Below are 130,223 nucleotides of genomic sequence, written 5' to 3' on the forward strand. Positions count from 1 at the left end.
CCTCAGACTTTAATTCATTACACAGAGAGATGATATTCAATGTTTTATCAGAATATACTGAAGCGGTTACATCAATAAACACTGAATACATGATGCAACACCTGATGGTTATCATAGGGCTTAGTTATTAGCAGTTGCTTCAATCCGTGCAGTCAAACACAATGTTTCTGCAACATGTTAATTAATTAAAAAATCACTTTATGTCAAACAGGCAGCTTTTGGGAAATGAATCAATTGTCTTTCTGAATTATGTTTTTGATCTCAGATCTATGTTTTAAACGGAGACGACCTGATTCACTAAAACAAAATGAGATGACATAATGACGACACAGATGTAATAATGATGTTAGAATAACACATCTCTTATTGCATCATCTATTGAAAGAAAATAAGTCCAAAACAATGTTGCAGCAACACATGATGCCAAATTTGTAGAGCGCAAGGCAACTTATTTAAACTGCATTCACCCCCCAAAAAACCAGAGTACTCTGGAAATATATGATAAACATAACATATTTTTTTAGATTTATTTGCACCACGATAAAATTGTCAATATGTATAGGCTCAATGATCTTTAACACTTGTCATCAGTTAATTATACAGAATAATGTGAGAAGTTTTAAAAGATAAACCAAGTCAGACAAAGAATATAGACCATTGCAGCATTATCAGTCTCTCCGGTTCTACTATATATAGGTATGTCTTTGAGTTACATGATAAAAAAAAAAATTTATACATAATTTGTATTGTATTCTATAAACTCCTGACAAGTTTTCTCTGTGTTGGAATTCAACAGACACTGGAATGGCTGCCATACATATAGAGATAAAGATTTAAGAAAAATGTGGAGGGTTTTTTTCCGGGGCTGTATATATATATTTTCATTGTTCAGAGAGCATTACATGTTCCTACGTGCATAATGTATCCATATTCTATTCTATTCCTGCTTTAGGGACATCAGGGGCTTTATAGATGTGACATTTTAACCATGTTTTTTTAAGGCTTTGCTCTAACGTGTTGATATAATACTAATCATATTGGTGTAGCCTAAACTGTATCTTGCACCGTCACCATTCAAAATAAAATAAAAAGAGGAAACAGCAGCACATCATTTAAATGTTGAATTAATTTCAAATGTCAACATCACAAATAAAGCATTCGAGTCTACCGCCAGCCCAACTGCTGATTATTTCTGAGACTCCCTCAAAGTGATATTACTTTTGAACAAAACTATTTGAAGAGTGTTAAATGCAGACATGTCCGTCATTAATTTTTCAATTTCCAAACACCTCGTGTGGCTGACATGTCATCCCGTCATCTCCGCTGCTGGTAATCTCCTGACATTTCAGGGCTGGGGGTCAGAGGTGTGGCAGGAAGAGGAGGTAAACCTTGTTAGCCTCCTCTGGCATTACCACCCGGGTCCCCCAACCTGCTTTCATAATGAGGCTGCTCTTCTCTGAAGCCTCTCGCTGTGATTTAAGTCACACATACAGCCAGTGCTCGAGTACTCATTCAATTATTCACAGCTAGAAAATGTGTGTGTGAGTTTCTGAATGCCAATATCTTAAGATTTCCACCGGCGTAAACTCCCTCTGAAAGAGCAACTAAGAACAATTCGATATGAGGATACAAAAAAAAGGGATGCAGGGGGCAGGTGACGTTGCTAGGGGTGACAGGTTGTCATGGATGTGCCCTTTCTATTGGTCCCCTCCCCTGTCTAGACCCCTGTTACTGTGGCGACGGGGGGCCTAGAGTGACAGATGGTTGCTGAGGCGTGTCGGCAGTTGTTAAGAGTACTAAATGTGTCATTCACAGTCACAGATATAAAGAGCTTAAAGGATATAAGCAAGGCCAAAGAAACACACATCACAGCGAGTGTAAGAGAAGAATATGGACCTAAATACATTTGATATAGTCTCAAGGTTTTATTTAGGTGTGTCAGATTTCACATGTTCTTTAAAAGGAATCATTAGAAGGTATTAATGTCACTTAGTAAGAGTAAGATGGAATAACTTGCTTCATTTGCAACATTTAGATAGATATAAGTACTTTATTGATCTCAACTTGGGAAATGTAAAGGCACTGTACATTACAATAGAAATAAAATAGCATTAAATAAAACAAAACAAAAAAGTAAAAAAATATACATGTCGGACTAAAAATGTACACAAAATATAAACAAAACCTAAATAGAAAGCAGGATATTATATATACATTAAGTGTGTAACGTGTGGAATATTAAAATACAAATGCAAACTGTATAGTGGGATACACTCCAGCACCCTTGAACACTGAAAGTATTCAGAATAATGGTTTACTAAATGGGTATGAATAATAATAATGAATAAGTAATCAACTCAGCATTGATTACACTTTCTTTTAAACTCTTCCTGACGAAAGGCAACTCGTCCATTGGCAGCCTTGTGAAAGGCAAACGGGCTGAGATATGCTTTAAAAACCTTTGATGTTGCTGCTTAAGCTTTTTGTTTTTGTTTTTAAAGTTTAAATATAAAGACTGAATAATTAGATGTAATTCTACTGGCTACACCAGCAACACAGTGAGACATAAGTGGTACTGACATATCTGACCATTCAGATAATGTCAGGATTGGGGGAAGGACCCAAGTGCAGAAGCCAATAGAGGAGGCCGGGGTACAAACGGATAACAAAAGGCGAGCTTTTATTTATGAAAAAGCTGATGACAAAATTACTGAAAACGTCCAAGGCAAAGGTATCACAATAAAAACGCAGACAAACCGGTGGAAAATGGAGGGCTAACTAGGGAAATCCAAATCTCTACAGGGAACAGGTAAACAACGACGACGACACGACAAAGAACACAAAGGAAAGCACAGACTAAATACTGAGGAGGGTAATCACAAGACAAGAAACAGCTGGGAAGGGGGAGGAGACACACAGGGGCAACAGGTGAGCACGATCAGACAATCAGACAGGAGGGAAACTAAAGACAGGAAGTAAACTAGACAAGACAGGAAGTGAACAAGCCAAGACAGGAAGAGACAAAACAAGAAACATTTCAAAATAAAACCGTAAACTATAAATACAGAAACTGAGATCCTGACAGATAAGGTTAGCATGGGTTGAACTCTTTGCTATTGAGCAGTCTGGACATCTGACAGAGGCGGTTTAAATGGCATGAAACACAGTCTGAACCTGAATGCCAACACTCTGCAGTCGAATGGAAAAGTTTAGTGCTACAAGCTAATGCAAAGAGCTGCACCACAGTCTGATCACCTCAGTATTGTGGAGATAAAGAGCGCTAAAGGGTCTCACACACGAGACAACACTCTCTCAAAAGCATGTGCACACACGCATGAGCCCAGGAGTCAAAGGGAACTGAGGCTCTTCCCAGAGGCTCTTCACTGAGCACTTGTTGAAAGGAGATTCCTCCTCCATGATGTCAGTCCTTCACACACGCACTTTACCAACACACTCCCACTGACAACAAAGATGATTGGAGAGAGAGCTGTTGGCAATGACCAATCAGCATAGAGGAACATGAAAAAGTTTATCCAAATGATGTCTTTGGGGTTTAACTGCATTGCCTTCCCTATCTACATCCTACAAGATGCCTTAGCTTTTGTCCCCTTATGGAAGGAGACTAACATTGACATATTTGACAGTAACAGTATCTCCTTTTGTTATGGCCACTGGATAAGAGACATGCTTTCATTACTTGGATTGGTAAAATACTCATATTAAATGACACCTCCGATAAGTTTGGCATCCTTTGTTCTAATTCATTAAGAAGATACATTTACATCTGACTGCTGATTAAAGCAACTGTTTTTTAAGGTTTGTTTATCTTTAGAAATATATCAATGGCCACATGTTATAGTCTTTGTACACGGCAATGCTCTGATGACACAAATTTTCTTCTTAGCCCTATAATCAAAGTTTAAATGACAGTGCTGTCTATTTCTTTTAACTTCCTTCATCTTTCCACCACCTTCTCTCTGTATGTCTCCATCAATAAATCCAGCACCCTCTCAAACTACACCTGGCATGTTTCTCTCTCTCATGTCACATCTCTCCCTCTTCCTGTCTCTCTGCATCTCTTCCTTCCTTCCGACTCCGTCTCATCCTGTTGCTCAGGGCTGTTTCTTTCTGATTTGTCTCCAGTTGTTTTTTCAATTTTCAGTTTCACTTCACTTTATATTTGTTTTATTGACAACTCAAACAAAGGCATTTAATAAGAAACACAGCCGGGAAGAAGGCAGTAAGACTTTGTGAAATAATAACCATAGTCACACAGTAGTAACTGCTGCTTTAAGATCTGGTCATATTAGTGCTTTTCACATATTAGGATGAATATGATGCATTTTATGTTACCCTAAAAATGAAGCCCTCAGGCTGCACTGTTTGATCACAGTGCAAACAAATACATATGATAACCGTTCCTTTTTCAACCAAACAAATTCAAAAGTGCTCTGATTCAAAAAAGTTACATTTTTTTTGTATTGGTGTTCTCCATGTATCCTATTACTTGTTGTGAAGTGCTTGAGGAGTGCTTAGGCACTACATGGACTGAAAGGCCATGCAGGGGGTGTAAATCTACCCCAGCAGCATAGAGGTAGACATTTACTGAGATTTAACTGCAGACTTGGGAGTCTTACATCACCTGAAACACGGCACAGAGAGAGGGAATGAGAGAGACTACGACTAATACTATTCCTCTCGATGCTGCTGAGTAACAATTAGTGTTATTGTGTCCCTGGTGAACTGTACACACACTCTTCCTCTGCAGGACCATCACCTTGGTTTCATCACACATGTTTTCAAGGCTTATTTAAACACTTAACCTATAATTTGCTTACTTTTGTAACAGTGTGAGCTAAATAAACCGTGGAAAGCCATATTTATGTAGTCATATCCACTCAGGTAGAATGTTTGTTTATGTAACTGAACCGTATGCAACAGCACAATGACACAGTCTTGATAGACAAGCACATTTAAAGCCCAAAGGTATGAGCCAAATCCAATAGTGACAACAAACAAAGTGTTAAAACAGGTAAAAAGGGAGTGACAATCAAAATTCCACTTTGTCATTGAGCCGGCGGCTACTGATGTCTCATTATTTATATATTTGCAGTATTACAAACTGGGTGTCAAAATGCTCTATTACTGCTAGTGCAAACATTTCCTACAGCCTCACCTTCATAGAGTTTGACCGGCAAGAATCTGTTGACTTTTAAATTGAAATAGTCACAGGAAATGCAATGTCGCAAGGGACCTCAGAACTCATCGCGATTGTCCATCAAAAATGTGTCTTCAAAACAATACAATTGTCAATTTTTCACAAAAGATCAGTTTAAAAATAGAAAGAGTAATGAACACCTCACATTTTCAGTAAGCCAATCATTGCCTGACGTTTTTTTTTCAAACAACAATAGTTTGTCTTGCTGCCTTTAGTATTATGGAACATGTCTTAAACCACATTGGTTGTTACCACAAGTAAACCGGTTGTTGTCTAATTAACCAGGACTGAATATTAAGGGATTGCTACTTTAAAACAACAAATAGGATAAACTAAAGCATCACAGCCCAGGCTGTACTACACATTTTGCACTACCATAAAAGTCCTTGCACTAAAGTTGTGAGTGAATATGCAGTGAGCATATCAGCTGTTTGATTTAGACACCGGTAGATCGGGGCTCTGGCTGCGAGGTGGTGCGGTCGTATTTCAATTGCAATGTGGGTTTGATCCCAGCCCTTGTCTACATGTCAATGTGTCCTTGGGCAAGATACTTAACCCCGAGTTACCCCCGATGGCACGGCCCATGGTGTGTGAATGTGTGTGAATGTAAGCTTACTTGAGCAAATGGCACTGCTCTGTATGAATGAGGTGTGAAAGGGTGAAGGATGACTTGGAGAATGTAAAGCGCTTTGACGGGTCTTAGCATAACGCTTACAGTCCAGATGGAAATTGATCAGCAATAAGCTTCGTTTTTTTATGTTACCAAGCTAAAGTAGTCTGAATTCTTCAGTATATGTGAGCGAGATGACATCATTAAATAAAGACCCTGACTTATTTTCGTCTTCCTTCTACCACCAGAGCTGTTTTTATTTTTTAATAATAGTAGAAGTGCTCCATGCTAATAATCCATGGGGGCTTAAATGTGTTCATCCGATAAATAACATTTCAGTAGACTACTGTAGATGCTGTAAGAAGATACATTGCTGCATGCTTCTCAAGTCAATACTAGAAATTACATTTTTGATGGATCTCCGGGACAAGTATAATGAAAATACATGTGACCACGAGTTGCCTCTCCACATTTATCAAGTAAGCGAAAATAAAATATTCTCGAATAGAGCGGTTTGGTGCAGAGTAAATGAGCCACGACCGATTCTGTGTAACGTAGTGCTCAGGCAGATGTCGTCCCCCCCCCCCCCCCCCCACACTAAAAATATGTTATTATTCATGCTTGTTATTTCCTGCTATTCACTTTATTACAGAGAAAGGTATCAGAATAAAACATATAGAATGCCAACACGTTCATTTAATAATGGCTGATTGTTATCTGTCTCTGCCCACACATATTGTTTATCACAGAAAAATAACGCTGTTAATTTTATCAGTATTAGTATTGTTATTAACACCTGTGCTTTTTCCTACATGACAAGTTAAAATGCCTGCTGTGATAAAGAGCTGCTGCAGGGTTACTGTGACTGCTGATGGACATACACAGACACAATCCATTGTAAATACAATTTTATTTGGTCCTGCAAGTCAAAAATGTTTGCTGTAAGAAAATATCCATTCCTCTCCATCTCACGACACGCGTGTACTGCATGAATGATTCATCGATAGCACCATACAGGTTGCCTCCAGTTTTAATTTAACACTTCCTTAAGGCTTGTTAAAACAACAGGGGAAAACTCTCAGCTGATAATTAATGCAGCCAACGGGAGTGCTTTATCTCCATATTTATTTCATAGAGATATAGATATCAAGAGTTTTACATTTTAATTGTACTGCTTCATATAAGGAGAGATGAATATTTATGGAGCGGAGAGACAGATTGCTGGCTGAGGAACTCGGCCACGCTGCTGTCACTCACACTCAATGGCCTGCTGATGCGCCGTCATTATACCTAATATCTTGTAGATTTTAATGAAGTGTATCCTCGGAGATTGACTCACCTCATTTTTCTCAGATTACAATAACCTCCATCATGTATGCGAGACATTTCTTCTTTCATTTTTAGATATTTGTGGTTCCAGAGCGTGTCTTTATTCTTAGCTGCAGTGTTGAAGGGGGGTAGACGGATAGGAATCTGCTTAGTAGCGTAGCATAAAACATTATTGTAAAAAGAACTTAATGAAATCAGATCTTTGGTGGCCAAAAATGCAGTTTAGATTTACTATACAGAATCATTGATCAGCATTTGCAGAAAGATAGATCTAGGATTGTTAAAAATACCAGAATAATATGCTTGCCATTAAAGATGCCATGTAAAATGACAGATAAATGACAAAAAAACAGCAACTCAAAATAAAAGAGATTCTCCACTGATACTAAACGGAGCAGCACTAAAGGTCTTTTCAAAAAAACATTACTTTTGTTCTTTTTTTAATTAAAAATGTAGAATATACTGTCATAGATATTATAATAAACTTCTAATCGCTTACTCCTACTGGAGATACAATTCGAATACATCAATTTCATGAGAGGTGGTAATGATACCTTGAGTCTAATACTGTTTCCTTGGTTTCATAATGTTCCCCTTAAAAGCAAGAGTGTGAAAGACAAGAAAAAGTGCCCTGACCCGTCTTTTATATCAAAGTAATCCAGTGACAGTTGTCTCTACATCCATCTTCACACTTCAAACGGTAACAGCTGAAGCTAATTTGGCGTACTCTAAATGGCGCCATTAGGCCTCTGCAGTTGTTTCAGTTCTCTTAGATGTAGCTCACTGAAAACACATATACAAACAACTGCAGAGCACTAAGGAAAACTTCCACTAACGCTGAGCAACCTTCCAGATTCCACAGCTGGAACCTCAGCAAAGATTTATGTTTATTTATTCTTTGTTTTTCTGTCTTGATTTCTGTGGAAGTAGCATGTTTGTGTCACGCAGCTGACTTCCTGGGTGTTAGGCCTTTCCAACATTAATGGAGGCAGCATAAGTTACAGCTAAAAATAATGATCAAACGGCAAACTTGGATCACCATCAAACACTGAATCTGTCTCCTTTATTACAGCCAAGGCTATTCTACTAACTTTTGACTTATTAGGCAGTGGAGCATGCACTGGATGAAAGCAGTGGCATGGTTAACACCTTACTATTCTCGAAGGAAGTCAAAAATAACAAATGGAAAGCCTCTGTTTAATTTTGCTGGAGAAAAAAAACAGCTAGCATGTGTGAGTGATATCTGTGTGCATGAGTGATGCGAGCGAAGCACTCTGCTGTGACGTTGTCAGTGAGCGAGTGAAAGTGTCGGCATTGATGATAGAGTGGAAACGATCGGGACCATTTCAAATCCTCTCTCTTGTGGAAAAGTAAACAGTATTTTCCAGTCTTTAAGCAAATCTCCATTTCAAAGTGCCCAAAATGCATAATTTTGTGCCTCCTTGCACCTTGTTACTTTGAAATGCTAATCATGGCTGTGGTTCGTGCTTGCCTGGTGTGTGTGTGTGTGTGTGTGTGTGTGTGTGTGTGTGTGTGTGTGTGTGTGTGTGTGGGTGTGTGTGGGGTGTGTGAGAGAGAGAGCATGGTTGGTAGTGTGACTAGTTTGTATAGCTATGCTGTTGACTGAATGACATCTTCCACTCTCATCTGTCCCATTTGCTCTCATTTGTCACACACACACACACACACACACACACACACACACACGCACAGAAACATTAGCAGTGTGCTCATGAGCGTATGTTTATGTGCGTTTTGTCAGTAAGGTATTAGAAAAAGCTGTTTGGGAGTGGGAATGATTCCATAAAACTTCCTCAGTTGGGTAAACAAAAATGTTTGCATTTGCTTGAAAAGGTTTGTGCGTAGCAGACACTTAAAGGTCTCCCATTATGCAATATTTGAACAATATATTGTAGAGCAATATCTATACAAAACATGTCTGTGAAGTGTTTTGCTCAAAATACCAAACAGAACACCCACTGTAGCATGCCTCATACCCCTCTATTTCAGCCCTGTTCCTGAAGTGCTGATTCTGTGACTGTACTTTAAATTTGAGCTGAAGCTGGCCACGCCCCTTTGCAGGGTCATGATCTCTCTCTGAAGAGACACGTTTCTAACGGGGAAACTCAGCTAAACGCTGCCGTGATTAAACCCCATATTATGTTCCAAACCACATCAAGCATTATTTCTGAAACACTTCTCAGTGTTCACCACTAGAACAGTGCATTATATGTATTATACAACAACTGCTAAGTCCCTCCTGCAGACAACCTGCTGAACACACAGACACACAGAGGTGCTGCGTGAGGGGATTCAGCTCACGACTGTCTATTGGGGACGATGAGTTGGGACGTGTCACGTGGGTGGGACGCTGCCAGGAGTTCAATGTAAAGCCAGCACCGATTTCCGATATGACATCATAACCGAAGCGAATCTGGATCAGCTCGTTTGTACCCCCGTTTTTAGAGATGTGGGTAAGGAGGAAAAGAGAGAGGGTTGTATTTCCTGACACTTTGTGAGTCTCCTCACACACCGGGGACACATATTTATCTATAAAAGACAGCAAAAAGTGCATTTTGCATAATAGGGGACCTTTAACTAACATCTGACTTCCTGATTCCATGGTCGCTGTTTCGCCAGATAAGATTATAATGTCTTCGTGCCCAAACAAAAAGAAACGTGGTACATTCAGCTAACAAAACAATTAAAAGCTGCCCAATTTCTCTGCCCATTCATCTCTTTCCGTCGTGTTGGAAGGCCACACTTTGTGTTTGATTTCAAGTTCTGGACTTCTTTTACTCTTTTTACAGGCGGATAACAGCCATGCCTGAAGCATAGCTGACACGTCCAACTGCTGACAAAACTGCAATATACATAGCCTAAAACTAGTTGGAAAATAAACAGCTGATTTCCATTTCTCTTTTGCAACATTTCAGAAGTCTGCTTAAAATGACCTTGACAATCGAATAAAAAAAACGACAACAGAATCCCAAATCCTTGAGAACGCTCTCTCTCTCTCTCTCTCTCTCTTCTCTCTTTCTCTCACATGCAGGCCTCAATATCTATCTTGATGTACCGCACTCTGCTAGCCATTACTCTTCATTGATCAAGTCCTGCACTCCGCCGTCTCCCTGGCTGTTACACCTATTTATCTCACACACACATTCCCACACTGCTTTTTATATCCGCAGTTACTTAGGAAAAGGTCATGACCTATGTAGGGCTCATTAGTCATGCAGCACAGACTGCTCTGATTGGTGCTTTGACATTGACCAGGGGCGGGGTTTGACCTTTGAGAAAGCGATGAGGGAATAGTAGTGATGAGCGGCATAAGAAAGGATGAATAAACGGGTTAGAGGGAAGGAAAGATGCTTCATGTCTGTCCCGAAGTAGATCTGATGTCCTTCACTGTGACTTGTGTTCTTCCCACATTGTGTAAACAATGACTTCTTTATATAAACATTTATACTTTTAGGGTTTTCAAGTCTATTCAGGACTGTGCGTGGGAGTGTGTAGGGAAGTCTTTGGCAGCCGGATAAAGGAGAGCGCTACAGGAGATGACAGTGAATTGTAAAAGATGGGATAGATGTAACAGTGGGGAAAAACATGCGGGAGTATCTACAGAATGTGTGCCCTTGGGGGGGGGGAATAGTAAGTCTGCCAAACTGAAATCTGATTGCCGAGTGATCTCAGGGAAATGCAATGCATCTACAGTAATCAGTCGAAGTGTAGGCACGAAACAATGAGAACTGCCATATTATACATCTGGGAGCTCATTTCTAAACACTGCATGTGCACAAACACGTTTGAGGATGAATACTGCACTTCCTCTGCAGCAGTCGTGATTCAAACAGATCTGACAGGAGCTCTGAACAATGGGTTACAATGGGGGGGAGGAGCCAAATTAAACCGGATGTTTTAACGAGCTTTCTGAAATAGTTCTGTCCAAACCAAATACAATTAATCTTATAATTATACCCATTCACAGGATATATCTAAGGCTAATCCATGTTTGTTTTTGTTTCAGAAGCCAGAAATGAAATGTCAGGCAGCTAATGAAGTGTGACTCTTATAACTAAGGAATGCTCTATTCAATTTGATACCTGTTTCTGAATTCAGATCAAACCCTGACATTACTAAAACTAACAAAGACAAGAACAGAATCTTTAAAACTGTCAGGAACAATGTACCCAGACTGGGATGCACTGATCCTCACACTGTATAACCACCTAATAGTTATAACCACAAAGACCCAAAAACCGAGGAGGTTGACCCTGAAACACACTGCCGCTGGGTCAAACTAAGCTGAAGTAATTATCATCATTTTGGACAAGGTTATTCTACTGAAGCTCAGCTAAAAAAGCACATATTACATTACAACATCAAGAAGGGAGCTGCTTTAAGGGCATTGTTTGTACGAGCTCAGACTAGTAGAAAGACAAAACTCCTCAGATCTACATGAATCACGATGAGTAATGTGACGATTTACGTTATTATACCCTAGTGAACTTAAATATGCTACCATGTAATTGCACTAAAGCTTATGGAATCACTTTTCAGCAAATGTAAAGAGAATACTTTGTTGCATCACAGACTTGCTTATTGTTTTTAAGTTTTAAGTGATAACTGGACTTAAACCACACTGTACATTTTACCTTTATATTCTATTTAATATTCCATACCTTACACACTTAATGTATATATAATATCCTGCTTTATATTTATATATGTATATATATATATATATATATATATATATATACATTAATGCAAACAAACATTTAAAAATGTGCAAACGTTTCGAGATGTCAGTCTCCTTCGGGGGATCTTTTGTGTTCAAAACAGCACATTTTCCTAAAAAGCCACAAATATTCAGAGAACTAATAAATCATGTTATTGTTGGAAAGAAAACAACCTGCCCACCACCACACACTGAGACTCTTATGTGGTGTGTCACATGTGTCTGAGACCCCGGGGAGCCTCCCGGGAGACCAGGAGGGATTGGGTAGCAGAGTGTAATGACTTTAATGGCTGAGGGAGGATGGGCTGGATCAGGTGGCACATTGGGTGGGTGATCTCACACACACACACACACACACAGACACACACACACACACACACACACACACACAGACACACACACACACACACACACACACACACACACACACACACACACACACACACACACACACACACACACACACACACACACACACACACACACACACAGGCAATTTGCATAGATGTACAATACACGGTAATGTATACCATTGGACAGAGACACATATGCAAGTCATTGAAGCGCAGCCTGGGATAATCTTGCACAGCAAAAATGTGGTTTCTTCCCTGACCTTCTCCTGACTCATCTTGACCTGGCAATAACCCCCCTACCCATTAGCAGACTGTACGTGTGTGTGTGTGTCTGTGTGTGTGTGTGTGTGTGTGTGTGTGTCTTATCCTCAGCTGTTGGGCTCGTTCAACCCTCCCTAGTGCTCAGCTGCTTCACTGAGCTTCTTCCTCTGCAGAGTCTTCACAGCTTTATCCGAGCCTCTGTCACTTCATCTCTACAGGGCATTATCTCACTCGCCGCCTTAGCTTTTTATTCAGCTGTTAATTAACAAGTGCCATCGCTTTTCTGGGAGAAATGCACCAAGCATCTTGCCTAATGTAAAAGCTGTTGAAAGCTTTACTTTTGACAGTATTTAACAGGGGAAAACTAATGTTGTTATTCCTTACTGAACAGAGGACAAAAGATCTATCTTCCTATATTCAATTTGCAGAATCATAAAAAATTGGACTTTATTTTGCAACAGAGGAAACACACATGCTGATTTATTAAGATAACATGAAACTACTGGGTGATAAACAGAAAGTTAGTAATAGTGTACAAATTGCTGCCCCAGGGGTTCCTAAGTAATCCTATGACTTTCGAAATGAATCCCGAGATCACACGCTCAGATATTCTATCTATATCTGATGTTTTTTTTTTTTTCTATCATTCCTGTCTACACACACGCTCACAGGACGTTGCTCAGTGGCTGGAGATAGCAGGCAGAGCTATCAGTAACAAAGACAAATATTCACATCAAATCCCAGCAGACGATGCATAATTCATCACATAGGGATTTGAATTATATATATCGATCATCAAATATTTACAGTATTTGCGTTCTTCAAGAAAGGGCTCTGGATGTAGTCTTTCAATGGATTGGTTCCAAGTGACAGAGGGGGGAAAAGACAAGAAATAACATTCTGGTTTCACAAGGATACAGACGACATGGGGAAAATTCAAGTTCAATTTGTTTTTCTCTTCACATAAATTCATGGGATGTTCTGTTTTCTGCTGCCTTTTATTAAATCCAAAATATATTCAGATCTTCCACTGCACCGTAACTTCTATGCTTGTATTTCAAACCCGTCTTATTTTACTTTACCAGGTTTTAATTTGAATTATATTTTTAACAGCTGTTTTTTAAATGATTTTAAAGGTATATTGTGATGTGTTTCTTTGGCACCATGTTCTAAAGCGGCCCTATGATCATTTTCAGGTTCATATTATACTTTTTGCGTCTAATTTGACACGTTTACATGATTTAATGTTCAAAGGAGATGTCCCGCCCCTTAGCCGATAGTACGATGTGTTGGAGTGCTAGCCAATATAAGCGCAAGTATTACATATTGATGTAATTATGTTAAGGAAGTAAATAAAGGAGTCCAATCGAGGCGTTTCAGGTAGGAGGGGGGGAGGAAACTTTGGGATTTTAGCCCTTGCAGACCATTTACATGCCCAAAAACCTATATAACACCTTACAGGAAGGGGAAAACCTCAAAAAGCATAATAAGGCTTAATGCTTTGAATGTTTTTGTAAAGCAGTATAAATTGGCTAAAAAATATATTGATTTACATTCTTTTTTATGAATTTATTTAGTGTCTTTTGGTTTTTTGTTGAGATTAATAGGTTGGTTTGGTTGCGTGTTTATTAAGCAAGTAAAACAATTGAGTTTATTGTCCAAGATATTAAACGTCATGATATTTACAGCTTTAAGCTACTGAGCAGACTGATGGCAAATTAAAAGCCAGCAAAGAGGATGAGGGAGGCTCCGACGAGGGTTATGCATTGTAATCTGTTATACACGCTGACAACACATATGCGCACATTTGTCTGACAAACAGATCCGCTTGATCTCTCCGGATTTCCAGCCAAGTAACACGAGTGGGCGAAATAATGGGAACCTACAGTACCAGAATACATTTTAATTGAATCCAACAAATCTGAAGAAAAAAAAAAAACAATCTTTACAAAGAATTATAATATTCTATAAGATGTTCTTGTGTTTGTGTCCTTTCCTTCTGGAACTGCCGCGATGAAGGGCGGATTTATTCCTCCCAAAATAGATGGATTTTGAGAAGATAAGAAGCAGATTAACTCTGCGTATGCTTGTGTGTGTGTGCATAGGTTATAATTCAGTCCTAAAGAAGATTAGACCTTTATTTTGGCAAACATGGTACTCAAAATGATCCTGCTTACACACAAACGCACGGACACAATCATGCAGTGTAGGGGGGTGTGATTGGGACGTGGGCCAGATGAGAGGGATGGAGGGAAGTGGCCTACTACGGAGAAGAGAGGGGAAATGAAACGGAGGGAGAGAAAGGGAGACATTGAACATGGATTGGAGGCAAGTAGGACAGATGTAGCAGGCCACAGCGGGTCAGATAACGCTTCACTGATGAAGAGCGAGACAGAGAGAAATCTGATCCTCTCTTTCTCTGTTTGTCTGCCTCGGTCAGGCTCGCTCTCTCATGGAGCCACTGAGTCTTGCAGTCAAGCATGCAGCTGTCAGCGGCTCTCCTCCGTCTGTCTGTGGACGCTCAGCGATACATCACGCCTCCATCAACAATAAATCATATTGTATATTAGGAGTTTAATGGTACGGATTTTTTTTTTTCTGTATAGAAAGTTCATGGTTTGGAACACTTGGGTGTCGCAGGAAGAAAAATGAATTGCAAAAGAAAAATGTCCTTCATTGATCTATAAAAATAAATAGTAATATAAAGCATGAGTCATAAGTCTTGCTGTAAAAAAACCCAAACAATGATACTGTATGGTCAAAAGAAATTCAAAAAAATGAGGACTTCATGTTCAATAAATACATAAAAAAATTAAATGACTGTACAGTCAAAAATACAACAATAATGATTAGGGCCCTTTCATAAACTAAAGTCTGTTTGGCTAGTCGTATCACAGTGCAATTGATATTTAAGTATTTTATCTATTGAGTTCGTTCCGTCTCACAGAAAAAAATTATCAAGTGAACCATATAAAAAAATAAATTGCTAAGGGGTGTGTTCGAATGAGCACGGCTGGCAATATACTTGCAGAAGTGTTTCTGATAGGTCAGAAGCTTTGCAGCGCTCATAAACTGAAGCGCAAATTGAAATGCTGACCGCGTGATGGTGCTCTAGGGAGATGAGAAGTTAAGGGTCATTATATTTCCTCTTGTGGGGAACATGGATCTGTGTCGCACATTTCATTGCAATCCATGTGCAGATCAGTCTGGGTCATGTGGCAGAAGAGAAGAGAAGAGACACACATTATTATTTAAGACGTTCAGTGTATTAAAATGAATTCATATTGATAGAGCCAGCAGGCAAGGTCAGGATTTTGCTATTTAACTCATAAAGTTTTTCAGATTTGACACAGTTAATGTGGAGGATGTCTGACTTCCAGTGGTGAGAGAAGATCTTAATGCAGAACAAACTGATGCACACATGAAGGGACACTATGAAAGGTTTGGAGCTCTGAGGGCAGAAGAGCTGCAGATCTCTCATGTACTGTATCTTTCAATTTTCTTGGAATCACTCCACTAGACTAGAAACCTGATAAGAGTCACGGTCCATGAAAGAAAAACTTGATAGGAGTTTGAAATAAAGGAACATTATTAGTTATAAAGAAAAAAGGAATTTTATATGAGTGGCAATTTAAAAAGGAACTAGATAAGAAGATGTATGATAAAAGGAACAAGAGGATTAAAGTGTCATATTTGAACGCTACACAGGCGATCTGTCATTAAGCATGCGAGTGAACACCAAAGCAAACCAGAATCAGGAAATGTTATATTACTCTTAAGGCAAATGTATGTGAATAATAGAGAATTAAGTAAGAATATTACTGAATTTCTGTCCACTTTTAATGTTCGCACCAAACACCAAAACACAATAAACAAGATGTTGCTTTTATTTTGCTGCCAGATCAAACACTTTCACTCTTTCGGGCATCTATAAGAATATTTTAAGTAATGCTAAATGAAAACAATTGTTGTGTATTTTAGTTTTCTTTACATGAACGACAGACTAATATTATTGAAGTGTGTAACTCTTAAATAATGACTTTATTTTTGTAATGAGCCTAACAGATTTGAAAATTGATATGTTATGCAGAATGTACCAAGTATTGAGTGGTTTATGAAAAAGTCCTAATGGACTCCGAAAGCAGCTCTATTACCAGACAAAAAGGCCACATTAAAGCAACAGGAACTTAGATGGAGGGTAATGTAAATGGAGTTTATCTACTGAACCATTTCACATAAGGGAATGCACCCGGGTTCAGGACCTCTTTCATTCTCCATTGCCTCAGTAATGGTCAAAAAAGCACTAATGAGAAAATGTTTTTCTTTATCCCTTGGTGGGAAAGCAAGCGTCTGTTCATCAGCGTGGAATGAAAATAACACAACACCCTAATATACTGTAGAACAGGATAATGTGCAGACATCCTATAGAGAACACCACAGGAGGAATACAGACAGGAGATTTTATGACCAGAGTAGAGATGCTGGGGAAGGACAAGTGTGGAATAAAGTGTATGAACAGGGAAAGGAAGGGAAGATGCAGGCTGTGGTGTCAGATGGAGAAGGCAGATGGTTGGAGGATGTGTCTCCAATAAGCCTGATGGTAAGGGGTGAATACTCCACCACTAAATCCAGAGAAATCCAGAGTATTAAAACACACACCCTCATTATAAGGCTGGCCTTCAGGTTGCAGTACACACTGTTCATGCTCTGTTGTTGACAAACTTGTAATAGATAGAAAGATGATAAACGGACAGAGAAGTACTTTATTGATCCCACATTGGAAAAAAGAATTGTTACAGCTGCAGCTGCATTTCAACTGCACCTTTATACCAGAATGAATACCAGATTAATCTGAAGTGCACCCCTCTAAAATGTTGTGTTTTCTGACTGAAGTTAAACACATGTGTTGACTGTAGTGTAAACAATAAACGGAACCACAAACAACTGTTTTCATAAATAGGAAAGAGTATGCCTCTGTTTTTCCTCCACATACCTTTTTATTAGCATTAATTCCGACGTCAAAAAGTACCAGAGTCTGTGTTAATAAAAGATATATCAGGAAAACCAGAGGTGAATAATGAATAATAGGCTAATATCAACGCATTGTCAGTCAAGCTTCCTGAGCCTCTAACAGGGGGCAGGGTGATACTCATGTGTTTGTTGAAAAGGTAACACACTGCTGCTGCTGCTCAGTGATAGCTGTGTGTGAGTTTATCAGGAGGACTACGAGCATAGTATGAGCTGTTAAAGCGACTGACAGCTGATCAGCTGATCAGAGACACATGTTGCTTCAGGTGGCGCTGCAGGAACGTTACAACGTGTAATTTCTCCACATTTGCTCATTCCCTCTTTCCTTGCATGGTTTCATACCCTTGTTCTAAAATAGTAATATGAATATGGGCCCTATGCGAGGACATAAAAGCATGTCTTAAATGCAGCACACTTCCTCTCCAGTGATTCCAACAATATCCCAAAACTTTACCAAGCAGGGGCTTTTATTGTAAAATGACATCCAAGAGTTATGTTCCGCTCCTAAGCACAACTATCATTTCAACATTAGGTAAGATATAAAGAAAGAAATAAGGATTTCAGTCGCTTTTCCGTTTACTCGTACAATAAAGAAACACAATCGAAAGGTACAAATACTCATCATATAGCACCTTTCACAGTGCTACAAGACACTTTACAAAAAGGAAAAAACGAAATAAATAAATGCTGACAGAGCAGGTAAAAATCAGTGCTTGGGTGTGTGTTCTGTCGCCTTGCTTGTCATCTACTTCAACAGAAGGCTTCAGCTGCTTGTTGACTTCATTACCATGGGACAGCTCAGAACAGCTGCAGGACCCCAGAGAGAGAGAGAGAGAGAGAGAGAGAGAGAGAGAGAGAGAGAGAGAGAGAGAGAGAGAGAGAGAGAGAGGGGGGAGTTGAGGTCACTGATCCAAACCTTGTCCTGCTACCGTTCTCTGTGCTTTTCTCTTTTTCTCGTGATGTGTCTCCCTGTAGCACCCTTAACCTTTCATTAACAAACAGAGAGAAACCCAAAGTTGACAGTTTTCTTCGGGACCTCACACACATTGCCAGAAATACTACGGGTGGAGTAGATTGGAGCCGTAAATGTGGTTCAGTCAGCCTCAATCTACACACACAATACAGCCCCGTGTATATTTCCTACACATGCATATCTGCACAGAGCACCTTAGACAGACTGTGGTCAGAAACACTGGGGATTTAATTATATGTGTTTGTTGTTGTGTGTGTGTCAGAGTAGTCTGGCCAGTGTGTGTGTGTGTGTGTGTGTGTGTGTGTGTGTGTGTGTGTGTGTGTGTGTGTGTGTGTGTGTGTGTGTGTACCAGTGAGGTCTGGCCAAAACCACAAAGCTAGGGGAAGTTACTGCTGGTACAGACGGCCACATGCAGGCACACACACCTTCTTCCATCTGTCTACTTAGTGGGTCAATCATAACCTCGTTCACGCTGAGAAAGAGAGAGAGACTGAGAGCATCCGTCTCTCCACCGGGACCGCAAACACATCCACATCCTCACCATGTGAACCGAGCTGGTCCGAAACCAGATTATACGGGACAGAAATGGGATCGTGTTGAACTGAACTGGATCATGAGGGTCGTAAACTGATTATACTGGAATAGTGGATTAAAAGGAACTGGATTACACTGGAAAGATCAAGAGTGTAGTGGAGGAGGAATACATGGCAATGAGTTTAAGTAGACTGAATCAGATTAGACTGAATTGTGCCCAATTTCACTCCACTGGCATGAGTTTAAATGGAATTACTGATAATTAAAAATGAACGGGTTGAAATTAATTGGTATAAGAGATGCCAAACAGCTCAAATATACTTTCCTTTCTGTTCCAATTTTGGTTTCATTTCAGTGAAGCAACATTTATTCTTAACTGTATCAAAGTAAAGTGAGGAAAGGTTTGGAATTTGTGGATGGATTTGCAGCTTAGATCTTTTTATATAGATATATAGATACAGTGGTATGCAAAAGTTTGGGCACCCCTCTGAGATTTCATGACAATTTGCTTTTCCTTTATAATAGAAGATCACAGCAACAACATTTGTTTTCCTACAAAGATGTAGACGTTTTAGTGTTTTCCAGACCAAAATTCTTAGGGTAGCATTACATAGTTTTATTATAATAAAATAAAATGCAAAAAATGGGATGTGCAAAAGTTTGGGCACCCTTATAAATAGCATTCATTTCAACACCTGTACGGATTTATAGCTGACAGGTTGCTGCACAAAATTGCTTTGATTAGCTCATTAGACCTTCAATTACAAAGACAGGTGGAACCAATCATGAAAAAGGCTATTTAACATAGGTAATAGCTGGCTGTGCCTGGCCTAGGTTCTTTCTTAGGGAGTGGCAAGATGGGGACCTCAAAACAACTCTCCACTGACCTGAAAGCTAAGATAATCCAACATTATAAATTAGGAGAAGGGTACAAAAAATTATCTGACAGGTTTAAACTGTCTGTCTCCACAGTCAGAAACGTAGTTGTGAAATGGAAGGCCACAGGAACAGTCCGTGTGAAGGAAAGATGTGGTAGGCCGACAAAAATAGGGGAAAGGCACAGGCGAAGGATGGTGAAAATGGTCACAGAGAAGCCACAGACCACCTCCAGAGAACTACAACAACATCTGGCTGCTGATGGTGTAGTTGTTCACCGTTCCACAATCCAGCGTACTTTGCACCAGGAAGAGCTCATTGGAAGGGTGATGTGCAAAAAGCCTTTCCTGAGTGTTAATCACAAGAAGAGTCGCATGAGGTATGCAAAAGCACAGAAGCATTTTGGAACAAAATACTGTGGTCAGATGAGACCAAGATTGAGTTATTTGGTCATAACATGAACAGGTATGCATGGCGAAAAAAACACACTGCATTCAATGAAAAGAACTTGTTGCCCACTGTAAAATTTGGTGGAGGATCTATCATGTTATGGGGCTGTGTGGCTAGCACAGGTACTGGAAAACTTGTTAAAGTTGAGGGCCACATGAATTCCTTACAGTACCAGGAGATTCTTGACAAGAATGTTCTAGAGTCAGTCACAAAGTTGAAGCTACGCCGGGGTTGGATTTTTCAGCAGGACAATGATCCTAAGCACCGATCAAAATCCACCAAGGAATTCATGCAGAAGCACAGGTACAATGTTCTGGAATGGCCATCCCAGTCCCCAGACCTTAACATCATTGAAAATGTATGGATTTATTTGAAGAAGGCTGTCCATGCACGGAGGCCAAGAAACCTGACTGAACTGGAGACGTTTTGTGTGGAAGAATGGGCCAAAATACCACCTGCCAGGCTTAAGGGACTTGTCTGTGGCTACAGGAGGCGTCTACAGGCCGTTATTGCAGCAAAAGGAGGCAATACTAAATATTAATGGAATTATTTCTTAGGGGTGCCCAAATTTATGCACATGCCTATTTTGTTTGAATGCACATAAACATGTTTCTGTTTGACCAATAAAAGTTATTTCACTACTGAGATGTTTCTGTTACCATAAGGTATAACATATGTTAAAATGAAGTTGCTGCTTCAAAAGCTCAGCAAGTGACAAACTGATGCAGTGGTTTTCCTAAGGGGTGCCCAAACTTTTGCATACCACTGTATATATACACACTTGCAAACCGCTTAATAGGGTTTCCCTCAATATAATATTGGAGGCCAAATGTTGCTTGAAGTGAAGGTGTCTGCTATAAAGGACCGTGAGAAGAAAATCAATTATATACTATTGTGTATTGGGAGACCATATTTTGAAAACTGATTCAACTCTCAAGAAGTCAAAATTTAATTAGATTTCCGGCAAAGTTGTGTGGCAGAGCTTTACGTTGTATATGTTTACACTACCCAACTGTAAATAGCATTGTTTATTTATCAAAAAGTATGATTGAGGGATTGCGCAGTTCATTTTATTACCTAATTGAGAAATTAAAACTGGGAAACCTTTAATACATTTACAGGCTGTGTGTATACAATGCTTACATTTGTATTAGCTTAATTTTTAAGCCAGATAATACTGCAAGCACCTTCATCACAACATGCAAACAAAACAAAACATTTATTTGATTGAAGTGTGTTTCTATGAAGCTAAATCCTGGGAATAGGCAAGAACAGTGTGTCCTGAAGCAGGACATTAAAGTCCAGCTCAGTCTCTGACCTTCTGGACACGAAGACGTTCCCACCAGGAATCAATAGAACAGCGTATCATTATCGGACATTAAATTGGTTTACTTATTTACATGTCACTGTGCTCTTTCTGGGATAGTTCTGTGAAATACCTCAGTCAGTTGCCAGGTCAAACAGACACACAACACACACACACACACACACACACACACACACACACACACACACACACACACACACACACACACACACACACACACACACACACACACACACACACACACACACACACACACACACACACACACACACACACACACACACACACACACACACACACTGGCAGCTCACATACCACATACAGGGAAGCCTCTGCCCTGCAAGCAAAGACCAGACTGGCTCCAAATGTCTCACACACACACCCAAACAGACCACCAGTGGGACAGCAGACTAACCCACCTGTCCACTCAGGACCACCAGTCGCTCTCTGATCAGTGTCCGATGGCGTGCGCCTAAGCAAAAACAATCAAAACAGAAACAATCTTTATCTGCATGTGTGTATACTCGTGTATGTGTGTGTATGTGTGTGTGTGTATGTGTGTATGTGTGTGTGTGTGTGTGTGTGTGTGTGTCTCATGAGCCACATTCCAGTCATGAAATTCAATTATGGAAAACAAGAAATCTTTATTCACAATTGACAACAACACGCAACAAACATCTGTAGCATTCAGAGCCATCTGTTGTTACAGACTGCTCAATCAGCCCGGTGTGTGTGAGTGTGTTACAAATGCAACACATCTCCCTGTGAGACATAAACCATTGTCCTCAGAATGTGTGTGTGTGTGTGTGTGTGTGTGTGTGTGTGTGTGTGTGTGTGTGTGTGTGTGTGTGTGTGTGTGTGTGTGTGTGTGTGTGTGTGTGTGTGTGTGTGTGTGTGTGAGAAAGAGAGTGTGTGTTTGTGAGAGAGAGAGTGTGTGGTTTCTGAGAGTATGTGCAGCTTGTGGCTGGGAATGCAGCCTGTCTGCGAGCAGGAATGTCAGTCAGCAGAAATCCTTCGCTTTATCATAGTGAGAATAGGCAAATCTATACATACACACACAATCACGCTGATTACCGTCTCCAGCATATTAGAAAACATATCAAACTATGTAGAAAGAGGCAAAACATTCAAGCTGACAACAAAGACGTCCGGAGCAAAATGTTAGCATCCCAACCAGACCTTTATGATCCGGTGACCAGTGGCATATTTCGCTTTATTACATGGCTTAGTTGACTACTCAATTCTTATTGGTCAATTCAGAACATGTGACACGTTGTTAAATCCGTAGTAGGCTACAGACTGCTGTCAAGGACTATATTGACCGTTGTTAAGGAGGATCAAGAAAGAGAAAGGAAACGAGGTTAAAAGACGGAGCGCTGATGTCAGATAAATCCCCAGAAGAAGACAGACAGGAAGTGAACTCTAACAGGAACACGGAAAGGGCTCTGCAGGATATAGGACTTGTTAGTGGATCAGAAACTGTCAACAGACTTGAACAACTACAGAAAACCTTGATCAGTGCTGGCGTAAAGTTGAGGGTTTTTTTTGCGGAAGAAATACGATAATTTTTGAGTCAATAAAATAATTTCAATTAATATTGGGAGTCTAGTCGTTAGTTTGTTTAGTATCTGGCAGTGTAATAGGCGGGATAAATGTGCCTGTTGAGTGTTCTTTTCCCCATAATGGCCGCCAAAACAGGAATTGGGACGGCATTAAACAATAATTATTAATGAATCTATTGATTATGGCAATATTAATCGCTCTTTCGTGTGATCACATGTCAGAAAGGAGTTAAAAAAAAGGTTCCATTTAAATAAATGTAAAAGTGTATTTTTATTTGGAAGCGCCTTTCATGAGGACACTGTAAAATGCATGAAAAACTCTAAAATTTTCAAACAAAAAACACAAGAAGGGGAAACATAAACAGAGGTCATCAATACAGATGTTGTTGAATTCACTTTTAATATAAATGATGTTTACAAGTTGGAAAAAGAGAATGTTTCATATTTAGTTTGTTTTTGCTTGAAAATGTAATTTATCATCAAAAATAGTTGCCTTGAGGGTCAAATCAAGTTTAAGCGGTCATTAAATATGAGCAGAAACTCCAGCTACAGTATTTACAATTGTCAACAAAACAGTAGCGTACAGCCCACATCAGCTGGGTGCTACTGTGTGTGTGTGTTTGTGTCTCTTTGCATACACATAGGGACATGAGTGACTTATCTGGGCCAGCGACATCACAGGGAACAACAGCGGGAGAAATTCAATTTTCTGGTGGCGATAGAAGAGGGAGCGAGAGCCAGAGCAGGTGTGACTGCAGAGGCTCCCCTTCAATAGAGCCCAGATCACACAATGCACGGAGCAGGCCGACGGGAGAAGCCTTCTTGCTGACATTGTTTTATGTCTTAAAAAGTGTGTGAGAAGTGTGCATGTGTGAGTCTAAAGCTGCAGCAGCCAAATTCAGCAGATAGAAAGGAGCACTGTAGTGTCACTCAAAACCAGAAGGACAGAAGAGAAGGGAACACAGAGCAGATAATAAAGAGAGGAATAAATAATGGGGCAACAGCAGAACTGGAGATTGGACATTAGTCAATTGAAGAGGGTAGCTGATGTTGTAAGTGTTTACCTTTTTACCACTTAGGCCTTTAGAGTACATTTTTATTTAGTTTTCTCCTGGCAGTCAATCTTAAGTACACCTCATCACTGTGCTGAATCATAAAGGGCATCAACACAGCAGCTGGACTGCTCTCTACCGGGTCAAACTTTCAAGCACCTTTAAAAAGAACATAAACCAGTGAAGTCACAGCAGCACGCACGTCACAGATTAAAACAGCTGTTTTACATTGCAGATTAAAAATAATGCCTCGTATTAGGTTTAGACAACTAGAAAAACCATTTGACAATAAAGAAAAAATATCCTATACATGGGTTTGAAAAAGTCAGTTTCTCAAATAAAGTAACTTTAAAAAAGTCGACTTGTTAAAGTTTGGTTTCACAGAGGACACAAATACCAGTAGACTTCCTTCTTTGCTCTCTTAATAATAACTGCAGCCAGTCAAGGTTTTAGTCACCTTTGGTATCGATGATGACTGCTCTCTGTCCCTGTAAGTAGGTCTATCAGGCCCCTTCTCTCCCATATCTATAACTCTGTTTACCAGCCAAAGGGCTGATAACATTCAAGCCGATTGATCACAGCAGGTGTTTTCATCCGGTAGTTTGGGACACAGCACTAAATGTAGGACGAAGAACATTAAAGAACATTTCCCATGGTGATTTGGTGCAGAGAACAAGCCTGGAAACAAAGATCCACAACCTACAGTCGAGTACAGTTTACAGTGAGGAGAGGCCATCATGATGGGCCACTGGCCGGTTATTGGATTCATTGTGTGAGTGGCAGTGAGCCCGTTGTCCACTGTAGCTGGTTAGAATATTTTACAGGCATGCTTTAAACTCGGATGCAGCGCTACATCACAACTTAATTTTAGACAACCACAGCAAAACATCCCGTACTTAAAATAAAAATAAAAACAAGCCGAGTGTCTTCCCTTGAGTGTTAGACACTTAAAACTAGCCAGCCTCACAAAGAAAAGTGTTTTTTCTTTGCCCCAGTAGTCACTCTTCAAAGTGCATGCTAAGAATATCTATTAGGGCTGTTTGCAAAGGGCAATATTTTCAACCGTTTTCACAAACACTGTTTCATAGTTTTCCAGGAGCTTGCAGCATCACTGGGATTACAGTTTCAAAACAGGGCATTACGCAAGCTCCATGTCTGTGTTTATTTCAGTTGAAGCTGTGTGTTTGTGCAGCTGAAACAGAAGTTTGTTTCTGTGGTATTTTGGGAGGAAGCTATGACATCTGAGGGCTATAGTCGTGGCATTGGACTACTTTTGTTATCACCGTGGCTGCAGGTGTGCAGGACGAGAACCCCAGGGTGGCATTATATCACACATTCTTAGTGTGTGTGTGTGTGTGTGTGTGTGTGTGTGTGTGTGTGTGTGTGTGTGTGTGTGTGTGTGTGGCTGTGTGTGCATTCTTCTTTACTATGATATTGTGTCAGTCTTAGGATAGACTTATTGTTCTTCAGTGTCTCCCAGTGTGTAAACTAGTTTGAAAAGCCTCTCTGCCTTTGTATGTTCTCATCCTACTGCACTGACTCATATTGATTTTTGATTTCCTCCAATGGATCAGTTACTCTCCCCTGGTATTACACAGGTTTGTCATTTTAACAGCACCATTTTTCTTTCATTACGAAGAAGCACAATGAAGCCAAACGGGGATACTGGGAAGACTGGGGAAAGAGAAAGAGGGCTCATGGAGGAGGGAGTGTGTTGCTGAAAAGAGAAACGGGGTTAATGTATGAAAGAATGTGTTTTTAGAGAGGAAAACGGGAAAGCCATGGCTGCGGGGTCTGACACTGTCCCAGTTTCACTGCTGTGCCAGTATCTCCTGTGGCTCTAAAGCACATTTCCTCCCAGTTGATTAATGCTGCCATCACAACCATCGCCATCCCCTTTGAAGACTGGAAAAAAAAGACTATGATGAGCCACATAACATTTCTGTTGAACGCTGCACTCAGTTTTAGCCTAGTTTTAGTCTCCACTGCCTGAGACTAACGGGGCCATGGCGGCGGGCCGGCGGTGAGGTGGAGGGGGGGGGGCTGGGACTGCTGCTCAGGTCGCTCTGTGACAAATTACATTCATGGTGGGACAAAATGGTTTTCTAAAAGCTGAAGTCACTACACTATTGTGTCAGTTATTTCAACTAAAGAGACATCTTAGACATCATTTTTGAGTTTAGTCTAGGTTTGGGCTCATTCGAATGAGCAGAAATAAATTCCTCTTAAATCTTAACTTGTTTTTCTTGGTCTGGATAGGAAAGCTGGCAGACCGTTGTGTGTGTGAATGACGAGGTAGATAACATAGAAATCAATAAAGGGTCAGTACTGACAGCATTTGTCTATCTGAAATAGGAATCAATCCATCCCAATACTTAGGCTGTTTCCTAAAGAAAGATGTGAGAGAAGCAATCTTTGACTTTAAGGCTGCAATTTGTAATGACATAAATGACTATTTCAAATCCATAATCATTTATATGAATAGCGTATAACCTAAAATTATTTTGTACAATGAGGCTGGAAACCAGAGACATACAGTAAGTATTGCTTGCTATTATTCCTGGAGTATGGAGACGCTGAATACAAGATGAAATAGTGGCAAACAAGTCTCTCTCACACACACACACACACACACACACACACACACACACACACACACACACACACACACACACACACACACACACACACACACACACACACACACACACACACACACACACACACACACACACACACACGCACAGAGTTTCAGATCCTCTGTGTCTGGCTGTTATCCGTGGCTGTACTGAGTAGGGATTTGATACTAATTGATTCCTCTTATCACAGATAGCCTCTGCTTCGATACAGTTTCAGATGAGGCACCAGGGGCCTCCTTTATGACCATGGCTATACTGGAGAACAACCTGTGTCACAAACAAGGATTATTATTTATGAAAACTTATTTTTCATGAACAAACTGCTGCTGTATTTGCAGTAGTAGGGGACTTCCAACAAAGCACCCCTCCTGTGACTGCTCTAAAGCCTGCATTACCAAACAAGACTGGAAACAACATGAAAGACTGTGCGGAGGGGAAACTAAATATACAGCCATGGAAACAATTAAGAGAGCACCTCAACATTATCATTTCCTCTTGTTTTATTATGTCTTTGAGTTTATTTATTATTTTATTATATTATTATATATTTTTATTGTATTCTATAACCTACTGACAATTTTTCTCTGTGTTAGAATTCAACAGACATTGGAATGGCTGCCATACATGTAGAGATAAAGATTTAAGAAAAACTTGGAGTGGTTTCTTTATTTTTTCCGGAGCTGTATGTTACATGAAAGTGAGACAGAGGAGTGAAATGTCAAACAAGAAACGAAAATTGGAACAAAATGAGTCATGAGTTATCAGAGTCATCGTGATTGTGCAAAGAGGAAATAAATGGATCCACTGGCTGTTTTGACAAGAGTTTCTGACAGACAAAAGAGCATGGTTGATATGTTGCAGGCGATCAATATCCATAGCTGCAGCAGATGGTGAGGCCACAGAAATTCCACTTATTATTTAGCTGGTGTCTATGTGTGACATACTTACAAAAAAAAACCTCTTGAATATCCTCAAAAATAGATAATGATCACATTTCCCCAAAGGACTGATATTAAGAATACTATGAGGTCTCCTGTGCCAGACGACAGCATGGTGACCAATGGTGTTTAAATAGAGCTGGCAGGACCGGGCAGAGAGAGCCGGAGATGAGTCTGGACCCCGGCCAGCTGTCTGAGGACTGATGAAGAGAATGAACGGAGAGCCGAGTGGAGAAGTGGCTGCAATCATTCCCCACAAGTCTCTCTCCAAGAGGACAAACATCACTCAAAGACAGAGAGGAGAGTAATGAAAGGGAGGCAGCGGAGAAAGTAGAAAATCAAACATACAAGAGATGACAGTGATGCAGAGGGCTTTAGAATACTAACTTTTAGGGCCAGTTAAATAACATAAAACATTTTAGATCTAATGTCAGCGGTTCAGCTGATTCATGTGTATCAATTGAACATTGTTATTGCTTTGTTTTAAAGTGTACCACTTCACAATAAGACTACCCTTATAAAGGATTCATAAAGGGTTTATAATAAGGTTGTAAACACTTTATTGATCATTAACAAACATGTATAAAGTAAGATAGTTTTCATACGTCAACACAGGCTCACTATTTGGCAAGATGACTGAGCCTTATATTGGCTACCTAGCTTACTTTGTCTCCTCCATCAGCCAGTGAACAACAGATACCAAGGATGCTGGCTGATGAAGAACACAAAGTAAGCTAGGTAGTCAATATAAGGCTTTGTATAAAGATAAACTGATAAGTGTGGGCTCACTATATGGCAAGCAAACGGTCACAGTTGCCCTGTTTATCTCTTGTCTTATAAAAGCGTATTAATGATTTATAAAGCATTCACAACCTAATTAATAAATTAATATAAGGATAGTCTTATTATGAACTGGTACCTTTTAAAGTAATAGGCTAGTTAGCATGTCCTTATGAAAGGGTGGTCCACTTATTTTACATGTTTATCATTAGTCTAGTTTAACTTGAGAGCATATAATGTCCTCTGAAGCTTTGGAGAAGCTTCCTGAAAAATAAGTTTAGTTTAGTTTAGTCTCCTGCAAGTTCATCAACTTAATGAAAGTGTATACTTAACTGATGTGATGCCCAATTAAACTCATCTAGGAAATGTTGGAAATTGATAGTTACTCCGAGCACCCTTGCCTTTTAAGATTGAGTTTGACTTTGAACAGTTCTACTTTCCCCCGCCGTCAACCTCCTGGTTTAGGGTAGTTTGACATTTTAATGATGGTACGTTTCACAAAGCAGTAAATATGAACTTTCCACTGTAAAGCTCTTTAATACCACATGTCATGAGGGGTCATAGATCAGAGGTTTGCAAAACAGTGTATTATATTATCAGTGGCCTTACAATGGCCCATAGTAGCGTTATCAGGGAAAGTGTCTTTTATACATGACATCCTCATGATATAGAGTGCATTGAGGATATTTTTAAGCATGACTATTTGGCCAGCAGGTCACTCATTTTGTCACACGGTGAGACGAGAGAGTAAAGAAGTATTGAGATGGATGATGGATGGGGAGAAGAGTGGGTGAGATTGATTCCAGTTGGGGATTTACAGCCGAATAAAAACTGTGACATCTCTATCTCTCTCCCTGGAAATGAGTTGTGGAGTGGATGATGATTGACCTAAAGTTTTATCATACACACACACACACACACACACACACACACACACACACACACACACACACACACACACACACACACACACACACACACACACACACACACACAGTTTCAGAACAAAGCATATGACTCACAGAGGATAAAGGATAGAGTCACTTTCCGGCAAATGGAAAACTCAGACTGTTATTTTTCTGCGGTTTGGTCATTTTAGTCAGTGCTGTTTCGAGCTGAAAATGACTCAATGTTTGTTTCAACCAAAAGTCACTTGAAACAAACTTAAAACACAAGCAAGATTCAAGATGTTTTGTCTGTTATATAATACTAACTATTTTGGTCAGGGATTAAAAAATCTAAATACAACCATTGAAAGAATCCCTAAAAATGACACCAAAAACAAACATAGCCAGAAATAAATGAATGACTTCTGAATTCCGTAAGCCATATCGAACCATGATAAAGAGATCTGTGTTTCAGTTTCATCAGGAGCCTTTTTGCAAACTGAAAATAGTCACTTAATTGACATAAATGAAGCAGTGTGAGCAGTGTTGCCAGACTTATTGCCTCAGGTTATATGACTCGATGGGATGCTGTGAGGATGCTCTTTTTTACCATAGTGAGGGATGTTAGGACATCTTTCCACATCAAAAAAGACACAAATTGTCCCTTGAAGCAACCGGTGGTTGATGTTAATCATGTGGTGACCTGCTTATGATGTCCAAAATCCCTGCAAATTATTTGAATATTGTTTTAATTAGAATGTGAGTATATTAAAACATGGTTATGATAAGGTTTAGAGTGTTGAAACGGCTGATTATTTTCTATATCGATAAATCATTTGATCTATAAAATATAGAAAAATAGTCCAAGTCAAAGTTGATGAATTTCCCCACTCAAAATGATCATTTTAATATAATATAAAACAGAGAAAAGCTCTATTATGCCCCTTTTCCACCAAACCGGATCCGGTTAAAGGTCCGATGTTTTGCTTTTCTGGTTCTAGCCTGTAGCACCCCTTGAGTTTCCACCGCTCAGAGGCCGAGTGGCGCTCAAGTGGAGCTGCGTTATTGCGTCATCGTTTGCGTCATGACGTAACCGTTTACGTGCCCTCTTATGACTGATTCATATTCACTGTCTGACTGTCATACAAGCAGCTGATGCATACCCCCCCTCCCCATAAGTGAATGTGTTGCAGTCTGAATTGACGCTGTTTGGCATCCCACGGCTGTTATGAAAGTGTCTCTGGCATTAGACAGGTGATGTTAGCATAGCAAGCGAGGCTACTCTGACTATATTCACTACTCTGCTATCCTATTGTGGCATAGGCCGTTTTCTAAAGGCATATTTTACCGACGTAGCTTTCATTATGATTTTACTTATGATGGCAACCTGTGTAGCCCATGTATTGATTCCATCCGATAGCTGCAATAATACAAAACAACAGGAACACATCTGCCTGCTCTTCCCACTGATCAATAACAGTGAACGGATGGTGACTGAAGTCAGGTAAAATAAACAGAATCACACAGAGCCTGTTTAGTGTTGCCTGACTTTATAAAGTGTGTGTTTTATAAGTGTGTGGTCGTGTTCTAGTCACTTTTCTGAGCGATACTGCTTGGTACAACTTGTACTCGCCATGAACTGTTATTACTCAGTTTAATCTCCCCCCTCCGAAGTAAGCGTGACGTATTGGTTCGTATTGGTTCGTATTGGATCTTGGATCTGGCCGGGCAGCCGAGTGGGGCCAGAAAGATCCGGTTTTTCAGCACTTAAAGCCGGCGCCGCTGTGGTGGACACACCAAAAACCAGATCTTTATCGGCTCCAGCTCCGGCTCCGGCTCCAGCTCCGGGTTGTTGGAAAAACGACACTGGAGAGGATGAAATCAGCATTGTTTGTCATTTATTCATGAAAAATGAATTACATATAACCAACGTTACGTAATATTTTTCTGCGCAAGTTAAAACCCCCGCAGCTTCACATAGATGCAACTACACCAAAATGTTACATAGAATAACACTGATTTTCTGTCTAATGCCATGTCTAAATCCATAATGGAGGATTTTGCAGCAAAGACAAGTAGAGGTTTATGAGGAGTGAGTCATCAGGAGCCAACAGCGTTTGTATAACTGCTTCCTCACGATTGCCAGGAACTGTTGATGCCCACACTTTAAAGCTGAATGTGAGGTGTTATCAGCAGGTGGATGTGATAATACCTTACATTAACAGTCAGTGAAACATGTTTTCTCCTCACACTGCGCTCCTTTCAGAGTCTCTCAGCTCATTCTTCTCCCTGGCATACCAGCACGTGTGGGCGCTTAAAGACTCTACAGGCTGACGTCTCTGAACATGAAGCCACTGACTGGACTACAGAGAAAACATCAGAAATGTGTTTCAATTAAAACAATTCACAGGCTCTGAATTGACTTCTTCTTTGTATTACTGTCTATATCAATCTGACATGGTTATATGGTGAGTTATATTTGACAACACTAAAAACCAGACCCTCACCCAGGACCAGGGCAGCCTTCACTAGGGGTGCAAATCACAAGTTAATAGAGATGTTATATTCAATAACTAGGTAACAATGTTTTTTGATATCAAAAACTCTGCCAAGATACACATTTGATTTGATTCGATTAAGGCATCCCCGATTGATATCATGTGACCATGTAATGTGATAAGTTAGCGACTCTCAGAAATCAAATAGAATAGTAACAGTTGTGCCGTTAGAATTTCAAAATAAAGGTTTCCGCTTTGAATCAATGATCTCGGCTTGTTGATCATTAAATCTATATATTGATCTGGATTGATGGATAGTTACACCATCACATTTCGTGCTAGTGACTCTGGAATCTGGAGCACAGGTGGAAGGAAGCACAACAAAAACAAGTTTCTTTTCAACATTCACTCCTGCGTCTTTTTCATGAAGAGCGCCACTTTATGTAACGTGATGTACATTTCAGCACCAGGCTGGTCTGTGCGTGTTACTATGGAAACAATTTGATATATCTCATCATCTTACCAGTCCCTTTCTTCCTCTCTTCAGCTGTATTTCCTTCCTAAAGTGAAATTTATTAGAGAAGATAAACAGGTCAAAGGTCAGAAGTTTACAAATCAAGTACCTGGGAAAATGTTTGGTGTCTCTGGAGAGAGTTTCAAATGGAAGAGCAGAGGGGAGTCATTGTCCCAGTGTTCCCATTGTCCCCAGTCTGAACAGAACACAGCCTGATGGACGGAGGCTGGTATTCAACCTCGCTTCGCTTTGCTTACATAATCCCTGTCCTGGAGGAATAAAACTGCCAGATCTGTCTTCTTCACACTTCTCCACACACACACACACACACACACACACACACACACACACACACACACACACACACACACACACACACACACACACACACACACACACACACACACACACACACACACACACACACACACACACACACACACACACACACACACACACACACACACACACACACACACACCGAGCCAACAATGCTGTACAGTGACTGCCTCTAGGCTTCAGTGTTTTCCCTTCCAACTTTCCTGCATACTCCCTCTTACAAACTATGACACACTGCACCTCTAAATACACATACACACACACACACACACACACACACACACACACACACACACACACACACACACACACACACACACACACACACACACACACACACACACACACACACACACACACACACACACACACACACACACAATGATACTCCAACCTCAAGTCCAGAACTGTAAAGCTTGAAAAATGCAACTTGAAAAGTTAAAGCAGCCAAACAACACACACATATGATTTAAAGACATACTGAACAAAGAAATGCATTATTTATTCCTAACAATAGGAGACCACTTCCTTACCCCCTGGCTGCATGCATATGCCAATCACAATAAGCACACACCAACACTCACAGCGTTTATTCGAAAATAAAATACATACACACACACACACACACACACACACACACACACACACACACACACACACACACACAGAGCCAGGAGGGGATATTTCGTGGTGGACGTCAGAGGGGAAAGCTGATCACAGTTGTACCGCAGCCATGAACACTGAGGATCAGACTGTCCCGAAATAACCCGAGATGTTCTTATCTGACCCCCATAAATAAATGCAGCAGGCATTCATGAAGAATATAACATTGATCCTCAGTGGAAAAAAACATTATTACTATAAAACAACCACAACATTCCTGCAGTCACGAAGTGTCATGAGTCATTCTCATTAGGGAGTTAATGGTGGCCATATGGCTGTCCATGAGAACTTCAGCTATGTAGCTGTAATATTACCATTCTGCTCCTCATATGGGTGTTACACAGGATATGTTTGTTCTGGTGTTATTTCAAGCATATTTGAACAACTTCACGGTTGCGGCTATAGGCAGTCAAAATAAAAAAGGCTGGGAGGGGTTAAAATACGGGAACACTTTGACACGCTCAAACAATTGCTCCACTCCCTCCATTTCGTTTGACCATATATTTCAGGAAAAACAAGCAAAAATACAGCATATCAAAGTGCCTTAAAGCCCCCCTATTATGTAAAATGCACTTTTTGCTGTCTTTTATACATAAACATGTGTCCTCTGTGTGTAAGCAGACTCACAAAGTGTCAAAAACATACAACCCGCTCGCGTTTCCTCCTTACCCAAATCTCTAAAAATGGTGTATAAACGAGCTGATCCAGATTTGCTTCGGTTATGACGTCATATCGGAAACGTGGTCTGGCTTTACATATAACTCCTGGCAACATCCCACCCACGTGACACGTCCCAACCTATCATCCGCAACATACAGTTGCGAGCTGAACCCCCTCCGCAGCACCACCTGTGTCTATGTATTCAGCAGGTTGTCTGCAGCAGGGACTTAGAGTTGTTGTATAATACATATAATGTCACTGTTCTAGTGGTAAACACTGAGAAGTGTTTCAGAAATAATGCTTGATGTGGTTTGGAACATAATATGGGGTTTAATCACGGCAGCGTTTAGCTGAGTTTCTCTGTTAGAAAGTTCTCTCTTCACAGAGAGCTGCATGCGCTCCAAAGGGGCGTGGCCAGCTTCAGATCAAATTTAAAGCGACAGTCACAGAATCAGCACTTCAGGAACAGGGCTGAAATAGAGGAGTATGAGGCATGCTACAATGGTGATCTGTTTGGTATTTTGTGCACAACACTTCACAGACATGTTTTTATCGATATTGCTCTACAATATGTTGTTCAAATATAGCACAATAGGAGAACTTCAAGTGCAACGATGATGCCATTGATGGTTAAGGATATTGCATTGGATAAATGAGGGAGGATTGCAGTATAAATTGGCGGTCAACAGAGTGTTTCGCCTCCTGACTCACCCCCTCTCTTTCCATACAAACCCACACTGAGTAGCTGAGTGCATCCAGGTCAAACACGGCCCAAAACCCCAGTTTTGCCCATCACAAATAATAAGGAATACCACAGAATAAATACAAACCCATAATCCTTAAACTTGGCTCCTACATTCACTATTACCCAATGTCATTTATTTATGGATTCAAAATTGTTTCATCATTTACTTTCAATGACTCAGAGGTGATAACATTTTAGTTTTTGCAGTCTTTAGTGCTCTCTTCCTGACATAATAAAAGTAGTTAGTTAATGAAAGACATTCAGACTGTGTAAGGTCCAATTACCCTGACATTTTCAAGAGCATATCATTGTTAAGTTTACAGAAAAAGCCTTAAGGAGGGACTGAACTACCTCGAAAAGTTCATTCAGTCCTACGGGGGAAGTAGAAAGAAGAGGGGGAAAGAATGATTCCTCAAAGATCCATAAACACTGCCGGTGATAAATTGAAGCTGAGAGCTGTGAGAATGAACAGCAGGTCGATGAAGAGGAAGACCTGTTTTTGCTGCCATGTTTCCAAATTCTCTTCAGATGTGTGTGTATCTGTTATATGTCTGCGAGCATGTGTATGTGTGTGTGTGCTGATCTTTCGTCTCTACTATAGCCAAGACTCTGTTTCCTGCCAAATCTAAAGTGGGTGGTGGGTGAATTTCAACATCTCTCGATTACACGGAAAGATGAGGAGGTGGAGGACTGAGGAGGCATTTCTGCAACAAGACAGGAAGGAGCTGTAACGTATTACCACTCATACACACACCTGCACTGCCTGACACCTGGAGAAACCACAGTGTGTTTCCACAGAACTCTTCCCCCCAAGAGAACCGTTCCAATTCTTCAAGCACGTCACCAGTGGAGGCTCAGCTGTAACTACAACCGACACACGCATTACATCGCGAGGTCCTGGAGGAGACAGCAGGAGAAAACTACCGACAGGCACACAATATGACTTGTAACACTTTTTCCTACACTGCAGATGACTGTTTAAGGCAGCCATGGGTCATTTTACACTGTGACAGTCTCAGACGGCAGCAAAGGGGTTAGACTCTGTTTTTTGTCTGAATGGGGCTGGTTTCATCAGCCAGAAAAAAAATGTAACGTGATGCCAAGTGCAGAACAGAAAGGAAAGAAATGCTTTATTAATCGCTGTCGGGGAAATTCAATTATTTCACTCTGTTTGTTATTTATTACACACATTGGAAAGATGCCAGAGTGACGGAGCTGCCACATAGTCATGCTTGAAGCAATAGGGGGTTAAATGCAGCATTTCACATATAATTGTATCCCAACGGAACAATGCCACCAGGCCAAAAAAATAATGTTTAAATGTCAAAATAACGCCAACGTTTCCCCTGTATTCATTCTGTCTGCAGTTAGTTCACTGACAACAGGACAGGTGAATGCCCATTATCTAAACTGCTGAAGTGAGTTGAACAAGTGACTTAAAAACACATTGTCTGTAGTATACAGTGCCGTTTCTAAAATGTATTTGGCTGGAGAATATTGGGTACAACTTTACAATAAGACTACCCCTGTAAAGGACTCATAAACGGTTTATATTGAGGTTATTAATTAGGTTGTAAACACTTTATTAATGATTAAGAACCATTTATAAACCAGTTCTAACATAGTTTTCATACATCATCACAGGCTCACTATTTGGCAAGATGACTAAGCCTTATATTGGATACCTAGATTACGTCATCTTCTTCATTAGCCAACATCCTGGGTATCTGTTGTTCACTGAGTTGACTCTCCCTCATCCATCTCGATGTTTTGTTTATTTCTTGTCTTATAAAAGCTAATCAATAAATGAATTACAAACTATTCGTAAACCCTTTATAAGGGTAGTCTAATTGTAAAGTGGTACCGAATATTGTACTAAAAGATCAGTGCTCCTGTGTTACATTTAGGACAATCACGGATGATCATCAAGTAAGTAAGGAGCCAATTGTTTCTACTGGGCTATGATTCAATTGGCGTGCAGTTTCAACACCAATCATATGATAGTTTAAATGAAAACTATAGATGGAAAAGTTATTCTGAAGTAGTTGCTTGACACATATAACATACCACAGCATTTAAGCACCTTGTTGTCTTGGAAATTGCTTATTCAAAACATTTGTTTTAGAATGTTACACAACAGTTTTATTATGTTTTTGTGTGAGGAACAATGCAATTAGAGGGAGGCGCTGTTTCTGTATTGTGAAGGTATATTAAACAACATGTTTTTTTCCCCCTTTTTCAATCAAACACATAGTGTTGGATATAAGATAAGATATGAATGACTTTATTGATCCCAGACTGGAAAATGTTTGTGTTGCAGCAGCATAATACAATACAAGTCATTGCACAAAGTAGAAAATAAAATCAAAATAATAAATAAACAATTCTAAAGGATGTACATAAAAGAAGAAATATAAATAAAAAATAAACCGGCATTATATATTTATATACAAAACAAGAGACCACTCCAAATTGATCTTAAATCTTTATCTCTACATGTGGCAGCCATTCCAGTGTCTGTTGAATTCCAACACAGAGAAAAATTGTCAGTAGTTTATAGAATACCATAAAATAAAATAAAAATTAATTTAACTCAATATCTGCATGTCTATAAATAATAAAACAAGACAAAACTATAATGCCGAAGTGGTCCCTTAATTATTTCTGCGGCTGTATATTTATACTGTACATATACAGTTGACTATGTACATAAATAATCAGTAAACTGTTAGACAAGCAAACACTATTGAAGTTAACAAATATAGAGCAGGATATTATATACATAGTAGTGAAGTGAATGGAATATTAAATACAAAGTAATGTAAATGTAATAAATGTGTCAAGGAGGTTCACAAAGAGAGGCTTAGGAGCAGAGAGTTCTCTGCCAGCCAGAGGTGAACTGTTGAACAGAGTTATAAGCACCAAGACACGAGGAAAGGACTAGTGTGTTTTAGCCACTTGGAAAGGACTGATGTTATGTAGCGTCGGCTCTGAAACTGTCTGTGTGGCCGTCGGAACTGAGGTGATGTTTTGAATGATATTCAGTGACACATAATTTTATAAAATGCATGGCACATGTACAAGAGAGGCTTTCCTTGCATGAAAAAAATGATCCAACTGATATTTGTTTGTTTGGTTAAAGTCCTAAAGAACTGCCAATAATAGATTAAGCAATAATTTCCGTAGTGAAAAGCTATCCTGATGTTTCCATTTTTCCAATTTCAACCGAATAATATGTCACCATTCCTCTGTCAGAAATGATTCGCTTGACCAGTGGAGTGACATCTCACCCTGATCTCCATAGTAACAATAGGACCGGGAATGAGGGGGTTAACCCTTAACCTAATGTGTGTGTGCCCATGTGTGTGTTTGTGCTACTGGGGGATGGGATTGATGGGATTCCACCCATACACCCGTGGGAATGGCAGGCAAGCTCCAAAGCTTGTTTAGGCTTTAACAGCCATTACACACACACACACACACACACACACACACACACACACACACACACACACACACACACACACACACACACACACACACACACACACACACACAATCTCATAACACCATCACCTGAGCTATAAGCTGCCCTCCGCCGCCACCATCCATCAATCCATCATCTGACCCAGCTCCTTCCTCCTCAACGTCCGAATCAGGATGACAGGGCCGAGGATGGGACTGATGCGAGCTGACACCAGGTCAACAACCAGGGTTTCCCGCGGCTGCCTAAGCAACGCATGCCTGCCGCCTTAACTAGGGTCTTAAAAAAAAAAAAGAAAAAAAGATCGATTTTCGCCGTGTTACTCTGTCCTGTTTTCTTTCATTCCAAACCGTGACCAACGCCCCCCCCCCCCCCCCCCCCCGGACAGCCCACCACCTTAACTAACACATTTTCTGAAGGAAACCCTGAACAACATTAGTGCAGCAACACTTGTGTGTAAAGGAAGTAGTACGGACATGCTATCTGGTCAGAGGACAGCAGGATTTGGAGTGGTACGCCATTGAACGAGAGTGCGTACTAGGCGAGGATGCTCGCTCAGTTTAGCGATGTCACTCTGTCACATTATATTATCAATATGATAAGCCATCTCCAGACTCTGATTTAAAGGTCTCATATTATGCTATATTTCGGATCACCCATTGTAGCATGCCTCATACCCCTCTATTTCAGCCCGGTTCCTGAAGTGCTGATTCTGTGACTGTCGCTTTAAATGTGAGCTGAGCTGAAGCTGGCCACAGCGTGTCTGAAGAGACAAGTTTTTAACGGAGGAACTCAGCTAAACGCTGCCGTGATTAAACCCCAGATTATGTTCAAAACCACATCAAGCATTATTTCTGAAACACTGCTCAGTGTTTACCACTAGAACAGAGACATTATATGTATTATATATACAACTCTAAGTCTCTCCTGCAGACATGCTGCTGAATACACAGACACACAGAGGTGCTGCGGAGGGGATTCAGCTCACGACTGTATATTGCGGATGATAGGTTGGGACGTGTCACGTGGGCAGGACGTTGCCAGGAGTTCAATGTAACGGCAGACCACGTTTCAATTATGACGTCATATCGGCAGCAAATCTGGATCAGCTCGTTCGTACCCCCGTTTTTAGAGATGTGGGTAAGGAGGAAAAGAGAGAAAACTTTGTGAGTCTCCTTACATAGCTGGGACGAACATATTGATGTATAAAAGACAGCAAAAAGTGCATTTTGCATAATAGGGGACCTTTAAGATCGGTGTACTTAGCAAGCAAGTAATTTCCTCCATTGGTTTCTTGGCAATTATTCCACAACTTGCATTACTCAGATAAAAGAAGAGGAAAGAACTGTGGAGGAAACATTAACACAGTACAATTTTGGCAAGGAAATGGTTGAAAGTAAAAAATGTTACAAGCTGTGGGCAGCTTTATTGCAAACCATCCGAAATCCATTCCGTGTCTACTAGGGAAACATTTCATTGGTAAACAAAAACACAAGCATGGAAATAAATGAATGCATACTGCTGTATATGTTTCAATACACACACACACACACACACACACACACACACACACACACACACACACACACACACACACACACACACACACACACACACACACACACACACACACACACACAGCATAATCCCCAAGAGCTCCCAGGAGATGCAGAGCATAGTCGTCGAGTTTTAACTACTGCTTAAATGTCAGGGTGGGCATTAGTGTGTGTGTGAGTGTGTGTGTGTGTGTGTGTGGAGGGAAGCTTCATTATGTGGTAACACTGAAATTAATTAAGTTTTCTTCAGACAAACATCAGCGAGAAAGCAAAAAGGAGATGTGTGTGTGTGTTCAACAATCTGGGTTGGAAAGGGTTGAAAAGGCAGATTTTTTCACTTTCTCACAGCTACACAGAAATTCATCTTCTCAAGACTATCTCTCCGGACACATTGCTCACTCTTTGCATGTGTGTGTGTGTGTGTGTGTGTGTGTGTGTGTGTGTGTGTGTGTGTGTTTTTGCATACAATGTCAGGCCTTCGTTCAGTATTTATGAAGTGAGGAGGGTAATGTCGAGGTAATGACTGAGAGCTTGTTGTTTACCGTCACGGATCTAATGAATGTGCCGGCCTGTCCTTCTGTGAGCGTATGTGTGTGTGTGTGTGTGTGTGTGTGTGTGTGTGTGTGTGTGTGTGTGTGTGTGTGTGTGTGTGTGTGTGTGTGTGTGTGTGTGTGTGTGTGTCTGTTTGTGTGTGTGTGTTTGTGTTTGTGTGTGTGAGAGAGAAGAGACATAGAAAAATGAGGCTTTCTCACTCTGTGTTATTTGTTCAAGTGTGGGAGATATCCAGATGAACTATGAATGGAGCTGCAGCGCGTGTGTTTGCTGTGAGTTTCAGAGTGAGGACCTGCTGGTCTACAGTACTTCTTCAAAGGGCCGCTGCTGGACTTTGGTTTTAGGGTTGGGGTTAGGCCTTGTGTGTGAGGATTATGCGGGGCTTCCAAAGGGGAAATAGTCTGTTACCAATCCCTGTAATGATCCTTTTAGTCTTTTGTGTCATATTGTCACACACACACACACACACACACACACACACACACACACACACACACACACACACACACACAAAGACATTAGAATGACAGGGCAAAGCAACGTCTCACTCCAGAGATCAAAGCGCGGGGCAACGTTGGGCGTCACCACAGCAACCCCAGGTAAATACAGGTAAGAGGGAACATCAAGGGTTGGGGTCATTATGGGACACGGCTTTAACGAGAACTGGACAGGAGGGGTTTGAAAAGTCGATAGTTATAGGTCTCTGGTAGGTTTAGCGCAGTTTATCTTATTACGTGTTAGATTATTGATTATTGACTGCATTGGGTGTTTGACAAGAACTGATTTTGATGTGTAATTGTAATAGACAAAGCTGTTCCAAGGAGAACATCATTCTGGCTGGTTTATTGTGTTGTTGTGATGATCAAAACCCATAATGTTTAATACGTTCAGCACAGAGCAAGACTTTCCCACACAGAAACCTCTCTGTGACAGACGGTAGAAAAAGATAAATAGATCAGCTTTATGCATACCAAGCAGAAACCTGGGTCAGTCCCTTAAGTGTAAAAGAGAGACCACATAATCAATTAGGCTCCATTCTCACAGAACAATACACTCCTTCAGGACGTATACCTGCCAAGGCAGACCGGCAAAGGCCGGTAAAAATTCATGAATTAATGAGGGTCCTCCACCAGTGTAGCTACTGGGGACGGTTTTAATAACATTTTAATTCTTCATGTGCAGACTTTAGTATTCGTCGATTAAAAAAACGTTTACAATTTCCTGACAACTGATCAAATTAAAGCAAATCAAAGCTAAAGACTCATTCTGTTCCGTGGGAAAATTAGATCATTGTACTGTTTTTGCTCTGTATGAGCTACATTTGTCCAAGGCAAGAAATGACGGAGCAATTAAAACCAAGAATGATGACTTTGAAGAGGTTTTCTAAGCAGGCTAGAAAACATTTACAGATTATGTACATCCTACATGGGTGCCTAATCCTCCAAATACGTAATGTCAATGATAGAATCTGCGAATACATACAATTATAGAACATCAGGGCACACAAAGCAGATTTCTGTCCAACAACATACAAGTATCTGATCAGCAAATAAGGAATTTGTTTTAAAATGCTTAATCTTCCAAGCGTTAGAAGTATTTTGTCAGCTTAACTTGGTCTGAGTTCCAAGAAACAACATTCTATTGAAGTCTGGTGACACATTTGTTTGGGATCACACGATAAGAACAAGCAAACAACAAGCAGAATAAACAGAAAGGCTCAAAGCATGACCTCCTTGGCAACAGCAACAAGAGCAGTCACCATAGCTACAGGAAGTGTGGAGTCGCTGCTGGTCTTTGATGTTACTAAAGACCTTAAAAAACCTGGATTATGATCCCATTATTTACCTGTGTAATGTCAGGAAAATCATTCCCACTCTCCTCCACTATGACACACGACCTGCATTCAAATGAACTTTCAACATCCTGTATGCCGTGAATCTGAAAGATGATTGGATAAAAAACACAGTCGATCGACAGTATTGCAATTAAAGTATTATAATATTATAAAATGTGCAATGAAGGAGCCTTGCTGTGAGTTTAAGCAGCTGGTTCCTGATGAGCATCTTGTCCTAACCCAGAACAAAAAATATCAGATCATGTCTCATAGAAATGTATTCCAGCGCTATTATTCAGAGTACATGACACCGCTACATTGTGTAAACACCTCTTCTGTTTGCATACTGTAGGCTGTGTGTCTTCGCACTGCTGTCTGTGAACGGAGAGTCATCTCTTCAACAGCTGATAAACACCCCTGCAGCCGAGGGACGAGCTGAGATGCAGCCAGAGTCATCAGCTGCTAAACAGGCGCCACGTTTCTGCTTTGTTGGTAAAAAGAGCAAAGAGCAAGAGGACATGACCTACCAGATGAAACCAGCGACTTCTCAGCTAAATTACATTATTACAGTTTTATCCTTCCCAGTCTTGTGTTTCTAATGTTTTTTTTCTGAAATCAAAGAATTCAATTCAATTCCTCAAGGCTTTTCCACATGTTCTGGATCTTTGCGCACCATGAAGGCATGCCACAAAAACTGTTTTCATCAAAGATTCAACGTATTTTATATACAAATGGTTATTTAAGGGATTAATAATTCCTTCGACTTCCCACAGAGCAAGGCAAAGAAAAATAAATGATCAGCATTGATACACTCTCTTATTGGTGAATGAAGAAAGTCGGCAACGCAAGCACAAACACCACAAACAGCTGACTCAGCATTTCGGCCTCTTCTGCTATTTCCATAGCAACACATTCATTCTCATGTACAACCCTCAACACCTGATGGAGAGTGTTTGCGTTTGACCCGTGTGACTCCTTCTGTAACAATAAATGGTGTGTGTGTGTGTGTGTGTGTGTGTGTGTGTGTGTGTGTGTGTGTGTGTGTGTGTGTGTGTGTATGTGTGTACTGCATTAGTGTGTCACTCAAAGTCAGATTTCACTCCCTTTGCGAGAACCCTGCTCATGGGGTGCACACACACACACACACACACACACACACACACACACACACACACACACACACACACACACACACACACACACACACACACACACACACACACACACACACACACACACACACACACACACACACACACACAGTTAGAAAAGATTAATTCACACCTTCATCACAGAGCAATGGTCCCAAGGGGGGCTCAGGGAGACATGGGCAAAGGGACTGCAGGGCAGAGGGTAATGGGTTATATACAGTGGGGCAAAAAAGTATTTAGTCAGCCACCAATTGTGCAAGTTCTCCCATTTAAAAAGATGAGAGAGGCCTGTAATGGGGGAAACAATCCAGGAAATCACATTGTAGGATTTTTAATGAATTAATTGGTAAATTCCTCGGTAAAATAAGTATTTGGTCACCTACAAACAAGCAAGATTTCTGGCTCTCACAGACCTGTAACTTCTTCTTTAAGAGGCTCCTCTGTCCTCCACTTGTTACCTGTATTAATGGCACCTTTTTGAACTCGTTATCAGTATAAAAGACACCTGTCCACAACCTCAAACAGTCATACTCTAAACTCCACTATGGCCAAGACCAAAGAGCTGTCAAAGGAGACCAGAGACAAAATTGTAGACCTGCACCAGGCTGGGAAAACTGAATCTGCAATAGGTAAGCAGCTTGGTGTGAAGAAATCAACTGTGGGAGCAATTATTAGAAAATGGAAGACATACAAGACCACTGCTAATCTCCCTCAATCTGGGGCTCCACTCAAGATCTCACCCCGTGGGGTCAAATGATCACAAGAACGGTGAGCAAAAATCCCAGAACCACACGGGGGGACCTAGTGAATGACCTGCAGAGAGCTGGGACCAAAGTAACAGAGGCTACCATCAGTAACACACTATGCCGCCAGGGACTTAAATCCTGCAGTTCCAGACGTGTCCCCCTGCTTAAGCCAGTACATGTCCAGGCCCGTCTGAAGTTTGCTAGAGGGCATTTGGATGATCCAGAAGAGGATTGGGAGAATGTCATATGGTCAGATGAAACCAAAATAGAACTTTTTGGTAAAAACTCAACTCGTCGTGTTTGGAGGAGAAAGAATGCAGAGTTGCATCCAAAGAACACCATACCTACTGTGAAGCATGGGGGTGGAAACATCATGCTTTGGGGCTGTTTTTCTGCAAAGGGACAAGGACGACTGATCCGTGTAAAGGAAAGAATGAATGGGGCCATGTATCGTGAGATTTTGAGTGAAAACCTCCTTCCATCAGCAAGGGCACTGAAGATGAAGCGTGGCTGGGTCTTTCAGCATGACAATGATCCCAAACACACCGCCAGGGCAACGAAGGAGTGGCTTCGTAAGAAGCATTTCAAGGTCCTGGAGTGGCCTAGCCAGTCTCCAGATCTCAACCCCATAGAAAATCTTTGGAGGGAGTGAAAGTCCGTGTTGCCCAGCGATAGCCCCAAAACATCACTGCTTTAGAGGAGATCTGCATGGAGGAATGGGCCAAAATACCAGCAACAGTGTGTGAAAACCTTGTGAAGACTTACAGAAAACGTTTGACCTCTGTCATTGCCAACAAAGGGTATATAACAAAGTATTGAGATGAACTTTTGTTATTGACCAAATACTTATTTTCCACAATAATTTGAAAATAAATTCTTTAAAAATCCTACAATGTGATTTCCTGGATTTTTTTTTCTCATTCTGTCTCTCAGTTGAGGTATACCTATGATGAAAATTACAGGCCTCTCTCATCTTTTTAAATGGGAAAACTTGCACAATTGGTGGCTGACTAAATACTTTTTTGCCCCACTGTATGTAGGTGTGGTGTGTGTGTTGTGTGTGTCTGCAGTTAAAATGCTCTCCCTATTAGGGCTCCTCAAACTGACACAGCCTGCAGTGTGTATAGTTCTGCGTGTGAGTGCATGCCACATCCATGTATTCCCTCTCTGTAGGTTAACACTCGTTCAGCCGAACAACTTGACATTCAAATATTAAACATTTCCTGGCTCAAGTCTTTCAATCAGGATGTTTAGAAAGAGGATTTGTCTAAAAATGTAAAATAAATGCTATATTGCAGCATGTCTCTTTAGTATATTCATTTGTTTCTTCATGTACCGGGTATCGCAATCGCACTATGGGGACCGCTAAAGTTTATTGAGTGAATTGAAATGGAGTGTTAAGTGTTAGAGGAAATGTCACTGAGGGTTTGGATTCCTGTTCATCGCCATAAATGAGTGACTACTCACTGCTGCCGCACTTCATCACACCATTGCACTCCGCTGCTTCAATCAATGGTCCAGCCTGCCTGATAGCTTCTGTCGTACCGAGGAGGGGTGTGTGCAGGCTGATTGCAATGCCTTTGTTAGCCCGGTGGTTCATTACATCCCATCCCTTATTGGAAACATTACTAAACTCAGAGAAAAAGCTGCTGAATGGGAAACATGAACACACCTGCCCACGACCAACCTCATCCCATTTAGGAGTAATCACACAACATAACATCTCCTTAGACAAATACAGTAAATCTGTCTTTACAAGTTAGTACACAACGTTTTTAAAAGGCAAACATGTGAGTAAAGCTGGCAGTGAGGTGAGGTCATGCCTTTTGATTCTTGTTTTTTCAAATTACCACAGCTAACATCATGATAAACAGCTGTCAATAGAGATTGTGTGGAGTTCTTGACTTTTAACAGACAAAATACGATGTTTTGTCATTTTATAAAATATGCCTTTATCTTCATGGACATTTTGTCTGGAGCTTCAACGCTTAAATAATAATCACATTGATTGAAAGAAAAATAATGGCCTAATATTGTAGCTTGATAATAAAAAAAACATGCTTTTTCAGGCTCTAATATGTTGATTGCCTGTATTCATTTATCTTTCTCGCACTGACAACACATTTAAAGACATCACCTGGGACATTTTTCACTATCTAAATCCTGCTAGGGACCAAATCCAGAAATATAATATGCAGATTCATTAATAATGAAAATGAATGTTAGTTTCAGCCCTACATGTACGCTCCAGTTGGTGTGAAATATGCACACTTGGTAGGAATAAAATAAAAAGAAAAGATATTATCTGCCCTTGAATAAAACCATTGAATAGTTTCTCATAAGGCATTTTTAGGAAATGTGAAAAGTTGTTAACTGCAGCTCTAGATTTGCACCTCATTATGCTGAAGCTTCTAGGAAATGAAAGTGCAATAAAACTGGGTTTTTCTATCTCATCACGACTGCCTGCCGTTTTTCAAGATTTGTGTGTAAGATCTTAGAAACCAATTGGAGGCGAGATGACAAGCAACATATCTTGCAGTGCTGATGCCATCACATTTTCTGTCTAATTGCCACATTACAGCCACATTCTTCAACATGCCTCACATCACAGCCGCCAGACAATGCATAGGATGAACTGCAAAGCAAGCAAACAAGGTTCTCCATTCCTCTCCCACTGAGCTTGGGTTATGAAACATCCCACTGCTGCAGCCTGTGGGCAACTGTGCTTCACCAGGACTATGGCAACGACACAGACAGGTGTCCCTCTTTCGTCCACTTAGTTCAGCTTAATCCTACCTCAGTGGCATCAAAGGAAAGACACCCTCATTATGATACCAAAGTAGTGCTACATCAGGGAATATTACAGGTGATAAGTCAGCAAAACAATCAATAGACAGCAGTATGCATCAGTCAATAGATGTTTGTGTCATCAGCAACTGCACGACAAAGCACTGCACTGCTGTTCTCTTATTCTTTCTTTCTCCATGTTCCATAACTTGGTCTCAGTCACCAAGTTTGTTCCCCATCCCAGGCAGTTATCGAATAATTATGGTGAAATCAGACTCAATGTTTGAACAGTCAGCATATATTAAAGATTTACATATACACCAGCAGTGTACCTGAGCAGACAGCATGCTGTACACACTGTTCCCCTGCAAACAGCAGAGCAAAACAATGGGGAATTGGTCTGAACTACTGCCCTAAAATTCAGACCTGCCCTAAAAATTTTCTTCCACCAACGCTTGATGCTATACTGGGCAGCAGGGAACACATCCTGAAGTTGTTATTATGTTTTTTGCATGCTGAATTGAAACTAAGTATCACTGACTTCTTCGCAAAATGAGTGTTTTAGTGAATAAACGACAATCCATGTAACGGTGAAACATGTAAACATTGTTTGCTGCTCTTCATTGAGAGACACATGCACATATAGATGGTGGGAAAGTCGCCTACCTTAACAGGGGAGCTCCTGACGGCTACGGGCAGCTCTCTGATCGCACTGCCCGGGGGAGAAGCGCATATCCCGGCTGCGTACCCCTGCAGCGAGCCCCCGGCCAGGGACAGCCTCGCTCCTACTCCTCCTCCGTTGCCTCGCTGCTGCGGCCGCTGCTTAATACCGTCCAGCAGGCGAACCAGGAGGATGTTCGCTGGCAGGTCGTCCACCCCGCAGTCCACCAAGATGCGGCACTCCGGGCAGCGGAGCTCGTTACGGGAGCTGAGAATGTTTTCCAGGCAGCGACGGCAGAAGGTGTGCTGGCACGGCAGAACCTTGGCCGTGGTGTCCAGGCGCTCCAGGCACACCGAGCACTCCAGCAGATCCAGCAGAGACGAAGACTCGTCCATGTCGGCGGAGAGGGTGAGCATCTGGGCTTCAGAGTCTGTGGGGACGCCGCGGTGACTGGCTCGTGTACCGAAGATAAGAACCGGGGGCGCAGAACATGCTGGGAGGCGACGGACGCCCCGCGACAGAGTCCTCGCGCCGAACAGTTTACCGCTGTGGTGTGAATGTTCTCCGCTGGTCCGTACCTCGCTCCGACTCCCTCAACGTGTTTGTGTTTCTCGCTTCCTCCCTCTGTGTCTCCCCCTCTCTCCAGCAGCTGTGCAGAAAGCGGTGAGGTCACGCTCTCATCATCATCATCCGCGCGCCGATCAGAACTGCGGCGCGCGCTCATGCACTAGAAACAGATTGATACAGACTGAGAGCGAGAGAGAGAGAGAGAGAGAGAGAGAGAGAGAGGGAGAGAGAGGTGCACAGCAGGTCAGGTTTTCTCTTCTCATCTTCACACTGAATTGATAAAAAAAATAAACCCACAAACTTAAACCTGAGAGCATGTTGAAAGATGTTCTGTCACTTGCTCACAAAGAAAAGCTAGTAACCTCATAGTCATAAACTCAAAACAGTTGAGCATCAATTCACAAAATTGTCAGCTGAATTATAGGCGCAAAGTATTGTCGCTGGCAATACTTTTTCAAGAGATGTTGCCCAAGTTTGAGCATGACTGATCATTCAGAACATATTTAAAAACAAGCAGATTGTTTTGCTCTGTCATGTTTTGGTTTCTTTTTAATATATTTTAAACTTAAACTGAAGCAGTTCTCAACCTGTCAAAGCCATTTGACAGGCAAAGAGATCCCTTCCATTACCTCAGGAGTTACATCCAGCTGGAAATCAACAAAATTAGTTTATGGCGACATCTGGTGGTTAACACCAGCTTATCTTTTAGTTTTCAACCTGGTTCAAACAATTTAAATCTCAAACAAGTTATAATTTAAACGGGAAATGTTCTGGAATTTCCCATAATATGAACTAAAAAGCCAGACACAACATTGGTATTACTGGAATGGTTGTGAATGGACACAACATCAACAAAACATTTAGAAAAAGCCAATAACCTTTCTCGAAACTGAGGGGATAGATATTATTATCGTAGTAAAGTGAATCTATATTAAAGGAAATGTACCAATATAAAGTACAATAAGGTATAGTGTAATTTGAAAGAGGGGTAATATGGATAACAACTGTCAGTAGGTTCGCAGAAACAACAGCAGCCATGGATAATGCATTTACAGATGACAGACAGGCTAAATTAAAAAGGGTTATTGTTATACATTCTAAGATGTGTGTGTGTGTGTGTGTGTGTGTGTGTGTGTGTGTGTGTGTGTGTGTGTGTGTGTGTGTGTGTGTGTGTGTGTGTGTGTGTGTGTGTGTGTTGTGTGTGTGTTTGTGTGTGTGTGTGTGTGTGTGTGTGTGTGTGTGTGTGTGTGTGTGTGTGTGTGTGTGTGTGTGTGTGTGTGTGTGTGTGTGTGTGTGTTTCTCAGCCATGACTGCTCTCTCTGTCCACCTGTTCAGACCTGCTCTGCACTATCATTCAGCCCTGAAGGGGTAGGGAGTGATTGAGCCAAATGTGTGTCCCGGTGTATGTGTGATACAATGACGCCTTCCTGGATGAGGGGTGGGCCCACTACTCACCACCCACGATGAAAAGCAGAGGGAGGACTGCTTAGGCATACAATGAGAAGGCGGGAGTGTGTTTGTTTGTGCGTGGGTTTGCAACCTACTGTATTTACACTGATTAATCAGACACTGGGAATGTCTGCTACATTTTTTCAAAAGGCAGTACCTAAATACCCCTGCCGGTGTATTGCAGTTTTCCTATTATATGCTATAATGTAATATAAATATAATAGAAAAGATAATAAATTATTGTAAGCTCTTAGTGTGCAAAAGGTAGACATGTGTCTTGGTTTGCATGTGCCAAATTTGAAAGAAATTGTACACTAAAACAAATAATATTACATTTACATAAAAACACAATACAAAAGCTTCACTAAAAGGAGTCAGGTGCTCGATTGACAAGGCCGAATCAAAGTTAAATTAATTAATATAAAATGATGTGCACTAAAGAAGCAAGGTAGTTTTAAACACTGTCAATAACAGTCGAAATAATAAACATGATAAAATCTGGCCAATTTATTAAACTTAATTGAGACTGAGACAAACTCATTTACTCCAGCAGTCCTTGAACACTGTATGGCTGTAAATGGTATAAATCAAAGTGGCATAAATTAAATATTTTATAGTAACTATAAATGCAAAATGACAGTCATTATAAACCCTAAAATCAAAAGAAAACAATATGTAGAAAGAGCTTCTACTCATAAACTGGAGAAAAAAAAAACACACATGAAGGTCAATTCTCGAGCAGCAGTCATGACTTGAAGATTTTCTTCTCTATTCCCCTTACATTTCATCTTCAGAGACCTGCCATTCTTATTGGTTCCCCCATGGCTGCGAGACATTGCAATGCTACAGTAATGCAGCCACTGAAAACATTTGTGTATGTTGTTGTTGTCAAGCTTTGATTCTGAATGCCTCGCTATAACGCAGCGGCCCACAAGTGCTGGCAACGAGCCCAAATGCATGGTGTCTCTCTCTCTGTTTATCATACCCACTCATGTCTCAGGCCCTGCGTGTTTCATCTGCCTAATACAATTCTCCACAGCCAATAATTCAGAATTAGAGGGGAACTACAGGGAGAGAGGAACAAAAAATGATTGTTGGATGAAAATCCCCTCAATCCATTTAAGCAGCATGGTCGGGGCTCCCTGCAGGACGTATTGCCGTCAATAACAAACAAGAAGTGGATGCTGTTTAAACAGGAGACGGGTCAATTAGGGATGGAAAGCACTTTGCAGATACATGGGTTAAACAGCTCTGTTTGATGTAAATAACATTTACACATACGTGCAATGAAAGCCTACTGCACATGATAGGACATGTTGTTATATACTATGCAAAATTATTCAGTGTATGCAGAAACTGTACATGTTATATTCATTTTTGAATGCACTTTACTCATATACTCAGTGGGAATACTTGTTTTATTAAATGGTGTGTCCATGTCCAGGTTATGTCGTTTCAAGCACTGATTGGCATATTATGACATGCTAAGCAGACCTTTTGAAGGCCCTTCCCCCCCTTAAAATTGTATTATTGCTTTTTTTTCTCTCCTTCCTGAGGGTAGAGGGTCAGTCAAGGGTGCCAAGTTTGTTTGAGGCTTGCCAAGGTAAGTTAGTTCGGCCTCTAATGTGTTTCCAACAGTCTTTCAGTGCACGACGCGCTGTACTTTATTTTAGCCGCACACTGTATTGTGATATTAGCAATAAACAGCATAATTATTTTGTAATTGAATGTTGTCCCTTGGGAAATTATTGTGATGATGAGCTAAGAAAATGAACTTGAGTTGACCTGACACTGCATTCATTTTATTTTAATATTGTTTTTATTCTCCATCAACCTCATTTAGCTCCAAGGTTCACCCAAGTTTCATGTGCTCATCTTTTATCCTAGTCTTTATCGATGATATCCATAATAACTCACATTCCTTCATCATTGCTATGCAAACAACCACTTCCTCCTATTGACTGAGAATAAGGGGGAAAGATTTATTCATATTGCCTGAGACGATCAAATATAATGAATATTTAGTGTGTGTATGTGTGTGTGTGTGTGTGTGTGTGTGTGTGTGTGTGTGTGTGTGTGTGTGTGTGTGTGTGTGTGTGTGTGTGTGTGTGTGTGTGTGTGTGCGTGTGTGTGTGTGTGTACCTATACCATACACCTTTCTCCTTATCGACCAATGTCCTTCGTTCATGCAAAAGTAGGTTATCTGACATGGTAGTTACCATGGCAACCGGTTCTTTGCTTCCTCGTTGAAGAGTAGTTGGAGGATGAGTGTGTTTTCACAGACAATGTGCAAGGGGGAGGGGGGGGGGATATTAACAGGGGTGCTAACAAGGTCAGAGTCTATGGGAGGTCTGTTTGTACAGCGTGTGTGTGTTCTTAAAGTAATACAAGTAAAAGTAAGTTAAAATGACCAAATAAAAATAAATAAGGTGGAAAGAGTGAAAAGAAAAGTCAAAGCAGCAAATATACACTGCAGAAATACAATTTTACAAGAACAAATCTAATCATGGATGTAATCTTACATTATTAAATGTACAAAGGTCTTACATTTGATATATGTTACTTGCTGGAAAACTTGGTGAATATATACGCGCCCTGGTGACCAATAAAGTGTTATTGGTAGCTAATGTCAACATTTTTTTTTTGTTGATTTTAAATTGCAACAGTTATCTGCAATTGGAAAGTAACCAGTCATTTAAGTTAGCACAAACCTAATGAAGTAAAAAGCTACATTTCTGCCTCTGAATTGTAGTGAAGTAAGAGTTTACAACAGGAGCAATTGGAAAGGATCAAGTTAAGCACAAGAACCAAAAACTGTGCTTACAGTAAATGCACTAAGTTTAATTTTTTATGACCACAGTATTTCCGCTTGGGTAACACCAACATATTGACTTAATATAACTTAGTTGTTTTAACAGTAAAGTCAAGCATATGGCCTTTAGTTTTGTTATTCAGTTGGGAAGTAATACTACATTGGACAAGATAATATACAGTAAGTATGGTAAACATGTACGATATCATTTGAAGTTTGGAATTTTTATGCTCTGTGGTTCAAATGTTCACTCTTCCTTGTTGGATAAAAGGGTTAGTGAGCAGCTGAGGCATATTTTTCTCGTTCTATATTTCATTGATTTCATTCATGAAAAGTTCAAAAAACTTTGACCATATTATTAATTTCTTCTTTCAGAGTTGGAGTCTCCTTGGGGCACATAAAAAGCAGGAGGAAGTTTGCTTTAATGATTTTGCTGCAAATTGAAGTTACCCTAATTTCATTATACCACGCAGCAAATGAGGCCTCCGCTGACTGCTATCTCTCTGAGCTGCAGCACTTTGATGTGCAGCCGAGAGGGGTTCAAACAGGAAGACAGTGACAGCTGCTCTTAAAAACTCAAGACTCCAACATTAATGCATGTTGACCTTAAGACTTGGTAGAATATTTCCTGCCAGTGATAAATGTATTTATGAAGTTTTCATAACTCAAACCCTATTTGTTTAGCGCAAATTCATAAAAAAGAGCCATAAATAAATAAGTAGAACATGAAGGCAGTACATCAAGTCTATATATTGGAGAAACTGAAAATAAACAGAACATTTAGGTCATGGTGTTCCAAAGTATGCTCATCTTTAGTGTCGACTGAAAAAAATAGGGTACAGTATGCAATGGTACATGTCCATGTGAATAAGTCAACTGATTTGAAATCAACACATGAATTATCTACAGAATGGGATTTTTAATGGCATCTTTCTGTTTTCCATGCATTCTATGTTTGTTTTTCCCTTCCGGATGTTTAATTTTTAATATAAATGTTGCTTTTTTCTTTGCTGCATCCTATTCGGTAATGCTGCAATTCACCCACAGGAAACATGCAGTACACAGAGGATATGTTTTCCTACCAGCATGTAATGCTGTCTTATCAAATAATCCGATATCTCTTGTGTCTGATCTTGTTAAATCTTTTTGGTCACATTAAGCCTCAGTTTTTTTGCATCATATATTACATATGTCCCATTATCTCAACATTTCCTCTCTCGTTATATCCCATTTCACCTTATGCAGCGTCAATGCAATGTGTTTTTCTGTTACACCATCAATCATAGTAAATACGGGTCTTGCTTAATATGTGTTTTTGTCCGGTGTGTGACGGAGCAGACATCATTCTCTCAGCAGAGCTCATCAGTCTCCTTGTTATCCTCTCTCATCCTCTCTTTATCCTCTCTTCTCATCTAATCTCTTCTCCTCTCATCCTCCCTTTCAGTCAGGAAGCCCCTGGATCGACATCAAGGAGCCTCTCAAAGAAGGAGGGGCACATAGAGACAGACAGACGAAAGAAAAGAGAGAAGAGGATGGAGACAGAGTGAAGGAAACAGACTTAAAGAGGGACAGAGAAAGTGTAAGGAAAAAGAGAGTGACCAAGAAGGTAAAAGATGATGAAGGTACGGAGAAAAATAAAAGGGACAGGAGGATAAAAAAGACACAGAGAGGGAGAATAAGTGATTACAGGACTCCCAGTGTTTTCAAAGCCCCTCTTTTATCTCACCCTTCCTGTGGCTGAGAAAAAAAAGTAGCAGGGGAAAGAAGGAGCAGAGGAAGACTAAAGTCCAAGCTTTAGTCCAACTCAGACAACAGGCTCCAGTTATACACATCACATTTTTTTATGTGGGGTTATCTTCATTTAAAGTACTCATGGTGATAGTGGTAATAAGTAAAGTTGTTCAGTTTGTTGTTATTTGTGCATGTAAATAAAAAAAACAACCTCTGTGTTGCCATGCGGATACTGCATACTGAGCTTTTATACCAAAAACAAATGGCAAAACTCTTGACGTGTAGCCATTCAAGTGAAACTCTAGAAGTGTTGATGGTAAGGAGTTGCAGGTATATCTGTAGTATTGACTAAGACATGCCAAATGTTGCAATATTAGTAGCAGTAATAGTAAAGGTCCTGGTAATGGTGTAAGTTAAAAGTGATATATGCCTGCTGCAAGACATTTTTAGAATGTTAAACTGTTGAACAAAAAACATTTTAAAGACTATTTCCAACTATTATTTGAGAAAATGTATTTGAGTTATAAAGTTATTTGCAGCCCTAATATGTCAGTCTGCATGTGAGCAAACTCACACAAATTCAGTATGGGACAAGCATCTACAATATAAAAATAATGTTAGTTTTAGTGAATATGTGTTCTAGAAATACTGCTTTTATGTGAGCTAACAAACCATTAGCACAACACATTTGATAAAGTAATTGCATAGGGTAAATATTGTCTGTCTACGATAAACCATGACATTATATTGCTACATCACCCATACACTTCCACATTTTACACCCATTGGTTTGCAACTGTGTATGTATACTTTATATGCACTATTTTGTCTAAGATTATTTTTCTTTTTATTTGTGGTTTTCTAATGTTAAGCCTATATTCAATGAACATTGCTGGATTAATCCTGAGATATAAAATCTTTAAAATCTTTATTTTGCATGTGAGATTAAAATATCTTGAAACTTCAGTTTATCCACGTCCATAGTTCTGCCAGTGCATCTATGTGATCGCTAGATGGAGGAGTTGAGTCGCAGCCTGCAGCTCGTTCACTGTCCCGCAGAGAGAGTCTACCTGGGACATGTTAATCCGTCTCTCATTGAGGGCGGAGAGAACTTCTCACTTGTTTTCTCGTCAAGGAGGAGCCTGCAGACACACCGACCTGCACCAAAGTGGAGGCTGAGACACAACTTGGATTTAGTGGAGTAAAAAGTCGCAGACAGCCAGTCCCTCGGCGATGCTTACCCGCTACCTCGCCAGAGATTGATCACCGGTCAGCAGGACTGAAAGAGCCGCCAGCCGAGCCGCAGAGCCGCGGAGAAAGCAAAGCAGCGTTCCCCCCTCTGTGAGCTCCAGGTAAGACTTCAGAGCAGCTCCGCTCAGGAATGCAAGGACGGATTGCTGCAAGACTTTGGGGAAATTCCTGCGCAACACTTATTATGCCAAACTAACATGTGCTTTCTTTAATTTCACCTTAAAGATATTTGATTTTTGCAATACGAAATATAGGGTTTAGGGCAGAAACACTGCTGATGAGTGTATTAAGAAAAACATAGTCAACTAAAGTTGTCCGTTTCATGTCAAACTATGCAAAAGGACCCTAAACTATGCTTTTGTACTTTTAGATGGGATCTCATTTATTTGACAGGCGGATGCCAAAGTGTTTATTTCATGCTATAAAAGTAGTTTGTTGTCAAATGCATGTGACCGGAGAATGATTTCCAATCTCTGCATGAATGTCATTTGCATGAAATGCATTTTGAAGTAGCCTGCAGTCCATGTGTAACAGGCATATCCCGTAATACATTGTGAAGTTTGTGAGAGGAACGATGCGTGTTGCTGCAAAGGTTGTAGCCCAAGGTGGAAGACAAACAAGATTATTTCTCACATCACCAGCTTCACAGTTTAGGCCTGGATTGCTTTTTGACAAGGCTGTGACTTTTGGATCTCAAAAATCTGCAGATGTAAACACTGAGTTTATTCTTTTGGGATGGTTTCGATCATTGTGATTAGAGCAGAAGAAGATGCAATATCAAATGTTTGAGGTTAGGACATAATCTTGATAATACATTATTTAAATGCTATTTAACAGTCCTCTATAGTCAGTGTATGTAGCCATCTCTGCAGTGTCTGATGTGTTGGGGATTCAATGACACTGTATTTTTGACTGTGTGTTTGAGCAAGCGTGTGACATTGCACACCTTTCTCCTCTGTCTGTATAATTGTTTTCTTGGTGCCGCCTGACTGTCCCGGGCCCCGGGGCCCCTGGGGGAAGTCCTGCCCGCAGACAGGCAGCGCGGCCCGGCTGGGGACATGCCGGGTCCTGCCGAGCCTCAGAAGTCTGCTGGCTGGCTTTGAACTGTAGCTGCTGGAGGTGGAAATCAATCCGTCTCCCCCCCACTCTCACTCTCTCCCCCTCTCTTTCTATCTCTCTATCTGTATCTCTCTCTCTCCCTGAAGCCCCCAGCACAGAGTGTCTCCACTGCCATTGAATCTTTCATGTTCACAGGTAGAAAGGCGAAGTAGAAACAGAGAAGAAACAGGGGAGGGAATGTAACTCATCTTCAAAAGAAGTTAATATGGTTTCTGAGGATTAAAGGGATGAAGGCAGAAAAAAGTAACAAAGCCAGCGCCTGTAGTCATAATCATCCTCCTCCAGAGTGAAGAGTTTAGATGATTTGTTGACTTACTCGTCGCTCTGTCGCTTAATGCTGCTCGGTACTAGAATTCACACAATGACCCTATTCATTAGAGGTTGATGTTATAAAAGGGGAATGGATTTCTGTTGTTTTTTCTTCCAAAGTTATCGTTGAGATTTATGTCACAGCTGATTCCAATCCACAGAGCGTAACTAGCGAGCACATTTATAGATCTCAGGAGGCTGAATGTTTCATAATGCTTCACACATCTAAGATGAAGTTCTACTAAACACGCCAAAGTAAGTTTACTTATGGAAGTCAAGTCATTTCAGCTTATTAAGTTTGTTCAAATTTATGGCAGGACTGTTTGGTGAAGGCTTTTATCCTCAACAGAACCATGTGCGAGAATCCTTTACTTTTTATTCTAAAATGTATAGCATTTTGATTATCATCCACAGTATGTGAAGGAGAGACTTGTAGGTTTATATGGATAATCTAACGATCCACAAGGAGATACATCTAAACAAACTAACATGTCAGTGTCATACTCATCCCTACAGGGATACTCACAAATTCTTAATGTTTTTTATGACATTTGGAAGACGTACAAGGCTCCATTGAGCAATTTATTTCTTTACTACCACATTTTTTAGAGCGCTCAAGTCAGACTTAGCAGAAAGGATGTTGTATAAAAAAAGTAATTCACAAAATGTGCATTAAGTTTTTCAATAGAAAACATGAAAACACATATAGCATTTTACTTCATGTAATTAATGCTTACAGTCTATGTTGAGATTGAGAAATAAGTTGTATTGCACACAGTTAAGTACATTTACATTGACCCTGACAGATATTCCCAAATGATCAAAAAAATAAATGCCGTGAAAAACAGGTTATAAAAATGTTATCTTCAATTCATATTTTATAATTCTGAGGAACTCTCAGTGTGCAAATCCAAAACTGACTCACACTTTTGTTAAAGGAACAAACAAAAGTAAACAGTAATTATTTTTACATAACTGTCAGTCACCATGAAGGAAAACAAGCAACTAAATTAATTTAAGACAACTTATCTTAAGGATTCCCAGAGGGGGCTCCAGGAGGTCCCCTGCAGAATGAGAAGGTAGCTGCATTTCATTATATTTTCATTTAAATGGGATAATCAAAGCAAAGCAACATAAAGGGTCAAATAACCTTTTTCTAATCATGGGTTATACTTTTAATATTCTAATATCCTTATGGGCAGCAAACAATTACTGAATTATGTCTTCATGCAGCCTGCAGGAAGCACGTTTAATCAATTAGTGTTTTGTGGTCTAATTTGTGTTTCATGAAGAGACCCTTGCATGGGAAACCTTCTTCAATAATTTCTTCTGCACTGCATTGGGATATCTGGCACTGGTCTTACATTGTGGAAAAGCATACAAACTGAGGGAGGTCTTGAAAATGATTGATTTATTGGCAGGTGGGATGCTGGTGAGGGATTGCTTTGTTGTTCGGGCACCTGTGCAGATGTATAAGGTGGGATGTGTATGACGCCCTCCTGATGGCAGGTTGAAAATATGTTATCAGGAGTTGACGTGAATGCTTCTCTACAACTTTTCTCCCTCTAAGTCACTGGCATATGCTTAAGTCTTTACCTTGGATGGGCCTCAGTGGATAGATGAGGATTTGTGCTTTGAAGATACATCCACCATGAGTAGCTGCTGCTTAAATCATTAGAATTATCCACCTGCTAAAATAAGACTTAAAAAGCCCTAAGATTTGGTTTAAGAACTCTCCGCAAAACTTAAAGAGTTTAATTATTGCAATGCTGAAAACTACAAAAAAGTCAACCATGTGGATACAGTGCTGATTTAGTTTGTATTTAGTTTATTTAAAACTCTCCTTGAAGAAGGTCATACATATTAGAGATTTGGCAGTATTCTTTCGTGTGTTACACACACGTTTCCTAAAAGTCTGCATGTGTTTTGTACATTATTGTATGGCTTGTTACTCTTATGTTTAGTCTAGAAACATATTAATCCTAATATATAGCCCATTTTCAGTTAATAGAATGGCTTGTATTTCAGTCCCTTTATTATCGGTTAGTTAGAGGGCAGCAATAAGACGTACAGACGGATTCCTGATTGCAGATTAGGCTTCCCACCTATAGCCAGCGCAAAATAAACAGAGACGGAGACAGAGAGATGTTCTGCCCCAGCAGAGCTAGAGAGGGGAACAAGGGATCAGGGAGAGGAGACGATGAAAGACAGATCACCAGCAGGCAGAGAATCAAAGAGCCTACTGACTGACTGGGGCTGGGATAGGTGTGTGTGTGTGTGTGTGTGTGTGTGTGTGTGTGTGTGTGTGTGTGTGTGTGTGTGTGTGTGTGTGTGTGTGTGTGTGTGTGTGTGTGTGTGTGTGTGTGTGTGTGTGTGTGACTTCTTTTCATGTGCCCTAAGAGTTTGTTTTCCTGCACACAGAGTAGGAAGCTGACAGTAAGTCTGTAATTAATGCAATCAAAAGATGAAGAGAGATGAAGAAACATCAAGCACAGATGTTTGCACGTACAGAAACACACACACATTTCCATTTAGGTTTCTGCTAATGTATGTACTTTAAAATGTATTTAAGGAATTAGGTATCTACTTCTCTTCTACTGTGGTTTATATTTGAGCCAGCAACTCTTTGTACATCTCAGTATACTTCTCTCATTTCTGCAACGCATATTTTGACATTCCTGTGAAAATACAGTTCACACTGATAAACCGCCATGCTGCAGTCGGACGGGGTCGAAGTAAATGGATATATAGTCAGACAGACGTGGGCCAGCTGTTGTCTGAGGTTTATGCCTGTCTCCAAAATGGAAATCACTTTAATCATGGGTTTATTTTCACATCAAACTGAGATGGTCATCATGTTGCAAATTAGACTAATTCATGGCTCATTTAGTTCCTGATATGTGAGCCTTGATGGCTACTTTGCTCACTGAGTTTGACTTCCTTTAGTGAGAGGCTGAAGTCTAGTAATGTAATAATAATGATTAATGTACAGTTGAATAATAGTGCTTTATCGTAGATCTTTAACCAATCAGGGAGTTCTGTTTAAAAGTTTTGACACACGCTCCCACTGTAATTCAGCCGAAGGTGAAAGCGGTTGGTCGGTTTTGACTGACAGCGCTGCCGCCACCCATCTATTTACTCTCCAGCTGCCTGCAAATCATAGAAAGGAGACAGAATGCCAGCAGCACATTCCTCCGTCACCCTTTACTTCTATAAAGAAAGACAGTAAGGCCACTTATAATTACTTAAAGGTGGATTGGCCAAATTCTTGAGCACACACTTGGTGTGATTGTTGAAAGTCAGAATGAACTTAGTTTTGCTGCTGTTCAGCCAGAGCATTAGAGGTGTTGGTAGATGGTTATCATACAGCTAATGACATGGTATTATATTGACTCAAATGTTCTGATTTCTTTTGATCTAATGATTATAGACTATTGTAAGAGAAGATTTTTTGATTATAACATACTGTAATTCACAATAATGTTTGCATTGTGTTTTCATTTAAGGCTTTTTTTGTGGCCCATGTGGAGTATACATTAGAAAATATGTGGCACAATGAATCTTTTGAGACTGACATGTTTACCAGAGCTGGTGGTGGAGGTGTAAATGACAGACTGCAGAGACTTCATAGACGGGGAAATCCAAAAGTGTTTGTGTTTTATCTACAAATCCGCTTGGCTGATGTTTTATTACATAAGTATTCTGGTTTTCATTTGTCATCATAATACCCCAGCATATATTTTGTTATCAATTTGGAATTTTTGCAAATCAACTTCTTTATGTGTCTTTTGTTTAGATAGCTAGTTAAATGTATATTTGTTACTATTAAAGCTATTTTTTGTTTGATCTAGTTAGCGTAAAGTACACTGACTTGTGCAGTCTTAATAAAGAGGAATGTAAAATACAATATGCTACAAATGTAACATAAAATTACATACATTTTGTAATATTTGGAGCATTTACTAAAGGCAGATTCATGTGAAGCGGAGCTAATGATGACCATTTCTTCATCTGTCAAAGGCTCAAAGCTGGTAAGTGTGATATACTGGCTGCTTGGTTGGCTGGAAAACAGCAGGATATATTTGAGGTGTTTCTGCACTCACACACAAACAGGCAGTCAGTCAGAGCAAGTCACATGTGTTTGAGATCTTGCTAGGATTTGGCTAGTTAAGCCTGTTCTGTAAAAGGATAAAGTAAACGTTTTTTGGGGGATAAAGCAGCACATTGATTGACTTTGGAACTTGTTTATGGCCGGGAAGCTGAGGGATTATGTCAGAGTGTGTTTATGGTTAGGGTTAGAGCAATTGCCTGGTTAGCTGTGGGACCAAAATTATATTTTTGTTTAGAGTGAGACATTGAGACTGACAGTAAATGGCCAAAACTATCACATGTTAGTAAAAAAAGCTTCTGCTACGTGTAGCCCGAGACAAACAATATCCGCATTAACAGTCCAGTCCTTACAGGGACATTTCCATTTGAATAACAAGTGGTTCTTGCATGTGTTGTTATGGATCATTAGACTTAATATATATCGGATAAAAAGACATGAAATAATAAATTAATTAGGAGAAGAAAGAGAAACATTTCAATGGAAACCAGATTTTCCTTTTTAGGAATACCAAAACCAGGACAACAGAGTCTCCTGGATCCACATGCTGCTAATTTAATTTTCATCAGAAATAAAGTGCCACGGAAGAGCCCGCAAACCAACCCTAACCTCATTTTTCATCTTCTTCACTGGTTCGCTTCCTGGCCCGGTTCCTTTGCCACTGATTGGCCTATTACTTAATCCGGCAGGAAGTCATTATCAAACCGTGTATGTTACAGGGTTAAACACTGATGGTGAAAATCCGTTTCCCACATAAAACAAGGGAATAATTAAATTGGACAGTGAAAGGAGAAAGAAGGAGCAATGATCAACACCGGTTAACAGTGTGGTTTCCATTAAATGCTCCAGTAAAACTAAACCATAACAACAAAGACCCAAACAAGGATGGCAGGTGATCAAAGCCCCTGCACCTACATTGCATAATATGTTAAGGCAACACAAATACTTGGTTAGGTTTAGGAAGAAATTGGGACTTGGGTGAAATAGCAAAGGAAGTGGCTTTACTAAAGAATTGAAGAAATAATATTTCTGGTATGACACGGGACACAAACAGCAGACACACAGCTGAAAATGAAATGTGCTCAGCAGATTTTATTTTTGCATAAATACATCCCCTTCCCTGGCCTAAAATGTTGTTGGTTACTTACTGCATGTTTCTGCTTCTGGTTGTCCCTGGACTACAAATGGAGCGGAGTGAGATCTTGGTAATATTGAGAATCTTCAAAATGTTACAATGCAGACCTCCTGAGGCCTATGACAAAATTAGGTATTACCAAAGACTGCATTTCTAGGGAATTGGGCATTTGGTTAGAAAAACTGATAAAACTGCTTAACTGCAGACTAATCATGCAGTAAAAGTGTACCCCTTACAAAAGACCAAAGCATATTTGTCAGTAGGATTGTGCTGCAGATCTGGAGTACTATTTACAAGTAATGACCAATGATAATTAGCCCATTTCCCTTTTCCCTAAGGAAACCACTAATTACCTGTGATTATTTGTAGTTAACAAAGACCTTATCAGCTTATTAGTCCTAAAACCTCATTACACTGGATACAAACACAAGGACGCATCACAAGAGACTGACTGGCAGGGATGGGTGGATGCCTGCTGCCAGAAAAAGAATTAACATTTACTGTCAACTTTATCAGAAGTACTAGTAGTAATAATGTATGTGTGCTTGCATGATGATCTATGGGAATTTCCATATGTCAACCACCCCTTTCACCTACAGGGTTTAAACCTCCACATAACGACTCAAAGCTTAAACTATCACATTTAATGTGTCACATTTGGCTGTCAGATTTAGCTGCAGTCCATATCAATACAGACTTCATTCTGCTTTGAAGTCATAAGTGATATTATGGCATTACGCTTGTCACTGTAGGCCAGGGAACTCGGATGAAGGATATTTAGGTCTCATTGAATCGCATTGTATGCATTTTTTAGGTCAATGGGTTTTTCATTGTGCATTCTTTTAATGAAGCAGAGGAAGTTGTCTTCCCGTAGTTATGTGGAACTCCATATTGGGTTTCCTCTGATTACACAAAGAGCAATCAAATGAAAAACAGAGATGAAGACAGCTAATGAAGCATGGGGGAGAGCAAAATGTGGCTTTTAAAACATATTTATCCAGTCAAAACTCAGCTACCCGATACAATCACTGTGTTTTACTGATGCTACAGAGAACTGAATGGATTCTACCTGGTAATGACACAGCTAAAGACAGAAGGGTTATTTATCGGAGATTATGTGGTCGTTAGAAGATTAATACCCTCGGGGGGAAAGAGACGTGGGCTGACTTTCATCTCAGACCTGCCTCGACAGAGAGAGTGAGGGTTAGAGAGACAGAGAGTCGGTGGAAAGAGGTATAACAGAGTGTCAGAAGACACAGAGTCTTCAAACACAGCACTGTGTGTGTGTGTGTGTGTGTGTGTGTATCACTTTAACCCCATAATGAGTAGCCTTGAGGGGGTCCACAACCATTTGGCAGTTCTTCATTTCCTGATTTTTTTTTAAAGTGCTGTCTACCCTTTTATCTCTTTCGCAGCATCACACAACCACACACACACACACACACACACACACACACACACACACACACACACACACACACACACACACACACACACACACACACACACACACACACACACACACACACACACACACACACACACACACACCGGTTGTGGTCTTACCACAAGGGCTTGTGCAATTAAGCCTTTTTGCCCTCACAAACCATCTATGTGTGTATTTATAGGCCGCATATCTATGTGTTAATGTGTGTTTGTGTATTTTGTGAGTTTGTGTGTGTATGTTGAAGCTGTAATTAAGCAAGATCAAACCCCTCGGGGTCGGAGAATTAGACATCAAAAGGTTTCTCAGTGAAGTCTGCGACATTGTTGAAAGAAATCAGAAGTGTGGAGCCAGACAGACAGATTTTGACCTCAGATAGCAGATAATGGCAGACTTCTTCCTTTCTATTTCTCACACACACACACACACACACACACACACACACACACACACACACACACACACACACACACACACACACACACACACACACACACACACACACACACACACACACACACACACACACACACACACACACAGCAGGATGTTCATTTGGTTAATGATCGCCTCATTCGGAGTAAATGACGATATAGATGAATATAAATAGACAGTATATCCACATTGACATTAACAGCTCGATATTGCATTTTCCCAATGTCTTTATAGTCAGTAAATTGTCTCATTTTGGTTGCTGGTGTGTTTGTATTACCAAGTATATATTTTTTTATGGATTGTTGGTGTGAGCATATGTGATGCGGGGTTTAGGGTGCCACCGCCTACAAAACCAGGAAATCAGACTTAAGCCCTAGACCCAAGAAAAGTATCTATGTACATACAGTATGTATACATGTACCTGCATCTTTCTTTCATATCATCAACATTCAAAGAAACGACGTGGGAACATTTAGTTAATAACAGTAATTAGGGGGGGGGGTTTGTGTATGTGTATGTTTTTGGGGTGCTCTAACTTCCCCCCTTTATAGTGTTTATCTTCTTTACTTATCCAATATACACACATTTCAATTTAATATCATTTAGCTGTTAGAATAAATGAAACATTGCAAGACAATACATTTTTATAAATGATGTATTTTGATTTTTGATGTGGTTATTAGCCATCTCTGATTTCCATGTCTCTTATTGATCATTGTAAATACTTGCGGGAACAGCAACTTACAGTGTCTTTTTCATCTTAATGACCAGAAAATTAATTTATCCAGTCGCTAAGTTAATCAAAGGACTATGCATTTGATTCCCTGCAGGTTTTATTGACACCAATATGGTGGAGCTTTGTATTTCAGAATATTGAATGTAACATTGTAATTACTTGTAGATTAGAAGCAATTTATAATTGGATAGAGTCATTTAACAACCAGCAGCTCCTCTGTGTTTGTGGGAGTTATAACAGAAGCAGCGTTTACTCAGCAGGCTCTTATCTGGGCTGCCAGAGACCACACACACACATACACACAGACACACACACAGACACACACAGACACACACACACACACACACACACACACACACACACACACACACACACACACACACACACACACACACACACACACACACACACACACACACACACACACACATACACACACACACACACACACACACACACACACACACTAGAATAAAGTTAAAATCCTGCTGGCATGCTTGGGGAAATAAGACATGTTGTAAAGAAACGCATTATTAATAGTATGGCGCATTAAATGAACATGGTGCTGTTTAACCAAGCATACGAGTTTCTTGTGTTGTGTTACAATTAAATGCTGCAAATTAGTCAGTTTGTTCTACTTTCCCTCCTTTCTGAGAGCTCTCTGTCTTTTCTGATTACATTTGTTATTTGTTTGCAAATTGTGGTGAGCCTTTTGTATGACTGATTCTGGGCTCATCCTTCGTATTTAAATGTCGCTTAAGGGTTGATTTTCTTTACCGAAGGACACCAGCCAACACATATCCATTCAATTACAGTGACGGCATTATTTACGCGCGCACAGACACACAGACACACAGACACACAGACACACACACACACACACACACACACACACACACACACACACACACACACACACACACACACACACACACACACACACACACACACACACACACTGAAGCCTCACCCACCTATCAGACCCAGGCAGGACCAACTCAGTAAATGCAATCGCAGGCACCAGCTTGCAGATGAACAAACAAATAAACAAGAAGTACACATTCACCCACACAACAATACAAATTATATTTTCCTTTATGCCTCACTGAGGAAAATATACACAGGCTTTATGAAGTACTAGCATTTTACCAAACAGATCCAACCTCTAACCTTCTTTTCATGAATAATAAAACAAACACACCTTTTCAAAATGACTGTTTACCCAACACCCAATTCAGCAGCACTGCCAGGGTTTAGTAAACATTGTCTCAGCCGTTTACTAAAAAACATATTAATTTTTTTACTTGAAATGTATTTTGGTGCAGCTGAAATAGAGTTTCAAGATGGTGCAAAACTTAAAGGCTACTGGCGTTTCAGCTAAGTTGAAAATCTGAAAAGAACTCCTAGTGCATGAGAGGAATAAATAGAGGCAGATAATTATTATGTGATATCACCTTTCTTTTATTGAAGCAGAGGTTAGCCAACGGTGATGTGTGCTCGCAGTTATGAGCCAGAGGAATGCCATGGGCTGTTCTGTTGCTATTACTTGTTTATGGGTGATGACGTGATGTTAACGGGACACTGAACTCATCTGGGCCACACACACACATCGTGCCCACTGACAGCATGACTGTGGGCAGGAACGCCCTGAGATTTCTGACTTTGCCCGTTTTGTAAATGACGTTTGGTGCAGAAGATGTTTGCAAAACACTGAATGACCATTTCTCTATCTCTGGTCCCCAGGAAGAAGACGCAACAATGTCAGAGAGAAGAAGTCAGAAGAAATCCATCTTTCTGTCCTCCTTATTGGTAAGTTTTTTTAAAGTTTAAACATAAGTCTCTGCACTGTTTATCTCCTCTGTCCTCCAAATGCAATTCTCCTTTTGATTCCTTTTGTCTATTTGAGCTTCTTCATTAATCCCAAGCTAATCCATGTTGACTTTTTTCCATACTATCATCCTCTTTTCCTCCTATATTTTCCCAGTATTTTGTTACTTCTTCCTCTGCATCGTCTACATTATATTTTCTTCTCCTTGCCCTCTTTAAAATACTATCAAAAACCATCATCCTATATCAGTTATCCTCAGAAACTCCCACTTATCTATGGGCATGGATCGCAGCCACGATTGACTGCACACTCCGCACTGCGTCATCCAGACTTTTTTTTTTCTCATGCCAGCAGCTTGCACAACTTTGCAGCACTTGACAAATTAGTCAACCTGAGATATATCTCTGTAATCGGACCAGGAATCTAGAGACTCTCTGGCTGTTTTGATGTTGAAACTCACTGGCAGAGTTCCCATCAGGCTCCTCCACCTTACCCCAGTCAATGGTGTTGGTTTACTACATTACCAAGTGGTGTCATTGGAAATGTATTGCTATCCATTCTAAAAGCAGTCACTTTATATCTTGGGGAACAGTATTACAATGACTAAAATTAGATTTAAATGTGGCACTATTGTAAAACATCACATACTGTACAGAGACAACATAGAAATAGAGGTATTCATTTGTTAAAATATATTTGCAAAGTCACTCAGATATTGTACCAATACACAAAATACACAAACTGGTATTGTCATTTTTTGGAGTGCTTATATTTCTACTACTTTACCTTAAGGAATGAGATATTTTAAGATTTTATGTATAACATATAGTGTTACAGTAACTACTCTGCAGTATATGAAAACAAATGTTATAGGTGAAGTTATACAAGTAGTAGTGTTTTGTTGGCATGTGTATTGCCTAGGCACAATAGCAATTATGGAAGACAAAAACACAGCCAAATTGTAAAATAAATTGAACAATAATAGTCCAATGCTTTGTTAACAATTCAAACAATTGGGGATTTGAGGTATCACAGATCAAGACGACTAAGGAACTCATGTTAATTAATATGCATTGTCCCCTCCTTCACAATTAGCATTGACATAAGTATGGATTTGATAGTTGTTTTTATTGCATTTGGACAGTTAGACTGTGGTTAATTCGACTAAATGAATCAGCCATCAACAGTGACGATTTCTTCTGCTGCTGCAGATGTCAAGTCATTTCAAAACTTCCCAAATATCTTAATTAATTCTAGTTTTAGTGTCCCTCACACTGTTTTAAAATACTTTTACTGAGAGGATTAATGATGTGAGCACAGATCATTGAAGTTACTAAGCACAATGAATTGTTGGTTTCAGCACTGTTGAAAAGATATTTAGTTTTATATTTAGATGAGAATAGTTAGCAATAGCTTAAAACTTCTTTAGAAAATGTGATGTGCAAAAAAAATGTAAATGTATTTCTGGGTTTACTAATTTGATTTGAGTATTTACATCATACTTATTTTAACCTATAATGAGACGTTAAATGATTCACAAAGGCAAACAAACAGCCCTGTATTCCATTATTGACCTAGAACCATTTGTAGTTTTCGCACTTACATAATGTTAATGGTATATCATAAACATTTTTTTACCATTTCTTCCCCTGTCTGTCTCCCGTTTCCCCCCCCCTCTGTCCCTCCAGGTGTGCTGTATGTTTGCCAGTGCGGAGTACTCCAGCTGTGGAGAGTATGAGTTCTTCAATCAGACAAGCAACAGCTGCCAGGCCTGCCCTCAGTGCCAGGCAGGACAGGAGCCTCATATGGTATGACACACACATACTAAAACACACAAACGCTGCACATTTACCATCCAATTATAACCACCTGAAATTGACAAATAGCATAAAATCTGACTTTATGAACCTGTTTTTGTTCAGACCACCCACAACTCACACACACGCACACACAGCAGCATCAACAAAGCTGCACAGTGAAGAGTGCCTAAATTCAAATGAACAATTTCTCATGCTTTATTGCTCCCATTGACTTGGATGTGAAGGCATGCATCACAGTGAAAGACTTGCAGTAGTCACACAGAGCCTCAGCCTCCGTCAGTCAGACTGCAGACAGCCAAAGAAAACAGAGTCTAGGTAAACGCTTCAGTTGACACCCCGGGGTGCCACACCTTCTCCAGAGAGACAGCCGCAGTCAGGGGCAAAAAGAAAGAACTAAAGTTTCTGTAAATAACAAGGGTGCAGCCATGTTCTATTGGTTTCAGTGGCCCTACTTTAAGGTAATGTTTGGATTTAAGTGAATATCTTCGTGCATTATGATGTGCATTGGTTAGATTATGCAATCTGTTGCAATCATGGATTATGAATAAATACATCAATTTATCTAAATAATGTGCTAGGGTTATGGTTCTTAAAATTTAAAATAGAAGTTACATAAACTGGCATTTACAGTTTTTCAAGACTTTATGAACCCCTCAATAAAGAAGACTCAATGTTTAGTTATGTAAGCTGCTCATAAAGTAGAATTGTAATAATAATCCATTTTGACCTGAAGGTGGTGCTGAATAAGACACCATTAAGGTTATTACAGTTGATGATGATGGTGCAATCGTTCTGATGATTTTAACCCCGTTGACTAAGATGAAAACAGATAATAGACTAAAAAGGACAGAAAAAAAATAAAAATAGTGTGAGCCCACTGTCCATTCTGTAGATTTTGAGGTAATTTACTTTTTAAATGGAGAGACTGCCCAAACATTACTCATGTTATCATAAAGCCACATGAATAACCTTTCTTATGAACACATAACTCTGTTGTTTCACCCTTCATTGGCAATGATTACAGCACCATAAAGCCTTTCTTCCGTCCTTTTCCCTCATTACAGCATACAATAAATATCTCATGATTGTTCCAACTGAGTTTGTTTGTTTTTTCCTTCCTTTCCTGCTTCCTGCCTTGTGTTCCAGATACCATGTGCTTCTAGTAAGAATCCCCAACCATGTTTTGTGTTAGAAGCTGCCAGAGAAGAGAGGGCAAAGAGAAACTCCGTCTGATGAGTACAGTGCTCTGTCATAAAGACTCATTTAGCCATTTGTGGAACATGAGAGAAGAAATACGTTTAATCAGAGATGATAGTCCCCTTTGCACTTTCCCCTGGTTGTCTGATCCAAAGTCTGTAATTCATATGTTATTTTCTTGTGCTTTCCGTGCATGTGTGTGTCTTGACACCCTTTTAATCATGAGATAACCACAGGGTTTTCTTCTCACAACAGAGACTTCAGAAAGTATCTGATCAGGGACACATAGAGATCACAGAAGACATCCAAGGAAGCTTTTTAAGTGCATCTTGTTCCCAGATTGCGTGTGATGTTGCTGGATTTGCATTTTCATGCTATTTCACATTAACATAAACATGGAGTCAAACATATTTTTCCAAGTGATGAAAGGGATGGCGAACTGGTGACACATTAAAGAATCAGGTATTTTGTGTCAACTCACATGATGTGTGGAAGCTGTTTGATATTGAGGGTCGATCCCCGGGGGGACCTTGTTTAAGATGCGTTACATGTACCGCGACTTCCCCGGCTCGGTTTCGCTTTAGACCTTTGTTGCATGTCATCATCTTAATGTCCAATCACTGTCAAATTTCTAAATATAGGAAACACATGCCAGAAAAGTTCCTGCTTGTTATACATTCTAGGTTCCTTCCTCCTTTCCTCCTCCTACGTGTATGATACACCAGTTTAAAGGGGTGACAAATTTGTTTTGAAAGGAAAGAAGCTTTCAATCGGAATAGCTTTTAGAAACAGAAGCAACGCCACAGCCGTACAGTGAAAACGAAAAAGATCCAAAGCTAGATTTAACCAAAAGTGACAAGATCCTGCCAATAGATCAGTCAAAGTTTCATATCAAACAATCACACCGAGACTCATGGACGTCGAACACAAGGGAAGACATATTAGGTTTCTCTGAGAGTATTTCTACTGTAGCCCAAAGCTAAGAGGCTGAAAGTTGTTTTAATACTGAGATGAAAGTGAGAGGGAAATGAAAGATGAAAGAGAGGAAGGCAAAAGGAGAGTAGGTTTTTTGTATTTGTGTGTGGTCTGAAGTCTTCTCTTTATGGCAGTGGTTCTCAACTTTTGGGTCGCGACCCAAAAGTAGGTCGCGGACCCATTTTGAGTGAGTGGGTCACAGATATGCAAGTGAAAAAAAAAAGATCATAGGAAAAACTCTAAGTTAGATTTTTATATTGAAATGTCTAATGCTGCATGTGCAGCAACCGTTTGACTGGAAATGCCGAAGACCAGAAATGTTTTGAAAACTGCTGTCACGTAGTGATCCAGGATTGGCTCCAAGTGTCTCTTTTTATTTAATAAAAAATATATGTGGTATATATATATATATATATTACTGCAGTGGTTCAAAACTTTGGGTCGTCATTTATTGACGAAGGACAAAGTGGGTCCTGAAGCTTGACTACTTGAGAACCACTGCTTTAAGGAATTAACACAGAGATGAGATCGATGCTAGAAGACAGGATGATCTGTGGGATGTTGAATTTGTTTGAAATATCATTATCTGGTAACACCAGGAGAGAAAAACATTAACCAGATCTATGAACATATGTGTTTTTCAGACGTGTGGCTACGGTGTGAAGGATGAGGACTTTGCCTGTGTGCCGTGCCCACAGGGGAAGTATTCCAAAGGGAAGTATGAGATCTGCAGACGGCATAAAGACTGTGACGCTCTCTACAAAGCCACTGTTCGAGTAGCGGGAACTCCAGACAGCGATGCTGAATGTGGACCCTGTTTACCAGGGTAAACGACACAAACACAAACAAACACACACGCACAAGATTCAAAACCCCTTTGCGAAGAACAAATAGGTAGCAAGTGATTACTACACGGAGCTGGCACTTCAGCCACTTGCAGGATTCTGTCTTTAATCTCACTGCCTTTTCCTGGGGCACAACGGTATTTTCTGTCACGTTACTGCCACCTATAGATCACTGGAATATTGTCAAACTATTGATTCAATCACTTGCGTGGACGTGCCTCCTTGTGTGTGTACAAAATGTGCGTAACAATTAAAATAGGGACACACTCTAGTGCGACTAAAAACTCCACAGGGTGCCTTTAAGAAACCCTGACATTAGATTCAGTGACATGAAACTAAGCAGAATCCTTACACATAATGTGCATAAACTAATGGACGTGGACACCAACAACACAACTAACACAACATGAGCAAATTCTAGAAAAAGTTATGGCACCTGACCTCAGGATCTCTATACCTTCTGAACATGTAGATGAAGATACACAAATATATTGGAAAAAGAAAAATGAATGTTTCTAACTTAGACTTTGATTTTAGTTTTATGAGAGAGAGATGTATTTTATGTTCATGACTCATCAAATCTGAACAAATAATGCAGTATGAGTCCAAATGACTAGACCTCCCTGTTTGCAAACACACCCTAAATCCTAATTTCCAAATTTGCAAATGACAGCTGTGGATGCAACCCTCTTACATTTGTTGAAAAATAACAAGTAAATTAGGGACGTTTAAACATTACCAGTCCCTCTTTTTCTGCCTCTCTTCATATTGAACAAAGTTTCTTACAGCATTTAACATGTTAAAAGTCTGTTTTGGATCTCCTGTTGTGTGGTATAATGAAAACAGTTTTTACGACTATGATATTTTATTGGATATCCATGGTTGAATGTGGGCAGAACACAATTCCGTAAGTCCTAGAGGAATTGGCATACATATTACAGATTCATGATTCCCCCTCCTGTCATTGGTGTGCATGCTGTCCTGCTGTCTTCTATGTTTCTTGGCTCTGACTCCTTCTACAGGATGTTTTTGCTTTTGCTCTGAAACACTGAGGTTGTTCACGTCTAATTCCACGTCTGTACAGTATGCTCTGAACTGAATGTATGAGTGAAGCAGAGTCTCTACCTGTTCTGCAGAACAGAACAGGCCTCAACAGTATTGAAACAGCTCAGTTAAAGTCTGCATCTCAGCAAAGAAAAAGACCTGGAGGAAAATAAGCAACATCCTATCTGCTATTTTCCTTGAAAGTAACATCAACATGATTAATTGTTATAAGTCATCATTAAGCAATACATACTGATGGGATTTATACTATCTATGATGTATTAATAATGTCTAAAACATAACAGTACATCACTAGCAGTGATAACAATGATTACTCTGGAAAATGTCCAGGATTGTTCGTTCTGTTTGAGCTATTTTTAGGTCAATTTGAAATAGCTTGTAGATCCATGTAATTAACTGCTTGTAAATAACTTTTTTGTGTGTACTCTTGCCTCTATTAATTTTATTTGTGTTATGCTTGTAAGGGTTGAATACAATTTAGAAATAGAATAAAAGTAGCATTTCTTTAGATTATTGTACACATCATAAAACAAGCAATTTAGAACAAAGGACTATAATCTGAGTAAATGCTGCTTACATTTAGATAAACCCCTTACCCCTAAAAAACTATTCGTGATAAACTATGCAAAAATATATTTGTTAATGTGCATAGTTATTAGTAGTTCAATCACACACTTGATTCCGATTATCCACCTAAGTCCACATATAAAAAGGCCTCAGTTTTAACCTGTTTGCTGCACACATTATGCACATACTCTGATAATCCTGCTGAAGTTCTATCGGCTAAATGATTTAATACCAACGCCAGTCATTCACAGACCTCTCCCCTTTCCTCTAATAGACGCTTCATGACTCAGGGCGATAATATGTACCAAGCCACCTCTGGGTGCCTTCAGGGCATCAATTATGTACATTTCTTTACTGAAGCAAACTTTTCACCTCAGCTGCTTCCCCTTACTTATCACCATGTAGGTATAGGAGAATATGTCTGGAAGGAAGGGAGGTTGCATGCAGCACACACACCTGCTTTGCTCGCTGATAGTGTTGTATGTGTTTGAAAATGTTCTCCTTTCTTCCAGTTACTTTGGCTCCAGGAAGTGTAAAAGTATTGTGGAGCCTAATTATACAGTCTAACAGTTTGCTGGTTTGAACTCATGTATATGTTGTCTCCCAGGTATTACATGTTGGAGAACAGACCCAGAAACCTCTATGGGATGGTTTGCCACTCCTGCCAGAACGCACCACGCAACACCAAAGAATGTAAGACCATCCTCCTCACTTTTTAATTTCTCCCTCCTTTTCCTTCTGCTGGCTCTTAACCTTTCCTCCAAACCACCTTTTATTCTCTTTTCAACTATGAATTCCCCCTTTTTCTACCTTCACAGTTATCTCTGTCCAAACAACTACCTGGTTTCCGCTGGTCTCAAAGTTACTAAACATTAAAGTTTTCTTTTTAATAAGAGGAAATAAAAGGGGGTGGTGTTTCTGCATCTCCCTGCTTCTCTGCTGAGGGGTGTTTGGCGCATTATCCATAACCTCACTGATTACCCTGCATACCTGACACTGTGTATACATGCATTTGTGTGTGTGATCGCATCTTGGATGATAATTTTTACCAGAGGTTATCTCCATTTTTCCATGTACCAGTCATTATCAGCCCCTGGTGATACAATTGTCAAGTTGCAGTCATGCAAAAATAAGTGTGTGATATTTTAGGATTTTATATTTGATTGTTGTGGTAATGCAATGATAATATTGCAACCATAGATATGATACAAGTTGGTGCCATGCTTTGCAATGCTGTAGGAAGCAACAAGGGTTACAACCTACTCTTTTTTGGTTCATTAGAATACATAATTGAAATCATGGATTAGTATCATCATTTATGTGAACGTATTCTTTATTTTGTCTTACTGAATTTGTGGGTAGTGTTGCTAACGTTAACTTGATTACAAATGTTCCCAAGGAATTTTTATTCATAGTCAATACAGCATTTGTACGTCACATTCATTAGTTTTTAAAGGAAATTGGTCTGAAACTTTCTTTGATTGTCTTTAGGACACTCAAAAAAGTAATTATTGACATCTTCTGTCCTGTTTTAAAGACAAAAATCTGAGATATAGTTTAATGCACCAGCAAATTAGAAAATAAGACCTCCATGTATTAGAATATTATTAGATGATTTAGTTAAGGGTCTTTAGGGGACATAAAAGTGTCAACTCAAAATGATTTTAAAATATATTTAACAATTGAAAACAATCTTTCAGAGGTGCTGAAATTAGTAGACTTTTGTAATTTTCCATACTATATATTATAAGTCTTTGTTGTATATCTGGAGGGAGATATTCTCCCCGCCCTGCTGTGTCCACTGTTGGCTTGTCCATAGAGGGCATTCTGACAGATAGACGGCATTTCTAAAAAGAAAAAGGCAATTGTTGTGTGTTTTTCTACCCCACTGATATAAACTGCTATGGGAATGATATTTATGGGCCAATAATTTGCTCAAAAGCCCCTTTCAGTGTAATTGAAGAGGCAGGAAATGAATGGTATTGTTATTGTGTCACATTTAATGAGCGTGTTTTGAAAGACGAAAAACCCAAAAAGCAGCCCAGGCCGTCAGAGGGTAAGAAGTAGGAGTGGGAATATGTGTGTGTGTGTGTGTGTGTGTGTGTGTGTGTGTGTGTGTGTGTGTGTGTGTGTGTGTGTGTGTGTGTGTGTGTGTGTGTGTGTGTGTGTGTGTGTGTGTGTGTGTGTGTGTGTGTACAAACACTTGCTTTTCAACAGTGCCCTAATTTTTCCTCTCAGGCGTTGTTATGAGTGATTAATTGATGCTGTGAAGAAGTGCAAACAACAAAGATAGAATGATGTAACACCACGTGTGGCAAGTCATTACATTTTATATTCATATTCAAATTTATTTGGAACTTGCAAATTCTTGTCCTGACAGATATTCAAGTTGCTTGTTTGAAAGGAATAATTGGATGTCTGGAGAAATAACTTATTCCCTATACTGAGCATTAGATTGACACCACTATCATATCCATCTGATCAAAATACAGTATGGCTACAACAAGCAGCTGGGGGAGCTTAGCTTTGCAAACACACTGAAAACATGTAGCCTGGCTTTGTCTGAAGGTAAATAGTTCTTATTTATACTTTGGTTTGGCATTGTTTAAACATACAAGATAACTTCACATGTTAACCTGCAAGTTTAAGCCTTTCTGGTAGGGTATTTTTGTTACCATACGAAAGTCTAGGGTTCCCCGCTTCCAGTCTTTATGCTAAGCTAAGCTAACATAACCTACTGTTGACTGCTGCTTCTTTTTCAAAGAGCAGTTGTAATCATTGTGATATTTATGGATATAATTGATTGCTTACTACACAGTTATATATACAATATCAAATTCGAAAGTTGTAAAGCTGTCACATCAATCAGTGATGAGGAGATGCGAAACAGACAATAAGCTTTCAAAGAAGTAGCCTATGGATTTCTGAAAATGTTTGATTAGTCTGGGTGAAAGATAAAATCAGAGCATTTTACATTTCTCCATATATAAGTCAGGCTGTGGTACATTTTAATTAAACCCTCTTTAGATGTTAGAGAACATAAACACGATGCGCCCCACACAGTAAATAAAGAAGGAGCTGAAAGCTGGGAGTTCTCCTAGCTCAGGCTGAAGGCAGGCTGACACTCGCCGTGTAATCTGTAAATTACCCTGGCTTCTGCCGCGCTCTGTGTACGATAATTAAAACTTCAGTGGGTATGAGAAAGAAAGATGATTAGCGTGTTACTGCTTGCGCTTGTAGCTCAATTTCCATTTTTTGATTTTTATTTACTTTTCAAGCCATTTCCCAGTGAGCGCCCAAAAACTCAAATACTTATCTCACTATGAACAGTGATCCTAATGTGCAAGATGTGTAGGAACAAATATTGAATCGTATTTATTCTTACGGAGTGTTGCATAGCTTCATAACACATTTTCACACAGAGGTATTCGTCAGAATCCTTTGCTTCATCCCTGCTAACAATTCTTAGCTCAAACAAAAATGCTTTGATTTATTTTTGATTCTTTTTTCGAACAGTTTGTTTGGAGCTGAGTCCCACAATTGCCCTGCAGAATTATCTGTGATTTGAGCCTGCGAGACATGATTAAGAGATGAAACCGCAAGACGCTAAACAGAATTCCAGTTCAGGCTCATATCCTTATCCAAAGTGTAAACACATACCCCAAATTAATGGCTGCAGCCACAGGGCACTGGTCTGTGTGTGTGTGTGTGTGTGTGTGTGTGTGTGTGTGTGTGTGTGTGTGTGTGTGTGTGTGTGTGTGTGTGTGTGTGTGTGTGTGTGTGTGTGTGTGTGTGTGTGTGTGTGATGACATGAGACTCTGAGACCACAGGAAGTAGCAAGGCACATGCCAAAGAGGTCCACTGTGTATCAACTTGGTGATTAAAAGCACTGATTTATGAGCTGCCAGGCGTTTACAGCTCCATTAAGAATGAGAAAAAACAGTCCATGAATAATCAAAAAAAGAAGACAGAGGGGGAAAAGCGGTGGGGGATTGGGAGCCATGGAAAATAAAATAAAAAGAAAGACATTTGGATGGTTAGCTTCCGCCCTGTTTCCAAACTTCCCAAAACATGAATTATTGACTAACGCGGGAGAGGTAAAGTTTTGGACAGATGTTAAAAAACGCTCTTTTGTTTTCTTTATAAGTAACTGCTTTCAAAATGATGTCATGGAACACTATTGGGGGGAATACAAGTCAATAAAATGCTAGGCCAAAGATTGCCTGCCATAACCAGTGACAGATGGCATGTTTTAAGATATGCCAGTGACAAACTTCCAAGAGTGACAGTATTTCTGGTGCCTTATCCTTCAAGCTTTCTGATATATTGGTTTATTTCTATAAAACATAATTAATCCAACTTTAATAATTTAACATTTTCGAGAATATGCATTTACCTTCTAGTGGAGGTTTGATGTTCATGTGAATATGGAACAATACTGTCAGCAGCCAGTTATCTAACATTGGTTTAGCTTAGCCCAAAGGCTGGGAAAAGGAACCAACTCTGTCCTAAAATAACTAAATCTGCCTACAAGCACTTCTTAAGCTCAGTAATTTACATGTTGTATCTTTAATCTGTACAGTACTTTGGAGAGTGGTTAGCTGTTTCCTTTTGTATTCAGTCTATGAGCTAAACTAAGCTAAGCTGAGCAGCTTCTTGTGGTAGCTTCAACTCTCAAAGTGGCATCACTCTTCTCATTTTTCTTTTCACAAATTGAAAGACTCAAACGAGTACTTTATTCAAAACTGTGTGTTAACCCTGTGATAGTAGCTACAGTTTTGCTGAAATGGATATACAAGCAAATAGGAATCATTTTTTTTACTAATCCACAACTAATAAACAAAGAATTTGTTTACTTGTGTTTTACAGGCATGTCAACCAGCGTGCAAAAGGAAAAAACTACAATTGACCCTGGCAGCACTACTTTGTTCCCTCATCTGTCAAAAGGTAAACACACACACACACACACACACACACACACACACACACACACACACACACACACACACACACATCTATAATTAATACAATTTTAAATCAATGCCTGCATGTTTCAGATCCCACCGGACAAAGCCATTAGCAACAGCTCTCATTATCGCCATGTCAACCATTTTCATCATGGCCATCGCCATCGTCCTCATCATCATGTTTTACATCCTGAAGGCCAAACCCAGTGGCCAGGGTAAGAAATATACACACACCACACACACACACACACACACACACACACACACACACACACACCACACACACACACACACACAACACACACACACACACACACACACACACACACACACACACACACACACACACACACACACACACCCACACACACACCACACACACAGCCATGTTAAAGGGTCTGTAATTTCAGTTTTATGATGTTCGTCATGTGTGTTTCTGCAGCATGTTGTTCCGGGCAAGTTGTGAAGACAGTGGAAGCTCAGACCAATAAACAAGAAGACAAGAAAGATGTCCCTGGTGAGACTCGGCAAACACACAAGCACACACACACACATGCATATAGACACACAAATCCAGATTTAATCATTAATGAGCTCACGCAGCATTAAGCTTATTACTAGCTTGCTGTTTGGAGTCCCTGTGTTTCTGGCCTCAGAATTGGAAGTCTTGTTTACATCCACACTAGTATCCTGGTTGTGAGCTTCATCCTGGTTTTGATTGTTTGCCGGATATGTTGTTTCCATGAAACATAAGTAATATTGTTGTTCATATCATTCTAACATTATCCACATTTTTGGCCAAAAACATGGCTACAGGGACAAGAACTGTAATCCAGGATTTGGAAAACAAGTGAGGATATTTAAATGCAAAATTAGATAAATAAAATACTCCTTAATAACTAACATACTAGTCGCCGAGTGCAGGAAATGACAAGCACTATTTTATATTCATGGAGACAAGAGCTAATCATGTTTTTGTTCGTTCTTAAACCAAGGCTCTGCAGTTAAGACCAACAGTACTTACATAGCAGTACTAAAAAAGCAGCTTCAGTTAATATATAGTAACTTCAGATCATATGGAGTACATAGTGTAAGATATTTCTGTTGTACTTGTAAAGAAACACAAACTGCAGAAGTAAAGCCTGCAAGTACACTAGTTTAATGATTGTTTAAGTGCGGACCATCTGTTCTCTGCTCTCCAACTTTCTCAGTGTTTTCATATCTGTAAAGTAAAAATAAACAGGCCAACAGTCACAAACTGATCATTTCCATACTTCCATAAACTTCTCTCGCACAGGGCTCAAAAAAGAGAACTTACAAAATGTACACTCGCTAACACATGCAGTATAGCTACTTAAAAATACACTCCAAACAGTACAAAGACGCACTAAGCTACATAATTATAGTAATGAAACATACTATGATTATATTTTTTAACAACTATCTACAAAATAGCATCACAGCACATCATTTACTGAATAATCTAATTCATGCATGAACAGAAACCACCCAGCAGTGATTAGAGTAACGCTGTAATTTGACTCAATCCCGCAGCAAAATCCTCTCTAACATGGATTCAGGTAGCTGTACGTCTGTCCTATTCGTTAAGCTGAACACCGAACGTTATCCGGGGATGAGCTTATAACTGCAAAAGTATTATCCAACTCTTTTCCGTAGGGCTCAGCTGATTACATTATTGAACAAAACAGTTTCCTTTAAAATTGTACTTTTTGCAAGCAGAAAAAGTATTTTGAGCAGCTCGGATGTGTGAATTATGACACACTAAGCTAACTCTCCCTTCATGTTAAGATTGGTCGAACAACTGTGCAACATTGACTAATGCAGCAAACTGAAAACACATCTTAATGTTAAAAGTGTTGCCTCAGCGGGATGGTCCTGTACCAATGCGCATATTTAGGGTTTGTAACATAATGTATGCAAATACAAGTGAGTGCTTGTGTGTTGACAGACCCGCAGCATGATGAGTACATCGTGGTGGAATGTGAAGCTTCCGAAGCTGAAGCCATACGTTGCTTTAGGCGCCATTTTTACTGACAATGATGCTCTGTTCAATTTCACTTCCACACTGGCTGACTGACTGACTAACCACTCACATGTGGTGTGGATGCTGAAAAACACACGCACATCCACACGTTTTACTGTATCTGCCGCCACGAATACAATATGTGGCACGAGGTTTCTGACTTAATTATGTAATCTAAAAAAAAAGGTAAAGTAGTTCTAGTATGATTAAAAAATAAATACCTGCATTGGTAAGTACTGATCTGTGTGTGTGTGTGTGTGTGTGTGTGTGTGTGTGTGTGTGTGTGTGTGTGTGTGTGTGTGTGTGTGTGTGTGTGTGTGTGTGTGTGTGTGTGTGTGTGTGTGTGTGTGTGTGTGTGTGTGTGTGTGTGTGTGTGTGTGTGGGAGAGAAGCCCATTGCTCCGAGCTCTACCGGAGCTAGCTGTCAGTCATGTTGACACTGAGTTAATAAGGCTGTGGGATGAAAGACGCAGAGGCTTAAATTCACACACACACTCTCTTTCTCTCACAAACACACACACACAGCGTTTGTTCCACTTAGGCATTCACTCATTACGCTGTCTATTCCCATCAGTGTCCATGATAGAAGAGTAATTTAACATAATAGCCACTGTAATCATTTTATACACCGATGCGACTGCAGTTCCTTTGTGCGAGGTGTGCATCCTTTTAGCCCCGGGAACCTTTTCTTTTTAGTGTAGAATCATGCCAACATCTATTAAAAAATGTAGGATTAATCCGGTCTCGCTGTATGATAAAAGAAAAGAAGCCCCCAGAGTCAGATATGACATATTGTACTATTGACCTCTCTCTTTTTTGCCCAATGTGCTTTTCATGTTTCCATAAACTTATCTCGCACATTGCCCAACTCAGCAGCAGATGAAGGTCAACCCAAAAATGAACAACCAACAGTACACTCTGAATAGTACTACTTTTGCAAACATCTATTAAAACATGTAGGTTTAATCCAATCTCACTGTGCAATAAACATGAGTCAACCGCATCAGAATTGATACATCTTTTGAACTTGAGACTCCATCTATTACTATATTATAACCTGCCATAAAACCCTTGTATTTCAAAAACTGTATAAACTTTCCGAATGTAGCTTTTGTTAGGCGTGTGAGATATTTTGGTAATTATATTGTTATATACAAAATGATGCCAGGTGTTGGACAAACACCCTTTTAAGATTTCACTATGTTTGTAGTGAATGAATAACTGAATTGTCTCTGTGTTTTTTCTGTATTTTTGAGAAAATAACCCGCCATAACATCTGTGTTTTTTCTCTCTTATAGACAATGTGGTGATCTACTCAGAGAAAGATGAGTTTGACAAACTGAAAGCTGCACCTCAGAAGACAGTAAAAAGGTGAGCAACACGTCTGATTCACAAATATCTTCAGCACACCGCTAGTCATAACATCTAAGAGCAGACAAACTCACATCAAGCATGATATGAGCAAGAGAACACTTAAAGAAAGAAATATATATATATATATATACTGAGGTTTAAAAGTAAATTATTCACCAAACAAAGGTAGAAGGGCTAATACTGTATGTTTAGTGCATTGAATTATATTACAGGTAACTTTTACCCCCTAGTGTTTCAAAGAGGTATTATTGTTAGTTCCATTACATTGCGCAATCAATACACATTTCAGGATAAGAAGTTAAAGCGAGTCGTTTATTTTAAATGAACACTTAGGATACATCTGTCTGCAAAAACAATGTATTTTTATGCATAATTGAAGTGTGTGGGTGTGTAATGTTTCATAACTGTGCATACACTAAATGTACGGGAAACCTGCTTTGGAATCTACTGTGGGATATGTATGTCATTTATATACAGCACTCCTTATCTTTGAGTGTGTATTATGTGAAAGTGTGTGTGTGTGTGTGTGTTGTGTGTGTGTGTGTGTGTGTGTGTGTGTGTTTATATATGTGTGTTGGCACTTGTATGTGGCGTCAGTGAGGCTTTACACAACAGATATAAGCTTTTATCATTTTTTCAGCATCTGCCCGTAATTAAGCCACCACAGAACAAGTCACTGCAGTAGTACAAGCCTTGCTGCTGGCCTCTTTTTTTTCTGTGTCGTGCATGTGTGTGTGTGTATGCATTTGTGTGTGTGTGTGTGTGTGTGTGTGTGTGTGTGTGTGTGTGTGTGTGTGTGTAAGGCATGTTAAAAGCACAGCTAAACAGAGTACAGTTGAGGGTTTTTCTGTTTTTTAATGAAGCAGAAGGCAATTATGTGGCTTTGGAGCAGGCAAAAAGGTGGGTGAGGAGGATCTGGGGGTGAGGTAGCTTAGATGAGCCCTGAAGCCTAAGAGACGCTGAGATAACAACAGAGGGGGACGTTGTCTACGCAGATAGGGGTATTTATTCCAGGCTGCGCCTAAAACCACTACTAGGTGAAAGCACGTCCTGGCAGACAACAATAGACGACAGATTTCTCACCTTTGTTTTTATGCATACATCTCATCCTTCATGTGCAGACAATGGTACTTTATAGGCCCTAGTGGGTAGTATGCAGAGAGAAGTGTGGGAATAGATGATAGCATATTGCACACAAATCTACAGTGAGCCATTGTGCTCAATGTTACAGTGCCCGTAGTGAACATGCTTAGATTGATACGCTGTTTCAATTTATGGAACAAGTAAGGGGGATACACACACCCGCACACATACACACAGACACACACACCTCTGCATCAATAGCAGTACACAGTGTGGTATAGCAGCATGCCAGAGGATGTGCTAACTCACTGCTTTAGCTGCCAGAGTGGGTGTTAGATGTCCGGGGAAACAATGCCATTTTGTGTGTATGTGCTTGTTAAAGTAGTGTGGGAATGCGAACACAATGGCATTCTGTGAACATCTCTGTCAACAAGGTGCTTTCTGGAGAAAATCCTGAGCAGGCATGGGGAGGAAGAGGCCAGGTAATCAAATGATATTACATGGTATCATGTTGTAAAACGCAGGGCTACTTCAGTCAATCACAGGAACAGCTTAGTAACATCAGCAGCGATGGCAACAGCAACAGCATTCTTCTCCAGTTCATTTTCATTTGACAATGTTTGCAAAGACACAAGTCATCCTGTTGGCAATAGATGTCACTCTCAACAGAAAAACACTGTATTTACTTGTCTGGGGCTCTTTACTGTTGAATTGTATTGGTTAAACTGAGACATCTTAAATATTTAGCCTACACTCATTAAAAACAATCAGTGGACAAAGCACAACTGTATAACCTTTATGAACATAGGACCAGTTATATTTCAATACTTTAGTTTTAGCAACAATACATATACGGAATCCAATGAACTGGCAACTAGTGTATTTCTGGTTTATCTAATATTTTAAAAATCAGATTTTTGTCAGAACCTGGACGACATTATACTGAACATTTGTATACAAACAAGTAACATTGTACTAAAAATGTCTTCTTTGTGATTGTATAATAATGAGAAATATGTCGTATATGTTAGAAAATACTGTTCATCATTTCTGTACGTAAAATTTGAAGCTACAGCGAGCGGCCTAGTTAGTTTACTTGGTTTTAACTTGGTGAAAACTCTGGCAAGACTCACTATTCCGGGTCAATGCCTTCCCTGAACAATTTTGAGAGTTGCACAATTCAAGGGTTACCATGAACACATGACTTTAAAGAGTGACAAAAAAGAAAACAGCTAGCTCTGCTCTGTCCAAAGCTAATGCAAATCCCACAAGCACCTCTAGAGCTCATTGACAATACGCGGTCAAAGAAAAAGTTGATCGCTCGAATTGATGTTTAGGAGCTTAACCTAAACACTGGCAGGAGATCATTTTTTTGGGGATATCTATACGTTTGTGCAAATGTCAGTATATTTAAATATGTGTGTTTGTGTGTGCAGTGAAAATGATGCATCATCTGAGAACGAGCAGCTGTTGAGTCGTAGCATTGACAGCGACGAGGAAGCGGCGTCTGAGAAGCAAGGATCAGCCTGAAACCAACAACCCCAACCAGTGCCTCGTCAACCTGGGCAACAAGCCCGACCTCTGCCTGCTCTCTCTGGGCCTCCTGGAGCGGGAGCGAGCCTGCAACGGGGCCCCAACTCATGTCACCGGACAGGCCAATAACATCCCGGGTCCAAACCACATTGGAAAAGTCAACCACATCGCCAGCACCAACCTAATCAACAGTGTGAACGCACTGAACAACAACAATAAAACACCGGGGGTGAGAAGATCTTTTAAAGATGTCACTAGAGTCAAAGATATAAACAGGAACAGAAATATCATAATGTTGTTATTGTTTTTTGCACACAGATGTTACAAAGTCGAAGGAAAAAGATCCTGGATCTGTACGGCAGGGCCTGCAATGTGACAGAGGGTAAGTCGGGCTAACAGACTCAAATATCCATTTTACCAAGCCTTGTTATCAAGACCTGATAACTGCCACTACTGTGAGCATATTTAACCTTGTTTATGCTATAATGTTAATATGATTTTTTTGAAACAACTATTCTGAAGTAAGAAATCCTAATGACTTCCATTTTCCAGTAAATTGCTTAAACTGTGAAGTTAAACTGGCCCAGAAAGAAATTTCCCACAAGTCAACCAAATTCAGAACTCTCCATCTTGGTGCAGGGTGTTAGCAGCATGCTAACATTTGATCATGTACAGTAAATACAATGTGCAGCAGAGTTTTGAATGTATTTAGTTATTTAGTATTGGAAAAAATAAATATAAATTAAGTCTCAGGATATCCTCTGGGGACCATGAATACCTGGGACACATTTCAAACCACCCATTACTTGTTTTGATATTCAGTTTGGATCGAGGTGGTTGATCGATCAACCGACTGACTGAATCCTATCACACCACTAGCATGGCTAACAATGACTGTCTGTGTAACATTGACAATTCTAACACTCCTGTTCCTCTCCAGGCCTGAGCCCCACAGAGCTTCCTTTCGACTGTCTGGAGAAGGCCAGCCGCATGCTTAGCTCGTCCTACAGCAGCGAGGCAGCCGTGGTGAAGACGTGGAGGCACCTGGCCGAGAGCTTCGGCCTAAAGCGCGACGAGATCGGTGGCATGAGCGACGGCCTGCAGCTCTTCGAGAGAGTGAGCACGGCAGGCTACAGCATCCCCGACCTCCTGACCCGCCTGGTACAGATCGAGAGGCTGGACGCGGTGGAGTCGCTCTGCTCGGACGTGCTGGGCAGCGGGGAGATGGCGGCGGCTGCCGGACGCCAGGGCAACAGTACTTTTCACAGCCAGTTGGTCTGTACATCCCCATGCCCATCTCCATCCCAGCGCTGCGCCAGCATCTAAAGATTGTTGTTGAGCAGAGACTTAAAAGACTTGGATGCCTTACAGTATACATGTTTGTAGGGACAGATACTGCTCTGACCAAGAGGCGGCACATACAGTATACACCTTATCCCCATCACATGAAGAATGTCAGTGGACCTCCCTGTGCACAATCCTTTCCTTCCTATCATCAAGCTTTTCATCTGAAATTCTCTGTTTTGCGTCACTGTTGTGTATTTTCAAATGGTACAGAGTTTGAGAAAGACCCAAATCTGTACTCACAAAAATTGGAAAATACTGTCTTTCTTAAATGTTACGGAATTTCAGAAAAACATAGCTGGATTAAATGTGCGCTGGACGCAACACCCAGCTCTTTTTTTAAAACATTTTCATACAAAATTAAGCTTGCTCTTTAATCAAACTCACATACAGATATGTAATGGTGTGATAATGAATATCACGGAGCAGTCACTGCCAGTTAAGTGCCTTTCCTGTAGGAACACCACTATACAAGGGCATCGGAAGTGGAAGCAATGAGGATGCATTCTTAGTTGTACTTTGGCTGAACCTCCAGATCAGGGCCAGATCATCTGCCGCAGCTGATATTTGTGTTCGGACATAGAAAGCAACCTTGTTCGACTGCTGCATTAACATTCATAACTTTGGCTGTGCTGTGATCACGCAGACAGACAGCAGACATGAGTTCCCTACTTAAAATGGAATCATTGTGCAGAGCCGGAAACACTAAAGTATTCCTCAGATCAACTTTCAGAGGGTGAACTTGTTTTGAGAATTGGGGAGTTTAGAAACTCCCCTGTGTCAAGTGTACTCAATATTACAGAACAGTATTTAACTTTCAAACTAAATGTCAATTTTAAGGTTGATTCTGTGATGATGTTTCATTTATAAACACCAGCTCTGTTAATTGATGACCATGTGAATCATATGTAGGTTGAAGTTCAACCAATTAATTGCTTTAAAAAAAAATGCATGAAACACTTTCACGCAGTGCAGTTGGTGAGAATCCCATGCAATGCTGCCCATGTTTTTTTGTCTAAATCCAAATGCAAATCCACTTCCCTACACTTTATTACACTCAGACCAGCATACATTGCACTTACAGCAACTGCTTCCTCAGCAGTGACCCAGTCTGTGACCCCCCCCCCCCCCCCCCCCCATAATTCTTCCTCTCATACGTCTTTTACCTCAATCTTGCGGTCTAGTGCTGCCGCCAGCCCTAATTATTTGGCGTGTGGCTCCCCGGGCCCCTAATAGGCTGAAGTGTTGTGGTTTACAGAGCGGGTGCAAAGTGCCTGTGATTTCCAGCACCCAATTAAGCATTTAGGGCCACTTAACCACTGAAAGCCCAGTGGAAAAGCTGTAAAAAACACTGCATTAAAAAGAGGGATGCCAGAAGACAGGCATGACTAACCGCCCCCGGGGTTGCTGCACTGTGAATGGTGCAAGAATGCAGCCGGTCGTGCTGGAAGCAGCGACACGGTTGTCTCATAACGTCTGACCTTACTCAGCTTTTGTGGTCGGCTCAGTCATGCTCAGACAGGATTTAAGTTCCCCTCTCCCCTGTGGGACCGATGTGGCAAATGAGAACAATATGCAGTTGTTCGGGTCGTACACCTTGAGGAAGCAGAGGAAAGTGGTCAAGATTGAACGCGCAGAGACTGAGGGTGGCATAGATGAGCATCAACATTAGTTTAAGAGCGTTAATTCTAATCTAAGTTGAATTAATAGTGATGTTTACAAGTAAGATGCTATCATCCTACTTTCTCTGGAAGCTAACCATCAAAACTCAGCAGTAAATTCCAAAGTCCAACCAGCAATGCCAATAGTTGCTTTCATCTAACTTCTCTGGAATAGGGCTGATCTTTATCTGAAGAATGATGTCCTCTGCATAATGTCCCATGACAGCTCTGCGCTAAACCAAACAAATAAATGCCATGTTCTTTTTCTAATGCTTTTTTTTTTCATATTTTGAATTGCAAACACTGGGGCTGGACTCTGGTTCTTTAAATTAATTAATATGCATGAGTATCAAGCATTTCATTACCATTAATATCTCCTGTCAAGTCAAATAAAACGTTGGTTAAATACTCTGTCTTTTTTAGAGCAGGGTTTTCCTTATCAAATCTAATTCAAAACAGGTTCAAGCTGTTATTTTCCTGACGTTTTATACTTGTAAATAATCTAGATGGATTGAATTGAAATGGAATGGACTCAAAATCTCATCTGGCACACATTATGCTATGCTGACAGAAGCCAAAAATGGATCTCTTACCTCAGTGGCACATAACACAGTACAGTAAAGTATGTGTATAAACACACGCAAACTCATCACAGAACCAAAATATAACTGTATATATAACTTATTATTGTACATAATGTATACATTAATAAAGATGTATGGCAAAAATGTCTTGGTGTTTGGGTTTTATAATGATGAAGTGTTGAATCTTTACTTTTACATTTAATCTGCTTTGATATCTGATTAAAGCACCAGTATAGCACTGATGAAATAAGTATTTGAACATTTTAATGAGCCATGAATACATCATGGCTGAGGTTAATGGATTTGTTGCTAATAGAACAGGGCTGATCTTTATCTGAAGCGTAATGTTGTCTGCAAAGTGTCCCATGTCCCATATAACCGAAAATGCATCTATTTCGATTGCATCATGGCAATAAAAAAAAAGCAGTTTATAGAGTGAGCTTAGACCTTGTTACGAATATATTTGCACTTTCCTTGTTGTTCCGAGTCTTTTTTTGCACTTATTGTAAGTCGCTTTGGATAAAAGTGTCAGCCCAATGCAATGTTATCTTAGTTATGCCGATAAATCAAAAAGGTAAACGACATGACAGATTCCTTTTGCCTGATCTGAAGCGTTAACAGTCAACTGGCAAAATCATTGGAATTCAAATAACATTTAAATTTGGTGTAAAAAAAAAACACAACTTTTCTGAAATGTTCAGAGTTTTAACAGAGAGCAGATTCATTCAAAAAATATTGTTAGAAAACATAAAGTGTATAGAATGAGATAATGGAATAACTAAAAAGATACACAAGAAAATAAACTGAAAAGAAATGGTTTAGTTCACTCCTAAAACAACAGCATAGCACTGATGAAATACATATCAGAACATTTAATGAGCCATGAATACATCATGTCAAAGGTTAATGAAACTGTTGATTAAAATGATTCCATATGTCCATCTAAGATTGCTTGGTCAACCATTACCGCAGACACTGAGAGACTCTGTTAATGGCTTAAAGACACCAAATGGAAAATTGCTAATCGAAACATTTTCCAGCCCATTCAACGCTCAGTTAATCATAAATCATTATATGTGACATATTAACTAGATGTTTCATCAAATGAAAGATAATTTCATTGGAAAAAGACTTTAGGACACGATGAGTAACCTCATTCAGGCATTAGCACTCAAATCCCACCGGCCTGCTTCTGCACGTTGAGAGTTCGGAAAGCTAAACCGCTTCTCAATTTCAAATGACAGATAATAACCTTTGTGCCCCGATTCTGTAATATTACTCATTCTAAGTTTTTATTTTTTCCTTATTATTTACCGTTACAGAACAATGAATAACACTGAAAGTCTTTTTAAATACACTTTTAAGATAATTAACTTATGCATCATAGTTTGTAATGTATGGGATGAGTAATTGATGCTACTGGAACTTTCAACAACACAAAGGGACAAGCAACATATTCCTAAAAACAATGCAGAAACTCCTACAAAGAAAGACCTCTCAATCATGTCTTATGAACTGTTAGTGTTTGGTGGTGTCTGTTTTTCATTCTTTTTTGTATTGATGATGTTTCTATCGGAGCTGGCACACATCAAAAGGGGAGACAACGAGATTTTGAAATGTCTCTCTAACGGCCAACAACAAAATCCTCCGACAAATTCACGAGACAGCAAGAGACTGCGGTTGTTTGTGACCAAATCACGAGCACATCATGTCCTGTCTCTACCGAGGCTCAACCCTTCGCCTTAACCAGAGTGTACACACACACACACACACACACACACACACACACACACACACACACACACACACACACACACACACACACACACACACACACACACACACACACACACACACACACACACACAGTGAATGCTGGCTGTTTACAAACTGCAAAAAACAATGCTACCACATTTTAATGTTTGGAATATATATTTCCAGCACTCCAGTGGAAAATATCCCCCCTGCCATTGGATTTAACCTCTGTTGGTGTGTATTTGTGCCAATTTTCCTAATGCCTTATTTAAATGATTATGTGTGCTTACTTGGTTTTTAAGAGCTTCTGTCTGGCACTTCAAATGCCCTTTACCATGCTGTGGGGCATTAGGGCAGCATTAAGGTCTGTCTCTTATCATGTTTCCAAATCTTCATTTATTGTGATAACACACACAACTTGAGTATGTTCACAAATGTGTGCAGAAGTGTGTGTCTCTGTCTCTTCAGGGTCTGTTTTTTGTGTTTTAAGAGGCTTGGCTTGACATAAAATATGGAGAATGAGGCCATGGAGAGCCACTTCAGGGCAAGGAGTGCCAACCATGAGACTAATTAAACCTCTGCCAGTCAGTTACACCTCCACCCTCATCACAACAGCTGCATGCACACTCTTATCCCCGTTTGTCAGCCGAGAACACATCAAACAGCAGGAGTGCAGGTACTGTCCAGACCGCAGTCATGTGTTTGGATCAGAACATGTGCCTGTCTGCAGGGCAGGATGAACTGTCTTTACACTTCCAACACTTTCCATCAGTCTTAGCTGCAGTACAATTTTACTGAAAACTACTGTGTTGTTTTGAAGGAAATAAAATACAGTTTCTGTCAGCAATGCAACTAGCTTTATCAGCAGGAATCATAGTCAGTAGATGTAAAAGCTTTTAAAAGCTGCCACTGCTGCACCAACTCATCATAGGGGAAAGATCCTGAGGAAAAGAAGTGATTATTTTGCACCGGTTAAAGTAGTGTCTATTAACAATGAACCTCCAAATGTATTATGCTTCAGTTTGCCTAAAGCAGACAAAAGTGTAGGACAGAGCGTTTGATGTTGGGAGTATCCAACCGCTCCAAGAAATGTGTGATTTTTGGAAATACGCTGAGCTAGGATTTAGATGATGAGTATCCAGCAGAGGATGAGATGAAGATGGTCAGCCAGAAAGGTGGGGGCCAGGAGGCTTTTGTAGTCAGTCCGGTATTGTACAGGGAGCCAGTGCAGTTGGATGATATGACTGTGTATTAAGTATCCTAGCTAGAAAGAGACGGGCATGTTTAGCATAAAGCTAAGCTAAGCATGACAAAATTATACAAATATTTTAGCTTTAGAGTTACTGGAAGGAAATTTCTAAAGAAATTCTGATGTCGATCTAATATCCAATGTCTTGGCAAGAAAGCGACTCAATGCTTTACTCAAAATGCTCAAAATGTTTTACTGTAACAGTGATACTTTAGGAGACGATGATAGAAAGTGATATTCATAAAGGGGTTAACTATAAGTTTTTGTGGAAATTCCACACTTAATCACTTTCTGGTAAGAAATTTTTTTTTTCCAAGCTTCAAATCAAAGTTATGTTATTTAATAAAGAGCAGAGCATTTAACAGAATCAATTCCAACTGGAGCCAGGTAACCTGCACAACCAATGTCATACAAGGATCTGACCCCGATCAAATATTAAACCAGATTCTTAAAGGGAAAGGAGAAGAGGAAGAGTCAATCCAATTGCCTTTCTTTTTTTTGTCTTTCTCAGGGAGTCAATATTTTAGCAGCTTTATGTGAATTTCATTAGTGAGATGTGGATTGAAACTTTGGGAAAGTCAAACTGCAGAAGAAACTTACAGTGACATATATATATATATATATATAATTAAATGGGACTATTATAAATTACGATATAAGTAAATTGGCAATTTGCAACAAACACAATAAACTAATATTCAAGTTGTGCTATCACCTTGAATATTAGTCAAAACTTTTATCACCTCCTCCCTCCCTGACTCACTGGACCCCCTGCAGTTTGCCTACAGAGCAAACAGGTCCACGGATGATGCCATCTCCCTCACCCTCCACACTGCCCTCTCCCACCTGGACCAGAGGAACACTTATGTGAGAATGCTGTTCATTGACTACAGTTCAGCATTCAACACCATTGTGCCCTCCAAGCTCATCATTAAGCTCAGGGACCTTGGGCTCAACAGCGCCCTCTGTGACTGGATCATGAGCTTCCTAACGGGCAGATCCCAGGCAGTGCGGATGGGGAACATCACATCCTCCACCTTGACCCTCAACACCGGAGCCCCTCAGGGTTGTGTGCTCAGCCCTCTCCTCTACTCCCTGTTCACGCACGTCTGCGTGGCCACACACAGCTCCAACACCATCATCAAGTTTGTTGACGACACGACCATCATCGGCCTGATCACAGACGGCGACGAGACGGCGTACAGAGAGGAGGTCAGAGCCCTGACATCTTGGTGTCAGGACAACAACCTCCATCTCAACGTCAGCAAAACAAAGGAGCTGATTGTGGACTACAGGAAGAGGCAAAGAGAGGCACACACACCCATCACCATCGACGGGACTCCTGTAGAGAGAGTCAGCAGCTTCAGGTTCCTCGGGGTAAACATTAGTGAGGACCTGACATGGACACATCACACCAGGGTCATATCCAAGACGGCTCGACAGCGGCCCTTCTTCCTCCGCAGGCTGCGGAAGTTCAACATGGACTCCAGGATACTCTGCAACTTCTATAGGTGCACCATCGAGAGTATCCTGACTGGCTGCATCACCGCCTGGTATGGCAGTTGCACCGCCCTCAACCGTAAGACTCTACAGAGGGTGGTGAAAACTGCTCAGCACATCACCAGGACGGGGCTGCCATCCATGGAGGACCTCTACACCCAGCGGTGCAGGAAGAAGGCCAGTAGGATATTAAAGGACCCCCATCACCCCAGCAACAATCTGTTCTGTCTGCTGCCTTCTGGCAGACGGTACCGCAGCATCCGGACCAAGACCACCAGACTCAGAGACAGTTTTATACCACAGGCTATAAGACTGCTGAACTCCTGAGCTGTGTGAATGTCTACTCACATCTTTTTATAGTACACACATACATACATACATACATATACATATATATATATATATATATATATACAGTGGGGCAAAAAAGTATTTAGTCAGCCACCAATTGTGCAAGTTCTCCCATTTAAAAAGATGAGAGAGGCCTGTAATTTTTATCATAGGTATACCTCAACTATGAGAGACAGAATGAGGGAAAAAAAATCCAGGAAATCACATTGTAGGATTTTTAAAGAATTTATTTTCAAATTTTTGTGGAAAATAAGTATTTGGTCAATAACAAAAGTTCATCTCAATACTTTGTTATATACCCTTTGTTGGCAATGACAGAGGTCAAACGTTTTCTGTAAGTCTTCACAAGGTTTTCACACACTGTTGCTGGTATTTTGGCCCATTCCTCCATGCAGATCTCCTCTAAAGCAGTGATGTTTTGGGGCTGTCGCTGGGCAACACGGACTTTCAACTCCCTCCAAAGATTTTCTATGGGGTTGAGATCTGGAGATTGGCTAGGCCACTCCAGGACCTTGAAATGCTTCTTACGAAGCCACTCCTTCGTTGCCCTGGCGGTGTGTTTGGGATCCTTGTCATGCTGAAAGACCCAGCCACGCTTCATCTTCAGTGCCCTTGCTGATGGAAGGAGGTTTTCACTCAAAATTTCACGATACATGGCCCCATTCATTCTTTCCATTACACGGATCAGTCGTCCTGGTCCCTTTGCAGAAAAACAGCCCCAAAGCATGATGTTTCCACCCCCATGCTTCACAGTAGGTATGGTGTTCTTTGGATGCAACTCTGCATTCTTTCTCCTCCAAACACGACGAGTTGAGTTTTTACCAAAAAGTTCTATTTTGGTTTCATCTGACCATATGACATTCTCCCAATCCTCTTCTGGATCATCCAAATGCCCTCTAGCAAACTTCAGACGGGCCTGGACATGTACTGGCTTAAGCAGGGGGACACGTCTGGAACTGCAGGATTTAAGTCCCTGGCGGCGTAGTGTGTTACTGATGGTAGCCTCTGTTACTTTGGTCCCAGCTCTCTGCAGGTCATTCACTAGGTCCCCCAATGTGGTTCTGGGATTTTTGCTCACCGTTCTTGTGATCATTTTGACCCCACGGGGTGAGATCTTGCGTGGAGCCCCAGATCGAGGGAGATTAGCAGTGGTATATATATACATATATATATATATATATATATACATATATATATTATACACATCTGCCATACACATCTGTTTATAGTACAAATTTCTATATATCATATACATCTGTTATACGTAATATATGCATCTGTCCATACCTCCTCATTCAACAGTGTAAAGTATTTAAATACGTTCAATGTATTCCACATATGTATATATTTCACATCCTTAAATCTTTATTGTTGTTATTGTAATTTTGTATTCTTCTCTCTTTTTCTACTATTTTATTTGTATATATATATGTTGTATATGCTGTGCATATGACAAATAAAACCTTGAAACCTGTCTTCTTATTGACCAACATGAAAAAAATAAACAATTGAAATGTATTAAATTGTAATACATGTAGGACATTTTTAGTAAAATACAACATTTAGAGACATGGGGACACACAATGTTTAGAAAATGTCTGCAAGCAGATATGAAAGGGTAATTTGTATTGAAATCATAAACAAAACTTTAAGTCTTTCGGGGCCAAATTGATCTCTATAAGAGAAAAAATATTAGTTTAATTACTGTAAAATTAAATGAATGCTGTTCATAATTCAAATACAATATAATACACAGTAGTGCAGCACTGTTTATTAAGATATATCAAATATAATATGATGTAGTTCAAACAGAATTAGACTTTACAGCTTGGCGTGGTTTTCAGTACATTTCTAAAGTTTAAACAGGCCTGAAAATAATTTGTAGGCTATACATGCCAAGAACAAACATAAATATGAAATGCAACATGTTTCCCATATGTTGTGATGTATCAAACAAAACAACATTCTTGACTTCTATAAGCAGATTGTTCGAATAGTGTTTAGAATGATTTTGTGCCAAGCTTTTTGATCTAAATACATTATTAATCACCATAAGCGGTTTCCACTGTATCAAGATTGACACTTCATTTAGGCTCTTAGTCCACAGTAATGATAGAAAAGCAGAATAAAAGAAGTGAAAACAAACTGGAATTTGGAAACCAGTGATCAGCCTGTCCACCATAAACAGCCGGTGACAGCTGCTTCCACTTACAAGATCATTTACAGTCAGGTATATTATTCAAACCTCCATGTGTTTATTGCATTACTCAAGAAGCATATTTATGCATATTGCGGCTGGGGGAAATCATATACATTTGGTGGTCTGCCATGTCAAATCGCTGATTGACTTGACTTTATGGTTGTGCTCAAGTGGAACCGCTAATGTTTCCCCCTGCCAGCCTCCTCCCACCGACCAAATAACATTTTAATGAGGCTTACAAGCCAGACCAGAGCAGGGCACTCTTTACTGTAATTTTCTAAATGTTTTAGTCCACTGAAGAAAAAAAAACGTAAATCAAGATCAGTGTTTAAAGTCGTGTGGGTGATGCAGTGCAGGGCAGGCTGGCAGTGTTCGGGAACACGGAGCAGACACGGATATGGCGACTGCAGTGAGCACCAGACTCTGTTGAAAGTAAATAAATCAGCCGCCGACACTTCCTGGAGTCCGTATAAAGGCAATAATCTCACTTTAAAGTGATACTCCACCCAAGATCTAGTGTCAAACGTTTACCTTCAAAAGCAGCTGGAAAGAGTTTTTGATTCCTTTAGTTTAAGTTGTCACTAACAATCAGTTCAAAATGCAATGTGGTTTAAAGAAACTGCAATCTAAATCTTCCCTATGCACCCATGAGCTCAGTTTGATAGAGATGTTTTGCTTTTGTGTCACGTTACGACCTTCCTGAAGCCCGGTTTGTGACAGTGGCCACGTTATTGCACACTTGAGCAATACAAACCAACTGAAAAACAAGGGCTCTGCCAAAAACACCACCAAGATGTTATACATTCTACTATATCATTTTATGATAGCTAAGCTGTATGCAAAATAAAAGGAAACCATCACGGTTACGGGTAATAAACTACAAAGATAGTAAGTCCAAAAGAGATAAATATTAATTTCACACGAATTGGATGTGAAAATGTGCATAATGATCTAATATGAACCTAATATAAATGTCCCAACTAAATGTTGACTATCAGCAGCCTGAGTGAATTCAGTTTTATGATTAAGACATATATAGATAGGCTACTGAGACCAATAACGATAGATCCAATATTGAGAAAAAATGTATGTATTATGATTGGTATGATAATGGTTGAAGGAATTTTTGTCAGTAAAACATATTTAAATGACACATTCAAATTGACCACAGCATTCCCTAAAGGAGAACAGAACTTCTTTGAGACTTGCAGAGGTCGAAAGGGTCACTTTAAGGTAGTCTTGAAACAAAGCTGAGCCTTAATACTAACACAGGGACTGTTTTATTTATCCAAGAAGTGCTGAAAAAAAGACATCTGGGGGAAACAAATGCCAGGATTGCACAACAAAGGGATTTATCCCCACTAAATTCATTCAAACTGCATTGCTGAGAAGGAACCGTCCATAACAAGATGAGATGATTTGGTAATCTGATTACATTCATTTGTTAATCCAGTGAACGGCGCAAGTCTGATCCAGTTGTCACGTCTTTCCACTCTGCTAAAAAACTCCAAAATACATTTTTCCAAAGAAGTGTTGGGCTGCTTTATATTTACAGTCTTCAATCAATTTATATTTTATCTGGAAGGCTGACATGCTCCGAGGCCGACGGGATGGACGCAGGAGAAAAGGTGGATGATAATATGATGATCTTCACGTGGCAATTTAATAAACTACACTGTATCCACCTATATTTGGGGAATTTCTGAGGGGTGAGAGTCAGAGCTGCACATATACACTGGGTGGCGTGTTGAGTGTTTGCGTGTGCAGAATGTGTTCCGTTGTTGATCATAAGGCCTGATGTTTCCATTTGATATTATCCAGATGCAACAAAACAATACCACCACAAAAGAGAAGTAAAGAAAATACCTCAAAACCTGCAAGATGTGACCTTTTCTTTTATCTATAATATAATATCCTATGCTTATTGCTGTTGCCAGTTGGAGAAAAGTAAATATGTAAGCAAAATTAAAAGAATTTAAGGGTAAACTGGGTCTTAATAGGGTGATTTGCTCCGTGAAATAGAGGGGTACTGTCCCCTTCTGGTCTGTACATTTATACCAAGGCAATTTAAATTCCACCCCCAGTGGAGATTACAATTACACTACTTATTTACCACAGCGCAATAATCTTAAAATGGGCACTAAAACGTAGCTGTTTTCCAGTAATTTTGCATATAAACAAAACTTTTAACATTGTTCTTGCACGTATTAATAGAAGTGGTTAGAAACCAGAGTCATTTGAGGTATTAACATTCCATATCATTAAAGGGGGTAACTATAAGCTCTGCTTATTCCTGCACATGTTCACAGTTGAAAAATAGGAATCTAAAAGAAAAAAAACACAGATGACTGCGCACTTCCAAGCCCACAGTTAGTCCAGGATTTCAGATGCTGTAGTGGCCTTAAAAAACTGGATGCACTATTTTTAAATTGAAACACTTCTGAGAACGTTTTCAATATCATCCTTAATGGTTCCAGTCCGTCCAATCCCCTCCATCACCCAACACCACCAGTGAGTCCCATACTGAGCTCATTACTCCCGCCAACCCACCCATGCTCTGGAACAAACAAATAAGACACATTTACAAAAAACACATGGATCCCAGCATTTCATATGCAGTCCCGTCTTAAAGTCCTTCAGTTGTTTTTGTTTATTGTCATTAAAAAGCTTCCCAGTCCCCGCCTTTCTTCCTCTGAGCACATCAGACACCCATTAAGTCCACTGGCAAGCATGACAATCACAGAAGGAATAGAGGACAAGACATCAGATTAGCATTGTGGGATATAAAAACAATAAGCCCAAGCAACATGCTGAAGTACTGAAACACAAAGCGAGTCACCTTTAGCCTCACTGGGAGGCCCGGATGGCTAAAAGGCCAATACAAGAGCATTAGGCAGAGAAACACATGTGAGCGTGCATGCGTGTGTTATTATTGGAGGTTGTGAAGGATGGACCTGAGGTTGAGGCAGAGGAAGTTGTGTGTGCGGTTGGCTTTGTGATTAAGCTCTTGTATTTGGAGGTGGAGGGAGGACCGTTCAAACAGATGGCGGTTCTTCCTGGACAAAATCACAAAAATACACAACAACCCATCAATCCAAAGAGATTCAGATAAAACACGGTCCCATGAGTCAGCAGGAGTGCAACACTTCAATTCAACGATTCAGAATTCTCAAAAGCATCGAAACATGTCATTAACTTTAACATATGCCTTTATTTTAAAATGACTGTTGACCATTTCCGCTCAAGCGCACCTAGTTCCTACAAATGTAATTCTACAGTTGCTAAGACAGATAGATAGAGAGATTGTACAAATGCTGCATTTCTACATTCAAATCTTTGAAATTGCTTACCTCATACTCACCAAACTTGGTGACTATGACCAAATTTGGTGACTATGAGGTAAGCAATTTCAAAGATTTCAATGTAGAAATGCAGCAGTTGTACAATTTATTTCTCTGTGAATAAATGCTACAACTCCTTAAAACCTGACCTACTCCGGCGTCTTGCTTACCACCTGCTGATTAAAGTGAAGGGGGTGAGCCCATTAGGAAGAACTTTGGCCCAGGCTCACTTAACGGGCGTGGGCTGACCTTTAAGGTTAACTAGCTATTCCCATTTAAGAGACAAGCTGCTCACCAGCCTTGACCAACCACAAGACCTACACCTATGTGCAACTGACTTGGTTAAGTGAATAACTAACACTTGGTGACCAGTTGACTAGGTCATTGTGTGTTGATTCCTTAAATCGTTGTTGAGATATTCAAGTCTTGACCAAAGAGGTCAAGGGACTTTCTTCAAAGTTTATAAGAGCAACTATTGCCAGATCCACGATAAAGATTTAAAGGGTGAAGATGTGGATTTATGACCACAACAAACTGATTGTGTTGAGGTAACAATCACAAGCTGAGGATTGACACACTCCCAAGAGGCCACAATTCTGAGGGGTCATGAGATGATCAACAGGGTAGGTGCACAACTTTATGTTTGCTTTTTTTCTTGAAAACTTCTGGAAGTTTTTATTTATTAAACAGAGACAGTGCACATTATCAACATTTCTGTAAATGTGCCAGTTAGCAAAGAGGCTACAACAAGACAAAAAGATTGGGAACCAGTTATTATCTATGGAAAAGCAAGTAAGGGAATATAGGTTTGATGCTCAGCATTGTTTCACATGCTGCTGCAACAAAGAAAAATCTAATTTGGGATCAATAAATTATATTTTATCTATCTTATCTTAACTGAAGTCAAACCTGGAGGTGATTTATGTCAGATAAGGATCAGTCAAATAATGCTGCACATTATTGCATCTATCCCAGTATGCAGGCATTAACTACCATGATCAGAGAGAAGTTTGCCCATGTTCAGTGTGTTTTATCTATCCTGATCTTTATTTTTTTAACCATGGATGTGTGTGTACTTACTTACTTTATTCTATTACAGCTAATGTGTGCTTTTCTTCTATACACTAACATGTAAATGGTTTCTGATTCTGATTCTACAGTATGCAGATGAGTGTGTCTACCTGATCGTGGAGAGCTTCTGCAGAAGGATGGAGATCTTCTCCAGCGTCGGGAGCTCCAGGCGAGGGCTTTTGAGAAGCTGGGCGGCCGTTCGGAAAAACTCTTCACAGCTACACGCCTCAAGGAAGGGAGTTAAGAAGCCTACAAGCACGTTGAGCAGGAGCAAAGAAAGAATTCATCAAAACAGTTTCTTTAACGAACAACACATTTCAATTTGACGGTAAAACTTCTGAGAAGAAGGAAATTATCAACTTCAGATTTACATAGTGAAGAAAATACAGGGACGCAAAAGCAAACCATGGAAACACTTTTAACGATCCAGTGAGGCGCACAGGAACAGGGACACAGATGCTGGTAAGAAAGACTCTGATGATACACACATACACACAGGGAGATGAAACAGGGGAACGACAACAGCATCAATCCACACAGATGGGAGCCGCACATTTTTTAATAAAAGCAAATGTGGACCTCATGATGGCCTAACATTTGTGGATTCCTGGTAACAAACATTTGTTTCTGCTTAAGTCTCATTCCTGCTCTTTTTAAAACTAACTCTCCACTGCAGTCCACCACGCACCGGGGTAAGAGAATACAATCGGAGCCACAGAGGGACTTTTTATAGCTGGTACAGAAGTTCTGCTGGCATCAAATCACAGCGGAGGATTGGACAGAGAAGAATGGGATCAGGTTCAGATAAGGAAGGATAGGATCTGATATGAGAGGAGGGGACGAGGCAGGAAAGAGTAGTTTGGTCAGTTATAACATCCTTTCACCTCATCGTGAACTGTATTTCTTGCTTATTTTACATTTTTAACTCAAACTTCCTGAATGGTGAATAAAGGTGTAATGTCTGCTATTAGGGTGGTTTTTTTGGACCACTTTCTTGAATGTTTTAAAATCTTCCAGACCTGAGTGAGAATCTTTTTAAAACTCATGTGGTAATTGTCATATGTTGATGACAGTCACGCATGTTTTATTATGTGTTTCAGAAGCAGTGATATTGAATCTAACAAACGTTTGCGTCAACACTGTTCATACTGCTCTGATTATTATACTCTATACTCTTATTATTATGCGCTACATTCTACACCTATGTGGATACACAGATACAGATGGAAATGGAAACACTCACACACAAAAAACAGATATATTACTTTTTCTAGGTTTAAGGCATAGGTGCTAGAGGACAAAGGGTAAAAAATATGGGTAAATACTCCTTGCAAAAGAAGTTTCACCAGGTCAGGGAGGGTTTTTTAACTACAAAGCTGTGAAAACAAATAACAAACACTTTATTACTGCGGCCAGCGGGGAAAGAACACAAACACCCACCAAGCACGTTCATATGTTTCCATGACAGTTAAATATGCTGCATGAAGCAGTGTGGTAGTTAATACAACCACTGTTTACCAGACAGCATTCAGAACCAGTAAACACCGTTTCTGAGACGTGTTGGATAACTGGTGTGTGACTGAAAGTTATACAAGTTGTCAAAGTTCGACCACAGAAGTCCTGCGTGCGTGCGCGTGTGTGTGTGTGTGTGTGTGTGTGTGTGTGTGTGTGTTTTGAGTAAAACTTCACCTTTTTGTTTTGTTTTGTTTTATTGGCAACCTTCAGGTGCAAACCTTTCTCCCTCTCTGCCTCACCCTTTTCCCGTATCACCTCATTACTGCTTGTAAAATGCAATAATTAGCTAGTTTTGCCAGACTTACAGCTCCTTAAAACACACGACACACACACACACACACACACACACACACACACACACACACACACACACACACACACACACACACACACAACACACACACACACACACACACACACACACACACACACACACACACACACACACACACACACACACACACACACACACACACACACACACACACACACACACACACACACACACACACACACACACACACACACACACACACACACACACACACACACAGCTCCGGCCAAAGTCACCTCCAGCATGTGGTTCTGCTGCGTATTACCGTAGCAGTCCTAAATGATGCGGTTTATAACCCGGGCGAAGCTCCTGCAGCTGTGCTCTCGTCTTTGGTCTTACTATAAAAGAGCCAGGAGGTGGTGGAGGTCCGAGGTTTATTGACAGCTTCTAAATCTTTTTTTCCTGACCAGCGATGATTGATGTGAGCTCAGACAAACCGTTACCTTTCACATGTGGTTTTTATAATGGGATGATATGGAGTCAATCTGAAGGAGGAGCTGGTAAAAATCAAAGTTAATAGTCATACAGAAAAAACTGTCTATAAATCTCGGGGCTCGAAGAATGATCACAGCAGCTTTCGAGGCCACGTCAACCACAGGAGGTGTACAAGTTCCCACTCAGACAAGTTTTAAAGTATTTAAAAAATACTCCATTGTGATCATTTTTAATATGATGAGGTTTTAAATTGTAAAAAATGTGCTTTTCAGTGATTGGCTTTGAGTCTGACACATGTACTTACGTGATTGTTCAGTCAGCTGCATGAGGATGTCTACAGGTGTGTGAAGACCTCCGTGGCCAGCCCGGAGCATCGACAGCAGCACACACACACCTCCACAGTGGATGAAGAGGCCTCGGCTCTCCTCAGACATCAGCTCAGTGCAGAGACTGTCCAGAGCCTGGGCCAACACATCAGCTGCAGACAGACAGAGAGAAATACTTACAAACAGACGCACTTAATTAGGTTTTTGAATCATTTCAACCTTTTACTAAGTGTTCGACTTTCAGTTCAAAGATGGTTCATGAATCAGTAAGTAATAGAGTGATACATCAAGAATACAAGCTAAATTATGTTGTTTTTTACAGAAAAAATTGTTTTAGAAAATGTTCTCTAGCTCCTTTCTTTTGACGGAAAGGGCATTTGTTGCCCAGATGTAATGTGTGGTGAAAAGCTAGCACACAACAGTAAGAAGCCAAGTACAATGAGAGGACACCAGGAAGGAAAACACCAAAAGAGTTTGGGTAAAGGTCAGGAATTCTTGACAGGAAAAGTGTGATGACATCATTAATTATTAATTGAAGTCTTGTCCAACCATGAGAGAAAAACTACACCTAACAACAAGGGGAAATGTGTAATCCACAGTGGATTTTGATCGACTAATAAAGTAATCATTGCAACACTAATCTAATCTTTGAATTATTGTCATAATGGCGTGTACCCGCAACAGCACAATTATCTTCAATCTACCCTTTCACCATCTTATCCCTAATATCCAAGGCCCTTTCCTTTCTTTCTTATTCTCTACCACATTTGCTTTAATGCTTGCCATCCTTCTTCAATACTTTTTGAGTCCAGAATCCTCTTTACCTGTCATACTCAAATATATGATCTGTGATCACCTCATATACTTCTGAAGGTTTCTGAAGTTCTCTGAAAATGCTTTTCAAATGTCTGAAAGGGCTGGATTTATATACAGCCTCAAATGGGATAAAAGCTTTTTTTCTTTTTCATCTCGACTGATTTCGGTTAGCTCCATCTCGAAATGGTGCCCATTATGTGTAAGATCCCCACAAATATGAAAGGGAAGAAACATCTCTCCGTTATACTTAATCTAGTTTCCTGTCAATCCACAGAAGGGGAGAAAGAGAACCTGGTGAGCAGACTGACGCAGAATAATCTCTCTAAAGACATACTGAAGACATACCCTTCAAGCATTACAGCAGATGGAGGGTCAGTTCAGAAGAGAAAATAGTTTCATAAATATCAGCGGGTATGTTGGCAGCAGCCACCAAGGCCACTAAGATGTGGAAGGTAAGGGAGCAGCATTTGGATGCAGCAGAGCTAAAAGCTTCTTTGTAAATATAGTTAGTAGCGAGAAGCTTTGTGAGGTAAACGTTTTATGGGGGAGACAAAAAAGCCCTAAGATAGACATAACCAAGTTCCAAATACACTGCCTGGCAAAAAAAAAAAAAAGGTCAACCAGGCCATCTGCCGCAACCCCAGATCATAGCACTGCCCCCACAGGCTTGTGACCTTTTTTTTGGCCGGGCAGTGTATGACGAGATGGGAAGTTACTAAGTACATTTATTCAAGTACTGTACTTAAGTACAATTTTGGGATACTTGTACTTTACTCAAGTATTTCCATTTTTCTGCATCCTTGTACTTCTTCTCCACTACAATTCAGAGGTAAATGGTGTACTTTTACTCTAGTCAAGACAGTTAAAAAATAACCTCCTCTTGTTAGCAGTAAACTAAATGTCAGATTCAGTCATCAGCAATAATCTTCTGGGAACAATGTATGCATGTTCAGAAAGTCATGGCTCTCCATTCATGAGACATGTTGCTGTGGGTTACAGAGGGTGTGCACTGCAACAAGGTCTCTGCTCTGCTCTCAATCTGAAATATGCACTCGTATTAGCGGTGATGTGAAGATTTTGATTAAAATGTGGAGTGAGATGTTTACACAGCCTGGGAAGTGTGTGTGAACTCTTACATGTCTGACACCCTGCTGACTCTGTGGATTCACACCTACCGGGTGAGTGTGAGCATAGTGGGAAGTGATAATTACAGCAGATTTACACACTTTTTGTAGGTCGGATCATGTTTCCTTTTAAACCTGCTTTTTTAGAAATACAATTATTATAATTATTAAGTGTAAAGTGTTATTTTACCAAAGACAAATGATGAAAAGTACTTATTTCACATTATTTAAATGTCTTTATCCACAATAAAGAAAACTTGTGTGTGACATACGTAAAGCATATCATGTGTTTCTTAACATCTCTTCTCTTTTTATGATTATTGAAATTGTACATATACAATTGAGTGTATGAGACTGAGTATCTACAGCACAAATTGATCACAGGCACTATTAACGATTCACTTTTAAATATTCGTATTTAGTTCTAATGTTCAATTTTGTCAATCACTTGAATTAAGTCTGTTATAACTGAACATACAGCCCCGGAAAAAAATGAAGAGACCCCTCCAAATGTTTGTTAAACCTTTATCTCTACATGTATGGCAGCCATTCTAGTGTCTGTTGAATTCCAACACAGAGAAATGTTGTCAGTAGTTTAGAGAACACAATAAAAGATCAAATAAAAATCATTTAACTCAAAGACAAACCTATTAATAGTAAAACCAGAGAAACTGATAATGCTGCAGTGGTCTCTTTATTTTTTTCTGGAGCTGTATAATTTTAAAAAAGTATAAGTGTTTTGGTTTTAACAGAGCAATTAAACATGTCCCTTGGGAATTCAAATATAATCTTTGCAGCTAAAAAAAGTTTAATTCTCTTCAGAAACATAGTCAATAATAGGGAAGTGTGATGAATCATTTGAAAATAATACAGTAGATGTTTATATATAAACATCTTTAGGTGTTGGACAGCTCTGGAGATGTCACTTAGGGCTCTAGAAATTGTCATTGGCATTTTTCAAATTGCTCTGACTCATCACCGACACAAAGCTCTATTCCTTTAATAAAATGAACTATTAACATGTTTCTATAAAGAACATACTGTATCCTCTACCCGGTGCTTTACTCTGACCCTCTTTCCTGCATTATGTCCCTAAATTAATATTTGTTTGCATTTCAGCTTTAGATACAGTATGCACTTCTATGTTAGGTACTGTTACCTTGCGTGACGGTGCGGAGGATGATGAGGGTGGAGAGGATGCGTGTGTGAGGATGGGGGCTGCAGTAGAGGGGCCGGCTCCTGCAGGGGGTCCGGTCTGGATCTTCAGACTGAAGCACTGCTAACTGTGCCGGGGTCTTTGATACCTCCTCTCCTATCCGCCGCAGAGTTGCAGATAGTGCTACACGCTGTGTGTGTACACACACACACACACACACACACACACACACACACACACACACACACACACACACACACACACACACACACACACACACACACACACACACACACACACACACACACACACACCATGTGTATCATAACTGCGTCTGCACTCAGTTACTTTTGTTTTATAAAATCATCTGCCAAGAGTGATTTCCATCCAACACCGGGCTTCTTGTCAGACTTCTCCAAATACGTTTTGGAGCCAATAAATCAGCGCTGTAAACTACGGTTACTATGCAGAATCTATGCATCTCCAAAACAGTGAACAGCTGCTGGTTTTCATACACATCCCTTTCTGTCTTCCCTCTCCCCAAAGTGTCCAACAGCTTTATAGGGATCTACGGTTTTTAATTATTCCGTTAATGCATTTTGACCCGATAGCGTTTGGTTTTAGTCTTGAAGTGAACACATGTTGCAGCAATAAGGCTGCATGTGATTCCAGTTTAACATCAAGCATGTCACTGCACAGATATGACATGCTCTGACAAACAAACATGGGAGGGGGCCAAGCTCCCTGCAGAGGACTGAAGCTTGGAAGATGGAGGCAGTGGGTAAATAATTTTTTGGGGGTGGGGGCCTAAAGGATAATAGCCAGGTTTGGAAAGTTGGAAAACAATGCGCTGAAGGTAAGGGTTAAAACCTATTTATCCTTCTCAATAAGATGAGCGTATAGTGGGAGTGGACAATAGCGCAGAACTGTCTTGTGGGACTCACACACACAGGGACAGGCTGTTTTCCCTTCTCTTTTGAACACAAGACGCAACTCGACAGGACCTCCAAACATTACAGCCCACCGAGCTGCGACACCAGATGTGGTGATACAGTGGATATCTCCTGCTGATGGTGGATGTGTACCTCTGCTGTGTGTAGTAATGTCTACAAGGTCTGAAGGAGAACTCTGTGTCGTGTTTGGTTTCTGCTGCAACGATAAAAGGGAACCAGCAGCTAACTTTAGAATTACACTCTTCTCCTGCAAGTCCAAAAACCAAGACACTAAGGAAAGGTGAAGGCCACAGGATAATCTATTTCTTTAAAGAATAAATTGCCTCTCGCTGTAGAAGATCAGGTTTTCCAGTTCATTACTTTTTGTTTTAAAGACAGCCACCTGAATAATGCATAAACATGTGTGTTTATGGTTGTTGCTACTTCTTTACTGTAAATTTAAATGAACAATAGAAAGACATTATCTAGCAGATCTAGGTTTATGTCTTGATCCTAGTGGCTACCTGATGAAGGGTTTTAATAAACAGAATAGTGAATTACTTTTCCTACATTTTGCCATATTGATACAAGACAGAACTGCAGGTCAATTGACTAGCCTACAAGTTACATTTTGGCTCACAGGAAATACAAAAGAAACTAAAATGAACATTTCCTGAATAGTCACAACCAGTCATATTTATAAGTGTCACAATTGTTACTATTCGCGTGTGTTCTAAACTCCTTTCATTTTTCAGGGACAATCTATAGCAACAATAAGCCAACATACTCCACATTTTCAACTATTATGGTTGTGGTACATTATATTATTTTATGCATCATTTAAAACATTTCTGAAGCAGCCCAGTTTATGTAAAGTAATAACCGTAGCTTATCTTTACCGGTGTGCTGCTGTCCATCGGTCTCAAAGACCAGTGGATGAGTCGGAGAAGGTTTAGCAGGAGGTCTGGTTCTGATGAAGGAGTGTGATGAAGCTGATCTGCTAATAATGGCAGCACCTAAGGAACCAAAGATGTGTTATAACTTTATTTGCAGTAGATACATCTTAAACGTGTTTTAATCGAATGCTCTTTTGCAGTCAGGACATCAAACGTTGTAATAAAGTTACAGTAAAGCTGCAGTGAACGTTCCACCTTCAGGCATCTCTCGTTGAGTACCACCTCTGGAGGCAGACACTGGCCGAGACCTTTCTCTGCGTTTCCTGCCACTGATGACGTCTGTCCATCAAGCACCCAGTCCAGGACAAGGGCCAGGAGCTTTAGAGTGGTGGGACTAGAGCTGCCCTAAGGGAATGAGTGTAAAAACAAAGGGTTAAATTATATTACTAAAACACAAACTTTGTCACTAACTGATAACTTTACTTATAGTGTCTATTTCTATTAAATCCTTTTCATCTGTCAGATGCAGGTCTGGATATGGATTCTACAATATGTCATGCATGAAGTCACAATCAGCACCTTAGAAGTCAGATTTACTGGGGATCCTAATGATGCTCATTAAAAGTTGGAAAATGTCTGGTAATGAAATGAAAGATTGTTTTTGAAATGACAAGTGAAGCTGTATCGACAGAGCTCTGACCTCAACTGAATCCACTGACAATTCATCTTCATTAACAGCCGTTTTGTGATGATAACCACATTTTGAACTATGATTTATCATGTCAGCTGGCAGGATGAGTGTAGCTTGTGGAAAAGGCGTTTGTACTTTTTCCAGCTCGGCTATACATTAGTGTGTTAGTGTGTGTCTTATCGTGCTGTTGTTGAACTACCTTGTTGTTTGATTTTCCAGAGGCAGCTGTTTTCTCCTTATTGGATGGTTTAATGACACTCGCTTTTTGACAGCCTCTCAATGCGATGCTGTGCTCATATTTCCTCTGAAAAGAACAAAATAATTATTGATCTTGGAACCATATATATTTTTCAAATCTTTACATGTAATTATATTTCCATGTTACAAGAAATAAATTATTTCAACTAAGGGTGGACAGGTTTAGGATCATCAAGATACATTAAAAACTCAGATTGAATGTAAGAAGGGCCACAGAAAACTGTCTTGAAAGAAATAGGAAAATAAAGTACCAATCTGTGCATTTGTCAGTATTTTCTTACCTGTAGGTTTTCAAGTCGAGCCTGCACCCTCTTGGATTGGCTCTCTATCTTTTTATTCCGTTCACTGATCTCATTCAACTGTTGAGTTAAAGAAAAGTACATGTAAGTCTGCAATATATGTCAAGAAAAACATTTCTTAAATTGTTTCATACAAATCGGCTCACTTGTTGAGCCAGGAGGGCTTAATTCAAAGGAACAAAAGCACTTCCAAGGTCCAAACTAACACTAATACCAAGAAAACAACGCAGATTAACAGATTTTATTCCATTGTTGTATCGTTCAACCTCTAAGAAAAGAGTTAGGTCATAGCGCCCTCGTGTGGTCTAAGGTACTCACTGCTGGGTATGAGTCAGAATCAGGATCGGTTTTATTGCTAAGTAGTTTATACTTAGGACAAATTTGTTTTAGTATATGTGGTGCATACAAAGACACAGAAAATAGAATGCGTAGCAAGTCTTCTAATCCTCCTCTGTTATTAGTAGAGATTTTATTTTACTTAGGAAAGTTTAGGAAAATTTAAATTAAAATTGACTGGTACTTTTTTTAGCAAACGTTTTATATTACTCCGAAAGCATAACTTTTGGGATTTTTTTTTCGACCATACTGATCAGAGAGCCTGCACATTTAAACAAAAGGATTAAATCAAGACTCATCATTATACGCATAATGACCTTTTTATTCAAACAAAAAAACGTTTTAAAAATCATTTTGTCAAAAGAAAAGTAGTCATGGTTTACATTTCAGCCCTTGATGTTCATTTCATTTCAGCATTAAATAGCATTTTATGTAACCATTACGTTTTCAACAAAAAACAAACAGACAATCATGGTTTCAATGTTGTCACCTCTAACCTGTTTCTTCATGCTGTCGTTCAGCCCCTTGATGGTGTCAAAGCTGGACTTGAGCCTCCTGTTCTCCTTGCTCCTCACTCTGATAACTTCCTGCAGCTCGCTCAGCTCTTGTTTTTGTTTCTGTGTGTGTTTCACATCGAAAACAAATGCATGTGCGTTATGAAAAGTGCAACGACCCCAACAATGCTGTGGCACATTAGTGAATCATAACATAGACTAGAGTGTGCTATTAAAAATCTATTAGTGGTCAGTTGATTGCTTGTCCTGCTCATGAGATGGGCAACTCCATACTAACCATTACAGAAATGATTTAAGTTTAGTTTGCTTCATAAAAATGAAAGATTCATAGATCCAGCCGGAATATTATATTTTAAAGGCGAGGACAGGCTTGCTGTGGCTATCCACCTTCCAAGGCAGCTCTCCCCCTCTCACAGACAAACTCTCCTGGGCTCGTGTGTGTAGCGTATGAACATGGACTGTGTGCATGGGAGTTTTTTTTATCTAGAGGAAAGCAGAAAGAAGATGGTAAAACTAGCCCACATGTGTTTTGCAGTTTGTCTTTATTTCAATAATAGATAGTAAAACTAATGGAATTAATATTAAATAATCAAATATAATGCAATGCTTTTAAAAGCCATATGGCCCAGCTGTAGGTGAAAGGAGGTGGTGAAGAAACGAATAACCCATCCCTTGTGTTGAACGTGTGTGTTACTGACCTCCTCTACAGATGGTGTGCCGGAGTGTAGCATCTCCTCGAGCCTGACCAGCCTCCTAACAGCCTCCTCCTCCTGGTGCTTCAGCCTCCTCTCTCTCTCCTGCAGCTGCCTCTCCCACCTCTGCTGGCCTCTTCGCTCTGCCTGTAAACATAGAAGACACACAAACATTACTCTTACTAAATTTGATATCCTATAGAGCTCCTGCAGATGATGTCATATATGCTGGTCACGTGACGAGATACGACAGGGGCAGCCATTTTGGCAGTCATCGCGGCAGTAAATTGACAGGCACTGGCAGACTGTCAAGGATGGTGGATAACTGCTGTGCACCAGGTTGCACAAATAGGCGTGGGAAAAAGAAAGGTGTATCGTATTATCGCATTCCTAAAGACGCGGAGAGGAGGGAGAAGTGGATTGGAGCGATTAAAAGAGCCAGGAGCCTTCAGAAAAAGACTGAAAGATGGGACCCCCCCGGCCGTTGGCTTTCGCTTATGCAGTGATCACTTCATATCAGGTGGGTGAAGGAATACAGTACAATGCTACAAAAAGTTTCTGGTCATGAGAGCAGCTCTCCCCGAGTCCCGCTGTGCAGTTGCAGTGGGCTCCCAGCACAACACCGTCGTTCCTCACCACCACCCATGGCTTTAGTTGACTTTCATTAAGCCTTTGGGAGTGATTAACCTATATGAAATTCCAAAACAGATAAATAAAGGTAAAAAACGCCAGCCACTTTGGTTGAGTACGATCAAAAATACAAACTAGCAAGTTACAGATGCACTGCAGTAGCTATCCAAGCTAAAAAACATGCTAACGTGACACTTCCGTAGCTAGCCAAGCTAATAAACAAACAATGCTAACGTGACACTGCCTATCAAACTGGAATAATTTAATACTTACCCTTGCAGTGATGATGCCGAAGTTTTTGGATGTAAGACTCCACAGTTGAATGTTGTTTACGAAGCCGGACTGACACCATTTGTAAGCCTCCAAGCTTTTGTACGCTCTGAGGGAGTCTCCTGAGTACACTGATGGAAAGCTTACAAGATAGCTGTGGATGTCTGCGTAGCGCAAGTCGGGTACATCGTCTTCAGAGCAGGAGGTTATGCTCTTGAAAAGCACACCGGGTGAATTATATGGGTCGCTTATATTTAATCTCTCTAATTTTGTACTATAAAGCCGAATTTCACTTGAATTAAAATGAGAAGTATACTCGCTCGGTAAGAAAACACTGGCACCGGTGGTCATGTTGACTGCCAAAATGGTGGCTCCCAACCAAAAGTCACGTGACCGCAGGAGCTCTATACAAAGATCTCAAATCTAACTAATCTATGATTCTTAATAACAAAACAACTCTTTACAAATAAAAAAAAAATGGGAAATTACACAAAATGTATTGTATAATAACATTATCTGAAATCTAAGATAACATAGTACACACTTTTGTAGGTATCTCTTTATGACACACTAGGAAACATACACAGAGTCAACCTTTCTGTATTGTACTTCTCCCATGCAGATTTACTGATAAACCGTCATTATAAAGATTCTGTTCTTCACCTTTAGTTGTTCGTAGATGGTCATCATCTCCTGGTACACGTTTGCTAGCATTAAGGAAGAGGAACGGCACGAGTCAGGGAGTCGGTGAACTCTCTGCAGCTCTCCGTCTGTCGCATTTCCCTGGGATCCGTGGCTATCATCCAGAGAAGAAGGCAGAGTCACATCTGGACAAATATAGAGGAATAATAGGGGTTAGTCTAAGTCAAGGTTATTATCAGGCCCAAGGAGAAATCAAATATTTCATCAATATTAGGAAAGAAAGGGAATCAATTGTCAGAACTTAGGTGAAGTACATGAACTAATCAGTGAGGCCAATTTTCTGAAACGATTTTCCTTAGAAAATATTAACCCTGAATTTAATTCAGCAGCTGCTACTTTGAGTTTGGTATGAATAAAACACTGGTGCCTGGCAAACTGCTGTGACACACGCACCTGTCTCTGTAAAGTGCATCTGGGAGTCCTGAAGCAGGAATCTGCAGAGTCCCCACTCAGGTCCTCATTACTGCCATGCAGACCACGATCACTCCCAAGCCTTAGATCAAAAATAGCAACAAGTTTTGATCAAGGCATAATACTCAAAAAGAAATACGAGGGATGGTATTTTTTGGAGTACTCTCATTTGATTTACTGGTCAGGATGATTAGAAACTGCTTTGAACAGCTCACGTAAAGCTTTGCTGTAGCTTTTCAACTCTTTGCTTGGCCGTTTGGATCTGTTCACCAAAATATTCTGTCGTATTGCCTCTGAAAAAGTTAACATAAAGCAATATTATGCATATTAGCTTAAGGTTTGGTAGGTATCATCGAGCAGATGTGGATCAAACCAACGAGCGTGATTTGACTTGGATTTAAACAAAGCCTGTTAATACACAGAAAGACACAGTAGGCCTAAGGAGTACATTGGAGCAATAATCTATACAGTCATATCCTTTTGTAATTTCTCTACTGCTATATAAGAGAAAAGGAATAAGTGTATGTTAGGGACCTGCTATAAACAGATCAGGAACCTGTTGTTATCGGAGCATGTGGAGGCCCTGTGCGAAGTGCTCTTACCTTCCCTTGTTGCTATGAAAATGTCTTCTGACGCTGGCAACTAAAACAAATCAGGACAAATACATTTTTAAGAGAAAGGAAATTTCGATTGGACATTTCAAGTATGATGGCTATTTTAACATACAAACAGCTGTTGGACCACACATAACTTGTGAAAGTGTGCAGTGGCTCTTATTCATTCATGCGGGCATTCAACGTTAATCTGACGTCATGACAGCAAGCGAGCACTGCAACAGGTTCGTTCAATTAAAACGTTGCTACTTCACACAAAGAACTTCCTACAAACAAATATATTGGCTGCTTGAAGCTTGTAGAGTACAGTAAACATGCTTTACCGTTATAAGTTTGATATTAATGTGTTTTCATTGAACTTTAGAAACAACGGACATGTGATTTCACTAGCTAACTATTTTAGCTTAACGTGACACAACACAAGGTTGAACCACTGGCCGGATACTGGTCATGCTAGCTTTGCATTGTTTAACTGCAAAGTATTGCTACCATGAAGTTTTCAAACGAGCTGAATGAGTGTGTGACTTAAAGTTGTTGTTAAACTCAAACCTGCTTCCTCCTCTCCAAATATTTCAGCTTAATCTGCTCGACTGTATCAGCAACGTCGGTGTCTATGGACTGCAGGTTCATAGCTCCTGTGAGTTAGCTTTGCTATCGAACCAATGTGTATTTCTTTTTTTGCTCCTTTTACTAACAGCAGTGAGATGTACCTCATAGAATCTTTGTCAAACGTCGCAAAATGAAATAAACTTCCGGTTGTACCTTTCAACCAAAACCAGTTTAAATGATGATGGATGGGCCTGTTTCTTGACATAACTATTATTTTGAAATTCAAATTACCACACTTCCGGTATCACTCTTCTAGACTACAGACGCTATTCTATTAAACATGATGGAAATACCAAGCCTTTATCAACTAATTGGTTGCACATTCTATCCTACAGTGTCTTCTTAAGGTTTGAGATATTCCATGATTTTTAAATTAAATTTCTCCCTTTGGTACTTTGGTATATGTTACTCTTATCCCGTTAAAATGTATCCTACTTTGCGTAGTTTTCCTATGATATTTGTGTCCTTTTGAATTGTTAAATTAGGAATATAGGATGTGAGTAGGCGACTACATTTACAATATAGGAATTTAGAATGATCTACTCCTTATATCTGCTTTTTTTGTTTCCCTTAGTTGTATTGGTGACATGTAATGCATTTGTTAAAAAGAAGTGATCTGATTTGACTTTTTATTAAAAAGTCAATCAAGGGTTTTAATTTGTGTAGTTTTGATAAATTATTAAATCTCAAATCATTTCAGCTTTTGATGCCCTGAGGCAAACTCTTTTTTTTCTGAGGTTGATCGATGGAGTCCAGCCACATTGTAGTTACACCATTCAACCAGAGAGTGTCAGTGCCTCATCAGAGTCAAAGGGATCAGGCTCTCAGTGAGTCTGCTTCGCTGGCTTGTTTCTGGACAAGAAAATTGTACCATTGGTCTTCAACCTTTTAGATATCTGCAGTTTAATATAAACCAGCCAGATGTTTAATAAATGATATATTGCATAAACGTTTCACTCACAAGACTGATTCACATTCAATAAATATTTGTGTCATTCATCATTACAAAACTTGAATATGATCGGTAATCCAAGGCATTATGTGTAATTAATGAAAGTGCAACAAAGTAAAAGTCAACTGATTGTGAAGACCATGCATAGAAGCATACTACAGGAACCTTGGACTGCTGATCACAACAGCAACCATTGAAAATAAAAAATGATCAAACAAAAGTATGGTTAGCTATCACTTAATTCAGAAAAGCTCATTTATCAGTAAGAGATTGTGAGAAGCTACACACATAAAATATGAATTTTAAAGTGAGTCCATGTTGGTGTTATCCAGAGATTAACCTTGATGCTCTCTGAGTACCTTTCTTGCCCGGAGCGTTTAACATTTGGCCATTATGTTTGGCAAGCAGTGCCAAGTGTGCTCTAGACTTGAATAGTCTACAATAGGCTAAAAGATTAATGTCCTCTTTCTTTATTTGGCTAATTAGCTGCCTCTGCCATTAAAACACATTCTCATAATTCAATCACTTTGTCCCTGCAGGCTCTTCCTCTGATGCTGAGAGAAATTAGCCAATAACAAAACTAACACTGATCTTCATTAGAGAGCTATTTGCTTTGCCACTTTATATGGAAATAACTGTTCTTTAATGTTAATTAGTCATAATGCAGTAAGTTGGTTCCTCATCAAGTGCCAAAAGGAGACAGTATTGGACCATCAGCTGGACTCTGTGTGTGTATGTGTGTGTGTGTGTGTGTGTGTGTGTGTGTGTGTGTGTGTGTGTGTGTGTGTGTGTGTGTGTGTGTGTGTGTGTGTGTGTGTGTGTGTGTGTGTGTGTGTGTGTGTGTGTGTGTGTGTGTGTGTGTGTGTGTGTGTGTGTGTGTGTGTGTGTGTGTGTGTGTGCAACCTCTCTTTGTGTATGTGTAAGGGTGTACTATCCAAGTCTTTTTGTCTATCCTGTTGCTCTGTAGCCACAAACTTTTATAAAACCAGCACTCTGGGACAGAACACATGCTGACACATAAAGACGATTGATGACACACACACATCCAAGTCTCTGTTTCATCATTTTGTAATTTGACAAAAGCAATCATAAATGAGGATATGATAATTGGGGTGGATTGTCATTGAACAGTGGGATATTCATAACAAGTGCAATTCTCCTGTATATTGTAGCAGAGTTTATAGGCCCGTTTTTTAGCATGCAGCTCTGATTAATTATTGTGTTTTTCTGTGTACTGTCTCTGTGTGTGTCCATACAAATACAATACAGACAGTCTACTGGGATGCGACCAGCAGTTATCGTTTGCACCCTCTGTTTTCTCACAAACATCACAAACACATGATCCAGCCCAGGGGATACGACTAGACAAAAGCAATCAAGTCCTATCATTGAATTAACAACATATTGCTATGTTGTATTGCAAAAGCAATTATCTCCTGCCTCATGATACAAAGCCATGCACACACATGCAAGTGCTCTCACACTCAATTAAAGTGGTGATGGCAGCACTCCGCTGTGAAAATGATTGCATTTCAATTGGCATGACTCTTTGAGTCCACAGAGCAGTATTATGTATGCTAATGCAAGCTGTAAAGACGGATCTGGGGTTAGGTTGGGGCCCCCGGAGCAATTACACTGCCTGAGAGTCCGGGCAAGACACTGTCCCTGGGCATTCAAGGCACTTTTACGGGCTTTTTCATATTAAAAGTATATGTTTGAAACATCATAGGGATATGCATGTTAAAAAGTCAAAGCTTAATAGATACCTCAGTGTTAGAGCGATGCAATCAGGCATTATCGGCCTGATGAATGATGTTATGAATTAAGAAAAAAGTTCTTGTGTCATTGCTGAGACAGTTATGTATGTTCATATTTTCCACATTACACAGCATTAACCCTGTATGCTGGAAGCAGGACTGCAGTGTTCTGCTCAGAGGCACTTTGGCAGAATTAATGGAATCTTTTGTATCATTTGAAGCGGGGTTGTATGAGGGACTAATCCATTCTCGGTTTATAACCTCCGGGAGATGGTGGTCGGCATGCCCCTAGAGCAGAAGCTGAGCAATGTACTGCTGAGGATGGGGGTAGCAGCTATTTTAACCACCTTAAAAAAGGCCAACCTGATTAATAACTGTATTACTTTAATATGTTATTGCATTACCTTGCCAACAGCTCGTTCTGCCTGTGGACTGAATTCTGCGTTCTATGCTTTATGCAAAGCAACCTGATTCCATTGAAAAACAAATATAACATGTTTTACCTCACAGAAAACTGGAGATGCTAGTCTGCCTCATTCCATTAGTTTGTTTGTGTTATTGTGTGATTTGCTGAATCTGGTGTCTGTTTGTAGAAAGGATACATGAATGAACTGCCTCAGGTCAGGTCTGTTCAAGGTTTTATTTGTCTATGTTTTGATCCAATTAATACAATTGTGCTGTGTGGAAGAAAACGTTAGAGAAACAATGTCATGGTAGTTACTAAAGATAATCCAAGGTCTTCCCTGTCAACAGCGTATAGTGAAGAGTATTATCGGTGAACTAACTTTTCAAAGACAAGACTGGAACTTATATTCACTATCAAATGAGTTTCAATAAGGGTAATATTACCATCAAACAACTACATCAAAGTTTTTAATGCATACACTCGAGGTTTTTGGATTCTTTTTTGTATTGCATTTATATTTGAAGCTTTTTTACAACAAGGGTTAGAATGACACACAGTTTAATTTAATTTTATAAGGGCATCATTACCGTTTTGCATTGATGCTTATTATTAATTGAGGTATCAATGGGTTCATTTAAAGAGCAATTAAAGATAATTATTTTAATCAAAGCATGAAATGCTTAGCACAATTAGTTCATACAAGAGGCTTAATGATATCACAGTACTGTGAAACAAACCAAAGCAACGTGTTTGTTCGAACTTTAATTGTTTATGTTGTTCCTCATTTAGTTTATAATTTTCTTGTACTAAAATTAGCAGCAGAACACAGAGGACGTACTGAAACTAGTTAACCCGTTAAGCACTAGAGATTAGTATTAATCAGAACTGCACATGCAATCAGCATTACCACCAAAGCCCTGCAGGATTTATCAGCATAATAACTTTTGGTGTTTAAGAGCTCGTAATAGCTTTGTCCGGTTATATTTATTAGGTTAATTTCTTCAGATTTAATTGATACATTAATATTTTAATGTTAACCCTTAACATACTGTATAAGACCGTTGGGAAACTGAGGGTAAAGTAAACCCTCCCCCTGTGAAACCCCTCGAAACCCACTTATTTTTATTGTAACGTATGAAAATGTTTTAACTATTCAATTGATTCATAGTTTAATCAGATTTTTAGTTTAGCCTGATTATTATGGTGCTGGAATATAAATGTGAATTACTGATCATTAGGTGAGAATACATGAGATAAGTGTGGCAGAGAATGTGTTTTATTTCATTGTGTTATTTTCCTGGCAATACTCTTTTAAAAAGTTACATGCTGCTGTATGAACAAGCACCGGATTTTCTTTTTTGTTGGCCTTGTAAAAAGGACAGGTGCTTATGGGAAAAGCTCTTGTATTGAACACTATGTTCGCTTCCACGCAGCTATGGCACTTCATGGAAGCAATTGTACTGTATTCATTAGCTGTTAATATGATTAAATTAGAAGTATTTTTTTGTTCCTGCCAGTATTACATTTTTCAATTTCTGCTTATTTGCTGAAGGTTTACTGAAGCATCACATTACCAATTCAAATTATCGCTTCAAAACAATAAGACATTGTGTTAAATAGACTGTGGAGTCTGGAGTGTCTGCATTGTCGTTTGGTAAAATGTTCAATTTCACTCTTTTTTTCTCCACTTTTCTCACATGATAAAACATGCAGCAAGTCTGAAATACATTTCACATCTATTTAAGAAGAGGTTTTAAATCTAAATCTTATTTTAAATGTTCTTATTTTGGGCAAATGATAGTAACATTAGATGTCATTTATGTAAGTTATGTAATTGCATGTGATCTTAGTTTTAAGAATATACAATTAGAGTCATAAAGTTTGAAAAAAAAGTGAAACTACATGAGTTACTGACTAAACGTACATCTACCGACTTTGATGATAACACAATAGGCTTTTATGAATAAAACCAGTCACTTGCTTCTGTAGATTTTTTTCTAGTCTGACCCCATTTGTGAACTGATGTATGCGCAACCCCTCGAGGAACCACCGGACATGACGGGAAGTTGATCAACCTTTTTAACACTCTGTAACGGTTACTTTGGATTCCTCAAAGCCCCCATTTTGTTGCCCCCTATGTTAACCGGATGAATTGAGTCACTGTTAAACAGATAGCCACTCAAGTCAGCCTTTATAGGAGTAGAATACATTAACACAGTCCCTGATAGGGATTTTTGACCTCAACTCCCACTCACAATACACACAAAATTCCTCAGAGTGTGTGAGTGTGTATGATTGTGAACACTAAGGTTTTTGAAGGCCCATATGGACACTAATATTTTCCCTAGCCTGATATTAAATAACTTTAAATTTGACCATTTTCATAGAAAATAAATGAATGTTTTAACTCTATAGAATCTCAGGCAGCATCTTCTTGATATATTTCATCTATGAAATATACTTTTTTATTAATATTTATATGGAATCTGACAAGAATGTCTCACAGAACTAGGTCCTCCCATACTTTTTAATAAATAGACGATGTATGATCAACCACAGTGCATTAGATCCCCATATGATACACTATTCATGATATACATGTCAGCCTCAAGTGATTATGATCTGATGCTCTGATCTGAATTGGGAGTCGAAATAGCAATATTTTCCCCTCCCCCATAAAAAGTGAAAAAGGAGGATCTAATATTTTGAAAGAGCATGATGAAGGACAAAAATAGAGACAGTAATGGAGAGACTATATCTATGAGAGGCCCTTCATCAGCGACCCTGGCGGTGCTGTCATTCCTGCAGCGTTGAGTCATGTGGGATGTTTCTGGGTAGTCTCGAGGCCCAGCAGCCCTTTTTTGGGAATGTCATGTTTTAACAACTCAGATGCCTTTTAATTCCCGCTTCTGAAAGTCTGTCTGGAAGTATTGGAATGTGTGTGAGGCAGCAGGCCAGACGCTAGTGTTTGGAAATAAACTTTCTGTCCGATCTGATTGGCCTCATTCTCAGGGACGTGGGAGCAGCAAGTCTGCGGATACACAACAACACACTCACACATGCATGCATAAACATGGATGGCCACGCTTCGGTCAGTTTTCACTGTATTCCATGTTGCTCTTACACTCCAAAACCTGCAAATGCAGCATTGCACATACATGAAACATTTGACTAAAAAATAAATACTGTACAAAGACAAACCCAAACATGGCTGCAGGTGCACACACACAACATATGTACAGAACAGATGCAAGCAAATACTGTACATACATGTCACAGATTAAACAGAAATCATGTGGTTGTGTTTGTTTGTGTGCTTGTGTGTGTGTGCATGTTTGTTTTTTTGAGAAAGAGTAAAGGAGGCCAATAGAAAAGCAAATTATTTTGTTATTATTATTCCCACAGCAGTGCTGATGAGTCTGATGGAATGGTTGCCATTCAACTGCAGGAGGCTCCTCGGAGACTGCTAGAGTTAATGGACCATATGTGTTCATATTATCCTTTGCGTGTGTGTGTGTGTGTGTGTGTGTGTGTGTGTGTGTGTGTGTGTGTGTGTGTGTGTGTGTGTGTGTGTGTGTGTGTGTGTGTGTGTGTGTGTGTGTGTGTGTGTGTGTGTGTGTGTGTGTATTTCGAAAAAAGGAGGACCAGCGGAGGAGTGTGATGAAATAAGCTACAACAACATAAAAGGAACCTAATTGTTCCCTAAAGGCACAGTGTTAGGAAAGTGGCAAGAATAACTCAAACCTCCCACATCCCAGCAGAAAAACTGGCCTGGACGGGCTCTAGAGTAAAGAGAGATTTTTTTTTTTTTTTAAACAACGGGAAATGCAGGAGAATGGCTTGATGAAAAGAATGTCTTTGTGAAATTCAGGGATTGGGAATTGTGGAACTGGCATTTTATGGCCTCAATCCCTTACCTTCTTCTTGTGATTTCAGAATCACAAAAGAATTACGAGAAATTGTTAAGCATATGAAAACAAAGGTTACAAAATTGTATTAGATTCTGCAGAGGTCTAACAAATGCACCCATTTCCATTTGGGACTTTATTTGAAATTTGACATTGTCTGATCTCAAAGCTTTCTAGTTTGACTCCTGATCCGTTTAATTAACATCTCCATTAAAAACCTACCTGCCAGAAAGCGCTTTTTTTTTAATTCAATTTGCCTACTTGTTTAGAAAAAAGATGCATTGTAATTATTGAATCAAAGTAATGTGACAAAGAAGGCTGGCATGCTTCAGTGATTTTTAAAACCAGGGATTCAGACGCACTGCAGTAAAACATACAGCCTCCACTTGTTTAAGATGTTTCAAGTTTGTCCATTGTTCTTAAGTTATTCCATGGGGATCTCTTAAGTAATGAAACTAATTAAGTGATGAACAGCTCTTTCCGAGTATATGACTTTATAAGGTCAATGGCAAATTATTGCTATCTTTCCATTGTCAGGACAGAAGTGATTATGGCCATTGTTCTATGTCCAATGTCAACACATGCATTTCTTTGTTCATTTTCCTCAGACACTGTCATTATTTTCCAGTACAACAGTAGGTTTTCAGTTTATTCCTGATATTCCCCTACTGTACTGATTCTTGTTTTTGGGTCCAATCTTCCGCTATCCAAACTTTTCAGAAATGTCTTTTCACTCCTGTGTCAGAAAACTGCTCTGTACTGTGTTGGTGTCTGAAAACCCTTCAATTTGTCGATGGCTCATTCTGGACTTCTTGGATTGTATTGCGTCTATACTTACAAGCAACACACCCAGACCAATGCAATGCTGCATTCTTTAACGCTGTACTATTTTGGTCTGGACAACTGCTCACATGGAGATTGACTCTGACTTCCAACAATCCTCCATCCTTCTCTTTGCCCCAGGACTACGAAGCATAATGTTTTACTTTGACTGCCATTTCCTAATGACCAACCAATTGTGTTTCCTAATCTTTTTAATGTCCAAAGTCCTGCTTTTGTTTCATGAATTCTGATACTACAACCTCACTGACCTGTTGGTCCTTTTCTTCTGTATTCTGAAGTTGCTTGAATTACAACTTCTTAGAGGGCTAAATTCTTCACCTTGACACTCTCCACCAGCCATTACCTTCTGACTCCAAACAAAGTTAAGGGGTGAAGTATTTCCAGAGTCCCCTGCAGCTGTTTCCAGCTAAGCCCCAACACATGTTTTGGGTATACCAAGCCTCTCTTACAGCCTCCCCTTCAATCTGATCTGTCTCAACACCAGATGGAGATAAGCTGACACCAATGCGACACCAAAGCCACCGCTCTTTAGTTGTTAGTCCACCAGAAATGGAAACTGCAAATCTGCATATGGTGCACTTGTACCATTTACATTTAGGTTCCTTTTTGTCGTTGAACATGTGTTTAATGGACAGTCTATGGGTGGCAAAAAGTGGAAAACACACAAATGAGGGCCAGATCAAGGTGGCAAAACCATCATTCAAGCTTAGATTATACATGATAATGAAGGATCTAAAGGACAACATTGGACAGCCCAACACATACAGTATTGGTCTAAAAGCTGGAGTGCAGAACTGTGAAATGCAGGGAGCTTTCCCCGGAAATGATTGGCTTCATCAAAAAGGGCTTGAACGTAATGGGCATTTATTTATATGTAAATGTCCTGCACTCCAGCCTTAAAGTGCTGATGGGTTGTTGCTGCCAAGCCTCTGTAAGGCCCATCAAAGCTCATACACATTAAACACATAACAACACCCTGGCACTGAAAACACAGAAAAACATCTGTGAAACAGTGTGTGTGTCCATGTGTGGATCACATGTGGGCACCATACCTACTTTAAGTCGGGTATCAGGCCTCTTGGCAAATGTTAGTTGGAAGGACCTATTTGATTACTGAGACCAGAGAGATGAATGAGCTTTTTTCCAACATACTTCTTCACAGTGTAACTATGAGATAAACAGAATGATGAGAGTTGAAGATGAGAGGATGGAAAATGAGGGAAAAAACACATGAACTCTGGAACATCCTGCCTGAGGAGTTTGCTTGCACAATCAGCAATGTTTCTCCAATCACGGCTCAACATCAAGTTTCATGAACTGGTATGACTAAACTATTAATTTGGCCAGAAAACGGCAGCAGCCACGGCTGCCCACCAGACCAGGAGGTCAGTATGTCCCAGAAGTAAAACATTCTGGCAATGGTTGGCATGATGAATAGAAGGTTGTCTGTCTAACAATCGCTCATGGCTCAAGGCCATTTCAAGCCACATTTCCAATCAAATGTTACCAGAGCAGGCTATTTAACTTAAACTTTTCATTAATCTTAACCTTACTGTTTAGCCTCAAAATCCTAACCACAGTCAAGCCGCAGTTTTTTGCAATACCTACAAACTTCCCTAACCCTTAACCCATTGTGGAAATTCACAGATATAGTAGAGTAAGAATTGAAAAAATGTTTTTTTTTTCAAAATGGCCCAATGGTGACATTTTCTCTTTGGCTTGAGTAATACAAAGTATGTCAATTGCCCTCGTGGGGTCAGTGTCTGTACATATGAAATATGGAGAACTGGGCATCTGCACTGAGTACTGCTTGCATTTGACTTTTTCTTCAAAAAAGAAAAGCATACATTTTGTGGCAGTTTGATTGAAATGAAAAGAGAACAAGTACTGGAGAATAGTAAAAAGTCCTGTATGATGCACTTGTTTGGTCCTGGTTTGATTTACTGTTCAGGTTTGCTTTTATATGATACTAATTTAAGATGAGGGCTTATAGTGGGCAGTTATCTAAACACATGTGTACGTTTGTTGTGGTAGGTGACTGATCAAATGCATGAGAAAGAACGTTTTACGTTAATTCAGCTCATAGATTGGTTAACCAGATAACTGTTGGACAATAGTTGGAAAGAGGAGGATATAGGTCAAACACACCCAAGGCTTAGATGCTAATTTGAAATATTGAACATTTCTTTCCACTACCTTTTGTGTATCGATATTTTAACTATTTGTGTTCTTGTGTGGCCTGATTCAGGAAAATCGGAAGCAATATTGTCATTATTTTAATCATCTTCACAATCCTAAAGATTGCCTTGAAATGAAATTTGTTTTAGTGTGTTTTATTGTAACATTTAATCAAATTCTAGCCAGCTTGTTGAATTTGTTTAAAACATGTGGCAGCCTAAGTGGTCTACTTGGGCAGAAATATGTAACTAAACAGAGGGTCTATTCTCCTCCAGAGCTCATTTGCATTTTCCTTGGTGTTAGCAACTCTGCTTGACAAACTCTTTCCCTCACTTACACATACAGACGCACATAGTGAGGGGTGTGCGTGGGCAGATAGAAAGGAAAGGAATCCCTGATAAGCCAGCAGCCTGGCGGAGGGCATAGAGAGAGGAATGGCAGCTATGTCGGGCATTCACAACACTGTGTGGTGTCACCAAACAAAGCCTTCCCTTCTCCCGCCTGTCAAAGACACCATTGTGGCGTGAGGCGAGAGCCTTTATCACACACACACATTCCGCACATGCTCCCCGCCACCACACACACACACACACACACACACACACACACACACACACACACACACACACACATACACACACACACACACACACACACACATACACACACACACACGCACACAGATAAAAAAAACGTATCATGTAAATCTTCTCTGCAATTTTACTTATATCAACAATAAATATACAGTACGTGCAAATACAAAATTCTTGACTACACACACACACACACAGACACACACACACTCAAACAAACAAACAAACAAACAAACAAACAAACAAACAAACAAACAAACAAACGTGTTGATAGGATGGAGACTTCCTGCAGAGAGGCTGGCATTCCCAGCATGGAGTCCAGTGAAGTCACCTGTGAGGGGGTGGGAGCAAGGGGAAGCTCCCTCTTCACTGGAAGTCAGTGAAGTTAATGACAGCTGACACACACACTGGGGGGTTGACAGTGAGAGTGTTTGAGGGTTGTTCCTGTCTGTGTGTGTGAGTGTGAGAGAGAGGGAGAGTTTGTTAGCCTCTTCCTGTTGCTCCGACAAGCTCCTGACTGCTCCTGCCACCTCCACCTCAGCCACAATGGACTCATGGGAAGGCGGACATGACAGGAGGGAGGGACTCCCATACGTCCCATGTCTTTCAAGAGTGACTCTGCAAACACCTGTCAATCAATGTCGAGAGTTACAGTACAGCTGAAATGTGCCAGCTTTTATGTTTGAGATTTAACAGTATGGCATAAAGGAATTGGAATAAGCTATGAAAGTGTTTGGGTGTTGTGTAATGTGGCAGCAGAAAATAAAAACATTGCTTGTTATCATTTTTGCTTATGTAGAAGAAAAAAATAAGTTTTGGGTCCTAGCTATATTTTTAGATTTGGTTTATCTTTATGCCTTCATTTATTAGTCCATACTGACATAACTGATTGCTTTTCAAGTGAGACCGAGACAAAAGCAGGATTATACGTCAACTTTTCCTTACATAGTAAAATATATTAGATCGTGTAGTTGGAGAAATGTGTGTTTGGAAAGGGGTGGGTGGGCATCAGATGCTGACAGGTTGAGATTATTTGGGGCTGGCTCAACTGTCAGCCACGTAGAGAGCTTCCCAGCATGGGGGTCACCATCACAGAGGAAGTACCAACTTCACTTCCCCATGTTACAGTGACAGGGCCTACCAGGACTCTGAGCCTGGACAAGAAGCCCTGCTGGTGGGGTTACTGTCTGCAGGGTGCCTGGTTAGATTGGGGGATAAAGACCTAGACAGTAGGGGCAGAGTACAAGAACAAAAGAGGGACAGTAGGGGAGAGGGAATTACCTGCCACTTAGGCAAAGTTAATGTGAAGACTGATGGATGTCAACCTGTCAAGAGCCCGGGAGTTGGGGGATCAGCTGGATAAGCACCATGTTATCCCTGAGATTACACTCTTTTCTGACATGATTACACACACACACACACGCGTGCGCTGCAAATATAAATACGATACAAATTTACATCAGTGATTCCCATCATTTCGAATGACCTATAAATGCTTGCATTATTACTTGTTAATTTTACAATTTGACCAAAAGCATTGGAAAACAAATATGAAAATTGTCGTTTGACTTTGTGTTAGTAGTCCGCAATTGGAGATTTTAGTTGTGTTTGTTTGTTTTTTGGGGGCTCTTTGTGGTTATCCTTGACGTTATCAATAAGACAAACCCAGCCACCAGTCACCTTATTTAAAGTTGATATTTTTTCATCGTAGTGAAAGGGGTTAAATAACTTTTAGTCCAAATGGCTCTAAATAGTGGAAAAACAGAATTTGAATCAAATGTTTGTGTTAAACACAACATCGGTCCAGCTCTGGTTTACACAAACCTTTACTTTTGATAATCTTCAAGGGTCCCATCTGCGATTTGCAATGCTGCTCAGCTTCTGACACCAGATTTCCCTTAGGAAACTATCCTTTAGTTGTTTTAATCCTCAATGGAAACTTGCTCTTAGTGACTGTTGTAAAGTAAAAACAACAACAATGATCTCACTCAATGGTCCAGGAATGCCCCTCTGTGGCTCTGGTATGTGCGGTATGGTCATTATGGTCAGCATGGGACAGTAGGAGCAGGTAGGGTCACATAACACAGGCCAGGATGACTGACAAGCAGGTGGCAGAGGCAGCGATTCCCCACTGCTCTTTTTGAAACCCTGTAGCACTGAAAAAACACAATCTAAGGTTTTACAGGGAAATTCTTGGCATTTTACACATTCTAGTTGAAAATGCAGTTGTGTTAATAGACAATTGTTTTTTAGTTCTATCACCTTGACTATAATACTTCACTCTTTTCATGACAATAATAATGTAAGTTTGGCATTTGCCAACTACATTATCAATGTCTTGACTTGATTTTAAGCATTCGCAAACACTGTCACACACTGAAGACTAGATCAAATAATGAAAGACTCTGAAAATTAAAAGCACTTGTGTCCAAATCACAGCTATAAACAGCTGATGCAAGCCAAAGGAAGTTGATGCTGGAAAGTCAGTCTACCTCCTACAGTAAATAGTGCACATGCTCCCCATACCAGTTGAAGTGACTAATTTTTTTACAGTGTTAATATTAGTTTGTGCCAGCAGATGACATCAGATGATACACTGGGTGTTATAGAAGAACTAGAGTTGAAACTGTATTAACATTTTTGAAATTGTTTGGGTTTTGTAATGACTTAAACCAAACTTTTTTTTTTGTAATAAAAAATGTTTGAATTGCACTTTGGTCAGTCAACCTATGAGGAATTTTACAGACTGACAGTATCCCTGCCTTTGAATGGAAATGGTATTGATTCACAACAAGTAGCAAGTAATTCAATATTAACTATTTCCCTCTTCATTATAGGCCCATACAAATACATTAAAATATTGTGTACACTGTCATTTAAAGAGCAACAAAGAATGTCATACAGCTGTTAGGGGAAACTTTTAACATCCTGAAATGGTTGAAATGTTGCTGGATATATTTTTGTTTCCCTCGCTTGCAGTGCGCTCACTACTAGAGAGAGAGTATAAACTAGAAATGGTCCAAAAGCTACATTCCAGAAATAGTGATATAGCATAGAATATTTCATAAGAGTTAAATCACTGCTCCATAGATGTAGGCAGAGCTGTGGCGGAGCAGTGGAGAAGGGAAACAGGTGTTGGTTGCTAAATGTGCTTTCAGTGAGAAGAGGAATGACAGCTATGTACTGGCCTCTGTGGTTACTGGCACGTTACCCAGAGCGGAGCTGACAGGAACAACCTACTGCTGCTGCTGCTGCTGCCACTACTCTGGTCTTTATGAATGGAGTGCCTTTCCCTCAGATGGATTTTGGTTAAATAAATGGACAAAAAAGAGCAGGGAAAAAGTATGAAGTTACTGTTTGCTGTGTGTTCATCTTTGTTTTGTATTACCCAAACCATCTCCTTTAATAGCAGTTTCACATCTGAATTTAAAAACTTGAGTCTTAGTCTGTGGCGATATTTGGAGTCAGACGTTGGTTAAGGAAAATTTCAAAGATCCATCTTCTGAAATCTGGCGAGGAAAGGCATTCTTATGTATCCTGGCCGGCCGCTCTGTGTGTGGGCAGGCGGAGGAATGTAGTCGGGCTGTGTTATGGGTGGATGTTCTTGCTGTACGTTGTAAACAAGCGTAAATGTTGATCTTTTCCCGTGGTGTGAGTGTGTATTGAATTTTGATTTAACAGCCTGCGTTTGGCTGTTGGAGCTCATCCTTGCCACGCTCTGGATCATGGACCTGTACAAATATTCCCTTCCTCCTGCCATATGGGCCTACATACATAAACACTAGCCCTGTTGAAACTGTTAGAAATGCCTTTTGTTCTGCTTTCAGTTGTAATTAAACATCCTGAAGTGATAAAAGTGAAGACACACTCAAGGAATTGTTCACTGCATTCCTCTCTCAGTGAGAGAAAAACACAGCAAGCAGGGCTGTCCCATCCAATCCAAAACAGTTTGATGCTTTTTAAATTCAGTTATATTTACTGCAAATTCAAAACATAAATTAACATTTCTCATATTTTATTTTTATTCCAGGTCTAAAATCCTCCCCCTTCAACAAACTGGTTGAGATGCAGAATTTGAAAAAATCTGTAGTCTCATCCACATTGTCAAAATATATCCATTGGATGTTATGACTTTTGGTCTCCAATCCAACAGTTTTATAGAAATGGCTTTAGCATCTTGGTGGAAAGCAAAGCATTACATTTTTCTCAAGAGTGCAAAACTAATCAAGTTAAATCATAAATAAAGGTAATACAGTATAGACTAAATATTGGAGGTAAATTCACAAAAAAATTCACCACCATAATATTTAATATTAATATATTAATATTTTCCAGTTTTCCTATCCTCTTATCCTTTGTCTAAGGTATCATAGCTTCGTTGAATCTAAATTGAATTCAACGTAATTCCAGTCCAGTTTGAACGTCCATTACATGGTACATAATTGGAAGTCAAATTAAACAACAAATAATGATTATTGCACTACATAGATAACAAAAACATTATTGTTCTTATTTTTACACTTGTTCTTATAACACCACCGTTTCACTGGATTATCTTCTCCTTGGGTGTTCTTAGTCGTTTTCTAAGTAGGTATCCTTTATCAAATAAGAACCCACAAATCAAGCACAATCAGCAGGACAAGTGTTCTCCGACTCTCCCTGCATGCTTCATTAGGCTGCCCTGTTGACACAAACAGAGTGGTGAAAGCTGAGCCTTTCACTAATACCCTTAATACCCCTAGTACTTCTCACAAGGAGGGCAAATTAGCTCTAATTACCCCAGTGATTTGAAGACATGGAGCTGCTCGTGGAATAAGATGTTTGCAGGGAAAAAAAGAAGGAAAAGGGAGTGAGAGGAGGAGAGATTATGATTGCTTTATGGATCTTTTTCATCCTCATCTCTCCTCTCCTCTCCTCTCCTCTCCTCTCCTCTCCTCTCCTCTCCTCTCCTCTCCTCTCTTCTCCATCCAGATCTGTATTTATGTAGTTTTGTGTTCAGACAGCTGGTGTTGTGTGGCTGATTGTGAGACTAATCATCCGCTCAATTACCCTGGAATGTGAGGCTGGGCCGTGTTATGACTGATCAGCTTTCCCTCCCTCTCCCGCTCTTTCTTTTCAGCTCTTTTTGTAGGAGTACGACTCCCAGCATTTGTTTTCTGTCTCTCCTTCTCTTGCTGTTTCTTAAGCATTGGTTTAAACTCCATTCAGTTTAATTCACTGGTTGGCAAGAATAACACTGGATATTCCAATAAGGCCTTACCAAAGCAATATGTGAGAAAATAGCTTTTTGTTATTTCTGAGGCACTTTAACAAACAATTTAACTATCAGTCTGGTCTTGTTTTGCACTTAAAACAATGACATTCAATCTGAAACAGTTTTGCCTTATAGTGTAATGAATGAAGGACTGGAAAATACTTAACTTTCCTCCCATCCAGCTTTTCTCTGCTCTTCTTCTGAAAGAGAAGGCAATTACACATTTTGGAAAAAATGAAAGTAATACAAAATGTAATAGTACATTAAAAGGATAAGTACCAGGCTGGGGTTTGGAGATCAGCAATGAGAGGAAGTTCAGTCTGAGCTCACCGGGTCACAAGAAGATTTGAATTCCAGGGAAATAAAAACCAAAATACAAGAATCCCTTCTCATTTCTTATAATTAATGCATTCTCTGTAACAGAAAGGAAAAAGATATTGGTTCCAAAGAGGCAATCATGGCAATGAGGAGATGAGGACCCAAATCCTTTGTTCGTCCTTTTCTCATTTGGTGACTTTCTTGCATGGAAAAAGGATGTGTGTGTGTGTGTGTGTGTGTGTGTGTGTGTGTGTGTGTGTGTGTGTGTGTGTGTGTGTGTGTGTGTGTGTGTGTGTGTGTGTGTGTGTGTGTGTGTGTGTGTGTGTGTGTCGGCTGGTGCCTTGGTTTATCTGATCTGTAGGCCTATCCATTTTGAAATATAATAATACCTGTTAGCTTCTTTTAAAATTAGCATTATTTGAATCACTGGCGTACATTATTAATAAATATACGCTAGCTAAATAGAATTGCATAATATTTTACAATATCAGCAATCATTTCTTTGAAGATTATTATCACCACTATTGGCTATTTAAATCTCTGCCATTTATTTTCATTTTTATAATGGACATATTAATTAGCTTTTAGATAGTTTCTAGCTCTGTATTGCTGTATCTAAGTGTTCTTCCTGCAGTGGAAGTGCCTGTGGTGATGCTCCAATGCTGCCAGTGGGAGGCCTGTTAGCATAAAAGTGCACTACATGCTGATGCAGAAGCTACATGCTAATGCTAATTAAGAGCTGCGGAGAAGAGGAGAGGACGTATTGAGCTGAGCAATCTTCCTTGAATCTCTCCATGTTTTTATTTTCTTTCACTGCCTGTTTTATAAATAAATACAATGATTTAACAGAGAACTCCACATTAATCATGATATAACATTATGAAAATGTGTGTTTGCTGAACCATTTTCTGAATAAATTCCATTCAATCAATTGCAATTTATTATTTTACTGCCCCCATGAACACAAACAGGGCACATATAGATATACAGTACTACTGTCCTTGTGGTAAATACGCGAGAGGGAAACGTTTGAGCTCCATACTGTTTCACAAATAATGCTTGATGTGGTTTTGAACATAATAAGGCTTTTAATCATTGCAAAGTTTAGCTGAGTTTCTGCCGGTAGAGCTTACTGCTTGCATGTGGACGCTTCAAAGGGGCGTGGCCAGCAGCAGCAGCTCATTTCCATTTAAAGCTACTGTCACAGAATCAGCATTTTTGTAACAGGGCTGATATAGAGGGGTATCAGGCATGGC

General features: G+C 39.9%; 3 protein-coding genes across 3 annotated transcripts in view; 1 reads left to right on the top strand and 2 right to left on the bottom strand.

Annotated features, from left to right (window-relative positions):
• The window catches only part of LOC134866983 (E3 ubiquitin-protein ligase SH3RF3-like), a 93,070-nt gene extending 44,626 nt beyond the window's left edge, over positions 1 to 48,444 (bottom strand). Inside the window, exon 1 of the mRNA XM_063887228.1 lies at positions 47,754 to 48,444. Within this exon, the coding sequence (XP_063743298.1) occupies positions 47,754 to 48,164 (411 nt within the window). The 5' untranslated portion in view covers positions 48,165 to 48,444. The remainder of the gene's footprint in view (positions 1 to 47,753) is intronic.
• A 7,025-nt stretch (positions 48,445 to 55,469) lies between these two features.
• On the top strand, positions 55,470 to 87,861 carry edar (ectodysplasin A receptor). The gene is given in 14 exon segments (XM_063887042.1): positions 55,470 to 55,659; positions 66,588 to 66,653; positions 68,361 to 68,480; positions 71,309 to 71,490; positions 73,749 to 73,834; positions 78,011 to 78,088; positions 78,199 to 78,216; positions 78,219 to 78,323; positions 78,551 to 78,625; positions 81,450 to 81,522; positions 84,045 to 84,134; positions 84,136 to 84,370; positions 84,460 to 84,523; positions 85,082 to 87,861. Coding segments are annotated over 13 exon segments (1,563 nt in total). The 5' UTR covers positions 55,470 to 55,659; positions 66,588 to 66,602; the 3' UTR covers positions 85,468 to 87,861.
• Positions 87,862 to 94,341: 6,480 nt separating this feature from the next.
• On the bottom strand, positions 94,342 to 112,839 carry LOC134866844 (coiled-coil domain-containing protein 138-like). Its single transcript, XM_063887010.1, is given in 16 exon segments — positions 94,342 to 97,841; positions 99,308 to 99,446; positions 101,786 to 101,959; positions 104,907 to 105,093; positions 106,735 to 106,851; positions 106,987 to 107,136; positions 107,622 to 107,726; positions 107,962 to 108,039; positions 108,813 to 108,932; positions 109,529 to 109,669; positions 111,086 to 111,249; positions 111,518 to 111,553; positions 111,556 to 111,617; positions 111,714 to 111,828; positions 112,138 to 112,177; positions 112,699 to 112,839. Coding segments are annotated over 16 exon segments (1,836 nt in total). The 5' UTR covers positions 112,780 to 112,839; the 3' UTR covers positions 94,342 to 97,714.
• Positions 112,840 to 130,223: the final 17,384 nt, after the last annotated feature.

The sequence above is a fragment of the Eleginops maclovinus genome, chromosome 7 (genome assembly GCF_036324505.1).
Source record: "Eleginops maclovinus isolate JMC-PN-2008 ecotype Puerto Natales chromosome 7, JC_Emac_rtc_rv5, whole genome shotgun sequence".
NCBI classification, from domain to species: Eukaryota; Metazoa; Chordata; class Actinopteri; order Perciformes; family Eleginopidae; genus Eleginops; species Eleginops maclovinus.